This window comes from Coregonus clupeaformis, chromosome 12, assembly GCF_020615455.1.
Source record: "Coregonus clupeaformis isolate EN_2021a chromosome 12, ASM2061545v1, whole genome shotgun sequence".
In the NCBI taxonomy this organism is placed as follows: Eukaryota; Metazoa; Chordata; class Actinopteri; order Salmoniformes; family Salmonidae; genus Coregonus; species Coregonus clupeaformis.
In genome coordinates, this window is record NC_059203.1 from 38,553,206 (window position 1) to 38,669,449 (window position 116,244).

General features: G+C 42.9%; 3 protein-coding genes and 1 long non-coding RNA gene across 7 annotated transcripts; all 4 read right to left on the reverse strand.

Moving 5' to 3' along the window:
• Positions 1–11,664: 11,664 nt before the first annotated feature.
• On the reverse strand, positions 11,665–54,336 carry LOC121577604 (protein cereblon). 2 transcript variants are annotated; one of them, XM_041891338.2, is made up of 11 exons: positions 54,035–54,336; positions 53,385–53,485; positions 53,074–53,276; positions 49,629–49,778; positions 35,434–35,596; positions 31,929–31,991; positions 31,629–31,713; positions 31,388–31,503; positions 21,846–21,910; positions 17,235–17,366; positions 11,665–14,198 (listed from the first exon to the last, which is right to left on the reverse strand). In XM_041891338.2, exons 1-11 carry the CDS (start codon positions 54,096–54,098, stop codon positions 14,015–14,017), a joined length of 1,326 nt encoding a protein of 441 aa, XP_041747272.1. In that variant the 5' UTR covers positions 54,099–54,336; the 3' UTR covers positions 11,665–14,014. The 2 variants fall into 2 exon arrangements, with proteins under 2 accessions (XP_041747272.1, XP_041747273.1); XM_041891339.2 differs by having other exon boundaries at positions 53,385–53,509; positions 54,035–54,114.
• A 381-nt stretch (positions 54,337–54,717) lies between these two features.
• Positions 54,718–56,729, reverse strand: LOC121577605. The gene is made up of 4 exons (XR_006002659.2): positions 56,667–56,729; positions 56,538–56,564; positions 55,674–55,696; positions 54,718–55,056 (listed from the first exon to the last, which is right to left on the reverse strand). It is a non-coding gene; the product is annotated as an uncharacterized LOC121577605 (long non-coding RNA).
• Positions 56,730–60,168: 3,439 nt separating this feature from the next.
• Positions 60,169–66,834, reverse strand: LOC121577606 (proliferation-associated protein 2G4). 2 transcript variants are annotated; one of them, XM_041891340.2, is made up of 12 exons: positions 66,635–66,833; positions 65,165–65,293; positions 64,641–64,746; positions 63,324–63,393; positions 63,063–63,219; positions 62,850–62,928; positions 62,614–62,692; positions 62,337–62,470; positions 62,050–62,144; positions 61,835–61,962; positions 61,539–61,592; positions 60,169–61,454 (listed from the first exon to the last, which is right to left on the reverse strand). In XM_041891340.2, exons 1-12 carry the CDS (start codon positions 66,717–66,719, stop codon positions 61,389–61,391), a joined length of 1,182 nt encoding a protein of 393 aa, XP_041747274.1. In that variant the 5' UTR covers positions 66,720–66,833; the 3' UTR covers positions 60,169–61,388. The 2 variants fall into 2 exon arrangements, with proteins under 2 accessions (XP_041747274.1, XP_041747275.1); XM_041891341.2 differs by lacking the exons at positions 60,169–61,454; positions 61,539–61,592 and having other exon boundaries at positions 61,853–61,972; positions 66,635–66,834.
• A 1,062-nt stretch (positions 66,835–67,896) lies between these two features.
• On the reverse strand, positions 67,897–105,738 carry LOC121577607 (receptor tyrosine-protein kinase erbB-3-like). 2 transcript variants are annotated; one of them, XM_041891342.2, is made up of 29 exons: positions 105,302–105,738; positions 93,810–93,964; positions 89,864–90,050; positions 89,250–89,375; positions 89,033–89,095; positions 88,775–88,893; positions 88,493–88,634; positions 88,156–88,269; positions 87,614–87,731; positions 85,690–85,763; positions 85,456–85,546; positions 85,085–85,102; positions 82,853–83,070; positions 82,605–82,737; positions 82,392–82,485; positions 81,925–82,079; positions 81,740–81,793; positions 81,436–81,577; positions 81,120–81,239; positions 80,846–80,944; positions 80,131–80,316; positions 77,176–77,331; positions 76,823–76,898; positions 76,532–76,678; positions 72,254–72,351; positions 71,831–72,010; positions 71,582–71,641; positions 71,152–71,428; positions 67,897–69,220 (listed from the first exon to the last, which is right to left on the reverse strand). In XM_041891342.2, the coding sequence occupies exons 1-29, from the start codon at positions 105,378–105,380 to the stop codon at positions 68,328–68,330; spliced, it is 4,374 nt and encodes a 1,457-aa protein (XP_041747276.2). In that variant the 5' UTR covers positions 105,381–105,738; the 3' UTR covers positions 67,897–68,327. The 2 variants fall into 2 exon arrangements, with proteins under 2 accessions (XP_041747276.2, XP_041747277.2); XM_041891343.2 differs by lacking the exon at positions 85,085–85,102.
• Positions 105,739–116,244: the final 10,506 nt, after the last annotated feature.

The window sequence follows — 116,244 nt, forward strand, 5'->3', positions numbered from 1 at the left end:
ATCTGTGGGCATGCATCTTTCAGTGCAGTGGTAGTGGGTACTGATGATTATCCAAGCAAGGGACCAGAACCACTTCACATATTTCACATAAGCATGTATAGGCCTCCCAATTTTCTTGCCAACTTTAATCAAACCAAATTTTATTTGTCATATGCGGCGAATACAACTGGTGTAGACTTTACCGTGAAATGGTTGCACACCAATCTTCATGTGTATTTTGCTGTATCAAAGTTGAGCTACACGTAAGGGTTTTACAGTTATTCCATAACTGACACTTATTGTCATCTCATCAAAAGAGTTCTCTGGTGAACTGAAGTCGGGGGGTGTACCTCTTCTTACTCAGACACTCTTATAATCAGTGAAATCTCCAAAAAGAATAATAGATTGAGAGCAGGAGGGTGTGTGCACTTCTCTCTGAGTGGAGAAATTAGACTCTTGGCTGATAAGCTGCAATTGTGCTTCAGATGATGATGCAGAGATTTGCCATGATTGGAGAAAGGGCACGAGTCACCACTTCCTCAGAGTTTGTGAAAGAGAAGTACAAGATTTTATAATAGTATATGCCATTTAGTAGACACTTTTATGCAAAGGGACTTGTCATGCGTGCATACATTTTACATATAGGTGGTCACGAGAATCAAATCCACTATCCTGGCGTTGCAAGCACCATGCTCTACCAACTGAGCTACACAGGGTGAGTGACTGAAACTTTCCAGAGAAAGAGGGCCTATGGTCTCAGCTCTGATGATATGAGTGATGACACTTCCTTATGAGCAGGATACACGTGTATTCACCATGTACTGTATCGCCTACTCCAACCAAATCATCACTCAACAAGCTCCAATAAAGAGCACCATTCAGGCAGTCACAAAGCCACCAGGTGAGAGACAAGAGCCCTGGAGTGCTCTGTTACTCCTGACAGGGTGGTTAGCTCCAGCTGGAGTGGCTGACTTAGTTGACGTCACAGGGCAAGGAGTGGGTGGATGAATGAGACCTGTGACTTAGACCCACTGTGAGACTCCACAACACAGTCATAATGAGCTTTTATAACATACAGTGTAGCTTGCTCTGTGCCTACCTGCTCTCCTACACACTGGCCAAGTAACGAGGACATGGAACAAATAGCTGAGCGAGGACAGCAAGATGGAGAGAGATGCCGGAACTATTGAGAGAAAACAAAGATAATTGATTACCACACACCGACACTGCTGCCAGCTTGAGAGTGGGCAAAGAGGAAACAACAAGATAACAAGAGAGAGGCCATCCATATTTTCTCTTGGGTTGTTTTAAGGAGTTTGAGGTGTAGTGCTGCACAACTTGATTCAGTTGTAACTCCCAACGTCTCATCACAACAAAACATATGCTGAGCGATAAAATCAAAAATACTGTTGTGAGGGCCACGTAAAGGCTCATAATGTCATAAACCCTGCTTGATGCTCCCCATTGGTTTCTAAGAAAAATGTACCAGCTGTGGTTCAATAGTAGGCTATTGTAACCACTTAATGAGCCAGTTTCCCGGACACAGACTAAGCCTAGTCCTGGACAAAAAACATGCTCAATGGAGAATTCCATTGAAATAGTTTTTTAGTTCAGGACTAGGCTTAATCTGTGTCTGGGACAACGGTCCAATGGACACAACGTGATGGAGGCTGAGTCAGATGGGCATGAAGACTCATAGGGAGCTCATCATACTAAATCCTTGATCAAACACAACACAGCGGATCCACAGTCTTCTCATTCCCAGCGCTCAGATTAACACATGCTGGGAACAGGGCTTTGGGGCATTTAGGGAAATTAGTGTCCTTTCCCTTTGGAGAACCAGAACCATGCCCAGAGTGTCACACTGATGATATGACACCAGGCCACCACCCCACCCCTCTAATGTCATATTACCTGGAGAAATCAACACAGCCCCTGGATTGTTCCCCATACTTTCCCCTTAGAGTTGTCTGGCCTGGATAGCAAACAATCTACTGGACCAGATTTACAGACATGGTTTAGTCAGGGTGGTGGTGATCAAGCTACCGGCTCCTGCCAAATCAAATATACAGTCACTTTGAAACTAAAGCAAACTGGTGATATCCAGTTTGTTCAGTCACAAAAATATTGGGGGGTGTAATCAACCTAGTCAATGTTTTTGATGACGCTGGAGGTTAATTCTGTTCTGTTGTGAATTGCATTCAAATGGAAAGAGATCACATTTTTCTTTGAATGCAGTTTATGATTACAATTTCTGAAGAAGAAAAAAAAGGGTATTATTTGTCTACACAGAAAGACAATAACTTCTGAAATCCTAAAAGGTCATCTCAGGCAGAGAAGAAAATGCTCTTGAATATACCAGCTGGTGGAAGCTACTGTATGAACAGTGGCGCAGGAGGACTGTGTGTGTGTGTTTCATATGCTGTATGTTTACTGTTTACTGAATGATGGAACTAATGGCCTGGCATCAAGGAGCAACAACACCATGACAATTATCATCTGTTATAGCTGGCCTATTCCAGCATATGTCATTAAAATCCGAGTGCAGTCAAAATCCAGTTTTTCCTGTGTTTTGTGTCTCATCAAAAACACATATTTTGACCATTGGGTAAATGTTAATTGCAGATACTCCTCTAAGAAAACCAATGGTCCAGACCTCATGTCTCTATATTAATCCGTTCAAAAGTTATTGGAGTTTTTAACCTTGTAAGATGGCCAGAATTAGGGTGACCAATAGACGCAACAAGAAAAAGTGGTCAAAAATCAGGAAACTTTTTCATTGAACTCATCTTTCTTCTCGGAACCGCATGACATAAAACAATATAGAGGTAAGATGGATATCGATTTTGAGACATGACATGTAGTATTTTCATATTTTAGTATATGCTTATTATATTAATTTGAAATTCCTGTTATTTTCTCACAAAAACAAGCGTATCTCTGTGAAATGTCAACGGAGCACTCAGCATATAACAAGCTTTTAATTTGAAGATGATGACCACAAAATGTAAAATCCTTAAAAGTTGTTAAGAGAAACCTGCACCGCTCTGTCAACAGAGCTCGGTGGTTATTATCCGATGTATTAGGTTACGAAATCCGACTTTTTGGATATAATGTTAATGAAATGTTAAAGAAAGGCCCCACTGAACGATTCAGAACATTAATAATCATATTTGTCTTGGTAAAATGTATTTTATAACATAAGTGTAATTTCATCACCAAAGCACGTTTTCACGCACTCTGGACACCCTATGTATTGTACAACAGCTGATGAAACTAACACTGTAAAAGTGTGATTTTTAAAATGTACACAGGACCTTCTAATCAGCAGGTTTGCATGGGCGGGAGTTTCGGCTTTCCATGGTGACATCAACATGCGGTAAATTGTTTAATAGAGCAATAACAAAGAGAGTTCCAAACCTCTGCCAATAACAGCTAGTTTTTCCCTCCCCACTCAGACCACTCCCAGACAGTCCTAGCAAAATGATTGATTGAGAAAGTATTTTGCAAAAAATATATTTTTGCTCATTTTAATAGAAATCTATTACAATAAGGTTAAAAACGGCTGCCATTTTCTTCAATTCATCACTCACTTTGATTATCTTGTTCTATGGGCACGTGTGGTCTCTGAGCGCACATCATGGAAGTGGAGCGCATCAGAGATGGATGTGGAGTGTATAAGAGAGTGGGTGACTCACAATAGCTTGTTTGTTGTCCCTCTCCGATTCATCCCTCCCTCCCTCTCGCTCTGTTATGCTCTCACTCACACCTTTTTTTGCACTTATGCTTTTTCACCAAATATATAAAAGCCACCCAGTCACTGTGTTCCTCAGGGTACATGGATTTGGATTTAGCTGAGTGGAACACACTGAGTGCCGACTCTGCATAAGTAATCACCAGTCAAAAAGTCCTCTTTAGCTCTGTTGGTAGAGCATGGCACTTGCAATGCCAGGATAGTGGGTTTGATTCCTGGGACCACCCATACATAAAAAATATACATACGCATGACTAAGTCGCTTTGGGAAAAAGCGTCTGCTAAATGGCATATATTATTTTTTATTATTTTTATTATTATATTAAGAGGCTGAGAGCTCGTAAAGTTTCGTTTTCAATATGTCACATCCTGCATCACCCTGATTTTTTATAGAGGGACCATGTCAAGGAAAGACATTATCACAATCTTTAATAATGATGGAGAACTGACAAGAATCTCTCAATGCATTCCCCTAAGGATAATGCTAATTGAAGACAATATTGGGGGACTATAACCCCAACAAGGACAACAAGAAGAATTTGGACAGGTAAACAAACACAAAACCAACAGAGGGAGAAAGAGGAAGGATTTCTGAGGGATTTCTGGAGGATAGTTCTTAATTGGGAAACGAGCATTCAGATGAACAAACAAACAAGCAAACGAGCACTTGGAGAGGAGGTGGGAACATTCTGAACATTTTACATTTGAGTCATTTAGCAGAAGCTCTTACCCAGAGCGACTTAACAGTTAGTGAGTGCATACACTTTCATACTGGCCCCCCGTGGGAAACGAACCCACAACCCTGGCGTTGCAAGCGCCATGCTCTACCAACTGAGCTACAGGGGACAACATCGAGAGTATCTTTATTTGTGTAATGTGTTGTTTAATTGAAAAACACATTTCGGGTGCGTTCGTAAATTCACTCTGGCTATATACTCCGATTTCAGAACACTCTCGTCTGATTGTACCAGAGCGCAGAAAAACAGATGAATTTACAAACGCGCAACACCAGTTGAATATCACCGGTGTCAGTAAACGTCAGCATAAAAACATAATTATATTGTTGCCAGCAGCACAGTGACAGTCACCAACGCTCTAGTTAACATGAAAACAGCCTAACCAGCTCTGCTAGGGCGAGTAAAATGGTCAGAGTGAGGTGTTCTCTAATTTGTATCTGGAAGTAGCTAGCAAGCAAGTTAGCGTGGGTGCTTGACTGCGCTCGGATCAACCCTACTCCTCCGCCAGAGCGTCCAGTGTGCGCTCTGAACGCTCTAAGTGCGAAACGCTCTGAATTTATAAACGGACAATCTGACAACACTCTGAATTTACGAATGCCCAGAGCGCACTCTGAGCACACTTTGGCACTCCAGATAGAATTTACCAACACACCCTTAATATCATTTTTTGTATTATTCATAAAAGTGCATTGTTTAAAAAGTAAATGTATCTATAGCTAGGTAAATTTTTTAAATAAGTGCTTTCTTTCATCAAGAGGCACATTCAGATCGTTCTAGAGCAGAGCCCATTGTTTAAAGAGGTCACCATGGAGATGAAGATGCCAAACAAAGAGACTCCATTTTGATCAATTGCTTAGAGAAGTTCATAACTCTGTTTGAATGTAAAAATGTAAAAATGTTTGCACAAGCTCCCAACATGCTCCTGGGGAGGAAGATGTAGCAGATGAAGAGAGTCAGTGACTTCATGAACCTCAAGCTTGAATAGTTTGTTTTTTTTACCTGTAAGAAAAGTTTATTCATTTCTTTAAACTCTTCAAGTTTCCATATCTCTAATGCATCTTTACCTGGCTCACTGCAAGAACGTCTGTTGTAATGAGTAGGGCTGTTATGGTGACCGTATTACCGCCACACTAGGAGTCACGAGTCATGATGGCAGTCAAATTCCACGTGACCGTTTAGTCACGGTAATTATGCTTTTCCGAGCTCTGATGCTGCTGATGGTAATTAGTAGCCTACTAAACTTGCTAACTGCCTGGTACTCAGCACTATATTGTCCCTCTAATCACTCTGACACCAACGCAATTGTAATCGAACATTTTACATTTACATTTTAGTCATTTAGCAGACGCTCTTATCCAAAGCGACTTACAGTTAGTGAGTGCATACATTTTCATACTTTCTTCATACTGGCCCCCCGTGGGGATCGAACCCACAACCCTGCGTTGCAAACGCCATGCTCTACCAACTGAGCTAATCAAACACTTCAGGAGAGCCCATGAGCTGATGTTGCGCAACATTTCTATAGGCTATGCAATTGTGAGAAAACAGAGTGATGGCCTCTATTTAAAAAAGGAGCCCATCAGCTTTCTATAGGCTAGGCCTACTATAGGATATTTATTTCTCAACTTTCCTAATATTAAGCACATTGCTTCTCTTTACAACAGGAGTATAGCCTACCTGGCTGGTATGAAAATGAACCACGTGAAAAGCGTCCTCTATTCGTTATTTAAGTGCATAGATTACATGTATTTTTTCCCACTGCCCCTGTTTCGTGACAGGTGCATGATAATGGTCCATTCTAAATAAAAACACATTTCACACATATTATTTAGTATATGTAAAGAAAAGATTAAATCAAGAATAGTGTGGTGGGTGACAATATTAGCCTATCACTTGTGAATGATGCCCAGCTTAAGGCAAACAGAGCATTATTTGTTTTGGCACGCCTCATGTAGCATAGACCTATATGTTTTGACAAGGTTTATATCACAACTAAAGTGGCCAAATAACTTCTTAAAATGAAGCACATTAATCCGCTTTACAATGGGTGTAGAGCATAACTGACATACATATGCAGCGCGTGAGTTTCAAAGTTTGGGGAAGATCATTTTCACCATAAAATGCACCTTTATAATAAAAGCTATACATGCATAATCGCATTTGTGGTCACTTTTGAGAATGGTGTTTTCCTGCTAATGGAACATTTGCGCTTGTAATTTGAAGAAATAGCCTAATAGTTTAATATTTATTTCTAGCTCAGAATAGGTCAACTTTTGTACTATGGGGTATAGTAAATTGACATAGGCTAGTGCTTTGCTGTTCGGTAGGCCTACTCATCTTGTTGGCTGACTGAAAAGTAAATGTGTACAGTTCTTCCAATATTGTCAATATGCACCTCGGAATTGGATAAGGATGCGCGCAGTTGCGTCCCGGATGTGTCTATCTTCAAGACCCGATCACGTGACGGAGAGCCATGCGAGTGGGAGGTGCTTCTGGAAGCAGCCGGGAGAAGGGAATTATAATTATTATATTCAGCTGCAAAAGGCACAGATTTTATTTAGGGGGCATTAAGGTCACACATTCCTTCGGACAATTCCTTCGACCTCATGGCTTGGTTTTTGCTCTGACATACACTGTCAACTGTGGGACCTTATATAGACAGGTGTGTGCCTTTCCAAATCATGTCCAATCAATTGAATTTACCACAGGTGGATTGCAATCAATTTGTAGAAACATCAAGGATGATCAATTGAAACAGGATGCACCGGAGCTCAATTTTGAGTCTCATAGCAAAGGGTCTGAATACTTATGTAAATAAGGTATCTGTTTTTTATTTTTAATACATTTGCAAAAATGTCTAAAAACCTGTTTTCTCTGTCATTATGGGGTATTGTGTGTAGATTGCTAAGGAAAATCAATTTTAGAATATGTTGTAACGTAACAAAATATGGAAAAAGTCAAGGGATCTGAATACTTTCCGAATGCACTGTAGCCCAACATTTGTATCACAACTAAAGCTACATAAATAACTCTAAATTAAACATACAGTGCATTCGGAAAGTACTTGAACTTGAGCTCAGGTGCAACCTGTTTCCATTGATCTTTGAGATGTTTCTACAACTTGGGAGTCCACCTGTGGTAAATTCAATTGATTGACATGATTTGGAAAGTGCATGTCACAGCAAAAACCAAGCCATGAGGTCAAAGCAATTGTCCATAGAGCTCCGAGACAGGATTGTGTCAAGGCACAGATCTGTGGAAGGGTACCAAAACATTTCTGCAGCATTGAAGGTCCTCAAGAACACAGTGGCCTCCATCATTCTTAAATGGAAGAAGTTTGGAACCACCAAGACACTTCCTAGAGCTGGCCGCCCGGCCAAACTGAGCAATCGGGGGAGAAGGGCCTTGGTCAGGGAGTTGACCAAGAACCCGATGGTCACTCTGACAGAGCTCTAGAGTTCCTCTGTGGAGATTGGAGAACCTTCCAGAAGGACGACCATCTCTGCAGCACTCCACCAATCAGGCCTTTATGGTAGAGCGGCCAGATGGAAGCCACTCCTCAGTAAAAGGCACATGACAGCCTGCTTGGAGTTTGCCAAAAGGCACCTAAAGACTCTCAGACCATGAGAAACAAGATTCTCTGGTCTGATGAAACCAAGATTGAACTCTTTGGCCTGAATGCCAAGCCTCAAGTCTGGAGGAAACCTGGCAACATCCCTATGGTGAAGCATGGTGGTGGCAGCATCATGCTGTGGGGATATTTTTCAGCGGCAGGGACTGGGAGACTAGTCAGGATCGAGGCAAAGATGAACGGAGCAAAGTACAGAGATCCTTGATGAAAACCTGCTCCAGAGTGCTCAGGACCTCAGACTGGGGCGAAGGACAACGACCCTAAGCACACAGCCAAGACAATGCAGGAGTGGCTTCGGGACAAGTGTCTGAATGTCCTTGAGTGGGCCAGCCAGAGCCCGGAATTGAACCCGATCTAACATCATAGCTGTGCAGCAGCGCTCCCCATCCAACCTGACAGACCTTGAGAGGATCTGCAAAGAGGAGTGGGACAAAATCCCTCCTGAGATGTGTGCAAACCTGGTGGCCAACTACAAGAAACGTCTGACCTCTGTGATTGCCAACAAGGGTTTTGCCACCAAGTACTAAGTCATGTTTTGCAGAGGGGTCAAATACTTATTTCCCTCATTAAAATGCAAATCAATTTATAACATTTTGACATGCGTTTTTCTGGATTTTTTTGTTGTTATTCTGTCTCTCACTGTTCAAATAAACCTACCATTAAAATTATAGACTGATAATTTGAGATTGATGAGAGAAAAAAACAATTTAATCAATTTTAGAATAAGGCTGTAATGTAACAAAATGTGGAAAAAGTCAAGGGGTCTGAATACTCTCCGAATGCACTGTATGTTGTTCTCTAGAGCGCATAAAAACTGATGATTTAAGCATATGTACTTGGATGGTGTCCATAGTGATCGTGTCCCTGCTTACAAATATCTGGGCATCTGGATAGATGAAAAGCTGTCTTTTGGAAATCATATTGATGAGTTAGTAAAGAAGCTGAGAATAACAATGGGCTTCTTCTATAGAAATATAGTAGAAAGCAGATTATTCAGTCGACATTCCTATCGATCCTAGACTATGGCGGCATAATCTATATGAAGGCAGCCGTGACTTCATTAAAGCCGTTAGATGCAGTTTATCATAGCGCACTGCGCTTTATTACGGGCAACAGTTTTAGTACTCATCACTGCATTCTCTACCAGAAAGTTGGTTGGCCTTTTTTGATGTCACGTAGATTGATACATTCCTATGTTTTCATTTATAAAGCTCTTTTACAAAAAGTCCCACTGTACCTAACATCTTTACTAAACTTTAGACATATGAGTTAACACACTCAAGTCTCAGGGATGGCTAACTCTGGAAATTCCTTTGGTCACTACTGAGTTAGGTAAATCAGCTTTTAGTTTTCTTACACCTTATTTGTGAAAAATCTTCAAAATGTTCTTAAATGCGATGTTTTGGTGCCTCTAGGACAATTCAGAAAGCTGATTGAGGACCTTTTACTGATTAATGTGTTTGTTTTTTATGATAGTTTTTTTCTTTCTGCTTGCATTTTGTATTTATATTGATGTGTCTATTTTCTGTAATTCAGGGCTCATCTGTAAAATAGACCTTGGCCTCAGTTTGACTCCCTGATAAAATAAAAGTTAAATAAATATGGTTATTATTCATTCCCCCTGAGGTTAAGCAGACACATGCTCACATGGACTGGTACACATGTGGAGAATAACACAGGACACTCACAACGAGAGAGGTCCGTCTGAGGTGAACACATAGTGTTCAGATACAGTGTAATCACATGCTTTTAAAACCGTTCCTTACAATCGTTTTTTGACAATTACTTGTTCTTCTTTGACAACCTTACCTGTGCAGTTTGGTGGATGAGGATTCATGGTTTGGGCTAGGCCCCTTAGTTCCAGTGAAGGGAAATCTTAACGCTACAGCAGACAATGACATTCTAGACGATTCTGTGCTTCCAACTTTGTGGCAACAGTTTGGGGAAGGCCCTTTCCTGTTTCAACATGACAATGCCCCCATGCACAAAGCGAGGTCCATACAGAAATGGTTTGTCGAGATCGGTGTGGAAGAACTTGACTGGCCTGCACATAGCCCTGACCTCAACCCCATCAAACACCTTTGGGATGAATTCAAATCAAATCAAATTTGATTCGATTTGCCACATGCGCTGAATACAACAGGTGTAGACATTACAGTGAAATGCTTACTTACAAGCCCTTAACCAACAATGCAGTTTTTGTAAGAAATTAAGTAAAAAATAGATTAGTAAAAAATAATTAAAGAGCAGCAGTAAAATAAAATAACAGTAGGGAGGCTATATACAGGGGGTACCGGTACAGAGTCAATTGGAACGCTGACTGCGAGCCAGGCCTAATCGTCCAACATCAGTGCCCAACCTCGCTAATGCTCTTGTGGCTGAATGGAAGCAAGTCCCCACAGCAATGTTCCAACATCTAGTGGAAAGCCTTCACAAAAGAGCGGAGGCTGTTATAGCAGCAAAGGGGGGACCAACTCCATATTAATGCCATGATTTTGGAATGATGTTTGACGAGCAGGTGTCCACATACTTTTGGTAATGTAGTGTATCTTGGATTACATTCATTATGGCCATGCCGATGGAATAAAAAGAGAGTAGTTGGCTAACCGCTACGATAGACCCGAGCAAGATAAAAGCGATGCAGACCAGAGACCAGGATCACAGCCAGGAAGACTAAAGAGACACAAGCCAGGCACTAGGGCTGTTACAGTAGCAGACAGTTGTGGACAAAGTACCCAATTGTCATATTTGAGTAAAAGTAAAGACACCTTAATAGAAAATCACTCAAGTAAAAGTGAAAGTCACCCAGTAAAATACTACTTGAGTAAAAGTCAAAAAGTATTTGCATTAAAGGTCAATGTAATTAGTAAAATATACTTAAGTATCAAAAGTAAAAGTATAAATCATTTCAAATTCCTTATATTAAGCAAACCAGACAGCATCAATGTTCTTGTTATTTTAATTTACATATAGCCAGGGGCACACTCCAACACTCAGACATAATTTACAAATGAAGCATGTGTTTAGTGAGTCCACCAGATCAGAGACAGTAGGGATGACCAGGGATGTTCTCTTCAAAAGTGTGTGAATTGGGCAATTTTCCTGTCCTGCTAAGCATTCAAAACGAGTACTTTTGGGTGTCAGGGAAAAAGTATGGCGTAAAAAGTACATTATCTTCTTTAGGAATGTAGTGAAGTAAAAGTTGTCAAAAATATAAATAGTAAAGTACAGAACCCCCCCAAAAAGAGTACTTTAAATATGTCCCCCAGAGGCCAGTCACCCACCCAGTATCCACTCTCTCTGGTTAGCCCCTCGCTGGGCCAGCATATGAGACAGCGACAGGAGGCTACTAGGAAAGCACTGACCAAGCCAGCACACAGCATTGCACGTGTACCTGTATACCTACAACACACACAGCACAGACACACACACACGTCAAGTCCACTCACAAATTACTGGAAATGACATATGGATACTCGGTACAGAGTGGGTCAACCCAGAATCCGGTCACCTCTTCTCTTCCCACCTTCTTTCCATTCTCACTATTTTTCACTTTTACCCCATTCTGTCTAAATCGGTTTTTCATACATGCTGCATCTCTATAGCAGTTTTTTTTTTTCTGTCTGAGGAGTGTGCCTGGTGTTCTTTTTTTGGTTGGAACAGTGAAGTGAGAAGTGTCTACTGGCTTCTAAAAGCCCTGCTGATTCTGCTGAGATGAACTGCAGGAACAGGTGCACCTCCACACATGCCAAAGTACAAACAAGTAAGCTGTGGATTTCAGCTCCTTATGTTCATTTGAGCTACAGTAGAACACTGAAAACATTCAGGGGCATTAGTGTGTCAGACTACACACAGGGCTGCCCAATTCTGGTCCTGGAGGGCCGAAACACTTCTGTTTTTTGTTTCTACCTGGTAGTTAATTGCACTCACCCGGTGTCCCAGGTTTGAATTAGTCCCTGATTAGGAGGAGAGGATAAAATCCTGAAATGTTCGGCCCTCCAGGACCGGAATTGGACAGCCCTAAAGAGAGACCCCTACCGGTCCTCCAACACCACTTCTTGCAGCAAGTGGATTACAAAGCTTAAATTGATGTAATCTTTTGTGTACAGACTACGTAAACATCTGACCAAATTATGCTATATTTAAGTTGTAGGTTAACCAAGATTAGTTTTGATGCAATAATAGAGATCACATACCATTCCTGTTCAGAGAAAAGATCATGGATTATATGCTGATGGTGTGATCTGACTGTAGTACTGTTTCACATAGTAGATCACAGTTTATAAAAAATGTACCAAGCCATCCTTTTCTACTTGTTTTCTATTTCCACTCCAAAGTTCTTCTTCAATGGTCTCATCTTAAGTTTTACCAACTGGGATACCACACAAAAAAATTATAACAATCATGAAAAAAGACAATCTTAATCGTATTGTAGAACATTTCTTATTGCGTAAAATTACTTTGCTCAATTGGTGATAATTGAGCTGAACAAATCAATCCTGTTTTACATTGTTATAAAATGGAAATACATGGCTATGGGAGGGGCAAGAGTGTTGAGGTTCTACATCAGTTATATCAGACCAGAAATGCAATAATTGACTCTTATTGGTTACTTACGATACCATTTTTTACAAACATGAGTCAAAATAACCTTGTACATTGGCAAGGAATACAATTCTTAACTTAAAACAAATACATGGATCTAAAACAAAAATATTGCTATTCAGGTAACTCGCGATATGATATTGCAATTTTCAACAAAGACAGTTTCATTAATACAATGTCCCATTTAATTGTGTGGCTCACTGATATAACAAACAAACAAGACATTGATTTGGACCATAGGCACTCCATCCAGCCATCCACATCACACATAGAACCATGGCGACTGACAGATTCTGATATCTCTGGCTCCACTGCCTTCTGCCCTGCTTTCCTCAAGTCTATATTACACCCAGCACCAAGCCAACTCTAGTCTTCACAGGCACAGTGTCTTGCAGTTCAATGGGCATCCATCAGTTACAAAATAGAAACCAGTATCTCTACATGTATATTACATATACGTTTTTAGACAATGTGAAAATATGAGGCAAAATAAAGCAACAGCTCCCCTATTCTTCTTGTTCAGATTCCTCCATTCTATGCATTCCTTTCATGTGAAAATATAGGCTGTTTTACACTTGACCGACTGATCAAAACATCTTGCACATGAAACAAAGGCATGATACATCCTTTCACATATACAAACACCCTTTAATTCTGGATTTTACATGGTCTATCTCTCCATGAACCGATCCAGCTAAATTAGGTTCTCTGAGAAACACATCAACAACTAACTGTGGACCTGAATCCCAAGTGGCTTTCTATTGATTGTTTTGTTTAGAGATTATGGGGACCAAAGGTCCTCTTGATGGGCGTCTATAACCCTGTACACACCTAGCTGTATACTGCATGCAAAGTCACACCTATGTTTTAGAGCAGGTGGATAGTATGGCAATGCACTAGTGTGTGCCGTGTCTGTGACAGATAGTATAAGAGCTAGATAGAGACAGCAGTACAGACATCAGTACAGACAGGTCCAGAGTAGCATGCTATGTGGAAGATTTGCCCGTGTGTCAAGAATAAATCTCTTGCTCCATTCTCCACATCGATCTTTCGATATGCAACGCATTCCATCTCCAGTGTCACTGCACTCAGGAACATAACCCCTCTCCATCCTCCTCCTCCTCTCTCTGTGTGTGTTAGAAAGTAGCATTTAAAGGCAGGATGACCTTCTATGAGGGATTTGCTGCCATGGCTCTCGGGGGTTGGGTGGGACACATCGAGTACTAAGGAGAGGCCCTCGGCCAGTGGACAGGGTGTGTCGATCGAAGGCCCGTTGGGGACGTGGGTGGAGGGGAGGTCCTCATGTTGTCACAGGCAGAGCAGGCGGGAGCCCTCGTCCCCCTCCTGGCCCTCCATCTGGGGAATGCGGGGCAGCATGGCTGAGCGGGTCAGGCCCCAGAAACGAGGCGGGGACAAATCCTTCTTGGTGGCCGTGAACTTCCAGCCCATGTGGGAGCCACATGTCTGACACTGAGCGATCGTCCAGGCATACCTGGGAGGGGGGGGGGGGAGAGATTTGTGCAGCATGCCACACTTCTTATTGTTGACATAAGGCATCTGACACAGAAACTAATACCCTAGTTGGCTGTCTTCCAATTCCCCTCATCATACAGTATTATGGCATACCAGACAGCATTGCGAATAGAGGCCTGGGGCTTTCTGAGGCTCTCATGCGCAGACATTACATAGAGAAAGAACACAGACTGTGTCTAATCAATACAATCCCCTCTCTCATCCCCTCTCCATTTTCTCCGCAAACCAAAACCCTATCTGGCTGTCACGTGGGAATGGTGGCGGGCCAGGCAAAGGAAGGAAGGCACACAGACAAACCACTCCACTTACCTTTTCTCTCCTATCTGACACCTGTTCAATTAAGACGTTTCCCAGGGTTCTCTTCCTGGCAACAACCTACCATTTGAAGTGGCTGCATGACAAGTATCACACAGAAGCACTTTCAATCAACAGATGAAAATGGCAGTAAACAGCCTAAATCTGTCATGCTGTGTGTCTGTTGCTCTCTCCACAACATGTCTTCTCAGAACAACTTATGCTGACAGGCTGTAATAGCACCCTTCACCAGAAGAGCAGTGCGGCACAGAGCGGTTGAGTGGAGCACAAGGAGCACAATACCTTTCTTCCTCCTCCTCTACCTCCATAGCTCCCCTCTGAGAGGACTTGAATAAGACTAATCTTGACAAGTGCCAGCCCATGGGGAGGATAAGTGGAGGAAGCTATTACTGTCATTATTACAGGAGGCTAACACAGGAGTGATGAGGAGCGCTGAGGACTGATGAGTGGCTTTGGTTGAAGATGCCTTACGTAACAGAACCACTGACAACCCAGGGGAGCTCTCCACTGCTCTCCAAATAGTTCCGGCTCTATGTCAATATGGTCAAGCAAGCCTGGTGTTGCGTGCACACACACACAGTATGTGTATATCCCCACTGAGACGAAGTTGGTTTTAAATAAAGCTCAATGAATACAAGGCACCTCATATTGACAACATGATGCCAAAAATGACAAACGATGCAAAAAATGACAGTACACCAAAAGGCCAGAGCCTTTTGCTTTCAGGTCTTTGGCAGCTTAAATTATTCATGGACCAAAAATGTTATTAATGTGTCCAAGATCACACAACCTGGGTAACGTGACAGGTGCTAATAATAATTTATTATATTATTTTCTTAAATGATTAATATTATGAATAATTTATTACATTATTATGAACACCTCAAAAGTACAGTACATTTCAATAGTGCAATTTATGTTTACATCTGTCAGTGTGTATACTGTACATGTGTCTGTCACTTGAGAATGTAATTTGTGAGTGTAAGGCTGTGGGGTGAGTTTGTATAGTGTGGGGAATGGGTTGGTGTATATCTAAATGTGTGAGAGCGAGGGAATGTACAGTACCAGTCAAAAGTTTGGACACACCTACTAATTCAAGGGTTTTTCTTTATTTTTACTATTTTCTACATTGTAGAATAATAGTGAAGACATCAAAACTATGAAATAACACATATGGAATCATGTAATAACCAAAAAAGTGTTAAACAAATAAAAATATATTTGAGATTTGAGATTCGTCAAAGTAGCCCCCCTTTGCCTTGATGACAGCTTTGCACACTCTTGGCATTCTCTCAACCAGCTTCATGAGGTATTCACCTGGAATGCATTTCAATTAACAGGTGTGCCTTCTTAAAAGTTAATTTGTGGAATTTATTTCCTTCTTAATGCGTTTGAGCCAATCAGTTGTGTTGATCCAAGGTGGGGGGGGGGGGGGGGGTTCAGAAGATAGCCCTATTTGGTAAAAGACCAAGTCCATATTATGGCAAGAACAGCTCAAATAAGCAAAGAGAAACAACAGTCCATCATTACTTTAAGACATGAAGGTCAGTCAATCCGGAACATTTCAAGAACTTTGAAAGTTTCTTCAAGTGCAGTCGCAAAAACCATCAAGCGCTATGATGAAACTGGCTCTCATGAGGACCGCCACAGGAAAGGAAGACCGAGAATTACCTCTGCTGCAAAGGATAAGTTCATTAGAGTTAAATGCACCTCTGACTGCAGCGCAAATAAATGCTTCACAGAGTTCAAGTAGTAGACACATCAACATCAACTGTTCAGAGGAGACTGCATGAATCAGGCCATGGTCGAATTGCTGCAAAGAAACCACTACTAAAGGACACCAATAATAAGAAGAGACTTGCTTGGGCCAAGAAACACGAGCAATGGACATTAGACCAGTGGAAATCTGTCCTTTGGTCTGATGAGTCCAAATTTGAGATTTTTGGTTCCAACCGCCATGTCTTTGTGAGACGCAGGGTAGGTGAACAGATGATCTCTGCATGTGTGGTTCCCACCAAGAAGCATGGAGGAGGAGGTGTGATGATGTAGGGGTGCTTTGCTGGTGACACTGTCTGTGATTTATTTAGAATTCAAGGCACACTTAACCAGCATGGCTACCACAGCATTCTGCAGCGATACGCCATCCTATCTGGTTTGCGCTTAGTGGGACTATAATTTGTTTTTCAACAGGACAATGACCCAACACACCTCACGGCTGTGTAAGGGCTATTTGACCAAGAAGGAGAGTGATGGAGGGCTGCATCAGATGACCTGGCCTCCACAATCACCCGACCTCAACCCAATTGAGATGGTTTGGGATGAGTTGGACCGTAGAGTGAAGGAAAAGCAGCTAACAAGTGCTCAGCATATGTAGGAACTCCTTCAAGACTGTTGAAAAGCATTCCTCATGAAGATAGTTGAGAGAATGCCAAGAGTGTGCAAAGCTGTCATCAAGGCAAAGGATGGCTATTTGAAGAATCTCTAAAATAAAATATATTTCGATTTGTTTAACACTTTTTTGGTTACTACATGATTCCATATGTGTTATTTCATAGTTTTGATGTCTTTACTATTATTCTACAATGTAGAAAATAGCAAAAATAAAGAAAAACCCTTGAATGAGTAGGTGTGTCCAAACTTTTGACTGGTACTGTGTTAGGCATGTATAGAGAGGGGTTACCCTGGAAACCAGCTGTGGAGCATAGACGGCCTGCCGACCAGGTTGAGGTTGCTGGCTTTGTAGACGGTCAGGGTCTCATGGACGTAACCGTGGGGGTTGACATAGGCTGCCATGGGGCCATACAGAGACAAGCTGGAGGAGTGTGAGGGGGGAGAGGGGATGGGGAGAGGGAGAGAAAGTGAGTGAGGAGACCAGGGTAGAGAATGTTTTTATTATCTGAACCACATTGTACAAAAAACGGCTGAATTGAGTGTACAAATGACATGCAAATATTAAAGTATACGAATAGACTAAAACTACAAATATTCTAAAAGTATACAAATATTCTAGAATTACACCAACATACTACAATGACCCAGGCGAGGGGACTAAGGTTGGAGTAAGGTTGAATCAGACAGTATAGACAGACAGACTGGGACAGTAGCCAGAGAGATGGTTATGAAACTTAACTAGATGAATGTCAAACAAGAGACACCAAGTTGCTTAACCCTTCCTTACTCGCTCTAATTTGAGCAGGAGTACACATGCACCTGCAGCTTCATTAATCTAGTGTGTTTGAAACGCGTACTTTATTAAACAGATCATTAGTCATCAGCTAAACTCAGCTAAAAAATAAACTAATAATAATAATTTGTAAAAATCCAAATAACTTCACAGATCTTCATTGTAAAGGGTTTAAACACTGTTTCCCATGCTTGTTCAATTAACCATAAACAATTAATGAACATGCACCTGTGGAACGGTGCACTAACAGCTTACAAACAGTAGGCAATTAAGGTCACAGTTATGAAAACTTAGGACACTAAAGAGGCCTTTCTACTGACTCTGAAAAACACAAAATGAAAGATGCCCAGGGTCCCTGCTCATCTGCGTGAACGTGCCTTAGGCATGCTGCAAGGAGGCATGAGGACTGCAGATGTGGCCAATAAATTGCAATGTCCGTACTGTGAGACACCTAAAACAGCGCTACAGGGAGACAGGACGGACAGCTGATCGTCCTCGCAGTGGCAGACCACATGTAACAACACCTGCACAGGATCAGTACATCCGAACATCACACCTGCGGGACAGGTACAGGATTGCAACAACAACTGCCCGAGTTACACCAGGAACGCACAATCCCTCCATCAGTGCTCGGACTATCCGCAATAGGCTGAGAGAGGCTGGACTGAGGGCTTGTAGGCCTGTTGTAAGGCAGGTCCTCACCAGACATCACCGGCAACAACATCGCCTATGGGCACTAACCCACCGTCGCTGGACCAGACAGGACTGACAAAAAGTGCTCTTCACTGACGAGTCGCGGTTTTGTCTCACCAGGGGTGATGGTCGGATTCGCGTTTATCGTCGAAGGAATGAGCGTTACACCGAGGCCTGTACTCTGTTGTGGGATCGATTTGGAGGTGGAGGGTCTGTCATTGTCTGGGGCGGTGTGTCACAGCATTATCGGACTGAGCTTGTTGTCATTGCTGGCAATCTCAACGCTGTGCGTTACAGGGAAGACATCCTCCTCCCTCATGTGGTACCTTCCTGCAGGCTCATCCTGACATGACCCCCAGCATTTAGCAGACGCTCTTATACAGAGCGACTTACAGATTGGTGCATTCACCTTATGATACGCAGTGGGACAACCACTTAAGAATATTATTTAATTTAAAATTTTGGGGGGGTGGGGTAAGGGGGGGGTAGAAGGATTACTTTATCCTATCCCAGGTATTCCTTAAAGAGGTGGGGTTTCAAGTGTCTCCGGTGACAATGCCACCAGCCATACTGCTCGTTCTGTGCGTGATTTCCTGCAAGACAGGAATGTCAGTGTTCTGCCATGGCCAGCGAAGAGTCCGGAACTCAATCCCATTGAGCACGTCTGGGACCTGTTGGATCGGAGGGTGAGGGCTAGGGCCATTCCCCCCAGAAGTGTCCGGGAACTTGCAGGTGCCTTGGTGGAAGAGTGGGGTAACATCTCACAGCAAGAACTGGCAAATCTGGTGCAGTCCATGAGGAGGAGATGCACTGCAGTACTTAATGCAGCTGGTGGCCACACCAGATACTGACTGTTACTTTTGATTTTGACCCCCCTTTGTTTAGGGACACATTATTCAATTTCTGTTAGTCATGTCTGTGGAACTTGTTCAGTTTATGTCTCAGTTGTTGAATCATATTTTGTTCATACAAATATTTACACGTTAAGTTTGCTGAAAATAAACGCAGTTGACAGTGAGGACGTATATTTTTTTGCTGAGTTTATGTAGATCTGCCTGTTCACTAGCAGGGCTGCACAGAACAGAACACAGGTCTGGAGAAAACTGCTTTTGGTTGCCTGCGTTTTGGAACACTCAATATCTCAAACACACACACACTAACAGTGTATCCATACCACTCTGATGACCCCATAGATAAAGTACTGAGTGTTCAGGGACACTGATGATAAACTCCAAACCATTTGAGGATTTACAGATTATAGTTATTATTCAATTTAATGGGTCTTTAAAGATGCACTATGCAGATATCGCCCCGCCATTTCTTGGATGCAGAAATTCTAACAGTTAGCTTAATTTCAGTTTATGTGACAAAACAAGCAAATATAGTTTAGAGAATCATTGTACCATCTAAACTGCTGTGAAATATATTTTCCATAACGAAAAATATTGTATTTTCAGCTGTTTGAAGCTGGTGTACAAAACAAAGTAGAAGACGCAAAAATGAAACTTACATGCTGACCACACCACCCGTGTTGCATGCGTGAGAGTTGCAAAATAAATGTACACATAAATGTTATTCAATCATTTCATCCAAACTGCTAGAGCACATAAAACGAGCGTCTGCGTAGCCAGGCGCTAAAATAGAACTTGGCTTGACTTGCTGCAAGTCCTGCCTCTCCCATCTCCTCATTGGTTTTTAGGAGCATATACCCGGTGATTGAAAGATGAACGAGGTCCACACTCCAGTCCAGTTGGTGGTGGTAATGCACCTTAAAGTTGGTTGCCAACCGCCATATAAAATCCACAGAAAAAGAAAAGAAGACTGAACGAGGAGAGATTACGAAAAACTAACTAGGTTTCCCCTTTTATCTGTGGATTAATTGTCGGCGTAGAGAACACACGATTGTGTGTGACTCAAAATGAGTCCAAATTCTACAAAGATCCAGCAAAAAAAAAATTGACCTTGTACATTTCAGGGAAAATAACAACCCAATGTTTATATCCCAGGACAATTTAGCTAGCAACATCAAGCTAGCTAGCTAAATGTCCATGAACGTTTCATATGTGTTTCGACCTGTCCCAAAATTAATATAGTTGGTTCAGAGTTCGTTTTGATATTTCAACCTGCGTGTCCTGATCGTGTCTGGTGTGGATGGACAAAATCAACATGCGTGCGATGGCGTGCACGGGCGCACATGTGCCCGGTGTAGTCAGCATGTTAAGCACGGAAAGCATAGAAATAGTGCACATAGAACAGATCTACCGCTTCTTAGAGTTGCGTTCAATGGGAATGACAGATCTATACCACACATTTCTATTTGAATTTGGTCAGGTAGCCCAAAAAGTTACATATTGCAGCATTAAGCAAATTATTTACAATTGCTAATACACATGAACGGTTCTCAACTTCTGCTAAAAAGCCCAATGGCCATGGCAGCTGGTCCATTACCATCAAGACAGCCTGCCCCTCAGGTTCTGGAAACCCACTAAATGGATGTTATGTTGAGAGTCTGTTTAATCCAAACTTTATGACCTTTTTAAATATTACACACAGTCAACATTCAATATCTAAATATTTGTCCTGTTTAAATGTTTCAGTCAGCGCATCTTTCCATTCATTACTGAGACCAAGACTGCTGCTACATTGTTGTAGTGTACTAGCCTCGCCTCCTGTCACTAGTTTTTTTTGTTTTAGGTCTCATGAATGGAATATATGGCAACATGAGATTATTCACTACTCCTACTGTCATCCGGTCAGTGTCAGTCTGTGTGTCTGGTTGGTGTAGGCAGGCAGCACCGAGTGGCCTCAGAGAAATGCTGCTTATGTGATGAGTGGATGCATCGACTTGTTAGCGACGCTAGAAGATCATGCGTTTAAAAGTGTGTGTGTGTGTGTGGGAGGTTAACCAAATGCCAAACAGTCGTGTCCAAAATGGAACTAAAGGTCAGCTAATTAATTTCTAGTCATTAGCTGCCCTGTCCTGCCCCAGGTGACAAGAAGACTGGCTGCCCCAGGGGGGTCAAGTGACAAGAGGACAGGGAGGGTGGAGGGCAGAAGGGTAGGGGGAGAGGGGTGGAGGGGAGGGGGGTGGATGGTGAGAGGGGAATGGGAGAGGAGTAGAGAGTGGAGGGGAGAGGGGTCGGGTGGAGGAACGGGGGAGAGTAGCTCTGGTAGTGGTGCCATGGACTTGTCTGCAATCAAAGGCTCGTCTCATCTAAAGCGACTACCTCAGTCAACAGACCACACCCCCCACTGAGACTGACAGAGGGAGGTGGAGGGAGCAAAGTAGACACATGCAATCCCAATGCCCACACACAATACCAGCTCATTCTGACTCACTGACAACCAGTGTTAGACTACTCTACAGACACACACACACACTATTGGGACAGTCTAGATGCATCTCTCCCTCACCTGAAGATCTCGTTCTTGGTGGTGATCTCCGTATCTTGGCACTGCTTGCAACACAGCGAGGTGCACTGTGGGAGAAAACACAACATATATGACTTCATGTTCAATCCAACTTCTGTAGCAGTAGCAAACATCACTGTTGTTATTGCCTGTGCTAGGAGGTTATGTAACAGCCTGTAATTGGCCACCTCGCTAGGGGTGCGTGTAACCCTCATTCTCCAGGCAAAAGCAGGGGAGTACATATCTTAAAATCAGAAAGTTGGAGCTAGAGAATTACCTCACATATTGATCTAGCCATACTGACAAACACATCTATCACCTCTTAATGGTCTTGCCCAAAGAGATTACTGTTCTAATCTTATACCATTCTAATTCCATTTCTATGATCTTGCTGAAATCATAAGCGAGTCCAACAACTGGGAGAGTATGTCTTTGTGTGCTCCGAATCCTTGTTTATTAAAAACAACACTTTTTGTTTTAAGTGAGAAGTAGGCATTGGTCTGATGCAGAAAAAGAAAATCCACATGAGCACCACAATGCCTACTCCACCCATGCTCTACCAAGGTTTTCCAGCACACAGCTTTAACCTACTACAGTAGCTATGTTGGTCTATTGTATTTCAAACAATGTGTAGGCAGGTTGCTTAGGATTCAAACCTTCTCAAAACAGCCTAATTCATACTCTTATAGGAGGTGCTTCCACAATAATGTGATTTGTACCGCATACAAGGTCAAGTATTGGATTCTTTACACACCACACTAATCCCATTACACTACCTTTTCACCTTTAAAATAATTATATTAAACAAGCTTTCCTTTTATACTTACAAGACCATCATGCTTGATTGAGCAAGCTGTTTTGTCTTGTATTAATGTGGTGCCTGCTTGGTACTTCCTTAAACCTTTTTATTTAGCAATACATGTCATTGAAGAATTTTTAGGGTCAGTAGGTGCCCAACATAACACCAGGTGGTGTGTTGGATAGTCACTCATACAGTGCATTTGGAAAGTATTCAGACCCCTTCACTTTTTTCACATTTTGTTACCTTACAGCCTTATTCCCAAAATTGATTAAATTATGTTTTCCTTCAATCTACACACAATACCCCATAATGACAAAGCGAAAACAGGTGTTTAGCTTGTTTACATAAGTATTCAGAACCTTTTCTATGACACTCGAAATTGAACTCAGGTGCATCCTGTTTCCATTGATCATCCTTGAGATGTTTCTACAACTTGATTGTAGTCCACCTGTGGTAAATTCCATTGATTGGACATTATTTGGAAAGGCACACACCTGTCTATATAAGGTCCCACAGTTGACAGTACATGTCACAGCAAAAACCAAGCCATGAGGTCAAAGGAATTGTCCGTAGAGCTCAGAGACAGGATTGTGTCGAGGCACAGATCTGGGGAAGGGTACCAAATACATTCTGCAGCATTGAAGGTCCCCAAGAACACAGTGGCCTCCATCATTCTTAAATGGAAGAAGTTTGGAACCACCAAGACACTTCCTAGAGCTGGCCGCCCGGCCAAACTGAGCAATTGTGGGAGAAGGGCCTTGGTCAGGGAAGTGACCAAGAACCCGATGGTCACTCTGACAGCGCTCCAGAGTTCCTCTGTGGAAATGGGAGAACCTTCTAGAAGGACAACCATCTCTGCAGCACTCCACCAATCAGGCCTTTATGGTAGAGTGGCCAGACGGAAGCCACTCCTCAGTAAAAGGCACATGACAGCCCGCTTGGAGTTTGCCAAAAGGCACCTAAAGGACTCTGACCATGAGAAACAGCATTCTCTGGTCTGATGAAACCAAGATTGACTCTTTGGCCTGAATGCCAAACGTCACGTCTGGAGGAAACCAGGCACCGCTCATCACCTGGCCAATACCATCCCTACGGTGAAGCATGGTGGTGGCAGCATCATGCTGTGGGGATGTTTTTCAGCGGCAGGGAATGGGAGACTAGTCAGGATCGAGGGAAAGATGAACGGAGCAAAGTACAGAGAGATCCTTGATGAAAACCTGCTCCAGAGCACTCAGGACCGCAGACTGGGGCAAAGGTTCACCTTGCAACAGGACAACAACCCTAAGCACACAGCCAAGACAACACAGGAGTGGCTTCGGGACAAGTCTCTGAATATGCTTGAGTGGCCCAGCCAGAGCCCGTACTTGAACCCGATCGAACATCTCTGGAGAGACCTGAAAATAGCTGTGCAGCGACCCTCCCCTTCCAACCTGACAGAGCTTGAGAGGATCTGCAGAGAAGAATGGGAGAAACTCCCCAAATACAGGTGTGCCAAGCTTGTACCATACCCAAGAAGACTCGAGGTTGTAATCGCTGCCAAAGGTACTTCAACAAAGTACTGAGTAAAGGGTCTGAATATTTATGTAAATGTTTTATATCCTTTATTTGTAATAAATTAGCAAACATTTCTAAAAACCGGTTTTTGCTTTGTCATTATGGGGTATTGTGTGTAGATTGATGAGGGGGAAAACAATTTAATCAATTTTAGAATAAGGCTGTAACGTAACAAAATGTGGAAAAAGTCAATGGGTCTGAATACTTTCCGAAGGCAAGCTTTGACTCTCCTCTCTTTAACTAGAACAATTGCATTTTGAGCAATTGCTGGATAAGCACAAGCATATTACACTTGTGCTTATCAGACTGCATCTCTCCCGCCTCCGTGCGCACAGTGGGGAGAGGGAGTGAGAGAGTCAGCAGCCGACAGCAAAACAGGGACAGTCAGATACTTTTATAGCAGGAATCAACATAATGCATAGGCAATTACTGTTGACCAAATAATGGTTTTAGAACAAGAACATTTAGCAGCAAAATCACAGAAAATTACCGACGTAAGCAAAATGCTTTGGTAAGAGGAAGGCAATGTCGGCATCTGTAATTTTCGGTTTATCGTCCCAGCTCTAGTCAGAGTGATGGATTAGAGAAGAGGTGCTTTAACACTGGCAGAGCTCTCAATGCCTGGGAAAGCTCACAAAAGAAGGCAGCATCTCCGACCCACCACCTCAGAGGGGAAATGATCATCACTCTATATAGGCAGTGGCTAAATATAAAACTAGTGCATTAGAGTAGAGTAAAGAGAACGGAGAGGGAAGAGAGGGGAGGGAGAGGCAGGGGAGTCTGCCACAGAACAACAGGGAGGAGTAGGGGTAAGATTAGATCAGTTGGGGTACAGCTGGATGGATTCGTGGTGGGTGTAGGGTTACATATCAAACAGTGTGTGTCACGAACAGAAGAGGACCCAAGAGCGCAAGTTCAAATTCAGAGTTCTTTATTCAAGGTTACAGGCGGGAAGAGGAGTCCCAGGGGTGTCAGGGGTCTTTCAGGGTCCTCCTGTGGGTACCTGTGCTCCGGGGGTCACCAAATGTCCGGGGGTGTCCAGTCCAAGTGCTTAGTGTGTGTGTTCCCCAGTGATGGAGCGGCGTATCGGGCTGAGGGTGGTGAAACGTCTGGGCACGCTCATCTGGTGGTCGGAGACCTGGGGGAACACACACACACAACAGCAATATGAATGGCAGGCAGAAGTACAGATCAGGGCTGGGCAAATATCGTGGTGAGAGACAGAAGGCAGAAACGAGTTACCGGAGGGGCTGAAGATCGGAGAGTAGTCGAGGTCCAGAAGGCAGGTTGGGATAGACGGGGCAGTAGAACAAGGAGGCAGTCAAGAAAGGATCGGTATCACAAACAGGAGTCAGAGCGCAGACAGGCAGGTTACTGGTCCGGGTTTGAAGACGATCTGACAGGGCTTGGCTGAAAACCAGGGCTTGATATACTGGGAGTGGTAGTGGGGAAATGCAGTTCAGCTGGCAGAGTAATTAGAACAGAGTGAGGCAAGGTGAGGATGGTGAGTGGGAAATGCAGTGCAGCTGGCCAGGTAACAAGAGCAGAGCAGGGCAGGTGGAGCTAGTTAGGCTGAGTAGAGAGAGGGAGGTGAGCAGAGTGGAAGATAATTGAATGCAATTAATGTTGCTACCAGGGAGAGAGAGTGCTCATGACAGGACCCCCCCTCCAAGGGACGGCCCCAGAAGTCCCAAGAACAACATCATGCCGGGAGGGTGGAGGGGAGCAGGCGGCGGGTCAGAACTCCTCCGAGCGGTCCGAGTGAATCTCCTCATCCTCAGAAGGAGCTGGAGGGTCACGGTCGGGAGACAGGACAGGCACTGAGACAGGAGCAGGGCGGGCCGGACGGCTAGGAACCCCTCTTGGACGGCCCCTACGGATTGCAGGCTGATCAGGATGTAGTCGGTGGAAGTCAGTGATAAGGGTCCGGTCCACTATCCTCCTGGCCGGGATCCAGGTCCTCTCCTCTGGACCATAGCCCTCCCAATCAACGAGGTACTGGAGACCCCTACCCCTTCGCCTAGAGCGGAGCAGCCGCCGGACGGTGAAGACAGGACCGCCATCTACGAGGCGCGGAGGAGGTGGCGCCGGAGCTGCAGGGACCAGGGGACTTTCATGGACCGGCTTGACCTTGGAGACGTGGAAGGTGGGGTGGACCCGCATGGAAGCGGGCAACTGAAGTCGGACCGCCGTTGGACTGATGACTTTCTGCACAGGAAAAGGACCAATGAAGCGAGGGGCCAGCTTTCGTGATACAACCCGCAGCGGCAGATCCCGGGCAGACAGCCAGACCTTCTGACCAACCCGGTAAGTAGGTGCTGGGGTCCTCCGTCGGTTGGCACCGACGGCGTAGCTGGTTCCAGACTTCAGGAGCACAGTGCGAGCCTGGGCCCAAGTGCGGCGGCAGCGGCGGGCATACGCAAGAGCAGACGGACAGGTGGCATCCGCCTCCTGGCTGGCAAACAGTGGAGGTTGATACCCGTAGACACACTGAAAGGGGGAGAGCCCGGTGGAGGAACTGGTGAGTGAATTATGGGCATATTCCACCCAGAGCAGGTGTTGAGCCCAGGCCCGGGGATTTTGGGAAGCCACACACCTCAGTGCCTTCTCCAGCTCCTGGTTCATGCGTTCAGTCTGGCCGTTTGACTGCGGGTGGAATCCAGACGATAGGCTGGCGGTGGCCCCAAGGAGATGACAGAACTCCTTCCAAAAGGTTGCTGAGAATTGCGGGGCCCCGGTCTGACACTATATCCTGGGGTAGGCCATGAATACGAAACACATGTTCCAGGACCACCTGGGAGGTCTCTTTAGCAGAGGGTAGTTTGGGAAGGGGCACGAAGTGGGTCATCTTACTAAAGCGGTCAACAATGGTAAGGATGACTGTGTGTCCGTCAGAGGGCGGAAGGCCCGTAACAAAGTCCAGTGAAACGTGGGACCAGGGCCTCTTGGGTATGAGTAGGGGTTGCAGCAACCCAGCAGGAGGCTGGTTGGGAGTCTTGTTTCGGTTACAAGTGGGACAAGCTCGGATGAATTCTCGGACATCCCGTCTCATCCCCGCCACCAGAACCGCTGGCGGACCAGATGAAGGGTGCGAGTGATGCCGGGATGACAGGCCAGACGGGATTCGTGCCCCCACTGAATCACAGGTGACCTGAGATTTGCTGGAACAAACAGACGGTTGGGGGCGCTGGTGCTTGGACCTGGCTGGTCCCGAAGAGCCTCCATGACCTGCTTCTCGATCTCCCAGGTGAGGGCCGCTACGACCAAGTGGCTGGGAAGAATGGGAGCTGTCATGGCGGTGGTCTCGTCCTTCTGAAACATCCGGGGAAAGAGCATCAGGTTTGATGTTGCGAGATCCCGGGCGGTAGGAGAGCGTGAAATTGAAGCGCGTAAAGAACAGAGACCACCGCTGTTGACGGGAGTTCAGCCTCCTGGCTGTTTGGATATACTCCAGGTTCTTGTGGTCTGTCCACACTACGAATGGTTCCTTTGACCCCTCTAACCAGTGCCGCCATTCTTCAAGGGCGAGCTTGACAGCCAACAGCTCGCGGTTCCCAATGTCGTAGTTGCATTCGGCAGGGGTTAGCCGACGGGAGTAGAAGGCACAGGGGTGCATCTTGCCATCCTCAGCTGCTCTTTGAGAAAGCACTGCACCCACTCCCACGTCCGAAGCATCTACCTCCACCACAAACTGCCTTACTGCATCTGGCATCTGGAGGATGGGAGCAGAAGTGAAACATGTCTTGAGGATATTGAAGGCCTTATCAGCAGCTGATGTCCATTGGTACGGTTGTTTAGTGCTGGTTAGCGCCGTGAGGGGTGCAGCCACTGTGCTATAGTTTCTGATGAATCTCCTATAAAAGTTGGCAAAGCCCAGGAACTGTTGCAACTTCTTCCGAGACTCAGGAACTGGCCAGGAAGTGACAGCCGACACCTTCGTGAGATCCATCTGAATGCTGCCCTCGGTCACCACATACCCCAGGAATGAAACGGTCTTGGCATGGAACTCGCACTTCTCTGCCTTCACGAAAAGAGAGTTCTCCAGCAGGCGGCGCAGGACCAACCGGACGTGGTGCGTGTGTTCTGACAGAGTCTTTGAGAATATTAAAATATCGTCAAGGTACACAAATACGAACGTATTTAGCATGTCCCTGAGGATATCATTCACTAGGGCTTGAAAAACTGCTGGGGCATTGGTGAGGCCGAAGGGCATGACGAGATATTCATAGTGGCCGGTTGGTGTGTTGAACGCTGTCTTCCATTCGTCTCCCTCCCTCATCCGCACCAGATGGTAGGCATTGCGAAGGTCCAGCTTAGTGAATACAGTGGCTCCCTGCAGCAGTTCGAAGGCAGACGAAAGTAAGGGCAGTGGGTAGCGATTCTTAACCGTGATGTCGTTCAGACCCCGGTAATCTATGCATGGACGAAGAGAACCGTCCTTCTTGCCGACAAAGAAGAATCCCGCTCCTGCGGGGGAAGACGACGGTCTAATTATCCCGGAGGCAAGAGAGTCATTAATGTAGTCCTCCATGGCCTTTCTTTCCGGGGCTGACAGTGAATACAGACGACCCTTGGGAGGTGCTGTGCCAGGCAGGAGATCAATCGCGCAGTCATAGGGTCTGTGTGGGGGGTAGAGATGTCGCCTTGGATTTGTTGAACACCTCTTTCAGGCTGTGGTAACAGGCCGGAACATTGGATATGTCGGAGGTAGCGCTAGATCCTTCCCGGTGAACGGGCAGGGTGGCCCCCTTAAACAGGTCTGGTGACAACTCCTTCCCCACTCACGGACTGTTCCTGTCTCCCAGTCGATGTGGGGGTTGTGCTGACGGAGCCACGGGTATCCAAGAATGAGTGGTTGGCCAGGTGAGTGTAGGAGGTGAAACTGGATGGACTCCTGGTGGTTTCCTGACAGCAGGATTGTCACAGGGGCGGAGATATGAGTGACAGTGCCAAGATGATGCCCATCCAGGGCTCGTGCAGGAATGGGTTGTGTCAGTTGATGATGGTTCACGCCCAGTTGCTGTGCAAGCTCAGGGTCCATGATGTTTGCTTCGGCCCGGAATCCACAAGGGCGGCCAATGTATGAGTCTTGTCAGAAAGCTGAAGGCGGAGATGAAGCAGGGTCTTTCGGATGGAGGGAGACTGAAGGCTTGTTGAGCTCACCCGGATCTCCCCTACACCTGGTGAGCTGCGGCTTTTGCCGGACAAGTAGCGACACGGTGATTCTCGCCACCACAGTAGAGGCAAAGGTTGGAGCTTAGACGGCGCCGACGCTCCTCGGGAGTCAGAGAGGCACGGCCAATCTCCATGGGCTCAGGCTGATTGAGTTGGCTATGGGACTTGACAGGCAGGGGCTGGACAGAAGCGGTATCGACCCGAGTACGGATGGCAGGTTGACTGAGACGGCCCTTCTCCCTCCTCCGGGTCTGTATACGGCGGTCAATGCGAACGGCAAGGTCAATGGCGGCATCAAGCGTTGAGGGCGGGTCATGGGAAACAAGCTCGTCCCTGATATAGTCCGCCAGGCTATGGAGGAAGGCTTGCACCAGTGCCTCTGGGTTAAACGAGCTTTGACTGGCCAGGGTACGAAAGTCAATGGAGAAGTCTGCCACTGTCCGATTGCCCTGACGGATGGTGAGCAGAGCTTGTGACGCTTCGGCTGTTGGCGAGCCTAGGTCAAAGACCTTTAACATCTCCTCCTCAAAGGCACTGAAGGAGGCACAGGCTGGGGGTTTGCCGGTCGAATTCCGCCGTTCCCCACAACCGAGCTCGACCGGTGAGATGTGTGATGACATACCCCACCTTGGCTCCCTCTGTTGAGAAAGTCCTGGGCTGTAGTGCAAACTGGATTCGGCAGCTGCTCAAGAATGGTCTTACTTGCTTCTGGTTGCCATCAAAACGTTCCGGGTTCCCAATCCTTGGTTCAGGAGCGTGGGGATCTGGTGGCAGCACTGCCGGGCCTGCAGCATTGGGACCTCCAGCGGAGGGATGAAGGAGTATCGGTGGTACAGGAACAAAAGGACCAGGGGGGTGCAGGTGGAGTAGCCGGGCTTGAGAGTAGTTGCAGGGCTTGGGCTAGCTGTTGTTGCTGCAGTTGGAACTGTTGTTGCTGCTGGTTGAATAGCTGGAGAAGGGAAGCGATGTCGCCAGCCATCCGATTTATGTCTCCCTCAGAGCGTTCCAGTCGCTGTAGGGCAGTCCTCTCTGGCTCTTCCTCCATCGTGGTCAGGGAGTGCGCTGGGTCCATGATGGTCAGATCGTTCTGTCACGAACAGAAGAGGACCCAAGAGCGCAAGTTCAAATTCAGAGTTCTTTATTCAAGGTTACAGGCGGGAAGAGGAGTCCCAGGGGTGTCAGGGGTCTTTCAGGGTCCTCCTGTGGGTACCTGTGCTCCGGGGGTCACCAAATGTCCGGGGGTGTCCAGTCCAAGTGCTTAGTGTGTGTGTTCCCCAGTGATGGAGCGGCGTATCGGGCTGAGGGTGGTGAAACGTCTGGGCACGCTCATCTGGTGGTCGGAGACCTGGGGGAACACACACACACAACAGCAATATGAATGGCAGGCAGAAGTACAGATCAGGGCTGGGCAAATATCGTGGTGAGAGACAGAAGGCAGAAACGAGTTACCGGAGGGGCTGAAGATCGGAGAGTAGTCGAGGTCCAGAAGGCAGGTTGGGATAGACGGGGCAGTAGAACAAGGAGGCAGTCAAGAAAGGATCGGTATCACAAACAGGAGTCAGAGCGCAGACAGGCAGGTTACTGGTCCGGGTTTGAAGACGATCTGACAGGGCTTGGCTGAAAACCAGGGCTTGATATACTGGGAGTGGTAGTGGGGAAATGCAGTTCAGCTGGCAGAGTAATTAGAACAGAGTGAGGCAAGGTGAGGATGGTGAGTGGGAAATGCAGTGCAGCTGGCCAGGTAACAAGAGCAGAGCAGGGCAGGTGGAGCTAGTTAGGCTGAGTAGAGAGAGGGAGGTGAGCAGAGTGGAAGATAATTGAATGCAATTAATGTTGCTACCAGGGAGAGAGAGTGCTCATGACAGTGTGTGGATAAGGCTCTGTGTGTCCTCGCCTGGTTCATGTATTGAGCAGTGTACCTGGCCTTTAAATTGTAAGGTTTAGTGATGTGTATTTATGGCTCTGTGTGGGTGCGCCTGCGTTCATATGTCTGTGTCTGTCTGTGTGTGCTCACCCGGTCCATGATGTCCAGCTCACAGCGCAGCCTCTGGATGGCACTGCCTATCTTCAGCAGCTGGAGCCGGAGGGCATCGTCTATGGGCAAACAGGCTGCCACTCTGTAGGAGAAATCTGACAGGAAGGAGGGATGGGGAGCGGGAATGTTACAGTTCAGGATTCGCCTAAATCCTAAAGATTTTATGGTTTTAGGTGGCAGGAATATACAGTAGCCTATAGGGTAGACCAGGGAGTTGTACCTATAGCGTTTGTGGGGAGGGAATCATCCTTGAGGTTCTCGTCCCACTCATGGAGCTGTCTCTTCACTCTGTTCATCAGAGTCTCCTGGGGGACAAACAAGAAACCAGGTTACAAACAGGATGTGTGTCTTAACAGTCACTGAACTCATACAGTATTTTTCTAAAACGCATTATGGAATAAATCAGCTCACTCAAGTTACAGTGGCAATGTTCTGTCTGTGCACACACAGTAGTTATATCTAGCCCTGAGAGGTTAAGACACTAACCTATAGAACAGCGATAAGGGTGTTCAGTACTCACAGAGTCATAGAGGGCGTAGACCCAGGGAGGCCATGATGTCATGTTGGCACAGTGGAACTTCCTCTAATTAGAACACAGGCAAACACATAGAAAACAACACCTCAGCAGGAGAACATCTTCATTCATCTGCATTGTGGAACACAAACACTGGGTTGCCAGGTCACATTCAGGAGGGAGCAACTGTATATAGAGGGGACATGATTCCTTTTTCCACATGACAGAGAAGCATGTCTGCTCTAGACAAAACAAGTTTATCTGAACACTCCATAAGATTGGGCCTGAAGTTGAACATGTGTCTCATGTGTCTCGCCCCTGAAGACTGCCACCTCTCCTCTGCATGTTAAACATCCAAACATCCCCTTAACAAACAATTAACCTTCCCTCCGTCCTTCCCACCGTTCCTCCCACCATTCCTATTCCCCCCGCTGTCACTACCACCACACTCTGTTTGTTAACTTAGACAAATTAAAGCAATACAAATTTAAATGAGAGCGTGAGATAACAGACGGTGCATGACTTCACCATCAATAGAAACAACATAGAGACATATAATGTAATCCTTTAAGGCAGGAGTTATCAAACTGGGGTCCGCGGCCAGATCTCTTTTTTTTGTATATGTAATTTAAAAAAAAAATAATACAGTTGAAGTCGGAAGTTTACATACACCTTAGCCAAATACATTTAAACTCAGTTTTTCACAATTCCTGACATTTAATCCTAGTAAAAATTCCCTGTCTTAGGTCAGTTAGGATCACCACTTTATTTAAGAATGTGAAATGTCAGAATAATAGTAGAGAGAATGATTTATTTAAGCTTTTATTTCCTTCATCACATTCCCAGTGGATCAGAAGTTTACATACACTCAATTAGTATTTGGTACGATTGCCTTTAAATTGTTTAACTTGGGTCAAACGTTTCGGGTAGCCTTCCACAAGCTTCCCACAATAAGTTGGGTGACTTTTGGCCCATTCCTCCTGACAGAGCTGGTGTAACTGAGTCAGGTTTATAGGCCTCCTTGCTCATACACGCTTTTTCAGTTCTGCCCACAAATGTTCTATAGGATTGAGGTCAGGGCTTTGTGATGGCCACCCCAATACCTTGACTTTGTTGTCCTTAAGCCATTCTGCCACAACTTTGGAAGTATGCTTGGGGTCATTGTCCATTTGGAAGACCCATTTGCGACCAAGCTTTAACTTCCTGACTGATGTCTTGAGATGTTGCTTCAATATATCCACATAATTTTCCATCCTCATGATGCCATCTATTTTGTGAAGTGCACCAGTCCCTCCTGCAGCAAAGCACCCCCACAGCATGATGCTGCCACCCCCGTGCTTCACGGTTGGGATGGTGATCTTCGGCTTGCAAGGCCGCCTTTTTCCTCCAAACATAACGATGGTCATTATGGCAAACAGTTCTATTTTTGTTTCATCAGACCAGACGACATTTCTCCAAAAAGTATGATCTTTGTCCCCATGTGCAGTTGCTCACTGTAGTCTGGCTTTTTTAAAAGCGGTTTTGGAGCAGTGGCTTCTTCCTTGCTGAGCGGCCTTTCAGGTTATGTCGATATAGGACTCGTTTTACTGTGGATAATGGTACTTTTGTACCTGTTTCCTCCAGCATCTTCACAAGGTCCTTTGCTGTTGTTCTGGGATTGATTTGCACTTTTTGCACCAAAGTACGTTCATCTCTAGGAGACAGAACGCGTCTCCTTCCTGAGCGGTATGACGGCTACGTGGTCCCATGGTGTTTATACTTACGTACTATTGTTTTTACAGATACACGTGGTACCTTCAGGCATTTGGAAATTGCTCCCAAGGATGAACCAGACTTGTGAAGGTCAACAAAAACATTTCTGAGGTCTTGGCTGATTTCTTGTGATTTTCCCATGATGTCAAGCAAAGAGGCACTGAGTTTGACGGTAGGCCTTGAAATACATCCACAGGTACACCTCCAATTGACTCAAATTATGTCAATTAGCCTATCAGAAGCTTCTAAAGCCATGACATCATTTTCTGGAATTTTCCAAACTGTTTAAAGGCACAGTCAACTAAGTGTATGTAAACTTCTGACCCACTGGAAATGTGATACAGTGAATTATAAGTGAAATAATATGTCTGTAAACAATTGTTGGAAAAATTACTTGTGTCATGCACAAAGTAGATGTCCTAACCGACTTGCCAAAACTATAGTTTGTTAACAAGAAATTTGTGGAGTGGTTGAAAAACAAGTTTTAATTACGCCAACCTAAGTGTATGTAAACCTCCGCCTTCAACTGTATTACTAACAGATTAAATGACTTTGGCCTAAGGATCTGTGGAATAAGTTTAAAGTGTGTAATACAATATGATGTAATATTATTAATCTACAGTGTATGTTCTTAACCCTGGGCAACATGGGCCTGGGAGGCTCTCAGGGATATTGGTCTCCACAGTACTCCACCAAATATAAATTTTTCAACTCACACCCCAAAAACATTTATGTACATAAATGCACTATAATTTAAGCTTTAAAATGGCAAAGTTTTCAATCTGATTCATGGCAAAAAAAAATAGAATTGCAGGATATTAGTTTTAAAGCCGCAACAACAAAACATCTATCTGCCCCATGACAAAATGTTCCTTCCCGGGCCAGAGACTTGGTTTGTCCGGCCATGCACTGCCGAAGTCATAGTAAAACATCTTGTATGCTATTTTTTATCTCACTCGAGTTGTGTTCTGATTACGAGGGAGTCCCTGATGAATTTGCTATCACAAAAGGGGTCCCCTGACCCAAAAAGGTTGAGAACCCCTGTTTTAAGATATGTGATGTCTCGTTTAAAGCTAGATTATGAGGGTAGTAGAGTATGTGCAGTATATCATGTGAATAGTGGTACATACACTGAGTGTACAAAACATTAGGAACTCTCTCCATGACAGACTGACCAGGTGAATCCAGGTGAAAGCTATGATCCCTTATTGATGTCACCTGTTAAATCCACTTCAATCAGTGTAGATGAAGGGGAGGAGACAGGTTAAAGAAGGATTTTTAAGCCGTGAGACAATTGAGACATGGATTGTGTGTGTGCCATTTAGATGGTGAATGGGCAAGTCAAAATATTTAAGTGCATTTGAACGGGGAAGGTAGTAGGTGACAGGCGCACCGGTTTGAGTGTGTCAAGAACTGCAACAATGCTGGGTTTTTCACACAACAGTTTCCCGTGTGTATCAACAATGGACCACCACCCAAAGGACATCCAGCCAAATTGACAACTGTGGGAAGCATTGGAGTCAACATGGGCCAGCATCCCTGTGGAACACTTTTGACACATTGTAGTCCATGCCCGACGCATCGAGGCTGTTCTGAGGGCAAAAAGGGGTGCAACTTAATTTTAGGAAGGTGTTCCTAATGTTTTGTACACTCTGTGTATGTGTGAGTGAGAATAGCTGTATGTAAGTGGTGATAGGTGTGACTTAGTGAGAGTGGGTGGGTGAGAGTGGGTGGGTGGGTCTGTCTGTGTGAGTCAGACCTGGCGGTAGGTGGCCCACCAGCGCTGGGTCTGTCTGCAGCTCTGGGCGGGGGGTCTGGAGGAGGGGTGCATGTGGAGGCGGGACAGTGGCGTGAGCTGCACTGCAGTCAGGGGGTCCGGGAGGATCCGCTCTGGGAGGATCTGCACCTTGGCCTGTCTGATCCTGAAAGAGACAAGAGAAAAGACAGAGAGAGAATTGGGTGCTAGAGTTCACAGCTAAATACAGATAGTGAATAAACCCATAGGTACCCATACTATGCATTTAGATTCCAGATCAAAAGCATCCTTCATGATGACAGGGAGAGAGAGAGACAGAGAAAGGAGAGAGAGACAGACAGAGACAGAGAGAGACACAGAGAGAGACACAGCGAGAGACACAGCGAGAGAGAGAGAGGACAGAAATTAGAGACAGAGAGAGAGAGAGAGCGAGAGATGTATGACTTGACAAATAGACACCACTTTCCTTCTCCATCAACTAAAAAAAAAAAAAAATAGATAAAATAGAATGACTGGGTATTTAGTGAGAGATGTGCGCCGAGTAGGGTTGGGCGATATTACGATAACATTGTCGATGATGATGACATAGCGATGAGACAGACGATGGTTTCACATATTTTGAACTTCACTGGCGGCGCGCAGTAAACATTTAGTGTCGCAGCGCATAGCAGGGCAGCACACAAGTGACATTCCGAGTAATATGCCGATTCCTATAAATTTGATATATAGCAAGAGAGGGATGTAGGCCAGAGCAGCGCAAAATGCCCAGTCAGAAAATATTGTTTCTCTTTCTCTCTCTGTCAGATGCATGGGCATAAAGCTATAGTGTGTCTATAGTGTCTAGCTGTTTCCTGGTTGCTAAAATTCAAATAGTCTGCCTAATTTCAGTTTATGTGACAAAACAAGCAAATACAGTGTAGAGAATCATTGCGCCATCTAAACCACAGTGAAATATCTTTTCCATAACGAAAAGCATTGTATTTTCAGTTGTTTGAAGCTGGTGTACAAAACTGAAAGTAAAAAAAGGCAAAAATGAAACTTAAGAATGAGAAGCATAGAAATAGCGAACATAGAACAGATCGACCACTTCTTAGACTTGCTTTCAATGCGATTGACAGATCTATAACACACATTTCTATGTGAATTTGGTCAGGTCCTCCAAAAAGTTATATATTGCAGCTTCAAGAAAGAAAAGCAAAATCAATGAGTGCAAGGCAGCATACAAAGACAAATTAGAAAACCTTTTCAAGGACAAGGACAGTAGGAAAGGCTGGCAAGGGCTACAAACCATTACAGGCTACAAACCAAAGAGACATTGTATGACCGTCGAAAATGACATTGCTTTTGCAAATTATTTGAACAGTTTCTATTGTAGGTTTGACATGTGATTTTACATTACAGCAGAAAGTAGCCTTGGACAGTATAGACAGCATACCAGCTGTTGATATACAGATCTCTGTGAATGACATCAAGCAATACTTTCAACGTGTCAACCCACGAAAATCATATGGTCCAGACGGCGTCAGCAGCAAGGCACTTCAGACATGCGTAGACCAGCTCGCATTACCGTTCCAGAAGCTTTTCCAGCTGTCACTGGACAGTGGGATAATTCCAGACTTATGGAAGAAGTCGCTGATTGTCCCAGTACCTAAAAACAATAGGCCAAAAGAAAATAACGATTTACGCCCTGTAGCCCTAACATCTGTACCTATGAAATGTTTTGAAAAAAACATTCAAAAGCAAATTCTCTCTGGTCTTTCATCCCAATTAGATCCTAACCAATTCGACTACCGTGCCTCCAGGGGTGTTGATGATGCGTTACTGGTCACGCTGAACAATATCTATGAACATTTAGAAAAGGCAAATAGCCTAGTGAAAATTGTATTAATTCAAATCAAATCAAATTTTATTGGCCACATGCGCCGAATACAACAGGTGCAGACATTACAGTGAAATGCTTACTTACAGCCCTTAACCAACAGTGCATTTATTTTAAATAAAAAAGTAAAATAAAACAACAAAAAAGTGTTGAGAAAAAAAGAGCAGAAGTAAAATAAAATAACAGTAGGGAGGCTATATATACAGGGGGGTAACAGTGCAGAGTCAATGTGCGGGGGCTCCGGCTAGTTGAGGTAGTTGAAGTAATATGTACATGTGGGTAGAGTTAAAGTGACTATGCATAAATAATTAACAGAGTAGCAGCAGCGTAAAAAGAATGGGGTGGGGGGGCAGTGCAAATAGTCCGGGTAGCCATGATTAGCTGTTCAGGAGTCTTATGGCTCGGGGGTAGAAGCTGTTGAGAAGTATTTTGGACCTAGACTTGGCATTCCGGTACCGCTTGCCGTGCGGTAGCAGAGAGAACAGTCTATGACTAGGGTGGCTGGAGTCTTTGACAATTTTGAGGGCCTTCCTCTGACACCGCCTGGTATAGAGGTCCTGGATGGCAAGAAGCTTGGCCCCAGTGATGTACTGGGCCGTACGCACTTAGTGCCTTGCGGTCGGAGGCCAAGCAGTTGCCATACCAGGCGGTGATGCAACCAGTCAGGATGCTCTCGATGGTGCAGCTGTAGAATTCTTTGAGGATCTGAGGACCCATGCCAAATCTTTTCAGTCTCCTGAGGGGGAATAGGCTTTGTCGTGCCCTCTTCACGACTGTCTTGGTGTGTTTGGACCATGATAGTTCGTTGGTGATGTGGACACCAAGGAACTTGAAGCTCTCAACCTGTTCCACTACAGCCCCGTCGATGAGAATGGGGGCGTGATCAGTCCTCATTTTTTTCCTGTCGTCCACAATCATCTCCTTTGTCTTGGTCACGTTGAGGGAGAGGTTGTTATCCTGGCACCACACGGCCAGGTCTCTGACCTCCTCCCTATAGGCTGTCTCATCGTTGTCAGTGATCAGGCCTACCACTGTTGTGTCATCGGCAAACTTAATGATGGTGTTGGAGTCGTGCCTGGCAGTACAGGAGGGGACTGAGCACGCACCCCTGAGGGGCCCCCGTGTTGAGGATCAGTGTGGCAGATGTGTTGTTACCTACCCTTACCACCTGGGGGCGGCCCGTCAGGAAGTCCAGGATCCAGTTGCAGAGGGAGGTGTTTAGTCCCAGGATCCTTAGCTTAGTGATGAGCTTTGAGGGCACTAATTGACTTCAGTAGCGTGTTTAACACCATCCAACCCCACCTACTGGTGGATAAACTGGTGAATTTGGTTGTCAACTCTACTGATCAATTGGATTAATAGTTTCCTTATGAACTGTACTCAACAAGTTTAACTCCGCCATCTCTACATCTAGAACGGTTCATGCGGGAGCCCCTCAAGGTTGCATACTTTCACCGATACTGTACACAAACAATTGTCAAGCCTCTGACCACAAATTCTTTAAATATGCAGATGACACCGCTGTTGTGGGTTTCCTCCACCCAGACCTAGCCTCTCTTCAAGGTTTTGACAGAGAAACCGCAAAATTAGTCCAGTGGTGTACAGATAACCTTCTTGAAATAAACGTTAAGAAAACAAAAGAGACAGAAATTGATTTCAGAAGGCACAAAACTCCACTACTTCCTACGAAGATCAATGTGGAATCAGTCAAGAGTGAATACCTGGGAATCAAAATAGACAAACTGAAATTCAATTGACTGTGCCTTCGCAAAGAAATTGCAACAGAGAATGTTTTTTTTACACAAACAACAATTTTTAATGTTGATCGCCATACCTTATAAATGTTCTATAAATCTGTCCTGCAGAGTGTGCGGTCCTTTGGTCTGATATGCATGTTTGGATACATGCAAACGCAAGACCAAGTCAAGCTTCAGTGCTTGATCAAGATGGCGGGAAGGATAATTGGTATAGTTCAAGAATCAGCCACCAACCTGTACACAAAACTCATCCTCCTAAAACTTGAAAGCATTTTACAGGACAGTACTCATCCCCTTTACTCAAAACTCAGTCACAGTAGCAGCCGGACAAGGGGAAAGATACTTCTTCAAAAGAAAATCAAAACAGATAGATACAGGGACTATTTTATTCCAACAGCCATTATGGATGGTCTGTTGGTCCAGTATATAGCATATTGCACTTCCACATTAAATGTGTAGCTATAGCATTTTCAATTCATTATATTGTGTAGTTTTTGTGTTTATGTACTGTCTTTTTAAGCACACTACCAAATGAATTTCCCCCTGGTGGGATAATAAAGTTGATCTGAATCTGATCCATGTGGCTGGAAAAATCCCTCTATGCGCGATTGAAAACCAAATGGCCAATAACCTATCCTCCTACTAGGCCTATCATAAAAGCTTTAAGACAAGTTAAAGTTAAGAACAGTAGCTTATTTCCCAAGTATTCTAGCCTATGATAGCAAGGATGAAAGTCTATAGCATAAGCTATTCTTGATTCTCAATCAAAGCTTTATGAGAGATGTACAAAAAAAGTATAATAATATTGTTTGTTCTATTATTTTATGACACAAATAAAGCAATTATTATCCAGTTCTGAAGACTGTAGACTTCTTCTATCCAGCCCATGGTGTAGGCCTATATTGGCTGTAGGCCTATATAGAGGCGATAGCATCGTACATCACAATGTTTTATGGGTACATAACCACGATAGGACAAAGGTTGACATCGCCTAACCCTAGCTCGGAGTGCATATTTTCACATCAGCCTCTATAAACAATAATGATCTGAATACATTGATCCTAAAATATACACTGTCTGAACTTTTTGTCCAGAATCAGTACGAAATTATCCTCCCTGAAGGGTTGAATACCGGTGATCAGTACCTCAGGACTTCCCGCCTAAGCTTCTTCCCATTTCGAGAAAAATTATGACGGGTCCTGTGGACCAATAATATAAAAATGTTATGCCTCAATGCAAAAATACTAAATATGGACTTGCGAATAGCTGCATGAAATACACCACATTACCAAATGTATGTGGACACTTGCTTGTCGAACATCTCATTCCAAAATCATGGGCATTAATATGGAGTTGGTCCCCCCTTTGCTGCTATAACAGCCTCCACTCTTCTGGGAAGACTTTCCACTAGATGTTGGAACATTGCTGCAGGGACTTGCTTCCATTCAGCCACAAGAGCATTAGTGAGGTCGGGCAGTGATGTTGGGCGATTATACCTGGCTCGCAGTCAGCGTTCCAATTCATCCCAAAGGTGTTCGATGAGGTTGAGGTCAGGGCTATGTGCAGACCAGTCAAGTTCTTCCACACCAATCTCGACAAACCATTTCTGTATGGACCTCGCTTTGTGCACAAGGGCATTGTCATGCTGAAACAGGAAAGAGCCTTCCCCAAACTTTTGCGACAAAGTTGGAAGCACAGAATCGTCTAGAATGTCATTGTATGCTGTAGCATTAAGACTTCCCTTCACTGGAACTAAGGGGCCTAGCCCGAACCATGAAAAACAGCCCAAACTTTACAGTTGGCACTATGCATTGGGGCAGGTAGCGTTCTCCTGGCATCTGCCAAACCCAGATTCATCCATCGGACTGCCAGATGGTGAAGCAGGATTCATCACTCCAGAGAATGCGTTTCCACTGCTCCAGAGTCCAATGACGGCGAGCTTTACACTACTCCAGCCAACGCTTGGCATTGCGCATGGTGATCTTAGGCTTGTGTGCAGCTGCTTGGCCATGGAAACCCATTTCATGAAGCTCCCGATGTTGCTTCCAGAGGCAGTTTGTAACTCGGTAGCGAGTGTTGCAACCGAGGACAGACGATTTTTACGCGCTTCAGCACTCTGCGGTCCCGTTCTTTGAGCTTGTGTGGCCTAACACTTCGCGGCGAGGCATTGTTTCTCCTAGACGTTTCCACTTCACAATAACAGCACTTACAGTTGACTGGGGCAGCTCTAGCAGGGCAGAAATTTGACCAACTGACTTGTCGGAAACGTGGCATCCTATGACTGTGCCACGTTTAAAGTCACTGAGCTCTTCAGTAAGGCCATTCTACTGCCAATGTTTGTCTATGGCAATTGCATGGTTGTGTGCTCAATTTTATACACCTGGCAGCAACGGGTGTGGCTGAAATAGCCGAATCCACAAATTTGAAGGGGTGTCCACATACTTTTGTATATATAGTGTAGCTATGAGTAGCCTATTTGGACACCAGGTCCCCACATTTCCCACACCGAATAGCCTGAAGCCACAGGGCTCTTCTCGCAGGCTCTATTTCCCTACATGGGACCATTGCGGACCGTAGGTCGGGATTTTGGGCCTGGTTACATGTACATTAAACAACATAGCATCTTTTTGGCATGTTTTGTTATACAGAAAATCGACAATGAAGTTGGCTCTTTTACAATGGGGGTGAATGGGAAAGAATGTTTGTTTTCACCAATTTGTGGGCGTGGTCGAGGACAATTCCTTAATATTACATCAATATCAACTCGTAGTATCAGTGAGTGGTTGACTCTTGTAATAACCAGGGACAGCAGCCTATGTTCTTCTTCCATGTTGACTCTAGAGCAGTCCCCAATTTTAAAAAATGTTGGTCGACCAAGAATCGTCTGTTCTTTCGATCAATCAATTGTTTTTTTTTTAAATTACGTGTATTTTTCCATATATTGACACATCCTATGTGTTTTAATCAAATCAACTATATTCACTGAGCTTGTCTAATGCTTTAAGCACACGGTTTGATGAAATACAGTGCCTTGCAAAAGTATTCACCCCCCTTGGCGTTTTTCCTATTTTGTTGCATTAGAACCTGTAATTTAAATTGATTTTTATTTGGATTTCATGTAATGGACATACACAAAATAGTCCATATTGGTGAAGTGAAATGAAAAAAAAATTACTATATTCACCCCCTTTGCTATGGAGCCCCTAAATAAGATCTGGTGCAACCAATTACCTTCAGAAGTCACATGATTAGTTAAATAAAGTCCACCTGTGTGCAATCTAAGTGTCACATGATCTGGCATATGATCTCAGCATATATATATATACACCTGTTCTGAAAGGCCCCAGAGTCTGCAACACCACTAAGCAAGGGGCACCACCAAGCAAGCGGCACCATGAAGACCAAGGAGCTCTCCAAACAGGAGGACAAAGTTGTGGATAAGTACAGATCAGGGTTGGGTTATAAATAAATATGGAAGAGTGGTCAGAAAAAAAGCCATTGCTTAAAGAAAAGAATAAGTAAACATGTTTGGTGTTCGCCAAAAGGCATGTGGGAGATCCCCAAACATATGGAAGAAGGTACTCTGGTCAGATGACTAAAATTGAGTTTTTTGGCCATCAAGGAAAACGCTATGTCTGGCGCAAACCCACACCTCTCATCACCCCGAGAACCCCATACCCACAGTGGTTGTGGCAGCAACATGCTGTGGGGATGTTTTTCATCGGCAGGGACTGGGAAACTGGTCAGAATTGAAGGAATGATGGATGGCGCTAAATACAGGGAAATTCTTAAGGTAAACCTGTTTCAGACTTCCACAGATTTGAGACTGGGACGGAGGTTCACCTTCCAGCAGGACAATGACCCTAAGTATACTGCTAAAGCAACACTCGAGTGGTTTAAGGGGAAACATTTAAATGTCTTGGAATGGCCTAGTCAAAGCCCAGACCTCAATCCAATTGAGAATCTGTGGTATGACTTAAAGATTGCTGTACACCAGCGGAACCCATCCAATTTGAAGGAGCTGGAGCAGTTTTGCCTTGAAGAATGGGCAACAATCCCAGTGGCTAGATGTGCCAAGCTTATAAAGACATACCCCAAGAGACTTGCAGCTGTAATTGCTGCAAAAGGTGGCTCTACAAAGTATTGACTTTGGGGGGGTGAATAGTTATGCACGCTCAAGTTCTGTTTTTTTGTCTTATTTCTTGTTTGTTTCACAATAAAACATATTTTGCATCTTCAAAGTGGTAGGCATGTTGTGTAAATCAAATGATACAAACCCCCAAAAAATCCATTTTAATTCCAGGTTGTAAGGCAGGATTCCCCAATTAGATTTCCAAAAGGGCCAAATTTGGTGTTAGGAGTCACATAAATGAAAAATACTAAATTAGTCCAAAACCAACTATTTAATTATGAAATGCCCCTGGAGCATATTCTGTGCAAACAGTCAGCAAACAAAAAGTCCAGCAAACACATTCTCACACACACACACACACACACACACACACACAGCGCCCACTTCTGTCTGGAACACCCATGCTTTGGATATCTGCGTTCAGGTGGTTTTCTAAGAGAAGAGACAGACAGAGATTTTTAGTTAGGTACTTTTCAAATGTGTTGTCAGAATATGCCACATTAGTTTTTAAACTTTTAAAATATGTGAACCAAATAATATCAAGCTGTTAACAACCAAAAGTGTTTGATATTAATGTGACAATATAATTAATTAGCTTTTATTTGTGTTTTTTTTTTTTATTGCTGTGTATTAAGTTTTAAATTTTACTAACTAGTTGGATGCCATTTACTTTTATTTAAGCTGTGTAGCATATTTAGTAGGAAACATGCTATTCTTTTCAAGAAGATTGAAAAATAGCAAAAAAATAATTGCATCTGGTTCACTCACCAATCAGTGAGAGAAGTGAGAGCGACGGGATGAGGCAACCTTTCTGATGTCAGGCTTGTATTCTGTTGTGGCAATCCTGAGGCACTGTCCAAGATGTGAATCTGAGAGTCTGTTTCTGTCCTGGCTCTTGATAGCATTTATTGAAGAAAATGCTGATTCACAGATGTATATTGAGGGGAACATCGTGAGTAGGAGCATTGCAATATCTCTGGTGTTTTTAAAACGAGCTTGGGGAACCACGTTGATCCAAAAGTCACTCACCAGTGCATCCTTGTGTTGAGCTTTGAGCAAATCAGATGTTCCCATCTCCAAGATTTCCATCTGAAGAGCAGCCTCATCTATGGAAGGCACCAGCTTTTTGGCCTCTGCAGTCCACTGGCCGTCAGCTGACACAGAAAACGGCTGTCTTACGAAGAGAAGGATGTCAGCTGAGAGTTTAGGGGAGCTTTCAAATCTTTCCTTGAAGTTTTCTGCATGCCTGGACACAAAATCATTCATTGCTGGATCTTCCTGCATTTTATTCTTCTCACAATGCTCACACAGACGTGGAAAGTGCAACTTTCTCCCATTAATGTCTCTCTCCAGGAGGTTCAGCTTTGACCGGAAAGCTTCAATCGCCTCATACATGTCAGCAACAGTGTGGTTCTTGCCTTGTAGTCGCAGGTTAAGGTGATTTAGATGAGACATGATGTCACACAAAAAAGTAACATCTGATATCACCTTGTTGTCAGTTAAAAAGCTAAAAAAGTCGCTGATTTTTCTGGGTAGTTTGCATTAAAACTGGCAGCATGAATAGAGTTAAAATGCCGCTTCAGATTGTCCGCTTTGATTACAGCAAAAAAAGCAATACCTCTCAGTCCAGTCAGTTTTGAACTGACGGTTCTCCTGGTCTACCTTGCGTATCTTGGCGAATGCCATGTTGGTTTGACTGGATTTAATACTTTTTTGTGAGGAAGTGGTCAGTCCTTTTGATGAAAGAGGGTTAACTGGCGAGCGGCTGCGGCTACTGTGTGTGTGTGACACTACACTAGGTAGCTAGTCGAGTGGAGACGAGTACGCAAAGCGCGCGAAGCACGTCTTACGTATGCACGCGGTAAAGGCCACAGGTCAAGGTGTGGGATAATTTCAAAATAAAGCAGAGCCGCGGATATTAAATTCATGTTTATTATAACAAGTGAATGCCAATGCTGTCAGTGTGGGCCAGACATTTGGCTCTTGCGGGCCGGATCTGGCCCGCGGGCCGCTTATTGGGGTTGGCTGTTGTAATGCAACAAAATAGGAAAAATGCCAAGGGGGGTGAATACTTTCACAAGCCACTGTAATTAAGACACACAAATGACTAGAGGGAGTCCGACCAGCAATGGACTTAATTGTGCCGGGCCGGGCCCATAATTTCTGAGCTGTGTAAAAAAAAATGTAAGAGTGAATGACTGACTAGCACCCGGTTGTCTCTCTCCTCCCTGCTGCAGCGACCACCACAGAACATCAAAGTGTTTATCGCGCTCTCAGTGTTGCTGAAGCTACAACATAATTACAGGCATTTCTGACTGAAAAGTTCTGTTACCGAAATCCCTCATTTGTTTAGGAAAAACATTCCTTTTTTTTTTGTCATTTAGCAGACGCTCTTATCCAGAGCGATTTACAGTTAGTGAGTGCATACATTATTAATTGTTTTTTTTTCATACTGGCCCCCAGTGGGAATCGAACCCACAACCCTGGCGTTGCAAACGCCATGCTCTACCAACTGAGCTACATCCCTGCCGGCCATTCCCTACCCTGGACGACGCTGGGCCAATTGTGCGCCGCCCCATGGGTCTCCCGGTCGCGGCCGGCTACGACAGAGCCTGGATTCATTCATCCTTAGTCATGTTCCACTCATTTTAGTTTTCGCAACAAAGTATCGATTTAGCCAGTCAACTGGGAAAAAAGTGTTGTTTGTTGCTATGACAACCAGCTGAATTTGCTGTCTGTCTCGTTCGGACACATTCACTTGATATGGGACGGTGGAGATTCAATATTGAAAAGGTCGGAGAGACAGACAGCAAGGTTTATACAAATCTCTGCTGTTGAAAACCAAATGCTAGTCTAAAAGAAATGGGAGATAATGTCTAGATGCTTTTTATAGTGGAGATCAAGTTAATACATTTCCTTGCAGGGTTGATGAGACAGTGGATTGCGCAGTCAGATGGAACAGAGTAAATAGGTATTTCAACGTCATAGATTTAGCCAGTGGTAACTTGTGAAATAGACACCAGCTGGAATGCAGTTTTAACCAATCAGCATTCAGGATTAGACCCACCCGTTGTATAAAAGGTGATAATGCTTGTTGCTAAATATCCCACCTGTCTGATAATATGGACCAATATGTTATTGGGCTCATTTCTGGAGGGGGAAATTATATTTTAGATGTCAGCATCAATATATTTTAATTCATTTTCGAGTAGAATGACCTTCGCTCTCTTCTCACAGTCATTCTCCCCAAAATAATTGTAGGTCCCTCCGTAACCTGTAGTATCCTGTAATACAGTGCCTTCAGAAAGTATTCACACCCCTTGATTTTTTCCATATTTGTTGTGTTACAGCCTGAATTTAAAATGGTTTAAATTGAGATTTGTCACTGGCTTACACAGAAAGCCCCATAATGTTGGTGGATTTTTTAAAATCTGAAATGTATTGAGTCAATAAGTATTCAACCCCTTTGTTATGGCAAACCTAAATAAGTTCAAGTCAAATGTGCTTAACAAGTCACATAATAAGTTGCATGGACTCACTGTGTGCAATAATAGTGTTTAACATTATTTTTGAATGACTACCTCATCTCTGTACCCCACACATACAATTATCTGTAAGGTCCCTCAGTCGAACAGTGAATTTCAAACACAGATTTAACCACAAAGACCAGGGAGGTTTTCCAATGCCCCGCAAAGAAGAGCACCTATTGGTAGATGGGTAAAAATAAAACATTGAATATCCCTTTGAGCATGCTGAAGTTATTAATTACACTTTGGATGGTGTATCAATACACCCAGTCGCTACAAAGATAGAGGCGTCCTTCCTAACTAATTTTCCTGAAAGGAAGGAAACCGCTCAGGGATTTCACCATGAAGCCAATGGTGACTTTATAACAGTTACAAAGTTTAATAGCTGTGATAAGAGAACACTGAGGATGGACCAACCACATTGTAGTTACTCCACAATACTAACCTAATGGACAGAGTGAAAAGAAGGAAGCCTGTACAGAATATAAATATTCCAAAACATGCATCCTGTTTGCAACGAGGCACTAAAGTAATACTGCAAAAAAATTGACAACACTATAAACTTTTAGTCTTGAATACAAAGTGTTATGTTTGGGTCAAAAACAACACATGACTAAGTACCACTCTCCATATTTTCAAGCATAGTGGTGGCTACATCATGTTATGGGTATGCTTGTAATCATTAAGGACTATGGAGGGACCTCCCAAATGAACCACTGATTGCCCACCCCTTGCAGGGAATAGTGTATTGTGCTTTTCTACCAAAAGGATAAAAAGAGTGAGTTTGCCATCTTGTGGTATCACTTGCAAAATATTTCTTACTCATACATGCTGTACATAGAGGCAGTGTCCGAAATACCCATACTTGCATTCTAAATAGTAGAACGTTTTATAGTATGACATTTTTTTTATTGAGTATGCTTTAAATTCCAGGATGTCATACTAACTTCGGCTTTTCATCTAGTTGAATTCGCTGCACACTATTGAGGAAGAGAATCGTATTTTTACACCGACGTGTGTTTGATAACAGAATCAAAATAGGGGAACAAGCGAGATTGAGCATTAGATGATGCCTTCTCAGTATGGATGAGTAGTATGTTGATATTTGTTGCTTAATGCATATGTTTTTATTAAACAGTACGTTCTAGTAGGTAGTACTATTAGTACACCGTATGTAGTTTTAGTAAGTAGTAGGCAAAACAGATTTTGGACACGGCCAATCTCTACTTACAGTGAGGGAAAAAAGTATTTGATCCCCTGCTGATTTTGTACGTTTGCCCACTGACAAAGACATGATCAGTCTATAATTTTAATGGTAGGTTTATTTGAACAGTGAGAGACAGAATAACAACAAAACAATCCAGAAAAACGCATGTCAAAGATGTTATAAATTGATTTGCATTTTAACGACGGAAATAAGGATTTGACCCCTCTGCAAAACATTACTTAGTACTTGGTGGAAAAACCCTTGTTGGCAATCACAGGGATCAGATGTTTCTTGTAGTTGGCCACCAGGTTTGCACACATCTCAGGAGGGATTTTGTTTCACTCCTCTTTGCAGATCTTCTCCAAGTCATTAAAGGTTTCGAGGCTGACGTTTGGCAACTCGAACCTTCAGCTCCCTCCACAGATTTTCTATGGGATTAAGGTCTGGGGACTGGCTAGGCCACTCCAGGACCTTAATGTGCTTCTTCTTGAGCCACTCCTTTGTTGCCTTGGCCGTGTGTTTTGGGTCATTGTCATGCTGGAATACCCATCCATGACCCATTTTCAATGCCCTGGCTGAGGGAAGGAGGTTCTCACCCAAGATTTGACGGTACATGGCCCCGTCCATCGTCCCTTTGATGCGGTGAAGTTGTCCTGTCCCCTTAGCAGAAAAACACCCCCAAAGCATAATGTTTCCACCTCCATGTTTGACGGTGAGGATGGTGTTCTTGGGGTCATAGGCAGCATTCCTCCTCCTCCAAACACGGCGAGTTGAGTTGATGCCAAAGAGCTCGATTTTGGTCTCATCTGACCACAACACTTTCACCCAGTTCTCCTCTGAATCATTCAGATGTTCATTGGCAAACTTCAGACGGCCCTGTATATGTGCTTTCTTGAGCAGGGAGACCTTGCGGGCGCTGCAGGATTTCAGTCCTTCACGGCGTAGTGTGTTACCAGTTGTTTTCTTGGTGACTATGGTCCCAGCTGCCTTGAGATCATTGACAAGATCCTCCTGTGTAGTTCTGGGCTGATTCCTCACCGTTCTCATTATCATTGCAACTCCACGAGGTGAGATCTTGCATGGAGCCCCAGGCCGAGGGAGATTGACAGTCCTTTTATGTTTCTTCCATTTGTGAATAATCGCACCAACTGTTGTCACCTTCTCACCAAGCTGCTTGGCGATGGTCTTGTAGCCCATTCCAGCCTTGTGTAGGTCTACAATCTTGTCCCTGACATCCTTGGAGTGCTCTTTGGTTTTGGCCATGGTGGAGAGTTTGGAATCTGATTGATTGATTGCTTCTGTGGACAGGTGTCTTTTATACAGGCAACAAACTGAGATTAGGAGCACTCCCTTTAAGAGTGTGCTCCTAATCTCAGCTCGTTACCTGTATAAAAGACACCTGGGAGCCAGAAATCATTCTGATTGAGAGGGGGTCAAATACTTATTTCCCTCATTAAAATGCAAATCAATTTATAACATGCGTTTTTCTGGATTTTTTTGTTGTTATTCTGTCTCTCACTGTTCAAATAAATCTACCATTAAAATTATAGACTGATAATTTCTTTGTCAGTGGGCAAACGTACAAAATCAGCAGGGGATCAAATACTTTTTTCCCTCACTGTATAAGGCCATGAAGATAATAATGCCTTTACGAGGTTTCAGGTGGTTCTGGTCAGTAATGTTTAGTTCCACTCACCCGTCTGCCTGGGTTCTGATCTCATGGACCTTGAACCGCTGCCGTCCGACTGCCTTCACTTTGACCGTCTCGATGCCGTACTCTTGCTCTTCCCGGTAAGCATAGATTTCAGCCGTCGTCCCAAACTCTGCCTGCACCTCGCCTGTGTCACTGGAGGGTGAGGTGAGGGGTACAGACAGACACAAACATCTAATTAAGAACACCCTACTGTGCTCACACACGACACACCAATCCAATGCATTCAAATACATGACAGAGAGTGAGCAAGAGAAAACTTTGTAGAGAGGGGTAGCCAATTGGAACACAGCTATGGTAACCACATTAAAAACAGGATGATTTTGCAGGACATTCACATTCCCCACCCCTGCCTATGCCCAATGCCCGCCTACGCCCACACATATTTTCTCAAGAACATTTTCTATTTTGAATAGCCTCAAACACCAAGTTAGGCATACTTAATTTCTAAATATGCCATTATCACTGTCAATCGTAAATAACAATTATTCACATTTTATGGTGTAATGTCTGCATCTGTATATAAATCATTTGATCTCAATCGGTTTCATTGGAATATGCATTTAGATCTTCTTGAATTACTGTTTCGTGGGCAAATTAGAGAAGATGGTGTTTACAAATATAGCCGTCCTGTACTTTGTTTCAATCAAAGCACGTTCTGCCTAGTGGTGTGTGCTGTTGAGTTTTGGCAGCATGATCATTTTTTTGGGACTATTCAGCTAACCATCCTTAAAAGCTCATAAGAACTTTGGTGGTGTTTTTGGTGTAACAGTAACGTTATACTATGCTATTATATTTGGGTCTGTTATGTAGAATACTAATTCATTATTATGTGATCTTCCAATACATTGATTCAGCTTTGATCTAACTTTACTACACTGCGCAATATATACTGAACAAAAATATAAACGCAACATGCAACAATTTCAAAGATTTTACTGAGTTACAGTTCATATAAGGAAAATCAGTCAACTTAAATAAATTCATCAGGCACTAATCTATGGAATACAGATATGCAACTGTTTGTCACAGATACCTTTTAAAAAAAGGTAGGGGCATGGATCAGAAGACCAGTTAGTATCAGGCGTGACCACCATTTGCCTCATGCAGCGCGACACAACTCCTTTGCATAGAGTTGATCAGGCTGTTGATTATTTACATTTACATTTTAGTCATTAAGCAGACGCTCTTATCCAGAGCAACTTACAGTTAGTGAGTGCATACATTTTCATACTGGCCCCCCGTGGGAATCGAACCCACAACCCTGGCGTTGCAAGCGCCATGCTCTACCAACTGAGCTACACGGGGCATAATGGCCTGTGGAATGTTTTCCCACTCCTCTTCAATGGCTGTGCAAAGTTGCTGGATATTGGCGGGAACTGGAACACGCTGTCGTAAAGAGCATCCCAAACATGCTCAATTGGTGACATACAGTGGGGAAAAAAAGTATTTAGTCAGCCACCAATTGTGCAAGTTCTCCCACTTAAAAAGATGAGAGAGGCCTGTAATTTTCATCATAGGTACACGTGAACTATGACAGACAAAATGAGAAAAAAAAATCCAGAAAATCACATTGTAGGATTTTTAATGAATTCATTTGCAAATTATGGTGGAAAATAAGTATTTGGTCAATAACAAAAGTTTCTCAATACTTTGTTATATACCCTTTGTTGGCAATGACACAGGTCAAACGTTTTCTGTAAGTCTTCACAAGGTTTTCACACACTGTTGCTGGTATTTTGGCCCATTCCTCCATGCAGATCTCCTCTAGAGCAGTGATGTTTTGGGGCTGTCGCTGGGCAACACAGACTTTCAACTCCCTCCAAAGATTTTCTATGGGGTTGAGATCAGGAGACTGGCTAGGCCACTCCAGGACCTTGAAATGCTTCTTACGAAGCCACTCCTTCATTGCCCGGGCGGTGTGTTTGGGATCATTGTCATGCTGAAAGACCCAGCCACGTTTCATCTTCAATGCCCTTGCTGATGGAAGGAGGTTTTCACTCAAAATCTCACGATACATGGCCCCATTCATTCGTTCCTTTACACGGATCAGTCGTCCTGGTCCCTTTGCAGAAAAACAGCCCAAAGCATGATGTTTCCACCCCCATACTTCACAGTAGGTATGGTGTTCTTTGGATGCAACTCAGCATTCTTTGTCCTCCAAACACGACGAGTTGAGTTTTTACCAAAAAGTTCTATTTTGGTTTCATCTGACCATATGACATTCTCCCAATCCTCTTCTGGATCATCCAAATGCACTCTAGCAAACTTCAGACAGCCCTGGACATGTACTGGCTTAAGCAGGCGGACACGTCTTGCACTGCAGGATTTGAGTCCCTGGCGGCGTAGTGTGTTACTGATGGTAGGCTTTGTTACTTTGGTCCCAGCTCTCTGCAGGTCATTCACTAGGTCCCCCCGTGTGGTTCTGGGATTATTGCTCACCGTTCTTGTGATCATTTTGACCCTACGGGGTGAGATCTTGCGTGGAGCCCCAGATCGAGGGAGATTATCAGTGGTCTTGTATGTCTTCCATTTCCTAATAATTGCTCCCACAGTTGATTTCTTCAAACCAAGCTGCTTACCTATTGCAGATTCAGTCTTCCCAGCCTGGTGCAGGTCTACAATTTTGTTTCTGGTGTCCTTTGTCAGCTCTTTGGTCTTGGCCATAGTGGAGTTTGGAGTGTGACTGTTTGAGGTTGTGGACAGGTGTCTTTTATACTGATAACAAGTTCAAACATATGCCATTAATACAGGTAACGAGTGGAGGACAGAGGAGCCTCTTAAAGAAGAAGATACAAGTCTGTGAGAGCCAGAAATCTTGCTTGTTTGTAGGTGACCAAATACTTATTTTCCCCTATAATTTGCAAATAAATTCATAAAAAATCCTACAATGTGATTTTGTGGAATTTTTTTTCTCAATTTGTCTTTCATAGTTGACGTGTACCTATGATGAAAATTACAGGCCTCTCTCATCTTTTTAAGTGGGAGAACTTGCACAAATAGTGGCTGACTAAATACTTTTTTTCCCCACTGTATCTGGTGAGTATGCAGGCCATGGAAGAACTGGGACATTTTCAGCTTCCAGGAATTGTGTACAGATCCTTCCGACATGGGGCCGTGCATTATCAGGCTGAAACATGAGGTGATGGCGTTGGATGAATGGCATTCAAATTTCCATAGATAAAATGCAAATGTATTCATTGTCAGTAGCTTATGCCTGGCCATACCATAAGCCCACCATGGGGTAACTCTGTTCACAACGTTGACATCAGCAAACCGCTCAAATTTGTTGATAAAATGCGGGAAGATTATTTGTTTGCTGGACAAAGGGCCAAAATGCGGGACTGAACCCGCACAATCCGGGACATGTGATCACCCTAAACTGAGCCCATTCCCAGTCTTCCCACTCTGTCCTCCTCTCCCTCCCTACCTGTGTGCAAGCACAGCAAAGGTGCGGTCTCTCTGGATGATGTTACGCATCATGCTGACCTCCTGCGGTCTGAAGAGCTGCAGCGGCAGGGTCTGTCCAGGTATAAGCATGACGGCTGTGAATGGCAGCACTGGGATTGTCTGGTAGCTGTCGTCATCGTGCACCGTACGCCCATGGAACTCTTCCATGTCTAAACCCAAGTACTGGGAGGAGGGGGGCAGAAGCATTAGTGCAGTGTAGAAAACCCAGAACTGTATACTCAATGATACAGCTGTACAACAATACTTTATAGATGTAAATATGAAACCCACAGCATGTGAAGTTGGAAGACTGGGGTCAAAGTTTATGCTTGGTTTTTCTGCATCCTCACTATCGCGGTCCTCAGTCTCCATCTCATCCTCCTCTTCCTCTTCTATAAGAATAATAGTTTAAGTGCCTATAAGAAAGCAAATATGTACTTTCTCTTTACCTTCAAATCGCCCCATTGTAAAACAATTTCCCTGAGTCGTTGCGTTGACAATAAACTGTTGGACATGAAGATGCATTTGGAAGATGATCACCTTTAATAACACCCAGATCAGAAAACCTAGCTTTGGCAAGCTATTACTAGCAGACTGACCTGATTAGCAGCTGGGAATTAAATGACATTAGCATGCATGCATGGTAGCTAGCTAACTAGACAGTTTACTTACTGTCTGTTGAAACAATCCCTTAGCTATGTAACTAGCAAGATAATTCTCTTTTAATTATGAAACAAGCAATCTGTGAAGATAAAAACTTGCTTCACTGCGAGTGATTGAATGAGATCATTATGCTGTCACGTGAAATGTGGCCTCGTTTCTTTGCAGAATGTTTAACAGTTTTCTGCGTGCGTATCGACGCTTTAAGTTCCTATTACAATAGCCAACGTATGCTTCAGTACACTAGTCTACCAATGCAATTAAATTGAAGACATTTGTACCGGGTAAGAGTTGTAGCTGGTTGCCCATGTTGATATTGTCGCCGCCACCCCGTTCGTCGGCCATATCGTTCTGTTTACACTTCTTTTTCTGTGGTGTTTTATAGCAGGGTGTGCATACAAAACGACTCACTGTCGGCCCAAGTGGATGGAGTTAGTCTTTCTCAGAACAAATATGCATTTTGGGGGATTGGGATAGTTGTACAATACATGTTCCCATTAGTTGCTTGTCCACTAGATAAGAGCTCCAAAACTGACCCGTTTATTTGATCTAAAACCTTCTAAGCAATTATATTTTTTATAGTACCATTAATCATGGTTTGTGAGACTGACCAGGAGCCATTGTTCAGGACACTTTGCACAATTGTAATCTGGCCTCTTGCAGATGTCAGCTTTAACCCCCCCAATAGACCCCAAAAGGCTACCCTTATGGACACTCAAGAACCTGCACTTAAATCCATATTACTCAATACCCAAGGCAATTTCATACTATAAAACTGTAGATCGTTTAAATGTGAAACCAAGTGTGCTGCAACTGGGCTTCAAAAGGAGTTGCCTCTGGTTCTAGAAATAGTCTAACAAGCAGTTAACATGCCTTCATAACGTAATGATTTTACTGTAGGTCTAACGCAAGTGTGGTGCATGTGGCTTGAAAGACATGACCAAAGCAATGACAGGCAGGAATATGTAGTTAGTAAACCTAAGATTTATTACAGTCTTCACAAAAAAATCAGCTGGGGAGATGGTAAAAGGCCAGAGTTCAACAGGAGATTCATTCTCAAGTCTTCTTTGCCATTCTCCAGTAGTCATCAGCCAGTGACCATTTGCAGAGTAAAGGGCTGGGTAGCCGGGATCTGTCCTTTACGCCATTGCAATGTTGGCTTCAGATGACCATGTTCAGCTCTCAGCACATCATGGACATCAGACTTCAATCACCAGAGAGGGCTTGGAGAGGGATAACAGCTGTAGGGTATGGGCCAGTCTACTTAGACCTCTGCCTCATCTTTCGCCTTTTACGCTTCAGCCTACAGACAAGAGAACAATGAGTGAACAGCGCTACATTATAAGCTAAACTATACACAGCCATGTCAGTTTAGATTGTTTAAGTCCCTACAGTTACTATGCAACTCAATATTAGGAAAGTATTCCTAATGTTTGGTATACTCTCAGAACTAAGATCTCCTAAGCCAGTGTTAACTTCAGACATTTTTGCCGTTCATCCCCCATAGGAATGGCTGAACGAACTAGGTAATTCATTTCCGGTTTTTAGGACTACAAGCTGGCGAGCGCTATTGCTTGAAGACCATACCTGCTTCAGACTGGGACTATTGATTTGTTTTGATCATTTGTATTGTAGATGCGAGACATTATACTATATAAGCATTTCTCTGCACCAGCTATAACACCTGCAAATCTGTGTACGTGACCAATAAACTACAATTCGATATGAACACTAATTTATTTGCAGGCAATCTAATCAGGTAAAAATGAATTTGAACTCCCATATCAGGATCTAAAATAATGGTAGGCAACATTTTAGGCTTCACATCAGAAATGTGATATTTTTCATACTTTGCTAATGACAAAGCAACTTGTACCATTCATATGTAAAGCAAGAAATAAGGCAATTAATGACTCTTACCTGCGCATACGCTTCTTCCTCCACTGTAAAAGAACACAGAAACATGCTTTAGTCAAGTGAAAACACATTCAAACAAGCCAAATAATTTGTTAACAGCACACTGCTGAGCTAAACATATGACGTGGGCATATGGGTAACCTAGGCACAGCAGACCATACATCAAAACAATATTCCCAAACCTGCAGTAACGTTACGCGTGGCACTGGAAAGCAGTCACATTTAGCCTGACAAGCCATTACTGCAGTCTACAAATGCAACATTGCTAGTATCTTTCATGTGTGCCATTAGCTAGTGTAATCTAGTTTAACTACGATATTACCCAACTATACTGAACAAAAATATAAACGCAACATGTAAAGCGTTGGTCCCATGTTTCGTGAGCTGAAATGAAAAAGCCAAGACATTTCTCATACGCAAAAAGCTTATTGTTCAAATTTTGTGCACAAATGTTTACACCCGTTAGGCGAAGGAGAAATGCTCACTATGTCCTCCCAGGCCCATCCATGGCTGCGCACCTGTCCAGTCACGTGAAATCCATAGATTTGGGCCTAATTTATTTATTTCAATTGAGTGATTTCCTTATGAGCTGTACCTCAGTAAAAAAAAAAAAAAAATTGTTGCGTTTATATATATTTTTATAATATAGAGCGCCATGGACGAGACAAATCCTGGATTACATTTTTGAATTAAAAACACCGACGAAGAGTTTCCTACTAGTACAATATTGTACAACAGTTAAGTTCTAAAATAAAGGACGCTAGAGGAAGGTTTGTCTAGCGTCAGGTAGCCAGCTAGCCACTGACTAGTAGTGACAATGAGCCAAACACAAACCCGCCAATAAGAACGTTGAAATGCATCATTTACCTTTGCTCTCATCTTGTGGAGATGTGTCTGCAATAAAATATATAACAAAGTTCTTAGATGTAACGGATGGCAACAAATTATTTCAGATTAGTTTGGATTCGTTTCGGAATAGCGTTCTATGTCACTTACCACTAAAGCGAGGACACCAACTTGAAAGAGGATGTGACGAGGAAAGGGGAGGGGCTTTATAGTGCAACAACGTCATATTAAATTGCCCCTTGCTCAGCTCAGCGCTCACTGGGAGATGTAGGCAGAAAGGAATGAACGTCAACTAATATTTTATGTTGGAATTATGTACCTGTGCTCAGGTATGTCTCTTATGACTCTAACTGGCAGTTGTGGCTGCTTCGCGTGATGTATTATTGTCACTACCTTCTTGCCTTTGTGTTGTTGTCTGTGCCCAATAATGTTTGTACCATGTTGTGTTGCTACCATGCTATGTTGTTGTCTTAGGTCTCTCTTTATGTGGTGTTGTGGTGTCTCTCTTTTCGTGATGTGTGTTTTGTCCTATATTTTCATTTTTAATCCCAGCCCCCATCCCTGCAGGAGGCCTTTTGGTAGGCCTTCATTGTAAATAAGAATTTGTTCTTAACTGACCTGCCAAGTTAAAGGTTACATAAATAAATGTCAAGTTTGTCTACAACCTTTTAAGTCTATGGGTTCAGTTTGTAATTAAAAAAAAATGGGGCATACTTAAGCCATAAGACTAACAAAATGGCCAGACATACGATCTGCATTGACCCTTCTATTATATATTTATCGCACTGATTCTATGCACAAACTCACACACACACTTCATTTGCTCAAATCAAAAATTCAAATCGTGTTTGTCACATGCGCCGACTACAACAGGTGTAGACCTTACCATGAAATGCTTACTTACAAGCCCTTAACCAACAATGCAGAATAAATGTTACAAAATTAGTAAGAAAATATTTGCTACAAAAAATAATAAAAAAATCTGATAACGAGGCTATTTCATACTATAAAACTGTAGATCTTTTAAATGTGAACCCAAGTGTGCTGCAACTGGTCTGCAACGTTGAAGTCGGAAGTTTACATACACTTTACCCAAATACATTTAAACTCAGTTTTTCACAATTCCTGTCATTTAATCCTAGTAAAAATTCCCTGTTTTAGGTCAGTTAGGATCACCACTTTATTTTAAGAATGTGAAATGTCAGAATAATAGTAGAGAGAATTATTTATTTATATTTTGGTTTCATCAGACCAGAGGACATTTCTCCAAAAAGTATGATCTTTGTCCCCATGTGCAGTTGCAAACCGTAGTCTGGCTTCTTTATGGCGGTTTTGGAGCAGTGGCTTCTTCCTTGCTGAGCGGCCTTTCAGGTTATGTCAATATAGGACTCGTTTTACTGTGGATATAGATACTTTTGTACCTATTTCCTCCAGCATCTTCACAAGGTCCTTTGCCATTGTTCTGGGATTGATTTGCACTTTTTGCACCAAAGAACGTTCATCTCTAGGAGACAGAACGCGTCTCCTTCCTGAGCGGTATGACGGCTGCGTGGTCCCATGGTGTTTATACTTGCGTACTATTGTTTGTACAGATGAACGTGGTACCTTCAGGCGTTTGGAAATTGCTCCCAAGGATGAACCAGACTTGTGGAGGTCTACAATTTTTTTTCTGAGGTCTTGGCTGATTTCTTTTGATTTTCCCATGATGTCAAGCAAAGAGGCACTGAGTTTGAAGGTAGGCCTTGAAATACATCCACAGGTACACCTCCAATTGACTCAAATGTTGTCAATTAGCCTAGCAGAAGCTTCTAAAGCCATGACATCATTTTCTGGAATTTTCCAAGCTGTTTAAAGACACACTCAACTTAGTGTATGTAAACTTCTGACCCACTGGAATTGTGATACAGTGCATTATAAGTGAAATAATCTGTCTGTAAACAATTGTTGGAAAAATATCTTGTGTCATGCACAAAGTAGATGTCCTAACCAACTTGCCAAAACTATAGTTTGTTAACAAGAAATGTGTGGAGTGGTTGAAAAACAAGTTATAATGACTCCAACCTAAGTGTATGTAAACTTCCGACTTCAACTGTACATGGGTACCAGTACCGAGTCAATGTGCGGGTGTACAGTTAAGTCGAGGTAATTGAGGTAATATGTACATGTAGGTAGGGGTCACAGGAGGTTTGTGGCACCTTAAAAGGGACCGCTCTTGGTAATGGCTGGAGCCCCTTCAGCATCCCTGCATGTAGTCCCCTGTAGCTCAGTTGGTAGAGCATGGCGCTTGCAACGCCAGGGTTGTGGGTTCGTTTCCCACGGGGGGCCAGTATGAAAAAAAATATGTATGCACTCACTAACTGTAAGTCGCTCTGGATAAGAGCGTCTGCTAAATTACTAAAATGTAAATGTAAATATAGAGTACCACAGTGTGAGTCAAAAAACCTAGCGGTCAAACAGGGAAATGGTTCCAATCGTTTTTCCACCATTCATTTTTCCCATAGGGGATTTTAAAAACACTTAAAATAAGTGTTGTTTCGTGTAGGCTTACCCTTTTCGTGACGTTTTGATAACCGTGTAAATCTCTCTAAGACAAGGTGACTTTTATCAGTATATTCACCTGTATTTACCCCCAAAAAATGAAATGCTAATTAGCTGCTAATGTGGCTATCATAAAGAACTACAATTGCCATGATGATCTGGACGAGGGTGCCGGATCGAGGCAAAGGTAAGAATCTCTGGATTAGCTATCTAATGTTAGCTAAATGTAGTAATGCATAAATTGGCTACATTTCTTTAAATGGACAATTCTGTGAACTGTCTTGTGCAAGTTTTCAATTGACACAATACCTGTTAGCAAAGGTGTCATCTAGAGATGACGTGCAGGAGCTTGCAGGGATTTGTAGTTTTGCATGATGTCTACTTTACATTTACATTTTAGTCATTTAGCAGACGCTCTTATCCAGAGCGACTTACAGTTAGTGAGTGCATACATTTTCATACTTTGATGCTAATTAGCATTTTCAAATTAGAATAAATAAAAGTCCCCTTGTCCGAGAGAGTTACATGGTTATCACAACGTCACGCCAGGGTAAGCCTACATGAGAAAAATGTATGGTGGAAAAAACGATTGGAACCATTTCCGTTTGACCGCTAGGTTTTATGGGTATTGTGACACCTCCACTGTGGGGCTCTATTGTAAATATGGTATTGTCACTGACCCGGGAACTGACCTTTCTCATGTTCTTATTTCTATTCCTTGTGTGTTTTTGTTCTACTTGATAAAAAAAAAAAAAAAAAACATTTTACTGTACTTGTGCACGACTTTAAAAACTTGAAACTTTCCATCCATGTCAGTTTCCTTTAAAACCTTATCAAGCAAATTAAAGACAGGTTTAACAACTCTGTGAGCAAGGTATTTTTCACCACACTAAACATCTGCAGTCCTCCTCACAGATATATAATCAGAAACCTCTGATCATAATGAAACTGAATGGTCCAGGCACCCATAGATTATATACTATTTTCATCTGTGCCCTATACAGTCCATGAGTTGTGCTCTGATGGTAGAATTGTGTTCCATTTTGTTTCATACAGCAAAAGCATCAATAGAAGAATAGTGGAAACTCCATTTTTAAAAATAACAACAAGGCTCTGGTATTATAAAGTTTATTGAATGTTTTCTTCATTTGCTGAAAATAAAACAAACAAAAACACAGGGGATATGTATGTTGACTTACATGAACTCTTTGTGCATGTCTGAGCTGACCAAATTAGGAAGTTATAAAAAAAAAAAACATTATATGCAATTACATCAAAAATGTGGGCAAAGTTTTCATATAAAAGTAGGCTAACTAATTACCTAATTTCCTGTCACTAAAATTATTCTACTACAATTTATCAATTTAGCTTTTTTGCCAGATTACAGATCTTACTTAGCAGAATAATGGGTTTGCATAAAATATGATTTCAAGCAGTCCTGAATGAAGACTGTTTAAAAGCTCCACTAAAAAGTTTCATATGTTGGTAGATGGTTGATAAAAATTAGGTATCGTTGAAAAAAAACAATTACTAAAATTGTTTGAATGAAAACAGTGCACCATTCCCTAAAAAAATCCCCTACCAGGAAAGAGGGGGGTGGCAGTAAGTGTAGCAGGGTTCGTTCCCATAACCAACCATTCAGGTGTTGGTGCGAGAATACTGTTCTCTAAATTCTGTGCTCTAACCGTTCAATTCTGTCGTGTTTGAATAATTGTAACACTTTAACCAAATATGATTCCAGGCCAAAATATTTGAGTGGCTAACTCGGTCTCCTTCATGTACAATGAAAGTACCAAGTCAGCTTATCAGGGTTTGAAATTATTACGAAGTGTGACTGGCACCCCAACATTATTTCACAACAAATATCATCCAGTTTAAAATAATTAAAACAAAACTTGCTTTAATTACATTTTTAATTTAGAAACTTTATAAAACTTCACCTATAGATGGGAACATTTCTGAAGTCAGGTAGCTACATCACCTAATGATAAGGTGTACAAACACAACGCTACAAAAGGTTATTGATCGATCATATTCCAAAACTGTGTTTCCCCAAACTCATATTTCAGTTAAGTATCAATGGCAAATAATGTTGTTTACAACAATTTGTTTCATGGGTGTGACCCTTATTCAGAATCAACTGAATGATGTGGAACACAAAATTGTATTTTCAACAGACTTGAGATCTATCAGATGTATTAAATGGGCCAAATGCTAGAAAAGGGCATGAGGGTCAAAAAGAGCTAACAGTTGGGGAAGATTTAGATTCACTTGTGAAGTTTCAATTCTTTGGGGGGTGTGTGTGTATGCATGTGTCAGAATACAGGTAGCGATCTACACTGCCGCCTTGTTGCTCTCCTCAGTTGGCTGTCCAGTAGCGGTTTCCACAGTCTTGGAGGCCTAGGAGAGAGGAAGGAGGGCACCGATAAGAATGAAGAGAGCGAACAGACTGTATCGACTTAATTCGTTTTTCATATCAAATACCTTCTTTTTCTTCTTCTTCTGTGTTTTGCGACTGGCTGAGCTCTGTAGTAGAGTCTGGGGGAGAGAGATGGATTGTTTGTTGTCAATCAAGAGATTTCTTCCATGGAAGACAGCCACAACAGAGCTGGCAAGTGTGGAAATAGACTGGTCAAAACCTCAGATGCCATCTCACCGTTCCCTTATGCAGTTACTTAGTTTAGGCTCTGAGGTGCAAACCCCTGTTCATTAATAGTTATTCATGTAATATGAGCGGTGAAAAGCCTTTCAGGTTGCCTGGGGCTGTGGGCCTTACTTACCCTCAGCTCTGCGTCCTGCACCTCGTGCTCTGACTTGTAGAGCTCTGGCTGAAAGGGTCCGCTGGTGATTCTATGGGGGCCGTTGGCCATCAGCAGCACGGTGAACTTAAACTGGGCCACAAACTCTCCTGAGAGAGACTGAGATAATGAGACAGGTAACTCGAAACAGAAAGAAAGAGCACAGAGGATAGGAAAAGACAGATGCAGAGACTCACCCTCCTTCTCGTTGAGCACACTGAAAGGCTGTAGCAGCTCGTGTTTGGCACACTCCACCACGCCCAGGCGGGCTTTGGCCTCATCCTCAAACGCCCTGAGAGGAGAGGACCAGGACAGACCCGTTAGCTGAGGAGATCTCCAACGGACATTCAAAGCACCTGACTCACAGCATCAGAGATGGTTGATGGAAAAAAATAAGTCTGTTATGGTAAGAGTATGGTCTTGATATGGGGTTGGTTATGACATCTCTCTGACACTTCTAATGTGCTTCCATTTGGTATCCTACCTGAGAGTGAAGGGCATGGCGTCGAAGCGTCGCTCCACCTCACTGAAGAACATGCGGGAGGTCTTCATCTTCAGCCCGTACTGCTTACTGGGGTCCCTCTTGTATATTGTGGTCCTCTGGCCTCCATCCCTGGCCTGGGCAGGGGATAGGAGCATAGAAACATCTATATTGGACAGTCACATTTAGCCAGGTAACAAATGTAAAGGAAAAAGATTAGTATGCGGCTTCTTAGGACAGTTCATGGGGGCAGTAAAAAAAAAATCTCCCTCTCTCTTACCTTCCCTTCACCAGTGCTAACCAACACATCCACAGCGTAGACCTCGTGCACCTCGAACTCCGCCTTCTCATGGTCCTTCCTGCCGACGGTCACCAACAGTAGCCAATCAGAGCAACTCACATAACTCAAAGCTTTCAGTTATCATTCAGTCTTGGTGTCCTCCTGTCTGCCTTTGTGGTATTGCACTTCGTCAAAGCACTATTCTCTACACGTGTTCAAGTGCTTGGACAATGTACCTTTGCTGGTCTGTGGGGTTCTGAATGATGGTTTTCTCTCCATCGATGATGTGCTGCTTCAGCTGATGAGATAACATACCTTAAACAGAAAGGTAAAAAAAAACATTGCAACGTTTTCTCCCTACATTTCAGACGTTAAAGGTCAGATAAAACTGTTGATTCACTATCTTAGACCCATGAATCAGAGTCAACTTAACTAGTGAAGGCACTCACCCTCAATGGCCGTGCATTTGAATGACTGAGCAATCTTGTTCCATGCCTCCGTCACCTTTGAGTTCTGGTTGCCAGGCTTGACAAGGCGTAGGGCTGCCTCCGCACACATGTGAGCTGCATTGATCACATCAGCTTTCTTCCCTGTCACTGGAGCCTCCTACATGTACAGGGCAGAGGTGGGGTGAGAAGATGTGGGAACTTTAAGCCTGTTGCGATGAGGGATCAAAAACTCCAAGTCATAAGGTCATACAAGGTACATACCTTAGTAGCTCCCACAACAAAGCTATGAGCTACATTCGAGATGAAGCCATCAACATGGACTCCAAGATCACTGCAGAAATAAAGGGGGCAGAGAGAAAATAAAAGAAGAAAAGAGAGATGGAATGAGTCATGAGGAAAACAGAAGTGCATCAGACATTCAGAATTATTTCTGCCAACCAGTGTCTGATATCTATTATCTACAGTGCCTTCAGAAAGTATTCATAACCCTTGACTTATTCCACATTTTGTTGTGTTACAGCCTGAATAGGTGCTTCTAAAAAGTATTGACTCAGGGGTGGGAATACTTACATAAATGAGATATTTCTGTATTTCATTTTCAATACATTTGGAAACATTTCTAAAAACATGTTTTCACTTTGTCATTATGGGGTATTGTGTGTAGATGGGTGAGGAAATATATTTAATCCATTTTGAATTCAGGCTGTAACACACCAAACTGTGGAATAAGTCAAGGAGTATGAATACTTTCTGAAAGCACTGTATGTAATTGTGTAAAAGGACTCGATGAGATGATTATTTCAATTTAGGTAGAGACAAAATGTCAGTCATGTTGTGCTTCCAAAGATCATATGGGAAAGAAGTCTACAAAAAATACAAGGTCAGACAAATATGAATTAATCGAATGTGTGTGATTGAGTGAGGATATGGTCACAGGGTACGTTTTGTTATTGCTTTGTTCATGTTCACCTATAACAATACTGCAGGGGGCTCAGTGTATCCCAAAGACAGCAACACTAGCAATTTCATTGTCATGGTGGAAGGAAACACACAGGATTTTGTTATAGTAATGAAAAAGGTTACTTTTCAACAGATTCTAAGAACAGCACAGCCCTGCAGTACCACAACACAAGCTGGCATTTAACCATCTAGTTGGCTCTTAAACACATAACACCCACAATATTCCAAACAGTGACATCCTTATATATATTGACAGAAAACAGGAAAGGTAGGGTCAGAGAGATGAAGACAAAAGTTGCAATCCAACAACTAAGATGAAGAGGCTTGTTCAACTATGCAATGGCCATAGTGACAATTGAACACCAATGCCAGATGAACAAGACATGTAATCCAATCCAATTACTTATCATTAGCCACATGACAGATAGACATAAGGCGCAAATAGACATACAGGGAGACGAGATCTAACAGAAAATACAAGCCAACAGCCAAGCATCAGACGCATGAGAACACAGCACACAAGATGACAGACGAGAGAGGGGAAAGACAACACACACTTGGGAGACTGGAGACACACAGAGTGAGGGGGGCCACGTTACTGTAGATGGAGGTTCCTACATTTTGACCAGGTCCCCATCTTTAAGTGTGTAGTCTGGGTCACTCTTCAGGGGAGAGAAGTGGCAAACACAGTTATTGACTGAGACGCTGGTGGGGAAGGCAATGCCTGGAAGAGGGAAGAGAGAACCACCAAATCTTTAATTGAAAATAATCTGTATTGTTTGTGAGAGAGACGTGACTGATGTCAAATAATGTCCCTCTTTTTGTCCCATATCACTCTTCATAGTTCTGTCATCTCACTGGCATATTCAATGACCCATCCCATGTTCAGGCCCATTTTGAATGTGTGGCATGGACACATGCAGACTGCTGCCACAGGCTGAACTGATCAGGTGGTGTTTCTAATTTGGAGACAGTATGACAACATACTGTCCCACTCACGAGAGCAACCATGGCTTTGAACCACCTGCCCTACATAAACAACGATGGGAGACAGGGCAAACAGTCTTATCAGTACAGTAAATAGCCCCATCCCTCTTGCACTTCTCACCCAGGCATTTCTCCCCTCCACCCCGGCCCCTCACCTTTCTTCAAGTCTTTCTCCTTCCTGAAGACCTTGCCAGTCTCGGCCATGATGTGGGCATCTCCCTTCTCACACAGGCTGACCACAGACACCCCTGACTTGGCCGCCTCAATCACCACACGCAGGGCCTCTGCATTACAGGAGAGAGGGTGGTCAGAGGAATAGGAGCTGGAGAGGTGTCAGACAAATATGAGATGAAAAAGATTAGAGTGTAGAAGTGACACCAAAGATGTCATCATTACATTCAATCACACCATATGCATTCTCTTTGAATAAGACTATCCATTATGGTTGTATTATGTCATGATGAATCAGCAGCCATTTAACTGGTTTCAATTTTGGGTTATGAGTCATTACCCAGGGCCTGAGGCCAGTCTCTGAAGTCCATAGCTGGAAACCAGCCAAACATACAGTGCCTTCAGAAAGTATTCATACCCATTGACTTTTTCCACACTTTGTTGTGTTACAGGCTGAATTTAAAAATGTTTTAAATTGAGATTTTGTGTCACTGGCCTACACACAATACCCCATAATGGCAAAGTGGAATTATGTTTTTAGACATTTTTACAAATTAATTAAAAATGAAGAGCTGAAATTTCTTGAGTCAATAAGCATTCTACCCCTTTGTTATGGCAAGCCACAATAAGTTCAGAAGAAAAAATGTGCTTAACAAGTCACATAATAAGTTGCATGGACTCACTGTGTGTAATAGTGTTAAACATTATTTTTGAATGACTACGTCATCTCTGTACGCCACACATTCAATTATCTGTAAGGTCCCTCAGTCGAGCAGTGAATTTCAAAAACAGATTCAACCACAAAAACCAGGGAGGTTTTCCAATGCCTCGCAAAGAAAAGCACCTACTGGTACTGGTAGATGGGTAAAAATACAAAAAGCAGACATTGAATATCCCTTTGAGCATGGTGCAGTTATTAATTACACTTTGGATGGTGTATCAATACACCCAGTCACTACAAAGATACAAGTGTCCTTCCTAACTCGTTAGCTAGCTGTCTGATGTGACTGTTGATGATATAACGTTAACAGTTAGCCTACGTTTTTTACAAAATAACGTTCACGTGAAGTCAGCTTGCTAGCACTAACAGTTACTAGACATTTCTATTCCACACGTTTCTAAACTGCGACTAGCATGTCAAAGCACATGGCTGTTGGACTGTGCCTTAGTCATTGATTGGCCTTGTTTGACACAGCCGACAGTGCTACAGGCGACTGCCAACTGGCTGATCTACAAATTACCTTGCATCATAAATAACGACTCATTATTCTTTGTAGATCAGTCAGTCACAATTTACCCATGATACATTCACTGTTTTGATGCTGTCGAACACGGCCATTGGTACGTGCCTACCTGTTCTGGTGACTACACTGTCACTGCGGGTTGTGTGTACGAAACGAATGGCCGACAAGAGTAGGTCACCTCATTTCAAGTCACTCTGATCGGACACTTACGGTTGGCGATGTCACCTCCCATTTTGTACTTGGTGACAACCAAGTCCTCCGCGATGGTCTGTTCTTGTTCTTCGTTGTCAGACATCTTGACAGCGGCTCTCTATTCAACAGTTTTCCCGATGTGTCAAGCACCAAGACCGACACACATCCAAAGCTCCACTCCGCTGCTCAAGCCCGGCCTCCTCGCCCCAGATTCTCCTCCCATCTTCTTCCTACGTAAGAAAAAAACGTCACAACAACCATGCCGCCAAAATGGGAAGTGAAGCTTCATGGTTTAGATTGTAGTTTCTAATCCCCTTCAAGTTACTATAACTATACACGTAGCACCACATAATACATTCAATTTCACACATTCAGCTACAGCCACAACATGGATTGCGTTCCAGGTCATCTTTTTTTGTATTGTTGTGTGACTGAGCAGCATCTTTGCTGCGAGTATAACATGCCAAGAGAGCTTCTAATCATTACTGACTCAAGTGGTAAATATTGTGCAAAATGTGGGTGACACATCATCATGATCATCATATTCTCCGGGTGACTCTGGAGCTGTCTATGCTCTGGAGAAGAGTCCTTTAGATACCGACAGAAAATGATTAAGTGATTATCCTCAATCCAGACTATACTCAATGAGCACAGTATACAGAGAGAAGCACAATCCCAACAGGGTGCCTTACTGTTTTTGGCAAGACAAGTTGTTACTTTATAATGTGATAAAATACAAAAACAACATGATCATCTGTTTTGAATTAAGTTTGTGTTAATCGTGGAAATGGGAATTTCAGCACTGTGCCATTTTTCTTTTATGCTTAAGGGGAGAGGGACATTTATGAGCGTCTTCAAAGTAGGCTAACCATTTGAAAGCATTCTGATTTATTTGATAGTCGAATATGGTCAAAACTGATTTGGTTTCTGAAAAGATAAATGAATGAAGAAGCACTGAACTGGAGAGCTAGGACAAAATGACAGTAGGTGCACGCACACTGCCCAGGTGAGGGAACGGTCGGCCTGAGGCATGGATTTTGGTACCAGAGTGCATGCTGCGCTTTAAAGCATGGATGTTGTTTCTGGTGTTGAGCTTGGATAATCTGCTCAAACCAACTGCAATAAATATGACATGGAACGTGCCCATTTATTTCTCACTTACCCCAATAAGTGGGACTGTGTAAGAAGAAAACAGCAAGACTGCACAATAGAAATGAATTAAAGATCTAGTATCAACAAACTGAATGAGAAGTATGTCCCCCAGATAAATAACAATCATATACATTCTTCAAATATTTTTATTATAAAAAAAAAGCTCAATAATATCACTAAAAGGTTACATTAACATATTAAAAACATGAAAATACCATAGAAAAAGGACATTGTACAAATACACTTTTTGTTCTTATAAGTAAACACAAATACAAAGCTTGTAATCTGGCCATTTCATTTAGTGCCTCCCTCACAGTGCCTTCCACTTATAATACAGAAAGAAAACATCCAAGATCTTATGTTATTATGGATAAAAACATGATCAATGTAAACCTGTAACAGACACATTAAAGATACAAACATGGCACACATATTTTTTATATTTGGATGACTTTGGATGGCTTTCTCCCCTCCCCTAGTCCTTCATTGAATTCAATTGGCATTGAAGAGCTACAGAGGCGGCTATCCTCTTCACTGCCAATGAGGGAGGTCCACTTCCCTACGTGCTCACAGCGTTAAGCTTCAGGAACAACCTGCTCTGCCAGTAGTCTGGATTGTCAAAGGAGCGATCTCCGCCGCTAGGCTCCCCCACCCCTACTCCTGCATGCACTTTTACAAATGCCCCCATCCCTGTGTGCTGACCCCCCATGCCTCCCATTGCACCTTCACCTTCTCTCTGCAAATTCTCGTACTCCACTGGGTCCCCAGCTCCAGGGGCGGCCAGGGAATCCATGTCCTCATACTCATCCACCTCTCCCTCTCCTCCTCCTTGCATCCTCAGCCCCTCCCTGCCTCGCAGAGCCTGCCGCAGCTTGGGCTGCCTGTTAATGTACTGATAGTTGTCCTCTTCTACGTATTCTTCTACGTATTCGTCTTCCTCTTCCTCCACATCTCTCTCGCCTCTCATCCGCTGTTTAGGCGTAGCTCCAGGATGAGGGACATCTCGTGTTGGGGGATCGTCTGGTCTTTCACTGGCCTCTGGTCCAACACTTCGAATGTCCATGTACTTGTATTCCACATCACCAGAGCCCCGTTCTTCTGTGTCGTCTGAATCAGAGTTGAGAGCAGGGAATTCATATTCCTGGTGTTCTTCATTCTTGGTTTGGCTTCCCCTGTTCTCCCCAGCTGATGTCCTGTACCCCGTGCACTTTGTGTACTCTGTGTCTGGCACAGAAGAGTGTTGCCTCTTGTTCATCTTCAGCCGCTGTGGGCCATCTTTGGAATGTCCAGGTTGCTGCCTGGGGGAGAGATACATCATGCACGCCTGTTTGTTCATGTACTCATATTCCTCACAGGCACTGTCATGGTCCTCCAAGGGTCCTGATGGGTATGAGGGGACCTTGGATGTCCTCCCGTGAGGCAGGGTGACCTGGGAGCTAGACAGTAGGGTCTCTGTGGAGAAGAGTGACAAGAAAAAAAGGAGTGAGTAAGGTGATCCAGAGATCTGAAATTACAGTTGAAGTCGGAAGTTTACATACACCTTAGCCAAATACATTTAAACTCAGTTTTTCACAATTCTTGACATTTAATCCTAGTAAAAATTCCCTGTCTTAGGTCAGTTAGGATCACCACTTTATTTTAAGAATGTGAAATGTCAGAATAATAGTAGAGAGAATGATTTATTTCAGCTTTTATTTCTTTCATCACATTCCCAGTGGGTCAGAAGTTTACATACACTCAATTAGTATTTGGTAGCATTGCCTTTAAATTGTTTAACTTGGGTCAAACGTTTCTGGTAGCCTTCCATAAGCTTCCCACAATAAGTTGGGTAAATTTTGGCCCATTCCTCCTGACAGAGCTGGTGTAACTGAGTCAGGTTTGTAAGCCTCCTTGCTCGCACACGCCTTTTCAGTTCTGCCCACAAATTTTCTATAGGATTGAGGTCAGGGCTTTGTGATGGCCACTCCAATACCTTGACTTTGTTGTCCTTAAGCTATTTTGCCACAACTTTGGAAGTATACTTGGGGTCATTGTCCATTTGGAAAGATCCATTTGCGACCAAGCTTTAACTTCCTGACTGATGTCTTAAGATGTTGCTTCAATATATCCACATAATTTTCCTTCCTCATGATGCCATCTATTTTGTGAAGTGCACCAGCACTTCACAAAATAGCAAAGCAGCAAAGCACCCCCACAGCATGATGCTGCCACCCAAATGCTTCACGGTTGGGCTGGTGTTCTTCAGCTTGCAAGAACCCCCTTTTTCCTCCAAACATAACGATGGTCATTATGGCCAAACTGTTCAATTTTTTTTTATCAGACCAGAGGACATTTCTCCAAAAAGTACGATCTTTGTCCCCATGTGCAGTTGCAAACCGTAGTCTGGCTTTTTTATGACGGTTTTGGAGCAGTAGCTTCTTCCTTGCTGAGCGGCCTTTCAGGTTATGTCGATAGAGGACTCATTTTACTGTGGATATAGATACTTTTGTACCTGTTTCCTCCAGCATCTTCACAAGGTCCTTTGCTGTTGTTCTGGGATTGATTTGCACTTTTCGCACCAAAGTACGTTCATCTCCAGGAGACAGAACGCGTCTCCTTCCTGAGCGGTATGACGGCTGCGTGGTCCCATGGTGTTTATACTTGCGTACTATTGTTTGTACAGATGAACGTGGTACCTTCAGGCATTTGGAAATTGCTCCCAAGGATGAACCAGACTTGCGGAGGTCTGCAATTTTTTTCTGAGGTCTTGGCTCATTTCTTTTGATTTTCCCATGATGTCAAGCAAAGAGGCAGTGAGTTTGAAGGTAGGCCTTGAAATACATCCACAGGTACACCTCCAATTGACTCAAATGATGTCAATTAGCCTATCAGAAGCTTCTAAAGCCATGACATCATTTTCTGGAATTTTCCAAGCTGTTTAAAGGCACCGTCAACTTAGTGTATGTAAACTTCTGACCCACTGGAATTGTGATACAGTGAATTATAAGTGAAATAATCTGTCTGTAAACAATTGTTGGAAAAATTACTTGTGTCATGCACAAAGTAGATGTCCTAACCGACTTGCCAAAACTATAGTTTATTAACAAGAAATTTGTGGATTGGTTGAAAAACAAGTTTTAATGACTCCAACCTAAGTGTATGTAAACTTCCGACTTCAACTGTATCTGAGTACTCTTGCAATTAATACTGACATTCATATACTCAGAGTTATAACAATGACCATGCAACCATCCTGAAACACATGTCATGCAAAAACCTATACTCTTTTTATATGGCTTAATGAACATTTATAAATGCAATATGTTCAATAGACAGAAACGCAAAGATGTTTCTATGCATATTGTGTGTGTAAATGTTTGCGTAATCTATCTATGGTATATCACCTCTCTCTGGGCTGTCACCCAGTCCAGGGAGCATGTATCCGCTCTGGTCCTTCTCCCCCTCTGTGTCAGGGGAGGGGGTCTCAGGCAGCCCCCCTGACATGCTGTCCCTCTGGGACATGTAGGCACTGTCCTCCCGATGCCGCTTCCTCCTCATGCTGCCAGCCAATAAAAAGTATTCGCTCATCTCCAGCTCCACCACCGTGCCCCGCCCTTCGGAACTCTCTGACATGGTGCGGGCGGAATTGAGGCGAGAGCGGGACGCTGACGGCCACACCATCTATACAGGGGAATATGGGGTATAATGCAATATGAGTGATCAACCCTATAGGATTGGTATAGGGTGGAAGACGTGTTAGCATGTTCACGTTTTCAGTAGGTTTTCATGTATCTTTGTCTGCAAAATGGTCATGGTTCATCTCCAGTGACTGACCTGAGGGTTATCCAGTCCTGGGGTCATGGGCAGGTATCCAGCCTGACTGCTGTGAACACCCTGAGGGGAATACAGAAATGGGACAGGACAGGATGGGGATTAGAAGAAAACAGGGTAACCAAAAGGTGGTTCGATCTGCCCATATTATACGGGCCAGGGGTTTTCCTGGTTAGGTCACATGGTCCGGAAAAACTCCTGGCTCCTTATATAGTGTATGAATATGGAGAGATGCCTCATATGAGCCCTCACCCTGTGACTGTCCATTCGTGAAAGTCGCGAGAGACTCCTGGCCTGTGACCGGTAGAGAGGGGGTGTGCCGTCCCCTAGCGTCTTCTCATTCTGGTCCTCCTGCCCCGCCTCCATGTCATCCAGCTTCGTGCCTCGCTGGTGAGACACATCTGAGGGAGAGTCCGACGGGCTGCATTCCCCCTGGTGGAATGCAACTTCAGTCATCATCATCATAATCATCATCATCAAATTCTCCAACAACATCATTATTATCCTCATGAGCTGACATTTGGTTTGGATGAACAAGAGTGTGACTGTCAAGTAAATGGCATAGTCTTTGGACTGTAATGACTGGCATTTGGGAGTGGACTTTAAAAAAAAACATTCTTAGCATATTGGTTTGTATGGCTACTGATTTCTCCCAAGGGTGGCATTCTGTCTTACCTTGATAACAAGGTACCTCGGCGGGTCCCTGGCCATTCTGGTAAACTCAATGGCCAGTTCCTTGAAGGTGGGACGGACATTCTCGTCAATCATCCAGCCTGTAAATTAGGATAATGCCACGTGAGTCCCATTGAAAATAAAGTGCCAGTTGTTTGTGCATTCTTTATCAACTATACTTTCAGAACAAAACAAATTATTACAATGTAATACATCCAGTGTACTCTAAGGACACGTGCACTCTAGGGACACGTGGGTGAGGACACATGCAGCACAGTTCTGGACATATTGTAGCCTGTTTAGGCACTTGGCAGATGCGCCAACAAAAAGGGCGTTACAATAGTCCAGACGGGATGAAATAAAGGTGTGTAGGAGTCGCTCAGCTGCAGGTTGTGATAGCATAAGTCGTAACCTGGCAATGTTCCGTAAAAAATGGACAAATGAAACTTTGGTCATATTCTTGATGTGGGCCTCAAACGAGAACTGACTGTCCAATATCACACCCAGGTTGCAAACCTCACTGGAGAGGAGGACCTTGACACCATCAATATTGAGGCTGTAGCTGCTGTTGTTGTTTATGATGGTGCGAGTGCCAATCAGGACAACCTCTGTCTTTTTGCAGATTAACTGCAGGAAACTCAACTGCATCCATGCTTCGATGTCCTGCAGGCAGCTGACCAGGAGTGCAGTGGTATTGGCAGTGTCAGTCATAGCCGCGGGAAGTAGGTGTGCTGAATTTGAAAAATATATTAATAAAAAAAACGTTATTTAGTGTACCCTGTGCGCACAACCCATGTGGAATTCCGGGTCTCTGGCAGTGTTGGAACTGCCGATCTGCGGTCAAGAACGCCGAGTTCATCTCAGCCTATGCTGCCCTTCAGTCCCTTGACTTTTTGGCCCTGATGGAGACATAGATCACCCCAGAGAACACTGCTCCAGCTGCTCTTTCTTTATCTAACTATGTTTTCTCTCATAGTCCGAGAGCAACTGGTCATTGCGGTGGTGGCACAGGTCTACATATTTCTCCTAAGTGGAGATTTTCTATTTTCTCCCTCTCTCACCTGTCCATCTCCTCATTTGAATTCCATCTCCTCATTTGAATTCCATGCTGTCACTGTCACTTGTCCACTCAAGCTTAACATTATGGTAATCTATTGCCCACCAGGTGCCCTTGGAGATAAGCTCATTTCCTGACGATGGCTCACCGCTCTTCGTACTTGGCGACTTCAACCTTCCAACGTCTGCCTTCGATTAATTTATTTCCAACTCTCTCTTTCCCGTCTCTCTTTCCTCCAACCCTAACCAATAGGCCCCTACCCAGATGGTCATATGCCGTCGCAATCTTCCCTCTCTCTCCCACTACTCACTCCTCTTCTATCCTATCATCTCTCCCTTCTACTAAATCCTTCTCCCTCCTGTCTCCTGATTCTGCCTCTTCGACCCTACTCTCCTCCCTATCCGCATCTTATGACTCGCACTGTCCTCTTTCCTCCCGGCCAGCTCGGCCCTCCCCTCCTGCTCCGTGGCTGAGTGACTCATTGCGAGCTTACAGGACAGGGCTGCGGGCAGCTGAGCGAAAATGGAGGAAAACTAAACTTCCGGAGGACCTATCATCCTTTCACTCCCACCTCTCTACCTTCTCTTCCTCTGTATTCGCTGCTAAAGCCCCTTTCTACCACTCTACATTTCAAGCTTCTGCCTCTAACCTAGGAAACTCTTTTACACCTTCTCCTTCCTCCTTAATCCTCTACCCCCTCCCCCTCCCTCCTCTCTCTCTGCGGACGACTTGTCAACCACTTTGAAAAAAAGGGTGACGACATCCACTACTCATTCACTCAGCCTATTGAGTCCACTGATCTCACTCACACAGAACTACTCTACGAGGTGACGTGGAGGGGGATCTGTGTCTGCACCACGTACTCTCACTACTGGTGTCCCCCAGGGCTCGGTTCTAGGCCCTCTCCTCTTCTCTCTATACACCAAGTCACTCGGCTCCGTTATATCCTCACATGGTGTCTTCTATCATTGCTATGCGGATGACACTCAACTACCTTTCTCCTTCCCCCCTTCTGACACCCAGGTGGCGACACGCATCTCTGCGTGCCTGGCAGATATCTCAACTTGGATGTCGGCCCACCACCTAAAGCTCAATCTCGACAAGATGGAACTGCTCTTCCTCCCGAGGAAGGCCTCCCCGCTCAAAGACCTCTCCATCAAGGTTGACAACACTACAGTGTTGCCTTCTCAGAGTGCAAAGACGCTTAGCGTGATCCTGGACAACACCCTGTCGTTCTCTGCAAACATCCAAGCATTGACCTGCTCCTGCAGGTTCATGCTCTACAACATCTGTAGAGTATGACCCTACCTCACACATGAAGCGGCGCAGGTCCTAATCCAGGCACTTGTCCTCTCCCGTCTGGACTACTGCAACTCGCTGTTGTCTGGGCTCCCCGCTTGTGCCATCAAACCCCTGCAACTTATCCAGAACGCTGTAACCCGCCTGGTTTTCAACCTTCCAATGTTCTCTCATGTCACCCAACTCCTCCATACACTCCACTGGCTTGCAGTCGAAGCTCGCATCCACTACAAGACCATGGTGTTTACCTACGGAACAGCAAGAGGAACTGCCCCTCCCTACCTTCAGGATATGCTCAAACCCTACACCCCAACCCTAGCACTCCGTTCTGCCACCTCAGGTCTCTTGGCCCTCCCACCCCAAAGGGAGGGAAGCTCCCGCTCAGCCCAGTCCAAGCTCTTCTCTGTCCTGGCACCCCAAATGGTGGAACCAGCTTCCCCCTGAAGCTAGGACAGCAGAGTCCCTGCCCATCTTCCAAAACATCTGAAACCCTACCTCTTCAAACAGTATCTTAAATAATTGTCCACCTCAAATATTATCAGATTAACTGTTTTGTACAGATAATTATCAGATTCAAGTTACAAATGCTATGGTGTCAATGTTTGTGGAGTATCATCAGCAAAAGAGTGAAAGTCCGTGTTTCCTCAAGATGTTTCCCAGTGGCAGCATGTAGATACAAAACAGTAGTGGCCCCAGGACTTGAGGGACCCCTTGTTGGACCACAACTGTGTGTGACCTACTAGGACCGATGGCTACAAACTGGTAGCGATCAGTGAGATACGACCTGAACAAGTCCAGGACAGTGTCTGACAGGCCCAAGGGCTTCTCCATACGATTCAGCAGGATGGCGTGGCTGACCGTGTTGAATGCTGTGCTGAGGTCCAGCAGTATGAGGATGCTGGCAGCCCCAGAGTCAGCATTCAGGGCAGTCTCAGTGCTGTGTCTAGCTCTGAAACCCAACTGGAAGGGCTCAAGTAGTTTGTGAGTGGCCAGATGGTTTTGGAGTTGGCTAGAAACAGCACGTTCGAGGAGCTTACTCAGGAAGGGCAGGTTGGAAATAGGCCTGTAGTTCTGGAGGTTGGCAGGGTCAGATCCAGGCTTTTTAAGTACTGGTGTGACAGCTGCCAGTTTGAACTGAGGAGGGAAACATCCAGTGATGAGAGACTTGTTGATTATTTCTGTGAAGAAATGTTCCAGAGCAGGTAAGCAGGTCGTGACAAGGGAGGTGGGGATAGGGTCGAGTGAGCAAGTGGTGGGCTTCATTGTCCTAACCAGCTTGATTACATCAGCTGCAGTGGTGAAGGTGGATAACCTTAATCTAGGGAGCGTAGGACTGGGTAGCTCAACTACCGGGGCTGGAGAAGACAGGATGGTGTTATTCATGTTTTCAATTTTGCTTGGGTAGAAGCACAGGTATTGATTGCACCTTTCTGAGGAGGCTGAGGTAGAATAATTGTTGACAGGTTGGGGGAGCTTGCTCACAGTAGAGATCAGCACCCAGGAGTTACCATTGCCGTTGCTGATCAGTTGGGAGTAGTAGGATGTCCGAGCTGCATTTAAAGCCTGTTTGTATTCTTCATGATGTTGTTCATACATCTGCGCATGTACAATTAGCCCAGTTTTCTTATAGATGATGGCCAGTTGCTTTGAGAGAGCGTAGATCTTCAGTGTACCAGGGAGAAGAATTGAAGAAAGACACCATGCAGGTTTTCAAAGGAGCAACTTCATCCAATATGGAGGTCAAGGCAGTGTTTTATTGAGCCACAGAGTCAGTAACTGGCAGGTAGGAGATTAATTCAGTGAGCTGGCCAGTGTTTATTGTTTTCAGACTCCTAAACTGAATGGAGCGTTTCTTGGGCAGAGTGGGTAGAGGGATAGCTAGGTATATTGGTATTTAGGGTGAAGGAGAGAGGATGCTCACTCACACTTGACCATGACCATGTAGACATCTATGGTGCAGATGGGTGGCTGGGAGAGACGCTCGCCCTTCTCCAGCAGGTCTGGCACATCCTGTGGACGCATCGTCGAGTAGGGCTCCACCCCGTATGACATCATCTCCCACACTGTCACTCCTGCAAGACGGAGAAATATAATATACACTATAAAATCAAGGTAACTCAACATACACACAAGTACTTTCAATTTACTTACCGTAGATATAAAACTCTATAAAAGCACATGAAACACCCCCCCTCCCCCCACACACAGTGACTCACCATAGCTCCATACATCACTTTGATGTGTGTATCTGCGGAACAAGATGCTCTCCAGAGCCATCCATTTTATGGGCGTCTGTGGTGAGAGAGACAAGACAGGGAACTATGTCACCATGAATTACACCCAGTTCAAAGCCTGTGGCCACTGGAAAAAAACATATATTAGTTAGTGTTCATGGCAGCAATACAAAACACGTATAGAAACAGGGCATGTATCTAGTCAACATCTCACTTAAGACAAATGACAGCAGATGCTTCTAGCCAATTTTGAGCAGAAGATAAAATAGTAGGCTGAGACATTGTCCATGGCTAGTTTTTCCGGACCATGTGATCTAACCAGGAAGCCAACACACCTTCACCTCATTGTAGAAGTACTTTTTGTCGTCAGGGTAGAGCAGGTCTGTGATGCCGTAGTCAGAGATCTGGACCATGTAGTCACTTTTCAGGAGCACGTTACGGGCTGCCAGGTTTCTGTGGACCATCCTGTGTTCCTCCAGATAGTACATACCCTGACAGGGAGAGCACACACACCTCGGTCACATACACAATCACACACACACTTTTATCACATACACACCATCACACACACTTCTGTCATATACAGTGCCTTCAGAAAGTATTCACACACTTGACATTGTACACATTTTGTTAAATTACAAAGTGGGATTAAAATGTATTTGTCTTTTTTTTTGTCAATGATCCACACACAATCCTCTGTAATGTCAAAGTGGAAGAAAAATTCAATTATTAGAATTACCTTTGGCAGCGGTTACAGCTGTGAGTGTTTTTGAAGTCTCTAAGAGCTTTACATACCTGGATTGTACAATATTTGCCCATATTTCATTTTAAAATCCTTCAAGCTCTGTTAAGTTGGTAGTTGAGCATTGCTAGACAGCCATTTTCAAGTCTTGCCATAGACCTTCAAGCCGATTTAAGTCAAAACTATAACTAGCCCACTCAGGAACATTCAATGTCATCTTGGTAAGCAACTCCAGTGTATATTTGGCCTTGTGTTTTAGGGTATTGTCCTGCTGAAAGGTGAATTTGTCTCCCAATGTCTGGTGTAAAGCAGACTGAACAAGGTTTTCCTCTAGGATTTTGCCTCTGCTTAGCTCTATTCCGTTTCTTTTCATCCTAAATAACTCCCTAGTCCTAGTCCCTAGTTTATCAATAAATACAACCTTCCCAGCATACCATTAAAAACTATTGAAATTTCTCGCAATCAAGTAATACTAACATACATTATTCCTCTGAAGCATACCCATAAAATGATGCAGCCACCACCATGCTTGAAAATATGAAGAGTGGTACTCAGTGATGTTGTGTTGCATTTGCCCCAAACATAACGCTTTGTATTCAGGACAAAAAGTTCATTTCTTGGCCCCATTTTTTGCAGTATTACTTTAGTGCCTTATTGCAAACAGGATGCATGTTTTGGAATATTTTTATTCTGTACAGGCTTCCTTCTTTTCACTCTGTCATTTAGGTTAGTATTGTGAAGTAACTACAATGTTATTGATCCTTCCTTAGTTATCACAGCCGTTTAACTCTGTAACTGTTTTAAAATCACCATTGGCCTCATGGTGAAATCCAAGAGCGGTTTCCTTCCTCTCCGGCAACTGAGTTAGGAAGGATGCCTGAATTTTTGTGTGACTGGTTGTATTGATACACCATCCAAAGCGTAATTGATATATATACATTTTTTTTACCCATCTACCAATAGTTGCCCTTCTTTGCGAGGCATTGGAAAACCTCCCTGTTCTTTGTGGTTGAATCTGTGCTTGAAATGTACTTCTCGACTGAGGGACCTTACAGAGAACTGTATGTGCGGGGTACAGAGATGAGGTAGTCATTCAAAAATCATGTTAACCACTATTATTGCACACAGTGTGAGTTCATGCAACTTATTATGTGACTTGTTAAGCAAATTTTACTCCTGTACATTTTTATGCTTGCCATAACAAAGGGGTTGAATACTTATTGACCCAAGACATATCAGCGTTTCACTTTTAATTCATTTGTAAAAAATTCAGGCTGTAACAACAAAATGTGGAACAAGTCAAGGGGTGTGAATGCTTTCTGAAGGCACTGTACATAATCACTCACCTGCTCACCCACTCACCCGCTCTCCCACTCACCCAACCACTCAGTCACCCACCCACACACACACACACAACCACACACACGCACACACACGCACACACACATACAGTTGAAGTCTGAAGTTTACATACACCTTAGCCAAATACATTTAAACTCAGTTTTTCACAATTCCTGATATTTAATCCTAGTAAGAATTCCCTGTTTTAGGTCAGTTAGGATCACCACTTTATTTTAAGAATGTGAAATGTCAGAATAATAGTAGAGATCATTATTTATTTATATTTTTGTTTCATCAGACCAGAGGACAGTTCTCCAAAAAGTATGATTTGTGTCCCCATGTGCAGTTGCAAACCGTAGTCTGGCATTTTTATGGCGGTTTTGGAGCAGTGGCTTCTTCCTTGTTGAGCGGCCTTTCAGCTTATGTCGATATAGGACTCGTTTTACTGTGGATATAGATACTTTTGTACCTGTTTCCTCCAGCATCTTCACAAGGTCCTTTGCTGTTGTTCTGGGATTGATTTGCACTTTTCGCACCAAAGTACGTTCATCTCTAGGAGACAGAACGCGTCTCCTTCCTGAGCGGTATGACGGCTGCGTGGTCCCATGGTGTTTATACTTGCGTACTATTGTTTGTACAGATGAACGTGGTACCTTCAGGAGTTTGGAAATTGCTCCCAAGGATGAACCAGACTTGTGGAGGTCTACAATGTTTTTTCTGAGGTCTTGGCTGATTTCTTTTTATTTTCCCATGATGTCAAGCAAAGAGGCACTGAGTTTGAAGGTAGGCCTTGAAATACATCCACAGGTACACCTCCAATTGACTCAAATGATGTCAATTAGCCTATCAGAAGCTTCTAAAGCCATGACATAATTTTCTGGAATTTTCCAAGTCAACTTGGTGTATGTAAACTTCTGACCCACTGGAATTGTGATACAGTGAATTATAAGTGAAATAATCTGTATGGAAACAATTGTTGGAAAAATTACTTGTGTTATGCACAAAGTAGATGTCCTAACCGACTTGCCAAAACTATAGTTTGTTAACAAGAAATTTGTGGAGTGGTTGAAAAACAAGTTTTAATGACCAACCTAAGTGTATGTAAACTTCCGACTTCAACTGTACATACATACATACATACATACATACATACATACATACATACATACATACATACATACACATACACACACACAGGGTGTCTCACCTTGGCAATCTGCACACACCAGTTGAGCAGCCTTTGTGGGTCCAGGCTGTCCCTGTGGTGCCTGATGTGCTCCAATAAGGACCCCTGATTGCTGAGCTGGGTGACCAGCTGGAGACTAGCACCTGGACAGACACCTAAGAGCCTGACGATGTACTGGTGGTCCAAGCTACCCATCACCAACATGTGCTGCAGAGATTATCAGAAAAAAATCAAACAGCATTAGTAACAGATTCTGTATTTTTTTCAGCGATTCAGTGTTTAATAGTTACATGTACAGGGTTGCAGGTGTGATTGCAGGTTACAGTGAAAATCTTAGGCCTCGAGCTCCAACATGCAGGACTAAGTGAAATACAATAATGAAAATGGTAATAAAAAACAACAATAGAAATAGAAATAGCACTATATACAGTACGGTACATCATAACAACTGTAGGTGTGATGAATAAATAAATGTCCATTGGGGTGGAGGCAGAGTAAAGACTGTTGAGGGGGTGGGGGGGATGACCATAGGGGAACAGCAGCATGACCATTGAGTGAAATAAAAACAATAAACATTTTAATAAAATAAAAAAAAGTTATAATATACATATTAACAACTGCAACAGTGATGAATGTCGTTGGGGTGCAGCAAGAGTCAAGATAAGTGGGTATCAGGTCAGTATGCTTTTAAGGGGCAGGGGTTTTTGAGAGTGGGTGTGTGAGAGTGTTTTCTTACCTCTGTGATCTCATGGAAAGTATTTTGCCCCATTTGATCATGAATAGTCTTTATGGCCACGGGGATCTTCACTGAGTCTCCCTCAGGAATCCAAATGCCCTGAGAAATATGGCAGAAAAGAGAGGGGGAGAGGGGTTACCTCACAATGAAACAAAGACAAGTAAGGTAAGTAGCACAATACATGTAGGGCCTATGGTAAATGGTGGGAACATCAGAGAGGTGTAGGGTGATAATGATAATAGGGCTTTAAGAGGGTGACAGATGATGTAAGCACCTTGTGGACGGACCCAAACACACCGGTGCCCAGTAGCTTAACCTTACGGAGCTCCGTGACCTTCAGGATCCTGGCATGAACTTTGACCACCTTCTCACCAGGGTCCAATGGCTCAAAGCTCTACAGACACACACACACGTCATGCACACAGTTAATATCAACACATATCAAGACAATAGACTACACATACTCTTATTAAGAGATCCTAATTATCTCTCTCTCGCTCTCGCTCTCTTTCACACACACACACACACACACACACACACACACACACACACACACACACACACACACACACCATCCCCTCCCACCTCACCTCTCCACTCTCCAGGTATCTCCTCATTGCTCTCTTGCGCCGGATGGCAAGACCTCGGCGGTACAGAACACTCATCACAAAGATGGAGAAACCCACTATCAATGCTGCCAAAACTCCCAAAACGATACCTGTAATGGATTGGCTGGAAGGAGACACAGGTATCAGCCAATCAGCACCTGATATACAATAACGAATAATGCTATGTTCTAGACTAAACAACACAGCACACGCTTTAATTGTCATTAAAGTGAGGAGAAATCAGTTTGTCAATCACAGGTAGAAAAAATATAGAGACTACACTCACCCATCAGCTAATCTGGAGGAGTCCAAACAGTCCCCAATTCCTGTGCCTGAGCAACTGAAAACACAGAGCAGAGAGATATTTAACACACACACATGCACACACACACACTCTCTCACACACACACACACACACACACAAACACACACACACACACACACTCCCCCATTCTCGAACTCGTCTCTCACCCCTGGGTGCAGTTGAGGTGGCAGGGCTCACAGCGTCTCTGCTGGTTGGGGTATTTAAAGATGAGACCCTTCTCCCCCATCACTCCTTCAGGGCACGAGGACACACAGTGGGGACCGTCCCTCAGACTGGCACACACCACACACTCATTAGCTCCCTGCAGAGAGAAAGCGAGAGAGAGTGAGAGAGAGAAAGAAAGAAAGAACGAGAGCGAGCGAGAGTGAGAAGGCGAGAGAGAGGGAGAGAGAGAGGTAGAGAGGGATAGAGAGATGGAGAGAGATGGAGACAGTTGACAATATCCATGTAATTGTGGTCCAAAATATCCTCCACAAGGTGGCAGTGAAGCACTACATTTCAGATAGTCCTGAGAATTTTGAGAGACACTTTTCAACTGATCACTGAGCTCATTGAACTGTCCTTTTAAGATGCTTTGAGAGAGGTCATGGGCAGATGTCAGAGGTGAGCATACCAGTCCTATGCAGGTGGGCTGTCCCTCCTGGACCTCACACTCAGAGTGACAGGGCATACACTCGCCCTTCGGACCTGTAAACTCACGCCCCTTCCTGGAGAAAAGCAGAGAGATTGAGATTGAAAAATAGGTTAAACACATAGTCACATACACATTGAGATACTGACAAATCTACATTATAATAAAGATGCATTGTTTTGAATGAGTACTGACCCGGTGAGAAATCTGCACTGATTGACACAGGTTTCCCCCCGGCTGTAGTTCTTACAGGATAGACACTGGTCCGGCCCAGGACCCCAACACCCCTCCAACGAACACAGGGGGTCACACATGTGCCCCTCCTCAACTACACACACACACAAACAAACAAATATGCAAAAAACTATTAGTACTTCACTAGTGTACCCGCCATATTTACTTAATGATTTTGAAGATTTCACCCGCTCTCTCCCCCGTCTCACCACACTGGCTCTGGGGCCGGTTGTCCTTGACGTCGATGTTCTTCTGGTGGCGCTGTGGGCGGGAGCTGCTACTGAAGAGGCGTGTCCAGTTGACTGTGTGGTGGTAGCATAGCTTCCTGTTTCCTGTGATGTAGACGCCGCCGTCATTGATGCTCTGCAGTGAGCGCAGCCCCAGAGAGGTCAGTGACGGGATACGCATCACTAGCAGGGAGTAGCCCCTGAAGAATAGGGAGGAGGGAAGAATGCAGGAGGAGGAAGAGGAGCAGGGCAGAGAGATAGAGAGGCAGCGAGATGACAGGAGGAGAGAGCCGAGAGAACCATTAAGGTCGAGAGAATGGAGGATATTTCAGAAAAAATATGTAGAAACGTATATTGGAGCTGGGAACATCAATCGAGTCAGAACAGATAAGTAAATGAATCCCACATACGGCATTGCTGCTCCCAAACATGAATTAATTGTCTACATGTAGACAGAAAATGTGTGTTTTGTTATTATGTAGGCAATTCATATGTTATTGTGGTTGAGACTCCTAATACCCAATGTGGTCATCAGTGGAGGCTCCTCAGAGGAGGAAGGGGAGGACCATCCTCCTCAGTGAATTTCATAACAATTTAAATTGTAAAACATTAAAAAAGTTATCCTTTTAGATAAAACTATACTAAATAAATCTGACACCAAATAATTGATTAAAACACACTATTTTGCAAAGAAGGTCTACAGTAGCCTCAACAGCACTCTGTAGGGTAGCACCATGGCGTAGCCGGAGGACAGCTAGCTTCTGTCCTCTTCTGGGTACATAGACTCCAACACAAAACCTAGGAGACTCATGGCTCTCACCCCCTTCTATAGACTTACACAGTAATTATGACAACTTCCGGAGGACATCCTCCAGCCTATCTGAACTCTTGCAGCATGAACTGACATGTTGTCCACCCAATCAAAGGATCAGATAATTAATCTAGTACTGGAAGCATAAGCTACAGATAGCTAGCACTGCAGTGTATAAGATGTGGTGAGTAGTTGACTCAAAGAGAGAGAAAGACAATAGTTGAACAGTTTTTAACAAATTAATTTCTTCCAAAATGAAGGAGAAGCTAGAGAGAAATAGAGAGAGAGATTTCCAGATTTTTTTTCACTTTCAGTTTCACTTACTTAGCTAGCAAATGCAGGTAGCTAGTTTAGCCTACTGAAACACCCTGCTCAAACAGAGGGATGCTATGTTAGCTAGCTGGCTATGACTTTCCAACACAACACTGGAACTCTTCCAAGTCAAGGTAAGCTTTTGATATAACTAATTTATTGCCACCGGGGCCTGCCGGTGTAACTGCTTACTGACTGTACACTAACATTACTGCATGATTGTAGATGGTTTACTAACACGTTAGTTCTATTAGCTATGCTGACTATGATGTTACTTTAGCTTATGGTGACAACGATGTAGGCTGTTTGTAGAGGTTTGGCTTGGAAATATTTTTTCGCCTGGTCACATACAGTTGATTTCTTGTGCATTGAAGTCCACAAGCGAAGGGAAGAGAAGGAATACAACATGGCTGTTATGAGAGTGAACTCTGTTTACGAGTGATCAGGGGTATATTCATTCCGCCAATTCTGTTGAAAAACATTTCTTAAACAGAAGCAAACGGAACAAAACGGGGATAAACATACCTGAATTTGTCCAATAGAAACTCTTGTTTGCAACTGTTGGACTAATGATTACACCCTCAAATTTGTGTCTCGACCTGTGTGCACCTACGTTGTAAACTTTCATTGATAGGCTAGGTTGTAGCAGCCTCATGATGGGTATAGGGAAATGTTTTGTATCATGTAGTAGCCTAAACCTATCGCTGTTACATTGAACTGGGTGAATGGAATATGAATGACAGTCATCCAATATGCTGTAATAGAAATAAGGCCATGCTCATGAGAAAAAAAATGGTCCTCCCTCATCTTAAACGGCGCTGGCCGCCACTGATGGTCATAAGGTATGATCAAGTTCAAAATACAATCATGAGGATTGTGGTTACATTATAGCTCAATGTACAGTAAAATCCCCCACCCACCACCAGCTGAGACACTTCTCATGCAGTTCAAGACAACTCGTAACCAATTCCAAGGATTTTTGTTTTGTTTAGCATTGTCTGAGTATGAAGTTGTTTTATCAGTTCACACAGTATCAGGAAGATTAGTAGTCAGGTAGATTAGTAAAACAGCTGTCACACACACTACTATACCTTTTAGAGTGCCCTCCTCTGATGGAACAAATGAGAGAGAGAGAGAGAGAGAGAGAGAGAGAGAGAGAGAGAGAGAGAGAGAGAGAGAGAGAGAGAGAGAGAGAGAGAGAGAGAGAGAGAGAGAGAGAGAGAGAGAGAGAGAGAGAGAGAGAGAGAGGAGCAGAGCAGGGGATGAGAGATAAAGCGGTGACAAGACACAACAGGTCAGTCTATGCATGCATGTCTACAATGCAGTTAAGCACAGATGGAGATGGAAATGGGTTCAGTGGACACATACTGTAGAAAGTGAAAAAGATTTTTCTTAAGTGCAGAGAGACAGAAACACAAGTATAATGTCAGCGAGTGAGAAAGACAGACAGATAGATGGTCACCTGTAGAGGGTTCTTCCTTGTATGGTTGCCAAGTTGGAAAACACCGACAGGTCAGTCAGAGTTTCAGGCCACGACTGGATACTCAGAATGTCTGGCAACCGCAGAAGGTGTTAAAACACAGAACACCTTCCAAACACGGATACATCATATCACTCACACTGCTACCACTAAACAGACACATGCACTTGAAACTTCAACACACACATACACACACACAAGCACACACACACACACCTGTGATCTCTCTCACAGTTCTGAAGATCTTCAGTTTCTCTGGGTCCAAAGCTGTGATGTTGTTGTAGGGATCACTGTGTATAGAAGATCAACCAACAGAACTAGTAAGGACCATTGAAAAGGGAACACATCAAGTTTACATTACTGTGCCATTTTGAACATATATACAGTACCAGTCAAAAGTTTGGACACACCTACTCATTCAAGGGTTTTTCTTTATTTTTACTATTTTTTACATTGTATAATAACAGTGAAGACATGTAGTAAACAAAAAAGTGTTAAACACATCAAAAAATATATTTTATATTTGAGATTCTTCAAATAACCACCCGTTGCCTTGATGACAGCTTTGCACACTCTTGGCATTCTCTCAACCAGCTTCATGACGTAGTCACCTGGAATGCATTTCAATGAACAGGTGTGCCTTCTTAAAAGTTAATTTGTGGAATTTCTTTCCTTCTTAATGCGTTTGAGCAAATCAGTTGTGATGTGACAAGGTAGGGGGGGTACACAGAAGATAGCCCTATTTGGTAAAAGACCAAGTCCATATTATGGCAAGAACAGCTCAAATAACTCAAGAGAAACAACAGTCCATCATTACTTTAAGACATGAAGGTCAGTCAATACAGAAAAGTTCAAGAACTTTGAAAGTTTCTTCAAATGCAGTCGCAAAAACCATCAAGCGCTATGATGAAATTGCCTCTCATGAGGACCGCCACAGGAATGGAAGACCCAGAGTTACCTCTGCTGCAGAGGATAAGTTCATTAGTTACCAGCCTCAGAAACTGCAGCCCAAATAAATGCTTCACAGAGTTCAAGTCACAGACATATCTCAACATCAACTGTTCAGAGGGGACTGTGTGAATCAGGACTTCATGGTCGAATTGCTGCAAAGAAACCACTACTAAAGGACACCAATAAGAAGAAGAGACCTGCTTGGACCAAGAAACACGAGCAATGGACATTAGACCGGTGGTAATGTGTCCTTTGGTCTGGAGTCGAAATTTGAGATTTCTGTTCCAACCGCCGTGTTTTTGTGAGATGCGGTGTGGGTGAACGGATGATCTCTGCATGTGTATTTCCCACCGTAAAGCATGGAAGAGGAGGTGTTATGGTGTGGGGGTGCTTTGCTGGTGACACTGTCTGTGATTTATTTAGAATTCAAGGCACACTTAACCAGCATGGCTACCACAGCATTCTGCAGCGATACGCCATGCCATCCCATCTGGTTTGGGCTTAGTGGGACTATCATTTGTTTTTCAACAGGACAATGACTCAACACACCTCCAGGCTGTGTAAGGGCTATTTTACCAAGAAGGAGAGTAATGGAGTGATGCATCAGATGACCTGGCCTCCACAATCCCCCGACCTCAACCCAATTGAGATGGTTTGGGATGAGTCGGACGGCAGAGTGAAGGAAAAGCAGCCAACAAGTGCTCAGCATATGTGGGAACTCCTTCAAGACTGTTGGAAAAGCATTCCAGGTGAAGCTGGTTGAGAGAATGCCAAGAGTGGGCAAAGCTGTTATCAAGGCAAAGGGTGGCTATTTGAAGAATCTGAAATATAAAATATGTTTTGATTTGTTTAACACTTTTTTGGTTACTGCATGATTACATATCTGTTATTTCATAGTTTTGATGTCTTCACTATTATTCTACAATGTAGAAAATAGTACAAATAAAGAAAAACCCTAGAATGAGTAGGTGTGTCCAAACAGTTGACTGGTACTGTATATATATTTAAGTATTTTGTATGTTTATTGGATAGAAAGAGATAGAGGTGAAAGGTAGGAGAGAGAGTGCTGAAAAAGCATTGGGCCAGATTGGAACCTATGCTGGTAGCAATACATCGTACATGTGCTCCAGAGGCAGCTAGACTACCCCAGGCCATGCCATTTTGATAGGATATTGCTGCTGTCACTCACCCTTTAATCCCGGTGACCAGGAAGTGCAGGCTACCCTGGATCTTGGTGCAGTTGAGGAAACTGTCAATGTTCTGAGAGTCCACTGTCTGTCTGGAGGCTGTGCCTGTTCCTTGACAAGCTAGAGAGGAGAGAAGAGGAGAGGAGAGGAGAGGAGAGGAGAGGAGAGGAGAGGAGAGAAGAGAAGAGAAGAGAAGAGAAGAGAAGAGAAGAGAAGAGAAGAGAAGAGAAGAGAAGAGAAGAGAAGAGAAGAGAAGAGAAGAGAAGAGAAGAGAAGAGAAGAGAAGAGAAGAGAAGAGAGGAGAGGAGAGGAGAGGAGAGGAGAGGAGAGGAGAGGAGAGGAGAGGAGAGGAGAGAATAAAGTTGAAGAGAAGAAAGTAGAAGAGAAGAGAAGAAAGTAGAAGAGAAGAGAAGAAGAGAGAAAATAATTAATAAAGCTAAAGTTTCACTACATGAGTGATAAGGGCAGGTTGATGGAGTAGAAGACTCTCTACAAAGCAATGATAGTTGAGGGGTGTATGTGTGGGCACTGGACAGGCGGGTACCTTTGGGACAGAGGCCTCCACAGGGCTCACACCTCTTCACTCCTTTCTTCTCCATCTCCATCTTATAAGAAGGGCAGCTGCTCACACACGAGCTCCCGTCCACCACAAAATTAGCTGAGGAGGAATGTAATGGGAGAAAGAAAGAGTGGGGCAGAGCGACAGGTAAAGGGAGAAAAACAAATAATTAAAATCCACAGGGAAATCCACAGGAAGATTGGACCATGCTAGAAAATTGATAGATTGAATAAGGACAATGAGTGGGACATGATGGTCATGGTTACGGCCAGGAGTTGATCGGTGAGGTGAAGTGGGTAGAGCATGCTGTGTGTGGACTCACTGGGGCACTGGGCCACGCAGATGGAGCCGTACTGATACTTGGCGCTGGGGTTGGGCTCCAGTTTGAAGGTGTGCTTGTTGTAGATGAGGGTCTGGGGACACTGGGGTACACAGGAGCCTGAGTTGTTGAAGTTACGGCAGGCCTGGATAGAAAATACACAGTTATATGATACTGTATGCATTGCTTAGTAGTATAGTTTTAACCCATTAATTTTTATGCAATGACTGTCCGAACTACTTTTAACACTTCTTTGCGGTGTGTTTGTGTGTATAGCAAACTCACAAAGCAGTTGGTGTCCAGTGGTCCGGTGCAACCTCCTGCACACTCCATATGACAGCACTCACTGGGACTCCTCCCAAAGCAGCGGCCATTACACTGAGGGGCACACACTGTCTTCGTCACTGGGGGGGGACAGAGAGAGAGAGAGAGAGAATACTTTGAGCCAAGCAAGCTGACTGAACTTGGTTGTAGGACATTACATCACAGAGAGGCTATCTAGTGTTGTAAGAAAATGAGATCCAGGGGTCAAAAGTGACTCACAGCTCTGGCAGGTGTCATTCCTGGGCCCCCAACATGGACCTCCGCATGCCTCATCACATGGCTCTGAAAAACATGTCAGAAATGTTAGAAAACGTAAAAGCTACATCATACAAAAACATCCTAACCATTGAACGTATACAGTAGCAGTCCTACCACTAATCTGAATACATATCATTGACTTCTGTGAGTCCTACCATCTACCTCCCGCTGTACTCACGTTCAGGCCCGTTCTCATTGATGACGACCTCAGAGTCTCCATCCTTCACTATGTCCAGCCAGTTCACCTGAGGGGTGTAGCTCAGGAACTTATTCTGAATGATCTGCACCCCTCCCTCCAGTATCTCTGTGGAACACACACACATGCACACACACGCACACACACACACACACACACACACACACACACACACACACACACACACACACACACACACACACACACACACACACACACACACACACACAAAGGAAGGAGCACAATTAGTTTAACAGGCCAGAACACGTTGGTGAGTAACCAAATCAAAACGGGCACACATTTCTCTCTATAGTGTCTCCTCTCATCTCTCATGCTACAGTTAAGAATTGAAATTTGAATTTCAATGTACTTCCTGAATTGACTGGATTTGACCCCAATCCTGCTACTGAAGTTGGTATGGTAGTTGGCATGTGGACCATGATAACCATGTTGCTGTTCATGATGATGATGTGTGTCACTTAAAGACTTATCTTCATCACAATGATAATGTTTTTGTATGTGTGTATGTATGTGTGTAGTGTGTGTGTGTGTGTGTGTGTGTGTGTGTGTGTGTGTGTGTGTGTGTGTGTGTGTACCTGTGAGGTGTGTGAGGCCCAGCTCCTTCAGTCCGTGTTGGCCGTCCTTCTGGTAGTTGACGAGGACAGCCAGAGCAAAGCGATCCTCGTACAGAGTGGTGCCTCTGATGACACGGAGCTGGTCCAGCGGCAGCCGGCTGAACTGGTTAATGGCTATGAGGATGTAGCCCGTCACTTCTCTAATAGACTACAGGGGAGGAGAGAGGTCAGGGAAGAAGGAAAGAGGAAAAGAGTAAGAGTAAAGAAAAAGGTGTTACTGTAGACGGAATCAGGATACAGATATGTTCCTCATTTCTTATCTTGGAGGGCTGCGTGTGAGCAGGCATTTGTCACTTGATTCAATTTACAGTTTTTCTCAATTGCTAAAACACTAAAACCCATTGGCTGAACAAAGTTCTCAGTTGCCTGGACTCATTTAGCTAATTATGCAGTCTGTTGTCAATACCTTAAACCATTTCACATGGTAAAATACAATTTGCAGATCTCACTTAGACTTTTCAGCAAAACTTTAAACACATTCTCATTCTCAAAACCCATTCTGCACTCTAATGCACATGTTTTCCATTCTGGTAAACACAAGTGGCAACAATCAAATACAAATAGAGAACACATGTCATTGATTGAACACAACCACTCAAAATTGATTTAACCCGTTTCAAATGATCCGACACAACCAATATAAGCCAGTTCAGAGAGCAAACAGGTTGTTGAAGGTGGGAAGGAGAAAGTCTGAGAATGGATAGAAGAAACAATGTGAGAGGACGAGGACAAGTGCGTATGCGAGGTGGGCGACGAGGAGGAAGAGGGGGAGGAGGGCAAGAAAGAAGAAGAGGAGGACGAAGAGGAAGAGGAAGACAAAGAGTGGAAATATCTGATGAAATTCGAGCAACAGTCATAGACCATGTTCTTGTCCATGGACTGACAATGAAGGAAGCAGGACTTAGAGTGCAACCCAATTTGAGCTGATTTTCTGTGTCCACCATAGTAAGGACATTCAGAGAAGAGAACAGGTACAGCATACTACTGTATTTTTGTAATTGCAAATTTACTGTACTACACTATATGCAGCTGTTTCAATAGACATTTGTAAAGTTAATCACTGTATGTATTGTACTGCATGAATATGTTTTGTAACTGCACAACTACTTTTTGCAGAATTGCAAGGCTGCCACATGCAGGTGGAAGGACAGCTATATTCACTCGGGAGCAAGAGGACGTTATAGTTAGCATGGTCCTTCAAGATAATGCAATACGACTCATAGAAATCCAGGAACGAGTGATACAAGACAACACACACTTCCAGGGAATCGACAGTGGGAGCATTTCCACAATTGACTGTGTCCTCCATCGTAACAGGATGCGAATGAAACAAGTATACAGAGTACCTTTTGAGCACAACTCACCAAGGGTGAAAGAACTGCGAGCTCAGTATGTGCAAGTAAGTGTACATTCAGAAACATTTACTGTAATCCAGATTGTCTACAGTACTAACACATACTATGTGAAGGACATTACTCTTCAGTACATACAATGTATGTGAATCAGAAGTGCATACAGTAGGCCTAATTGTACTCTACAGTATAGCACTGTCTCTGTACGACTTACAAAATCCTACATACAGTATATTGTATTTCTACACAGACAATATTTGACTTGGAATCGTTGGACAGACCCCATGTGTTCATCTTTGTCGATGAAGCAGGCTTCAATCTAACAAAGAGGAGAAGGAGAGGCCGAAACATGATTGGACAGCGGGCCATTGTTGAAGTCCCTGGTCAACGAGGTGGCAATGTCACAATCTGTGCTGCTATCAGCAACCATGGTGTTCTACATCACCATGTTACACTCGGGCCATATAACACCCAGCACCTTCTAAGATTTATTGCCAATCTAAGATATATTTTATTTGAGCAGCAGGTTCAAGAGCAGCAGGGTCAAGAGCTAAATGAGAATCCCATTCCCACCTATGTGATAGTGTGGGACAATGTCGGTTTCCACCGAGCTGCTCAGGTAAGGGAATGGTTTAACATCAATGGGCAGTTTATGACCTTGTACCTCCCTCCATACTCGCCTTTCCTGAATCCGATTTAGGAGTTTTCCTCCTCTTGGAGATGGAAAGTGTATGATAGACAACCCTACACCAGAGTAAATCTGCTGCAAGCCATGGATTTAGCCTGTGGTGATATAGGTGAGGAATCATGTCAGGGCTAGATACGGCACACAAGATGCTTCTTCCCCCATTGCCTCAGGAGGGACAATATTGCTTGTGATGTTGACGAAGTGCTCTGGCCTGACCCAGCCCAAAGACAAGAAGAAGCACATTGATCGCATGTTTACTCCTTTGATTTTTGTCCCTTTTAGTATTGTATACTGTAGTACAGTGCATTGTAGGCTGTATAATGTACAATGAACAAATTGTATGGCCCTGAACATCGTGCTTTCCATTTGTTAACAGCACTGACTGCTCAATAGATTTTGACTGGTTGCAGGTTCATATCAACAAAGAACAAGAATTACAGTATCACAGAGACAAAGGACAAGTTTGTGAGATGCAGGGTACAGTACTGTAAAAATAGGGATACAAGGAGGAGGAAGAACAAAAAACAAAATTGCAAAGAGCAAAGCAGAGTAGTAATTTCTGATCAATTTTGAGCTACTATGATAGAACATGTTTTCGTTCATCAAAAGACAATGACGTAAAAATATGAAATTAGTTTTGAGATTAAAAATGTACTTCTCCCTGAGAACTGTATGTTTTGAACAATGTGTTTTCTATTTTTTGGTGTATTGTTTACTGACTGCTTGAGAGTGTATATAATTTTGATCACTTTGTTTATGATTTGAGAGCAGTGTTTGATTTTGAACACAGGTAAAACTGTTTTGAGGCGAATGTTTCATTTTGCGAGAGAAGTCAAGAGGTTTTGTAAATAGTGCTTGAAGATTAGGTTTTGTGTTGAATGTTTTCAGGAAATGGAGCAAGGTTTCAGAAATTGTGTTTTAGCAATTGAAAAAAACTGTAATCAACTACACATCAAGACCTTGATTTGCTGAATCAGGTGTGTTAGAACTGGGCTGGGACAAAAGCCTGCGCCTAAGTAGCCCTCTAGTATGCGGAGTAAAGAACATTTATGTAGCGGATCATGTACGGTAGCATGACACCTTAATTCTAAGTTCAAGAGTATTTACTGTAAATACTAAGATTCAATAACTTTGACTATAACATCTCAACAGCCCTCTTATTCTCTCACTCATCAATTATTACCATGACAGCCATAACATTAGCTAACTACAGTACAGATGTATGATCTTAATTTGATCACCCTGTTGCAGGAGAACTTTCCTGAAATGCAGGAAATGTAAAACTTGTAGTGTATTTGAGGTTTAAAAAGGCTTCTGAAGTTTGTTATTTCCACTTTGAAATTTAAGACTAGATTTTCCCTTACAAAAAATGTATCAACCCCTACAAAAGAAATTCCATTAATTATAATCCACATAATAATTCACATTCCTGTTGCTGCAGGATTATTTTGCTGCTGTAGCAAACTGGCTCAAATTAAGATCCTACACCTGTACCATGACAGTTAAACTAGTTACTGGCAGAGTCATATACAGTATATGGCTCTGTATACGGATAACTAACTGGTTTTCATGCCTTTGTGATAAGTTACCATGGCCGCGCCACATTGATAAATGTTTCACAGGGGAATGTAAGAGGACTCATTGTGTACAGGAGAAAGTAACATCATCCACAGGAGACACACACTGATAAAAGCTCTGTTGTTGTTCTCTGTGCCCAAGAGGGAAGTGTGGCCTGACATGTCTGATTGTGTGTTTATTGTTGGCACTATATATAGACTTCTATTGACTAGAGTAGATTATACATACTCCTGATGCAAGACCACACACACACACCTGTTGCCATTCATCCACCTGTTCATTCCCTCACCTGTAGAAAGGTGAAGTCCCTCCAGTGTTCCATCATGGTGATCTCCAGGTTACCCATGACGATCTCACAGCCACTGTACATCTCCTTCATTAGTGTGTACTGCATCTGTGAACTTCCTGTCACGCTCAGCGCATTTTGGGTGCCGGAGCATATCACTGGGGGAAAGAAGGGCAAAAGACAGTTCTTCAGTTTTAAGGATTTCACTTAAAAACTCTAGCCTATGTTGTTGTTGTTGTTGTTGTAAGTACTGACGCATTTTGTGTAGTTTTGATGTAACACATCAGCTCACAACTTAAATTCAAACTCTGACTATGACTAATACATAATAATACATGTTAGTGCTAAGAATAATAAGTTGTTTGTTCACGCTCATTTCTCATTCCCTTTAGGCCAGCGCTACATTCAATACGGTGACTGACTGTCTCTGGGGAAGACACTAGGCCTTGTTTATTGTGGACTGTAGGAGTCCAGTCCTTTTCCCCTTTCAATGTCATTGGAACTGAGACTGTTTTGCTAATCAAATCTAAGCAAGATGTCCAAAGAGAAAGAGAGAAAAAGTGAAAGAGGGAGAGAGGAAGGAAGAGAGGCTAACTCTAGATAATAACGTGTGTGTGTTTTTTAATTGTAGTTGCTGTTCTATTAATATTTTTCTGTATATATCAATAGGTTATTTATTCACAGATTCACAGATAGATATGTCGCTAACAACAAGATATACTGTGTTGGATTTGATGGGACATTGAACATTAACTAACTAGAGGTACTGTAAATAGACCATGTTGTCTAGTTCATGTGCTCTTCTTACATCTTGTCTATGTGCTGTGTTCCTGTGCTCTCACAATGATCTGAAATAACTGTTCAGCATTAAATCTGGAGACTGTGAGGAGTCACACAGACATGAGCAAAGAGCGTGTTAACATGTCCTAGTTAATTCGCTTCACACAGGGAATAGCAATCAGTAAAAGCTAGCAGGTGATTCTGGAGAGAGTAGCATAGTGTGGGATAACAGTCCAGTGAGCAGGCCCAGACATCATAAAGCAGAGATAGCAGACACTTTATTGTGTTTGTGAAGGAGAGAGAGAGAGAAAGAGAGAGAGAGAGAGAGAGAGAGAGAGAGAGAGAGAGAGAGAGAGAGAGAGAGAGAGAGAGAGAGAGAGAGAGAGAGAGAGAGAGAGAGAGAGAGAGAGAGAGAGAGAGAGAGACGAAGGACGAGGGTTCAAATAGTGTTAGGTTCAGAGGGAAATGATAGGGGGAATGCCATTGCCAAAGTGTCTTAAGGTTCATCACAATATTTCCCTGTGAATAGATGTGAGAGAGAGAGAGAGAGAGAGAGAGAGAGAGAGAGAGAGAGAGAGAGAGAGAGAGAGAGAGAGAGAGAGAGAGAGAGAGAGAGAGAGAGAGAGAGAGAGAGAGAGAGAGAGAGAGAGAGAGAGAGAGAGAGAGAGAGAGAGAGAGAGAGAGAAAGGGTCACAGGTGCTGACTTTAGTCTGGAGGAATGTAAACTCACACAGAGCCAGACAGTCCACACTGACTCTACCTTGTCAGAGGGTCAAGGGACATTCCTGAACACTAACTTAGCAGCGTGCTACATTAGACCAGTGCCCTTCTATCCTGGTCCTGGACACCCACAGGGATGCCCATTTTTGCTATAGCCCAGCATTTGCATACATGTGCAACCTGCCATTGTGAGGATGTGTGAGAGTAATAAACATGTAATAAACAAGGATCAGAAATTCTTATATAACGAATCACTAACTAGATCCAAGGTGTACAAGTTACAACATGAGTGTCAGTCAAGCACAGTGTACTGTATGAGTTCTGTTTAGCTCAAATTGGACCATGGACTTTGTGCAGTGTAGACACATTTGGTCATTGGAAACTTAGATTGTAATTATGTTCTTATGTGTACATTTCCCAATGAGAACCATGTTATCACTACCCCACCTAGGTTAAGCACTGGGAGAAGCCTGAGGTGGGTCACTGCTATCAGTGGATGGCTTAAAGCTGTTGACACTCAACCAGTTCAATTACCTGTTGAGAAATAGTCCTGTGCACCTGCACATGTACACCCAGGCAAACACAATCACGAAAGTATACAATCACCACACAAACACTAATGTGTATGCAAGCGCAATAATTGAACACAAAGAAATTAAGAATCCATGTATCCCAGGTCATCAGATGAAAAATAACACACATACTTCCACAAAATGTTCCATCACAAAAATTGACATTAACACACACACAAACACACAGACAGGCAGAGCTACATGCATGTTCAAATATTGTTGCTGGAGAAGTGAAGAATCTGATTGGGCTGAGTAGGTGGGTTTCCCCAGTAAAGAGATACTTTCAGTATTTGCAGAACGCAGACAGAGAGAGAGGGAGAGGGGTGGAAGAGTTCACAGAAAAATCCCACACACATAAACACATACAAACATGCACACGCATGCACAAACACACACAGTAACCTAACATGCTTGGAAACATTACTGCCATAGACAGTAACCTAACACGTTAGAAAACAGTACTGCCATAGACAGTAACCTAACACGTTAGAAACATTACTCAGTCCTGGATTAGGTTTAGTTGTATTTTTCATTCATGTTTCCAAGGTTTCCATACTCAAAAAGTGGAGTGGAAAGAAAAGGGAAGAAAATAAAAGAAAGAAAGGAGGAGGAGGTAAACACATTTTATCAAGTGACAGAAACGGTGGTAGGAGGTAAAAAAGGAGGTAAACAGAAACTTGCCTCGGGACACCAAGAGATTACCACATACCTTATTCACACACATGCCACACTGAGATGTATGTTTTTTTTATTGCTTTGGTACTATTTTCACAAGTATATGTTGAATTTTTAAAACTCTTAGTACAAAACTTCGAACTGGTAACACTTTTAATGCAGCCAGTCTTATATTCAAAACCTTTCATTGTGCATTCATTTTGTTTGAAGACATTTTTCACCACATAATAGTCATCGTCATAGTAGTACATTTGAGTATATATCACACTTTTTATGTTTGGTATTTGGTATTTTGGTATTTTATTAGGATCCCCATTAGCTGTTGCGAAAGCAGCAGCTACTCTTCCTGGGGTCCACACAAAACATGAAACATGATATAATACAGAACATTAATAGACAAGAACAGCTCAAGGACAGAACTACATCAATTTTTAAATGGCGCACGTAGCCTACATATCAATACGTACACATAAACTATCTAGGTCAAATAGGGGAAAGGCGTTGTGCCGTGAGGTGTTGCTTTATCTGTTTTTTGAAACCAGGTTTGCTGTTCATTTGAGCAATATTAGATGGTAGGGAGTTCCATGGAATAATGGCTCTATATAATACTGTACACTTTCATGAATTTGTTCTGGATTTGGGGACTGTGAAAAGACCCCTGGTGGCATGTCTGGTGGGGTAAGTGTTTGTGTCAGAGCTGTGTGTAAGTTGACTATGCAAACAATTTGGAATTTTCAACACATTAATGTTTCTTATAAAAAGAAGAAGTGATGTAGTCAGTCTCTCCTCAACTCTTAGCCAAGAGAGACTTGCATGCATAGTATTTATATCAGCCCTCTGATTACAATGAAGAGCAAGACATGCCACTCTGTTCTGGGCCAGCTGCAGCTTAACTACGTCTTTCCTTGTAGCACTCGACCACACGACTGGACAATAATCAATATAAAACTAGAGCCTGCAGGACTTGCTTTTTGGAGTGTGGTGTCATAAAAGCAGAGCATCTATTTATTACGGACAGACCTCTCCCCATCTTTACAACCATTGCATCTACTATATGTTTTGACCATGACAGTTTACAATTACATTTTACATTTTAGTCATTTAGCAGATGCTCTTATCCAGAGCGACTTACAGTAGTGAGTGGATAAATTTTTGTACTTTTTCTGTGCTGGTACAATCTACAGTAAAACCAAGTAATTTAGTCTCATTACCAGATTCAGCTGAGGTCTAGAACTTAGGGAATGATTTGTACTAAATACAATGCTCATAGTTTTAGAGATGTTCAGGCCCAGTTTATTACTAGCCACCCATTCCAAAACAGACTGCAACTTTTTGTTAAGGGTTTCAGTGACTTCATTAGCTGTGGTTGCTGATGCGTATATGGTTGTGTCACGACTTCCTCCGAAGCTGCCTCCTCTCCTTGTTCTGGCAGGCTTCGGCGTTCGTCGTCACCGGCCTTCTAGCCACTGCTGCTCCTCATCTCATCATTCCATTTGTTTTGTCTTGTTTATTACACACACCTGGTTCATATCCCCTCATCAGAACCTGTATAAGTGTTCCCTCTGCCCCCTTGTCTTTGTGTGTGATTGTTTATTGTGGAGGTTAGATTAGCTCGGTGGAGCTCTTTGTATTTTGTATCGCCGGGATATTTCACCCGTGTGCCTTGTTGTTTCCAGTGTGTTTGACGCATTGCTGCGTACCGCTGTGTTTTGGGAATAAACCTTTATTCTGTGATTTACTCTCCTGCGCCTGACTCCTTCAAAATCACTCACCACAGAATCACACACCAAGACATGGAGTCAGCAGGAGAAGAGAACATGCCAACAGTAAAGCATCCTGAGACCATTCATGTGTGGGGTTGCTTCTCAGCCAAGGGAGTGGGCTCACTCACAATTTTGCCTAAGAACACAGCCATGAATAAAGAATGGTACCAACACATCCTCCGAGAGCAACTTCTCCCAACCATCCAATAACAGTTTGGTGACAACCAATGCCTTTTCCAGCATTATGGAGCACCTTGCCATAAGGCAAAAGTGATAACTAAGTGGCTCGGGGAACAAAACATTGACATTTTGGGTCCATGGCCAGGAAACTCCCCAGACCTTAATCCCATTGAGAATTTGTGGTCGATCCTCAAGAGGCGGGTGGACAAACAAAAACTCACAAATTCTGACAAACTGCAAGCATTGATTATGCAAGAATGGGCTGCCATCAGTCAGGATGTGGCCCAGAAGTTCATTGACAGCATGCCAGGGCGGATTGCAGAGGTCTTGAAAAAGAAGGGTCAACACTGCAAATATTGACTCTTTGCATAAACTTAATGTAATTGTCAATAAAAGCCTTTGACACTTATGGAATGCTTGTAATTATACTTCAGTATACCATAGTAACATCTGACAAAAATATATCATAACACTGAAGCAGCGAACTTTGTGAAGAACAATACTTGTGTCATTCTCAAAACTTTTGACCACGACTGTAGAGAGCTGTACTGCAGTACAACACACTTTACATTTTTGACATTAGAGAAGCTTCCACTAAAGAAAACCCTCTGAGTTCTATTAGATAGATAGCTCTGAATCCACAATATGGCAGAGGTTGAAAAGCCATAACACATAGGTTTTCTCAACAACAGGTTATGGTCAATAATGTCAAAGGCTGCACTGAAATCTAACAGGACAGCTCCCACAATCGTATTATTATCAATTTCTTTCAACCAATCATCAGACATTTGTGTCAGTGCAGTACATGTTGAGTGCCCTTCTCTATAAGCATGCTGAAAGTCTGTTGTTAATTTGTTTACAGAGAAATTGCAGTGTATTTTATCAAACACCATTTTTTCAAAAGTTTGCTAAGAGCTGGCAGCAAGCTGATAGGTCTGCTGTTAGAACCAGTAAAGGCTGCTTTACCACTCTTGGGTAGAGGAATGACTTTGTCTTCCCTCCAGGCCTGAGGACAAATACTTTCCTCTAGACTTAGATTAAAGATATGACAGAAAGGAGTGGCTATAGAGTCAGCTACCATTCTCAGTAGCTTTCCATCTAAGTTGTCAATGCCAGGAGGTTTGTCACCTCTCCCACACTAACTTTACAAAATTCTAACTTGCAATGCTTTTCTTTCATTATTTCTTTTTTTATACATGAGTACAATGGCTCACTGTTCGTTGTTGGCATTTCCTGCCTAAGTTTGCCCACTTTGCCAATTAAGTAATCATTAAAATAATTGGCAGCATCAAATGGTTTTGTGATGAATAAACCATCTGATAATTTCATTTAAAGTACTCCAACGTTTATTTTCCATCATTCTTTATATCATTGATTTTGGCTTCATAATACAGTTTCTTCTTCTTTTTATTGAGTTTAGTCACATCATTTCTCAATTTGCAGTAAGTCAGCCAGTCAGATGTGCAGCCAGACTTATTAGCCACTCCTTTTGCCCCATCTCTTTCAACCATACAGTTTTTCAATTCCTCATCAATCCATTGAGCCTTAACAGTTCTAACAGTCAGTTTCTTAACAGGTGCATGTTTATCAATAACTGGAATAATAAATTGTATAAATTCATAAAGTGCAGCGTCTGGATGCTCCTTATTAATCACATCAGAGATCAGACCAACAAATATTTTGTCAGCGCAAAATATTTTGTATGATCTATCATGGTCCAAACACACCAAGACATTCGTAAAGAGGGCACGACAACACCTTTTCACCCTCAGGAGACTGAAAAGATTTGGCATGGGTCCCCAGATCCTCAAAAAGTTATACAGCTGCACCATCGAGAGCATCTTGACCGGTTGCATCACCGCCTGGTATGGCAACTGCTCGGCACCTGACCGTAAGGCGCTACAGAGGGTAGTGCGTACGGCCCAATACATCACCAGGGCCAAGCTTCCTACCACCCAGGACCTACAGTTGAAGTCGGAAGTTTACATACACTTAGGTTGGAGTCATTAAAACTTGTTTTTCAACCACTCCACAAACTATAGTTTTGGCAAGTCGGTTAGGACATCTACTTCGTGCATGACACAAGTAATTTTTCCAACAATTGTTTACAGACAGATTATTTCACTTATAATTCACTGTATCACAATTCCAGTGGGTCAGTTTACATACACTAAGTTGACTGTGCCTTTAAACAGCTTGGAAAATTCCAGAAAATGATGTCATGGCTTTAGAAGCTTCTGATAGGCTAATTGACATCATTTGTCAATTGGAGGTGTACCTGTGGATGTATTTCAAGGCCTACCTTCAAACTCAGTGCCTCTTTGCTTGACATCATGGGAAAATCAAAAGAAAAAAAGGGGGTAAATTGTAGACCTCCACAAGTCTGGTTCATCCTTGGGAGCAATTTCCAAACTCCTGAAGGTACCACGTTCATCTGTACAAACAATAGTACGCAAGTATAAACACCATGGGACCACGCAGCCGTCATACTGCTCAGGAAGGAGACGCCTTCTGTCTCCTAGAGATTAACGTACTTTAGTGCAAATCAATCCCAGAACAACAACAAAGGACCTTGTGAAGATGCTGGAGGAAACAGGTACAAAAGTGTCTATATCCACAGTAAAACGAGTCCTATATCGACATAACCTGAAAGGCAGCTCAGCAAGGAAGAAGCCACTGCTCCAAAATCGCCATAAAAAAGCCAGACTATGGTTTGCAACTGCACATGGGGACAAAGATCGTACTTTTTGGAATAATGTCCTCTGGTCTGATGAAACAAAATAGAACTGTTTGGCCATAATGACCATCGTTATGCTTGGAGGAAAAAGGGGGTGGCTTGCAAGCCGAAGAACACCATCCCAACCTTGAAGCACGGGGGTGGCAGCATCATGCTGTGGGGGTGCTTTGCTGCAGCAGGGACTGGTGCACTTCACAAAATAGATGGCATCATGAGGAAGGAAAATTATGTGGATATATTGAAGCAACATGTCAAGACATCAGTCAGGAAGTTAAAGCTTGGCCGCAAATGGGTCTTCCAAATGGACAATGACCCCAAGCATACTTCCAAAGTTGTGGTAATTTGCTGCAGCAGGGACTGGTGCACTTCACAAAATAGATGGCATCATGAGGAAGGAAAATTATGTGGATATATTGAAGCAACATGTCAAGACATCAGTCAGGAAGTTAAAGCTTGGCCGCAAATGGGTCTTCCAAATGGACAATGACCCCAAGCATACTTCCAAAGTTGTGGTAAAATGGCTTAAGGACAACAAAGTCAAGGTATTGGAGTGGCCATCACAAAGCCCTGACCTCAATCCTATAGAAAATGTGTGGACAGAACTGAAAAAGCGTGTGCGAGCAAGGAGGCCTACAAACCTGACTCAGTTACACCAGCTCTGTCAGGAGGAATGGGCCAAAATTCACCCAACTTATTGTGGGAAGCTTGTGGAGGGCTACCCGAAACGTTTGACCAAAGTTAAACAATTTAAAGGCAATGCTACCAAATACTAATTGAGTGTACGTAAACTTCTGATCCACTGGGAATGTGATGAAAGAAATAAAAGCTGAAATAAATCATTCTCTCTACTATTACTCTGACATTTCACATTCTTAAAATAAAGTGGTGGTCCTAACTGACCTAAGACAGGGACATTTTACTAGGATTAAATGTCAGGAATTGTGAAAAACTGAGTTTAAATGTATTTGGCTAAGGTGTATGTAAACTTCCGACTCCAACTGTATATACTAGGCGGTGTCAGAGGAAGGCCCAAATAATTGTCAAAGACTCCAGTCACCCAAGTCATAGACTGTTCTCTCTGCTACCGCACGGCAAGCGGTACCGCACCGCCAAGTCTAGGTCCAAAAGGCTCCTTAACAGCTTCTATCCCCAAGCTATAAGACTGCTGAACAATTAATAAAATGGCCACCCAGACTATTTACATTGACTAAGAGTTGTGAAAATGTACCACATACTGGTGAAAACTGAACCAAAGTGATGAAAATAAATGGTACTATTGTTCTCTTCCCACAGGGTATTATTTGTGATAGATTAAAATAGTAAATATTCACTGTAAGGGGCACAACTTCCTGAGGTGCGAAGGGCACACTGGTATTGACTGAGAGGTTCACATTGAAAAGTCCAGGGGTTACACAATAACATGCTAGAGTACATGCCTCACAAACAGGTGCGACAACACTGTTTTGTGACGCATCCGTAAATTAGAACAGGTGTCACTCTAGTGAAGCAGTAAACACTGAGAGGATTACCTGTGAGGCACAAATTGTTTTGTGTGGGTAGTTCTTGTGCAATTACAAACAAGGACATTAAATCAAAGCTATGAATACATATTGGAACCACTGAAATCAGAAAAAGTGATTGACTCAATTTTCTTTGTTCAACACAGAGTCACTGGTTTATGCTGTTCCTCTACAGTGGTCAATATGTGAAAATAACTACAGCTGAGAATTGCCAGGGACCTCACAAAACGATATTATCAAGATACTTAGGTGCCGATTTTATTTGTATTGTGATTCTCACGAATCTCACGATTCTATATGTATTGCAATTCGATACTGAAATTGCTACCCATATGTCTGATGCAGAGGGACAACAGACACCCATGAGGAAACGAGTTTTGATCAGTCATGGAAAAGTGATGAAAACATATTGGCTCACCATTTTAAAAGATGGAGAACACACTATAGAAGGAAAAATACAGGAGTTATGGCGCAGGTACAGCTGACTAGCACTAAAATAATATCACAATAACGTAAACAATAATATTGCGATATATCGTCAAAAATAATATCCTGTGTAACTGTCTCGGTTATTCCCCCATCACAGAAAATAACCCAGCTTTCCTACCTCTCTATTTCACAGGCCTGACACCAACATCTGCAGTATAAAACCTGATCTGGTAAATGGGTTGTTTTTTATGAACCAAAAATAATACACATCCTACAAGGGTGTGCATCATTATTCAATTAAGGTGTGACATTATTCATCTTTAACAGAAATCACTCAATTATCAATCATTGAAAACAACATGTGTCACGTATCAAGAATGAAATGATGCAGATAAATATGCTCCAGTCACAAACATCTGAGCATTAGAATAGTCATGCCAGGAATGTCCAACCTCAACACACACATACACAGACAAACACACATACGTGCACACAGACACACATACGCATACACACACAGTTCCAGGTGATAGAAAAACAAGCTTGAAGAGATTGAGGAAAATCCAAGCTTCAGAGATGCCTGAGAACGTGTTGTAATTGGTATATTTTTATGACATGGCAGTTATCGTTATCTCTGAACCCTGATATGAGTTTATGGCACACAGTGCCTTGTAATCTTGAGCTCTGTGCCATATCCCCGACGGCTAAGACAACAAAGCACTGCTTGACCAGTGCCCCTGGTCACATATAGGACAATTAATCAACCAGTCCATCAATCAAATTATATTTCATTCAATTTGATTTGATACATTTTAGGACAGGAGCCAACCTGTGTTATATATAGGAGCAGTTGTCCCTCAGTAAATAAAGTGTGAGTCTTTTAACTGCTTGATAATTGGGGTGCATGCTGATTCAACTCTGGTCCATTGTGTAATAAACCATTTATTAACATGTAAAAAATATGGCTCCATGCAACATTTACCAGCAATTAATGAATTGTTGTAGCTCAATTGGTAGAGCATGGCGCTTGTAACGCCAGGGTAGTGGGTTCGATCCCTGGGACCACCCATACACAAAAATGTATGCACACATGACTGTAAGTCGCTTTGGATAAAAGCGTCTGCTAAATGGCATATTATATTGATGAGGAGTTATAGATCTCTAGAGAATACATTGAAATAAGTATAGTGTGCTCTGCAGAGGAAATAAAATATTGATCTGATGCTGATCAAAATCGACATTAATTATATTTGTACTGTTGCCTGACATGTACAGTATGAGTCTATTTACTTCAGCCTATTATCCTCCACTGATGCCAAAGGCTCAGTCTGACTGTCACCTGATGGGGATCACCTGCGTCCTGACCTGTTGTTTACATTGTTTTCCTCCTGCACTGCACCACCTTATTTACCTACAGCCGGATGACATAAGTACAGAGGCAAAGTTCAGCCAGTGTTCGCGGTTGTTTGTGATTCAAATCACAACACCTCACTCTAACATGGAGGCTATACACACTCACACCTGACTCACTGTGAATACCAGGTGAATACACTGCACAGATTTGAAAGTATTTTCCAAGAACACTTGTTTGAGGTGCAAAGTGAGAAAGAGACAGAAGAACAGAAAAGAAACATAGAAACATATTTTTCTGATACGTTTCTAGGGATGAGTTGCTTTTCCTTAACAACTTGCATGACAAGCGATAACACACAAAATAAACACAGACACAATTGACATTGACATTCAAGCACACTATTTTGAAAGTCGGCTGACTGTATGAAACTGGTTTTGTCTCTAGGGTCAGATTGACAGCACCGATTTAGGTGAGGACAAGTGATGGCATATTGACTATCTTATGTACACAACACTGTGGGATTGGTCCCTCCTAAAAAAACACAAAACACATTGGGATTATTGACAAAGTAATAGGCAACTTTCTTGGGGCGTAAATGAGGTATCCCACAGAATGAGAAACGTTGGGGCCAATTCCCAAATGAATCCTCATTTTCACAATACGTTTTTCTAAACAGAAATGTGGGCACTATCGGGGGAATAGGAAATCATTTGAGAGAAAGTCTAATCAATTTGACGGCGAGTGCAATACAGGCACGAAACCTACCTTCTTGGGTTTGAGCGCAGGTGAACTGGAGCCATGGTAGCGCGACGCACAGCGAGAGCATCTCCCGGAGTCCCCTCATTCCGACAGTAGACACAATTTATCAAACATTACGAGCTGGGAGAGATGTACAATATCGACTACCCTCGACGGTTTCCCCCTGCTCATGAATTGTTAGTCGAAGAAATCATTGAAATGTAAAAATGTCAAGAAGAGTGCTCTCCAGGTTAAGTCTTCGAATGTATCCCCTGCTATGTACAGTATCTCAAAGAGAACAGGTAAAGTAAACACATTTGGACTGAAGAGTCCTCAATCTTGAACGTTTTCTTTGCAGAGTCGAATTGATTAATACATTCCTTTAATTTACAGAAAAACGAAACGTAAAAAGCCTACTCATAGGCCTATTGACAAAAATATAGGCTATGGACAGGGTAAGTGTAAATCGGTTTGGCACAGAGTTTACAATCTTTCAACCTCTCTAATGTGTAAAATATTCGTAGTAGTCACTGATTGGACAAGATACTGTCGTTGAACCAACCAGAGACAAATGCGCCGTCTGTAGGCTACTCCACAACTGTCTGCGTAAAGTCTACAAAGTAGTACTTGGCACTAATTGATTAGGGGAAAACTATTCACTCCACTTCGATAACGAAGTGACTGTTTCGTAGCAGGTTAGGAGAACTTACGCAGCAGGTAAGGATAATTAACATAGCAGGTTAGGAGACTGAGGTTAGGGTTAGGAAAATGGTTAGGGTTAGCGAAAATGCTCTCCTAACCTGATACGAAAATCACTTTGTATCGAATTGTCCCGAATTGATTATTATTGAACCATCTTTGTGAGTAAATAAAGCTCCCTATTCATCATGTTTTTTTAAATTCGCCTATATTAGCCGTATTGGTAATGTCAATTTGAAAAATACAGATAATTTTCGTATCATCTTTCTGATTTCTGTTATATCTTTTGGATATCCCTCCATAATTCTATATTTAAAGTATTTGAAGAAATAACTTGTAGACATTCTTGTAGCCCTACCAGTTAATTATGATGAACCACACTACACACAATTGACTTAGCATCGTTTGGGCTTCCTGGCTTATCGCAGGGCTAATGTAAGTCCACCATTGATAAATGGCTGCTTGTTGAGAGTTACATTGCTGACAAGCCCCGCCGTTCTCCATGAAGGGCGGTATTGTACCTAGGTATCGTGGACTGGTTAATCACTCTTTCTTTGAAGGGGGCTGGACCAGAGCTATCAGAATGACAGCATTGTCCACGGGTCAAATTTACTTCTCAACCCCTACAAGCGCGTGTACAGAGGGGGCAAACATTCTTGCATTCTCTCGTGTGTGTCACTGAAACACAGTTTTTCTCAGCGTGAAAGTACATCAAATTAATTCAACTATTTCAATGTTGGTTTTCTTTGATGGACAGTGATGAACTGATGATGTTATCCTAGTAGTGGAACTGCATATGAATATAATCGTTATACCGTCATCATGGTGGTTATTGATTAAACAATGATTCAGCATAGTTCAATTGTACATTTATTTAGACTTCTCACTATTTCACATACTCTTTCACACACACACACACACACACACACACACACACACACACACACACAGAGAGAGACAGACAGACATGTCTGTCTGAGTGGATGAGCCAGCTTAACTGCTCTCTTGAAACTGGCTTTGCCTGTAACTCCAGTCTCTGTGTGTGTTTGTCAGTGATTGAACAGACTGAGTCTATTGACGCACCCATGTGTCAATCTAATGAACATAATACAAAAATCCCCATCAAAATCAATCAGTTTAAGCTAGAGAAATTGGGCTGTGTCTCACATCCGCCTATATAATAATAATATAATATGCCATTTAGCAGACGCTTTTATCCAAAGCGACTTACAGTCATGCGTGCATACATTTTTTTTTTGTGTATGGGGGGTCCCGGGGATCGAACCCACTACCTTGGCGTTACAAGCGCCGTGCTCTACCAGCTGAGCTACAGAGGACCAGAGGCTACAGAGGCCTATGTTGCCCTTACGCATCTGCCATGGAAAGTGACAGAGCTACAGCTGTTTGTCAGACCAGGAGACATCCCGAAAATCAGTCTTCTTACGAAAATGTCTGTAGTGTCCGAACGTTTTGGGCTACGAACTAATGACCACTGTATGGAAAGATTAGACTCTCACGAACTTCATGGTGTTCTCCATTTTGCTCTATTACCCCCACAAGCGTCTCAGGACTTATCTGAAGGTAACCCATACAAATGAATGGAAGTATGGATGTAGTTTTGTGCCAACAAAAATAAGGGGTTAAATATGTGTAAAAAATAAATAAAAAAAATCTCCTAGATATACAGTGCCTTCGGAAAGTATTCAGACCCCTTTACTTTTTCAAGATTTTGTTGCATTACAGCCTTATTCTAAAATAAATACAAATCCTCAGCAATCTACACACAATACCCCATAATGACGAAGCGAAAAGAGGCTTTTAGAAATGTTACCACATTTATTAAAAATAGAAAACAGAAATACCTTATTTACATAAGTATTCAGACCCTTTGCTATGGGACTCGAAATTGAGCTCAGGTGCATCCTGTTTCCATTGATCATCCTTGAGATGTTTCTACAACTTTATTGGAGTCCACCTGTGGTAAATTCAATTGATTGGACATGATTTGGAAAGGCACACAACTGTCTATAAAATGTTGACAGTGCATGTCACAGCAAAAACCAAGCCATGAGGTCGAAGGAATTGTCCGTAGAGCTCAGAGACAGGATTGTGTCGAGGCACAGATCTGGGGAAGGGTACCAAATAAATTCTGTAGCATTGAAGGTCCCCAACAACACAGTGCCCTCCATCATTCTTTAATGGAAGAAGTTTGGAACCACCAAGACTCTTCCTAGAGAATCGGGGGAGAAGGGTCTTGGTCAGGGAGGTGACCAAGAACCCAATGGTCACTCTGACAGAGCTCTAGAGTTCCTCTGTGGAGATGGGATAACTTTCCAGAAGGACAACCATCTCTGCAGCACTCCACCAATTACAGTGAGGGAAAAAAATATTTGATCCCCTGCTGATTTTGTACGTTTGCCCACTGACAAAGACATGATCAGTCTATAATTTTAATGGTAGGTTTATTTGAACAGTGAGAGACAGAATAACAACAAAAAAATCCAGAAAAACGCATGTCAAAAATGTTATAAATTGATTTGCATTTTAATGAGGGAAATAAGTATTTGACCCCTCTGCAAAACATGTTTAGTACTTGGTGGTAAAACCCTTGTTGGTAATCACAGAGGTCAGATGTTTCTTGTAGTTGGCCACCAGGTTTGCACACAGATCTGCAAAGAGTTCCACTCCTCTTTGCAGATCTTCTCCAAGTCATTAAGGTTTCGAGGCTGACGTTTGGCAACTCGAACCTTCAGCTCCCTCCACAGATTTTCTATGGGATTAAGGTCTGGATACTGGCTAGGCCACTCCAGGACCTTAATGTGCTTCTTCTTGAGCCACTCCTTTGTTGCCTTGGCCATGTGTTTTGGGTCATTGTCATGCTGGAATACCCATCCACGACCCATTTTCAATGCCCTGGCTGAGGGAAGGAGGTTCTCACCCAAGATTTGACGGTACATGGCCCCGTCCATCGTCCCTTTGTGGTACTTTTTTCCCTCACTGTAGGCCTTTATGGTAGAGTGCCAGACGGAAACCACTCCTCAGTAAAAGGCACATGACAGCCCGCTTGGAGTTTGCCAAAAAGCACATAAAGACTCTCAGACCATGAGAAACAAGATTATCTGGTCTGATGAAACCAAGATTGAAGTCTTTGGCCGAATGCCAAGCGTCACGTCTGGAGGAAACCTGGCACCATCCCTACAGTGAAGCATGGTGGTGGCAGCATCATGCTGTGGGGATGTTTTTCAGCGGCAGGGACTGGGAGACTAGTCAGGATCGAGGCAAAGATGAACAGAGCAAAGAATAGAGAGATCCTTGATGAAAACCTGCTCCAGAGTGCTCAGGACCTCAGATTGGGGCGAAGGTTCACCTTCCAACAGGACAACGACCCTACGCACACAGCCAAGACAATGCAGGAGTGGCTTCGGGACAAGTCTCTGAATGTCCTTGAGTGGCCCAGCCAGAGCCCGGACTTGAACCCGATCGATTATCTCTGAAGAGACCTGAAAAATAGCTGTGCAGCAACACTCCCCATCCAACCTGACCGAGCTTGAGAGGATCTGCAGAGAAGAATGGGAGAAACTCCCCAAATACAGGTGTGCTAAGCTTGTAGCGTCATACCCAAGAAGACTCAAGGCTCTAGTCGCTGCTAAAGGTGCTTCAACAAAGTACTGAGTAAAGGGTCTGAATACTTATGTAAATGTGATAATTTTTTTTATTTATTTATTATGAATTAGCAGAAATTTATAAAAACCTGTTTTTGCTTTGTCATTATGGGATATTGTGTGTAGATTGATGAGGGGAAAAACGATTTAATAAATTTTAGAATACGGCTGTAACGTATTAAAATGTGGAAAAAGTCAAGGGGTCTGAATACTTTCCGAAGGCACTGTAGGGCAGACACTTCAAAACCTTATTCCTTATGATTTATTTTTTGACTGTGTTTTTTGCTATTTATGAATGTGTTATTCAATGCGTTTCTATGGGCTATAATATTTCATTCAATATTTTATCAAATCATTTTTCTATAAATATTTTTGATACGTAAAGGGGTCCTAAAATTCCAAATCAAATAGCTAAATGATCCATGTTATGATCATCTTATTATTATTATTTATTATTATCATCTTGAAACAATTCCATATGTTAGCTTAGTAGAACCCCCCCCCCCCAAAACACCCCAAAATGTTCCTATTTGTGCCATTGCCATATGCATAGACCTACTGTTGTTATGCAATATGCAAAAACAAATAGTAAATATCTCACTATAGCCAGAGGTTCTATCAGGAAGTTCTTCTCAAAGATCTTATCATTTCGAAAAGGACCTTGTTTCATCTTGGTTAACAGTGAGGTATGGGGTCAAATACAATAAACAAAGATAGACAGTTAAAAGCAAGCATGTAGGGGTTGTTTTACAATATCTTCATTCAGCTAGACAAAAGATGCCTCCACGTTAGGCCAGGCAATGAAACATTTCATAGGCAAATGGCAATAACATTTTTGTAATGCGTTCGTCAGTGCGAGATGTGTGCTGGTGAAGACTGACCTCGTCTGGGCAACATGAAAACATGCACAGGTATATTACAGAAATTACTTAATATGATTATGTCCTGGCTCTAGGCAAGATGTGATGGAGCACTCCATATTAGTGGATCCCATCTCCGGTCCTCGAGTACCCCCAACAGCACACATGTTTTCCCCAGACGAACATACCTGATTCAACTAATTGAGAGCCTGATGATTAGTTGATAAGTTGAATCGGTTGTGCTTGTCCAGGGCTACAATAACAATGTGTACTGTTGAGGGTACTGGAGGATCGGAGTTGGGAACCAGTGCAGATAGAGGGCTATAGTCAACAATGCTCTGATTGTTGATTGTATGTAATCTACTTTAGTTTAATCTAATGTCACCACATCTGTCAGATACATTTCAATAATGTTCACACAGAGCCTATGAGACAGGTCATAGAGAAAATGGGTTTCTTTTCCTTTGTTTTATTACATCACTTTACAGCTTTATAGGGTCGGGTGTCCATGACACCCCAGAGACTTGGTCATTCATCAATAAGTCATTTACAATTTTTTCCCGTTGATTATCATGATTTATGTTCATTTTGTTCACAGACAGTCTAAAACATCAAAAAATGTACCCCAAACACCAGAAAACAACTACCGAAAATGAACCAAGCACACTCTTCAAACACAGGAACCCGAAGGAACACAGAGGACAGAAAACCCTTCTTGACTTATTTGGCATTATGGAGCAAAAAACAAAACATTTCATAGGAGAAGGTATAAAAAAACTGTAGATTGATTATATAAAAAAATATCTATTATATCCACATCCTCATATGGTTGACCTGTGAAACAATTTGAAATTAACATTTCTTATAATACTAAATATAAGGCAATAAAACTCAAATTATTCAACATAAACAATTAACATAGATGCTGTATGTATGTGAATACTGGACTGTTTGGTTTGTATACGGTATAATAGTGTTAAATATTACAACACTCACCAAAAAGACAGTAACCTCTGAGTTCTGCTGGTATGTTGTGGAACTGTTAGATATTACTTGCTCGATATTACTGCACTGTCGGAACTAGAAGCACAAGCATTTCACTACACTCGCAATAACATCTGCTAACCATGTGTATGTGACCAATACATTTGATTTTGATTTCATCTGATTTGATCAGTGGTGGTAGAACACCTTACATCTGGACAAGCAGCTAAATCAGACTGTTTGATGTGTTGATGAGTCTTGACAGAATACAATCAAAGGGAGGTTTGAGGTCAGGAATTGTTCTAGTAATGCAGTGAATATTCTCAGTGCATTCCATTTATACTGTCATTAGCTTTAGGTGTTAACAACATACTGTATCTGACATGTCAAATAGAATACAACTCCTGAAAAAGGAAAAATACAAAGAGAAATGGTTTCACCCTGCTTATTCATAAGTAACAAACTGTGCAAATAATTAAATATATTAAATGAACATGTCACATAAACAGATACAGTCATGAATAAATACATCAACAACAGTCACATTCAATTACACTCAGCTATCAACTTGGACCCTTATGTCTTCCTCTGATCCAACTCAACACAGACAAAAGGAACTCAAGTACGAGCAATATGATGCAGTTTGTGATTCCTAACTAGGGCAGGCAGGCAGGCAGTAGCAGCTTGTGTTAGTGAGGGGAGGTGTGCACATCTTCATGTATAAGTGTCTGTCTAACTACAGGACATCACAGTTGCACATAATTTCCAATACTGACATCACACATTTTACCACTTGGCTAAAAGAGACTCAGCAGTGATGCATCTACTTATCCATTTATAGAACACACTGAGTGTGAGGGAAGCTGCATTTAAACTTTTGGGAATCTAAGCATCCAGCTATCTATTGTGACTATCTATTACACAGAAAGCAGTGCAGTTAGGCCATGCAGTGCTAGCACCATTAGTCAGGTTAGAGGAGACCAATCATAAAGTCCACATGCCCATACTGTACTGTATATTCACCTGATCACAGTGGAAGCATGGGAGGGCATGCAACTACGAGACCTATCTCAGACTGATTTCTCCTATTACAAGGGAGCGAAGGCAGGAAAGAAGGCATTGTCTACTGGTTTTGGTTACTAGGAGCCCATGGAAATCTATCACTATATGTCAAACAAATACAGCACAACACATGTCACTACACAGGCCAATGAGGCAGTGACAAGAAGTTTCAGACAGCCAATTACAACCAGGTATTGGCATGTGATGTCATGATTAGAGAAGTTTTGTTCTATTTGTTGCATAAATCCACATACACCGAGTGTTTACCAGCATTTGTCAATTAAGTCTGATAATTATCTGTACAAAAAAGCTAATCTGATAATACTTGTGGAATATAAAAATACTTTCTTGATATATGTTTTCCAGTTTCTTGAAATACTTTGCAAATGCAACTTATTTCTATGTGAAAACTGAAATGAGCTATTCATTCCTTTTCCATTTTAGTAGCTGCTCTTATCCAGAGCAACTTACAGTAGTGAGTGCATTCATTTTCATACTTTTTCGTACTGGTCCCCCGTGGGAATCGAACCAACAACCCTAGCATTTCAAGCGCCATGCACTACCAACTGATACACATCATCACATCACTAACCACTTGATGTCTCAATGTACTCAATTCATGTATTGTGCATTGTTTATCTTCATGAGGAACAGCAGGTAGCTTAGTGGTTAAGAGCGTTGTGCCAGTAACCGAAAGGTCACTGGTTCTAATCCCCGAGCCGACTAGGTGAAAAATCTGTTGATGTGCCCTTGAGCAAGGCACTTAATCCTAATTGCTCCTGCAAGTCGCTCTGGATAAGTGACGTAAATGTAATGATGCAGTTACTAGATGACCAGCCTATGTACAATAATGTAAATTTACATTAAATGTTTTGTAAGGATGGTAAATGAATACTGCATGTTATTTGTTCAAGAAAAATATTTAATTTGATGTGGATGTTTTGTGTCTTGTCCATAACTTTGCACCTTTTGATGTAAATGTTTGAGGACAGGGTTTTGTTCTTTCTGTATTCTATTAGAATGACAATCACAGAGAAAGGGATAGGGAAACAATTCCAACTATTGAATCCTGCAAGGTACTGTTCTCAATTATACAACTACCTTCTTTGTCGAAGTGGAGATGCTGAAAAAAAATTGGGCCTGCACTACAGATATTGGTCCATTAATACTAGTAAAGGCCCAGAGCACAACTTTTGTGAAAAAATATTTTTAAATGATATATTTGTTTTGTATTATAATTGTTTTTGTATAATTATTTTTCAGGGGGTGCTGCAGCACCCTCAGCACCCCTACTTCCCGCGACTATGGGCACACATTCCCTTTCAATTGACACATTATTTTTGTACTTATCCTCCCGATCAAAATTGGTGAGGATCCAAGACCCTGGTAGGAAGACTCCCCCCCCCCACCCCCACTGTCATTCCAAAAGGTCTCTTATGATACCATAAGGTCACCGCTTATCGTTAATAGACTCCTAATGTAACCTCATCCCCCATCTATACAGCAACACCTCTTCATTTTACACTAAACAGATGAGACACTGATGAGGTCAAGGAAATGGTGGCAGCCAAACTTATCTTAGCTGGTTTGACGACAGGGACATGTTATCAAAATGGTATACCAGTAAGCCTACTATATTCCAGAGGTTGCTGAGAAGGAACTTTAAAGTAATAGTGTGTGATTGGGCCTGCAGTTCATGCATATGGGCATACCTGCATCGAGCGTCCCATTGGTTCCTGCATGAACAACGCTCTTAACCACTAAGCTACCTGCCACCCCAGAATCCAAGCAGTACATCTCTCCATAATAGTGTAAAATCTTCATAAATGTGTTCAATTATAAATCTACTGAAAGATTCCTTACATGAATATAATGCCAAAAAAGATGCAACACCGTTTCTGGGTGGTCATTACAAAAGGTACAATTTGAATTTATGTTTTTCTTAAACTTCGTCATATAGTGGTTGGCAGGATAATATTTATGAATAATTTTAAAAGAAACATCCTTAAATTTTGTTAATAAGTAGGTACACTACCGTTCAAAAGTTTGGGGTCACTTAGAAATGTCCTTGCTTTAGAAAGAAAAGCCATTTTTTTGTCCATTAAAATAACATAAAATTGATCAGAAATACAGTGTAGACATTGTTAATGTTGTAAATGGCTATTGTAGCTGGAAACTGCTGATTTTTTATGGAATATCTAGATAGGCGTACAGAGGCCCATTATCAGCAACCATCAGTCCTGTGTTCCAATGACACGTTGTGTTTGCTAATCCAAGTTTATAATTTTAAAAGGCTAATTGATCATTAGAAAACCCTTTTGCAATTATGTTAGCACAGCTGGAAACTGTTGTGCTGATTAAAGAAGCAATAAAACTGGCCTTCTGGAGACTAGTTGAGTATCTGGAGCATCAGCAATTGTGGGTTTGATTACAGGCCAGAAACAAATAACTTTCTTCTGAAACTCGTCAGTCTATTCTTGTTCTGAGAAATGAAGGCTATTCCATGCGAGAAATTGCCAAGAAACTGAAGATCTCGTACAACACTGTGTACTACTCCCTTCACAGAACAGCGCAAACTGGCTCTAACCAGAATAGAAAGAGGAGTGGGAGGCCCCGGTGCACAACTGAGCAAGAGGACAAATACATTAGTGTCTAGTTTGAGAAACAGACGCCTCACAGGTCCTCAACTGGCAACTTCATTAAATAATACCCGCAAAACACTAGTCTCAATGTCAACAGTGAAGAGGCGACTCCGGGATGCTGACCTAGGCAGAGTTGCAAAGAAAAAGCCATATCTCAGATTGGCCAATAAAAATAAAAGATTAAGATGGGCAGTCTGAGATATGGGTTTTTCTTTGCAACTCTGCCTAGAAGGACAGCATCCCGGAGTTGCCTCTTCACTGTTGACGTTGAGACTGGTGTTTTACGGGTACTATTTAATGAACTATTTATTTTTTTATTTTTTAAACAAGTACATTTCTAAGTGACCCCAAACGTTTGAACGGTAGTGTATGTGTGTGGCAACATCCAAACTTTTTTCCAATAGATATTATCAATAAAACCGTTCCAATAAGGCATGACATAAGGTATAGATACAACATCCTGCTGAAACAAGGCTCGTATAGCTCTATTGTTGTTGAATGGACCAAAAGAAAAACAAATCTTTCCTACTGATGAGTCAACAGGGTTAATCGTAGGTATGTTCTGAGGGTCAGTTCTTGACACGTTCCTGAATAATAAAGCAACACCCCCGAGGGAATGGCATCTAAAACAATTGCAAAATCTTTAGGTGTTACAGGGATCTTGTAAAGTGATAAGAATTCCTTATAATTAAGTAAAATACCCTCTGCATTTACAAGTTGGCTCACCAATAGGATATTATTTCGGAACCAATATTCTAAAAACAAATAAGTATTTTTATACAATACGTCCCGATTATTCCATATATAATATCTGTGTGGAGAAAAAGTATGCTTATAAATGAAGGACCAAGACATTAAAACCAGTAGATAGTGATAGCGCTGATGTCATCCACGTATTCCTATGGAAAAAACCCGATGGCGCATGAAGCCGGAAGTATTTGAATTTGAAGCGTGCCATATTGCTGAACGGTGCTGAATGGAACCAAAAAAAAAACCGCTAAGGATCATGGTGAAAGTGGCCGTAACTAGCAAAGGATCATGGTGGATGTAGTCGTTTTCAT

Coding starts and splice junctions, on each gene's coding strand:
- LOC121577604 (XM_041891338.2), bottom strand. CDS start 54,098: ATGGCCGACGAACGGGGTGGCGGCGACAATATCAACATGGGCAACCAG. Junction 53,486..54,034: donor CCAGCTACAACTCTTACCCG/GTACAAATGTCT, acceptor TTATTCTTATAG/AAGAGGAAGAGGAGGATGAG. Junction 31,504..31,628: donor CCTCCCCACAAACGCTATAG/GTACAACTCCCT, acceptor CCTTCCTGTCAG/ATTTCTCCTACAGAGTGGCA.
- LOC121577606 (XM_041891340.2), bottom strand. CDS start 66,719: ATGTCTGACAACGAAGAACAAGAACAGACCATCGCGGAGGACTTGGTT. Junction 63,394..64,640: donor GATGGGGACCTGGTCAAAAT/GTAGGAACCTCC, acceptor TTATTTCTGCAG/TGATCTTGGAGTCCATGTTG. Junction 61,963..62,049: donor TGTGCTCAACGAGAAGGAGG/GTGAGTCTCTGC, acceptor AGTCTCTCTCAG/GAGAGTTTGTGGCCCAGTTT.
- LOC121577607 (XM_041891342.2), bottom strand. CDS start 105,380: ATGAGGGGACTCCGGGAGATGCTCTCGCTGTGCGTCGCGCTACCATGG. Junction 89,376..89,863: donor GGGCCTCACACACCTCACAG/GTACACACACAC, acceptor TGTGTTCCACAG/AGATACTGGAGGGAGGGGTG. Junction 85,764..87,613: donor CTGGTCACCGGGATTAAAGG/GTGAGTGACAGC, acceptor TTCTATACACAG/TGATCCCTACAACAACATCA.